The sequence below is a fragment of the Lissotriton vulgaris genome, chromosome 4_1 (assembly GCF_964263255.1).
Source record: "Lissotriton vulgaris chromosome 4_1, aLisVul1.2, whole genome shotgun sequence".
In the NCBI taxonomy this organism is placed as follows: Eukaryota; Metazoa; Chordata; class Amphibia; order Caudata; family Salamandridae; genus Lissotriton; species Lissotriton vulgaris.
The window spans coordinates 219,432,343-219,576,521 of NC_141691.1; the positions used below are offsets into that span (position 1 = coordinate 219,432,343).

At 45.6% G+C, this 144,179-nt stretch overlaps 1 protein-coding gene across 1 annotated transcript; it reads right to left on the reverse strand.

The window, feature by feature from the left end:
• Nucleotides 1–6,300: 6,300 nt before the first annotated feature.
• MCTS1 (MCTS1 re-initiation and release factor) lies at nt 6,301–118,584 on the reverse strand. The gene is made up of 6 exons (XM_086918514.1): nt 118,346–118,584; nt 89,879–90,031; nt 89,576–89,673; nt 50,162–50,295; nt 13,612–13,679; nt 6,301–6,507 (listed from the first exon to the last, which is right to left on the reverse strand). The coding sequence occupies exons 1-6, from the start codon at nt 118,354–118,356 to the stop codon at nt 6,426–6,428; spliced, it is 546 nt and encodes a 181-aa protein (XP_086774640.1). The 5' UTR covers nt 118,357–118,584; the 3' UTR covers nt 6,301–6,425.
• Between the last annotated feature and the right edge of the window lie 25,595 nt (nt 118,585–144,179).

Consider the following 144,179-nt stretch of genomic DNA (forward strand, 5'->3'; position numbering starts at 1 on the left):
GAGCTCTTGTGGGTGGTTGCTATTTTTAGTACTTGGCAATCAAACATAGGAACACCCATCTGAAGGAGAATATTCTTTTTACTAATAACCTTTCTTTCTGAAAATGTATCAAAACCTTGCTCTTCCCCGGCTAGTACATTTCCTTCCTTCCTCTTGCCTCCTAAATCCAATCTGCGGCACAAAAACCTCTTATTTAGGGTACTTATGCAGAATATTCAAGGGCATACTCTTCAATGAAGCCCACATTAGTATTAAGTGCCAAAAGACTCTGGCCCATCCACTTCATAATCCTAGCATGCCACTTTCTTGTGCAGCACATCAAGTGAAGCTCTTTGATCCCTAGTCAAATACGATAGGCTCTAAAGAGGATTTTCAGTTGTTGGCACGGATTATACATTAAAGGCCTAGATTGTTCGAGTTTCTTGCTATGGGGCAAATCTGTGGCACAAAGTGGGAGTAAACAAATCACAGGTCAAGAATGGAACGTTGGGGGTACTGTAGATTCAGAAGCACCTTTGACAGAACACATTAAAAAGCCATGCCTAAATTACCTAAATACTGGATACGGAAGGTGCAATCCCTGCAAAATACATCCAGATTGATCGTTGGATTAAGAAAAAACGCTCAAATAACCAACGAGTTCAAGGAATTGCACGGAATCTGTTAAAAAAAACATGTTTGTTCTAGGCTCTTTGCCTGGGCCTTAGATCCATCTACAACAGGAAGCAAGATTAATGCACGGACTCCCTCTTTTCCTAGTACCGTTCCCCCTCGGTCCCTGAGTTTGCAGTCTGACTGGTCGGTGAAGCTTCCCACTTTCAATAAATCCAGAATGGGTGGTCGCTCCATGGCACCAGCCACAGCCAAGGCCTGGACTTTATAACCACTCTTCGAACACATACAGGGAGACTTACTCCTTTAGATGACAACTATAAACTTTTTTTTCCAACGATTTTTAGGTACCAGGCATTTGCTCCAGGCCTAAAAATGAAGTTCTTTCCCTATCACTCAGCTGGATCAGCTTACCTTAGAGCAAGGACGTCCCTTTCTGGAAGTAGCGATCTAGCGAATACAAATTCAGTAGTCAGTCAATCCCTTCCCATTAATGTACATATATGGCTCCAACTGGCCCAGAGAACCAAACTGTGGTTGCACAATGAATTGAGGCTCATAATGTACAGGCCAAGTGGCACTTGCATATCTTTAATAAGATGTATCCCTGGATATAGAAGGACTACACTTAATATCTCTTGCTACACGGAGAAGAGACTTACGGGCATAAGTACAACGTTGACACCTTGAGCTGGGTCAGGTAACATATAGCTAAACTCAGATGCAGGAATAACACTCAACCTCACATTGAAACAGGCCTTTTTAGCCCTTCAATATGTTGCAAAAAAAAAGTTTGCACAAAAAAGTGCCATGATTTACATTAGGAGGGATGCCTCAAACTTCCTTCGATTTCAGGTAGGTTTTTTTTTCTCCCTCTTCATTCGAAGAGCAATACATGAATGATGCAATTGCCTGTGCGAGCCCGTTTCTTCAAAACATCGTAGGTACAGCAAAATCCATGCAAACCACCAGCCCCCATGAACAAGTCGATGGTTGACCACAACTGCATGCAAGTTCCTAGGCAGGCTCATCTCCATAACAAGTGAAGTTCAACCTAAATTGTATTCACATGCCCAGGTTGATAGCTCTTTGCTCACTTACCATTTTTACGTAGACCACAGAATCTTGTTTTTTCTAGTTCCACGCCATCTACAACCATAACTAACAAACTGCAAAGATGGTCCAGGATGGCCTAGGGGAACAGCTGCTGTTGGCTCGAATAAAACTAGAGCAGATCCATCCAGTTCTTGCAACCTTTTAAACGGCAAGCATTCACTGCAGCCCCTCCCCCTCTGGCCTAGAGCTCCAAATTACAGGATGCACACTGTTTCACCAGAACATCCTCACGTGAAAGACACACATCAGCCAGCTTTCATGTAACAGGACCACAGCCAGCATATTTACTGACAGACAGCTCAGATCGAACACTCTTAACACACCCATTCCTAAGTACACCATTCTGGAAGGTCTATCAATCACACCGTGCAAACGCAGTACATAAAATTGAACATTTCGATCATTCATTCACCTTTGTAAACTTACCTATAGGAAAGTAGCCACTAGACACAAGCAGCAACACCTTAAGTTACTGATGTTGCTCTGTAGGTATGGCGGTAATCATTGCTAATGGTCCACTACAGAATTATCGCTGTGATATAAGGTCACAGAATGATGAAGTGGTTTTGTAAAGTGTGTGCATTCCCAAAAGAGTGTCTTGACGCTAATTGTAGCGGGGAAACCTGTGGAAAAATTATTTAGGGAAGAGGTTGGTCCTCAAAACTTTATTAATAGCTTGGAAATTATACTGCTTACGAAATGAGAAAGATCAATTGCCAATGATTCGGACCCAAGTGGGAGAAGGTGTGTCCACCACACCTGAAGTGAGGAATATTTGGAACTACAAACCGATGAAGGGTTGCAAAGTGGAGCAATTAAGTAGGTTGTAATGACAACTTCTACCTTGCAGATAACAAAGGCCAGTGCCCTGAATGGCAAGATGACTGAGGCAGCACGTTTGGTACCCAATGCAATCTGATCAGCAGAAGAGAGACCAGTATATAATAAGCGTCTCGTTCCTCAGTGAAGCCCTGCATTAAAAAACACATATATTCTCTCTTTCCAGCTATTACTAAATACAGATAAATGCATTCCACAAAAAAGGCATAGTTGATGATTCATGAAAACATGCAATCATCTTGCCTTCAACTGAAGAAACCACTTAGCAATTCATTAGAACTGGCAAATGGGGACATAAATACAATAATTCATTGAATCAAAAAATGCTGATACAGCTAACAACTCTGTTTTAGACCAGGCATGGAAATGGAAAGCAGTACTGCCGACAATTGGTACCAACTCACCATTAATTGTCACCCTACTTGACCAGTCAGCTACTCATGACACATTGGACCTTCATTAATTCTGCGACCTATGGCACACTGAATATGCAAAGGGGTAAGAGGACCTGGCCTGGCTGTTCGAGCTGGACTGTTCCTAATGGACAAAACTGATTTGCATATGGCTGGGTCCAAACTGAGGTGGCATGGAGGGTAAAACAACGTGTTGGAATACTCCCCTGAGCAATTGCCAGTGGTAACACTTATTGCAAGCATCCTCCTCTTTTGTAAGTTTGAGGTATCTAACATCAACACCGATGTGAACCACATTCATTTCATGATGTAGGAGTGCCACCTTTACCTTAACAGCACGAAAATTCATTGAACTAATCACACTACCAGGGTTATCTGTGAGTAATCTTGGAGTATGGCTAGACAGTAAGCTCTCTTTTGAAATTTAAATCCCTGCATTCGTCAAATATAATGCCAAAAAGGCTTCTTTATCTCTCCCAGGCAAGGAACCATATCATACTTAGCAGGGCACTTCTCTTGTTCTATCAGAAATAAGTCCAAACACCACAGAGGATGCACAATTGAGCACCCAATTATTCTTCAACCTGAAAAGAAAAATAATGCATCACATGACGCCATGCCCTCAACATACTCCACTGAGACTGCGGCTAAGCGAATTAAGTCAAACTATTAGGTACAGTTTTCAAAACACTTAGATAATTTTGCCTAAAACACTTACAGAAGCAAAGGCCATACTGCACACCCAGTCGCGACCTCAGATCAAATAATGCTAATTCTTATCCCTTAGAAAAACATGTGGACAATCTTGGTTCTCATCCTTTGCAGACAAACCGGCAAGTTGGGGGAAGAATAGCAAGATGGAATTTCAAAAGACCAAATGCTAGAGTTGGAAAGAGACAAGCCAGTGCTATACAAACAAGGATACAGCACTAATCCATCAATAGAACCAAACACAAGCTAAGACTTGCAGGCCCACTGTCCACGTATGTTTGTTTTCCTGCTTTATACTATGATCTCCAAAGTAAACAGTAATACATATTAGTATTCTAAGCATCCCTAATCATCCTTCCTTACATGAGGGCAGATTATGCATATGGTTTATTTTATGAATTAATTAGTAAGAACATTTATACAGCTCAACTAAAATGGTCTTTCCTGCAGGCGTTGATCAAGGCTCTGACAACAAGCAACCATTATCAAGGCTTTTCCATCCCACAGTTTAACTCCAGAAGGAACAATGGCAGAGGATATTCTGTTTTGTGGATTAGCAGAATAGATGGGAAGAAATGTCCTTAAACGTAATGGTGAGAAAACTGAGGTGCTGTGTTTTCGAACACATACCTCGATATGGAATAACGTGAGATGGCCAAATTCCCATGGCACCTTGCCCGTCTCATCTGATGAAGATAAAAATCTCGATGATCCTGGGTAACAAGCATTCTCTTAATGGACGGTGGCAATGTGCTTCTGGCTAAAAAGAAGGTTAAAGAAAATGTTTCCCTTCATACCAATCTAGGCGTGATAGAAGGTTCTGGTATTGGCTATATCCAGAGTCGACTATTGTAACATTCTTTATTTTGACTAACAGTACGATTCAAGCAAAATTGCAAGAAAAGCACAGAACGCTCTTGCTAGGGCTTTTCTTGATATTCCTAAGTGTCAGTTTGCTTCTGCAGGGCTTCATGAGCTTCACTGGCTTCTCATCAGAAAGCGTATTAAATTTAAGACTATTTGCATGGTCTAAAAGGCTCTATACCAGGTATGCTCGTCTGAGTTAAGGGAGCTATTCCGTCTGCAGAGTCTTTCGCCTCACCACATTCCAAGTCCACCAGCCGCCACTGGTTGCTCCTGCTAGACTCTGAAACTTGCTCCCCCAGTCCCTAACTTCAATCAAGAGGCATCTGCCTTTCAGAAAGGCACTGATGACCTGGCTGTACACAGCTTAGGCTGTTCCTTTTCCTAAGGCCCTGGACCTGGGTATGACAGCTGGATTGGGTAGGCTGCTGTGACTATAGTGCCTTGACACGTAGGGGCATTTGCTGCGCTTCATAAATTAAAATCTAGAGTGAAAGGGTCTAAAGGGGTATACCACGATAACTCACATGGACAGTAGTTCCTGGACAGGTCATGCCAACATTAACAGGCTAGACAAACATTTGAAGTCAATCATCTCTTTACAGTAGTCAACAAAGGACCCTCCATGCTTCCAGTATTAACTTCATTTTTTTCCAACTTCATATTCAAACAAGACTCCTGTGCAGTACCATAAACTGGGAGTTAGGCTAGAAAAAGAAAGGAACCCAAGAAAAAAAGACTGCACAAACATATTTGAAACCAGGAACGGCTACAGTAGCACCCTGTGTCGTAAAGTCTAAACAAGGAGGAATTAAAAAAATAAAAGAAGAGTTCAGTTAATGTAGTTTGCAATCCAAAAGCCCATACCCTTAATGCTGCCAGGTCAACGCAGTTTATTAACACAACGGGGCTCCACATTACTAATTAATGATTTTACATTGCGCACCTCGCACCTCTCCCCTCCCACCCCCCCAGTTTTATATAGTGCTAACTAGACCAGAGACATCGGTATCAAAGCGCTATACATGAGCACCAGTTTCGTTACAGAAGGAAACATTCTTTTTTTTTAAATTAGGCACAGGTTGAAAAACTGATTTGCCCAGAATCACAGAATGTTGAGCGTCCCGCCGACACTCAAACCCGATTCCCCAGCTTCGAGGTTGACCACTCTAGCCGTAAGGCTACATCCTCTCCGTTAAGGCTTTACGTCTCAACCTCACTTCAGCACATACAACTGGATCCTGTCAAAGGAAAACAATCTGTACTCTGTGACAGCTCAACCAGGAATTATGAAAAATTAAACACCCATGTATATGCTTAAAGGTTAGAGCTAGCTTTATAAAAATAAATGATAGACATGCATTGGCTCAAGGCTTTTCTTGGGCATCTGTCGTCAACGCTAGATACCTCTTTTGTCCCACATCAAGGCTTTTTAGTCTTGAATCTATCGCATGCCTCCTCATGTCACTGCCCTTCTCACCTCTATTTCACTGGAGGGTCCCTTACAATATTGCTCTCTCACTTTGTCAGTTTTCCTATCTTTCTCTTCTGTCTTTTTTACCTCTTCTCTCTTGCTTTGCTTCAAAGTCTTATAATGAAAATAAGTCCTGTTGTCCAAAAAGAAGTACCGTTGCCCACTACTTGCAAACTCCATCACAAATTAAGCCCCATTAAAGCTATATTACACAGCAAATATATATGGTACATTGTAGAGTCAATAGGTCCTGAAACACATGATGCAAACTATGGTTTACTCTTAGATTGATTTATTCAGCAGGGTGACGAACATATGGTTTACCAGACAAATAAAAACAGGAAATATAAAGCAGTCCACATTTAATCTAAGTGCATTTCTCTGGAGGTACAGTGTTACTTATACGTCTTCATGTGCCATAAACCATCGTTTAAATAATGAATGTTTTCAATGCCGATTCCCTTATTGACTTTCTCTCTGTAGAAAAAAAGAAAAATAAAGCATTTGATTTCTGTGACACCTTCACACTTGCGAATACCAGTGAAAAGTTAAGTGAGAAAAAACATTTAGATATAATCACTTTACAGTATGAAGAATATTACCAGGTATTAAATTTTAGGGGACAAGTAGGTAAAACAAGTACATTTGAACCACCAGGATTAAAAAAAAAATCGAAATAAACCTGTGCAAGGCATTAAGGTGTGCAACATACCGGAGCATGGAAAAAAAAGCAATTTGCACATAACACACAGTAATACAATGAAACACCACAAAAATCACTAGTAAATCATATATCCCAATCATGGAAAACAATCATAACACAATTTTCAGTGAGAGCACTTGCTCTTTAGCACTGAATAACAATGAAGAAATGTGCAGAGACAGTAAACGAGCAAAAACGAAGACCAGCACACCATCAAAACCAGGAGGTCAGAAAGCAAAAAGACAGGTGAAACACGCCAAAATATTCCAGGTCTAACACTTTATGATACAGATAGGGTGCCTAGAACAGAAGTCTTTTCGGGACTGGTAGCGTGTGAGTGAAGAACACAAAGCTGGCTGCAAATGTGCGAGCGACGATTAAGTGTATAATAATTAGTTCATAACATTTCATGGAAATAAAGTATTTCTGAATCCGACTAAGCCCTGCAATTAGGGAGGAACATTTCTCCCAATCTATCTAACGTAAATTCACTACTAATGTGGGTTGTGACTAGGGAGTAAACAGTGCAATAAAAGAGAGGATCCCAGCCCTGACTTTAGTGTGGCTCAATGGGGAGAAGTGTGGCTCAATGGTTAGAGGGGCAGACCCTGATGCAGAGGTCTAGCCCGGGACCAGGGTTCAATTCCCCGCCTCGGCGGGTCTTGGGCTAAAAAATTCCACGGACCTGATAATTCTCGCCTCGGTGCCTATTCCAATCATGGATTCCCACTCTGCAACTCTGGGCAATAGCTTGCTTAATCTCCACAACGGCCCCCACAACGCTAAGGATGTCTGGCCTCCACCTTGGGGGTGCTCAGGAGTGGACGCCTCACAGGGAAAGCCAGGATGGGTTCCACAGCGGTATTCGTACAAGCGCCTTGAGACCCTTGCGGGTGAGTAGTGCGCTATACAAGTATCAATTTACATTCCTTATATAGGATTACTATCTGTAACTCCCTTTTTCATTGGTATTTTGGTTTGTTTAATGTCCTGGTCGGCATATTAAGCACACAACGGCGTCTAATATGAGAACCGGACTGGGGCTCTTAAATAATTGGCAATAGTGGGGTCCAGAAGTAACAGTCACCTCATGTATGTCTGGAACAACAGGACCTTTGAGGCAGTCGAGTGGGAACCCCAGAATTACCCCAGGCACCACAGTAGCAGTAGGTATGTGCAGATCCGCAGGAGCTGTGAGGCGGGACCCAGGGACTGAGAGAGATACCGCAGTCCTATGTATCTTGGGTTTACCCAGAAATGGAGAGAGCGGAACCCATGAAATACCACAAACACCTCCGTAGCATAGATATATAGATATATTTACATACTGCTTTGGAAGGTTATCAAAATCACGATAAGCAAGGAAAATGTACGCACGTTTGACAATAAAAGGGGTATGAAAGAGAAAAGAGAATGAAAAATTATGTAAATAACGAATAAAGAAATTTAAAAATAGAAGGAAAGAAAGGGGATAGGGAGAAAAAAAACAGACAAATTTGTGTACCAGCACACAACCGATTACACACAACCACAAACCGCCACAATTTCCGAATCTCTCGTCTCGCTTTTCCAATCCTCTGGAGTCCATCAGTCTACGCCAATCCACTCACAGCTGGCGCCGCTGCAGGTACCGCGAAGCTCCCTGGCGGGGCTGCGGGCTGGGACAGGCAGGCCGCTGGGGGTCGGAGGCCATGGACCCGGGGCTCGGTGGTGGGTTGAAGCCCGTGCTGCGGGGGTGGCAGGGACCCCGCGCTCCGTGGCAGGGACCCCGCGCTCCGCGGCAGGCTGAGAAGTCAGGCTAGGCGCCTGACAGGGGGCATCACTGCTACAGCCTGCCGAGGCCTAGGTTGGCAACCCCCATGGCAGGAAGTGCCAAGGAGTGGCCTGGGGCCCACCTGGGGGTACGGTCGGGCTCGGAGTGTCAGTCATGGGGCAGATATCACCAAGGCTACGGATGAAAATCAAAGCCGACTGCAAGCCCGCGTCACGCTGCTCGTCCAGACTCCCTCCTCCCCCACCCGGCAGGTGGCACTTGCCCCCATTCCCCCCTGCCCCCCACACACACGTCTTCGGGCTTCTGTTCACAGGACACCAGGGCTGAGATCACATGATCTCTGAGAGAATTTATACCCACTTTCCACATCTGAGAATACATGTTTTTGCCAATCACCACCTGCAATTTGATCCGCAATGCCAACTCAAACAAGGAGGCAAGTGGAAAAAACTGAGCTCTGCACTCCTGTTGCTTAAGCCTAGGATTTTCTCTGACTGACATCAACTCACAGAAAACAAGCTGGTTACGTGGAGCAGACGGTGGGAGGGAAACTGAAAATGCGCGCGCTGCCAGCCTCCAGGCACAGGAGATGTGGCAGCATACAGAGTCCGTGCTTGCCATCGCCGGTCTCCCTTCGGCACAGAAAGCGGCAACAATAGAGACTCGCAAGGAGAAGCAACGCATGCGCTGCATTCGCTAGCGAGACCTAAAAATTGGGTGCCCCTATGCCCACTCAGAAAACCTGCAAAAAAAGTAACACTTTCATGCACAGAACCTTTTTCCTGCCTTTCAAACAAGAAATCCCCAGGTTGTGGCTATTTCTGCTGTCCCCTCCTGGGCAACCATTAACACTGGGATCTTTACAACCTGCAACACATAGGGAGGAGGGGGGCCCTGGACGTCGAATTTTTTTACAAAATAAATATGAAGGCCTTGCCCCAAATTGCTAAAAAAAAGTTATGCAGGACTTGCCCCAAAAAGCAAAAAAGGGCAGTTTTACAGTTTTATGTTTCACATACTTGACAGTCAGTGGAGGTTTTGGATTCCACAGACCTGAACCTACTTAAATTACAGACCAATACAGAGCAGTGGGAATCTAACTTAGGGCATATTTACGAATTTGCACATCCACAGGACCGCCAAGCCTGCAGCGGTGCGGCGGCTAACGTCACACGACAGTCCAACCGACGTATAACGACTTTGGCTTTCGGACTATCATGGGACTGCGTAACCATCGGGGATCCGCGATCCTTCGGCGGTGGCGTGGCAATCTGGGGCACGAAGTATGCTGGAAGTCTCCTGCTCGGCACGGCCAAGCAGAGCACGACTTTCCAGACCTCCACACTTTTCATGGCGGTGAGCCTGCCATGTAAAGTGTGGTGTTCAGGAAAGTAAGGGGGTCCTACAGGGCAAACTGGAGTCCCTGTGAATTGAAGTGCATGCAGGGGGGCGTATGTTGTGCCCCTCGTCTTTATGCACCCCTGTTCCTGCACAGCATGGACTGCACAATCCATGTCATGCATGAACAGGCTTTGGCGCTCCCAATGCGCTGCAATTCTGAGGCTCACATATGAGCCTAAGAACTGCAGCCTGCCAAAGCACTGCCTGTCAGATTACAAGGAAACTCGTAATCTGGCGGACGATGTGCAGACAGCTTTGGTGGTGTTGAAGCGAGGCGCTGGTTCGGCGGGCCCCTCCCACACCGCCAAAGTCGTAATCAGGCCTTTAGTCAGATTCTTCTTCTAGTTCTATTCTCATATCTAATTCTGCCTCCTGTTCAGTAGCGGAGAGGCTGGGGAGAGCAGAGGTAGCTATTTAACTCACATGCCAAAAGCAAATGATGTACTATTTATTAAAAAATAAGCACACTACTGAGCAGCAGGTGCTTAGCCAGGAATAAACACATACTGCTGCTGCCTGAAATGATGGGGCGTGTGCCGAGCGGATAGTGAGGATGGGACACTTTTGCCAGAAAGGTAGATTTTCTTTAAATGTAGCCATTCCACTATGGAGTAACAGCTCATGTCATTTATTGCAATTTATTCTCCAATGTGATTATTTCGATCAGTCTGATTCTAAGAAATCTAATTGAAGTGAAATGAATACACCGACTTTTAGATAGGAAAAAAGTAGAGCACGAAAATACATTGAGGCATACAGCTTGAAAGGCAAAGCAGCAGGTTAGAATCTAAGAATTGCTAAAAGGGCTACATTAATACCTCAAATGGCAGACAGTCCTTGAATATGAACAATCTGAGAAATTGGGTTACTGGTTGGGGGCGGGGCGGGTGGTGGGGTGTGGGAGGGATTGAAACCCTGCTCAAGTAGGAACCACAATCCTGGTCTGGGTGAAGTCACAAGCAAACCCCAAATTAACCTGTGCTCAACCCTTAGGTAGCTTGGCACAGAGCAGTCAGGCTTAACTTGTAGGCAATGTGTAAAGTATTTATGCAGCACTCCAAACTCCAATAAAGAGTAAATACAACACAAGGAAAGTTCCACAATTTAGAAATCGAGTAAATTAAAAATAAATCAAGACCAAAATGATAAAAATCCAATCACTACACTGTGGTGATCAGGTCCCACCGGACTAGGACAAAGTCACAAGTTTAGGCTGACCACGACTGAGTAAAGTCAGGCTACAGAAACCCACTTCGGCCACTTAACAAAGTGCCTTAGTCCTGACTGCGAAGGGATACAGGGTTCAGTGTCGAGAATACACCACACAGCAGAGGCGTTGTGAGGTCCGGGTGAGAAGCCCCGCACAGTGGCAGTTTCCTGGGAGTTGCGAAGAGCAATCAATATTCTTGCATGGAGATGCGCTGGCTCAGATAAGCCTGGGAAGTCCGCAAAGCAGGAGATGCGTTGCCTGCGGAGATGCACTGGTTCTGCTGGATCACAGATGGGCTGATAGAACACATTCAGGCCCACTTCCAAGGGTTCCGGACTGGAGTGGCACCAACTGGTAGGGCAAGACTCACAGATGGCAGAGTATAGGTGCTGGGTTCAAGGTTGTTGGAAGCCGGTTAGGTCCCCGAGGCTTTTGATAAGGAGGCCAGCCATATAGCCCTTGGAGTCAGTCTGGGGTCCTGGATTCAGGGCTGCAGGTCCAGGTCTTTTCACCCAGGCAGGAGGGCAGCAGGTCAGAACACCATGGAAGTGCTCCAGCAGGGTAGCAGTCTCTTCAGCAGCACAGCAGTCCTTCTTTCTGGCAGAGTCTCCACATGTCCAAAGGGGAATGAAGAGTTGGAGTCGGAGGTCCAACTTTTATAACTGGTACCCACTTTGATGTGGAGGAAGCTTATAGAGGTTTCCACCCAGAGGTGTCAAGCATCCCCATCATCACTGCCCTGGCTTCAGCTTGTCTGGAGTCACAGGATGCTAGTGACAAACTCTTGGTGAAATTGCTCAGGAAGAGCCTTTGTGATGAGCCAATGTGGTAGGTGACAGCTCCTCCACGTTGTTAACTCAGAGTGACCCATCCTGCCAACATCTATTTGCCTTTGTCTCACTGTCTGGGAGCAATGCACAAATACCAAGTGACAGCTACACCTAGTCAGGTAACCCAGGACCAGGCTGCAGGCACCAAATGGTTAGGACAAGAAAATGCTGAATTGGTTGGAACACGCACTCCAATGCGGATCCAAAGATGTAAAATTGTGGCGTGCCTCAGGAGTATCACTCTCTGACCGAAGAGCGTAATTGAATAGACGATAGGCAGCGTCTCCTACATAGGTGTCGTCCCCCTGAGCCCAGCGTGGGGCTTACAGGATCTATAAATCTTGGTAAATTCTGCAATGAAAAAATAAAATGGGTTGGCAGCTTTTTGAAAGGTTTTATTCTATCGATATTATAACTCCTTATCGAGAATGATTCATCAAAAGATGCATTAATCTATCGTATAGTTCAAACATATCTCCCGATGCATTTCGGGCAATGTCAGCAATTTGTCAGGGGAAACTATCTAAAATGTAAAGATATTATTAAGGACACCAAACAAACCAATAATCACCCTTCACCTTCAACGCAGGTGCTCAAAAATAATAAGTGTCAAACGGAAACCGTCAAAATTCTGATGCAGAGGTCTGTAGTACAGCTGAATCAGAAACAATGAAATCGAGACAACATGCATAGTTGAAGACATGCTGTCGGGAAATACGTTTGAAGTATATGATGGATTATTGCAGCTTTAGATGAATCATTCTCGATATGGAGTTATAATAGCGATAGATTAAAACCTTTAAAAAAGCTTCCAACTCATTTTATTTGTTCACTGCAGAATTTACCAAGATTTATAGATCCTGCTTCCTCCTTGCCCCACGCTGTGCTCAGGGGGACGTCACACATGTAGGAGACGCTGCCGATCGTCTAGGACAAGAAAATGCCAAATTTCTTAAAGTGGCATTTTCAAAATTGTAGCCAAAACAAAGAGGACAAGTCATAACTTAAGTAGGGTGGGCTGCCTTGAGACTGAGAATATGACAGACATTAAGAAAGTTCCTAGCTGTATTAAAAAAAAAAGTTTTAAATCATTTTGAATGAATTCTACATTGTGCATATCTAGATCTGAACAGTGAAGTACTACAAAAATAAAATAAATTGGCCAGAAAGTGAATCACTAACACAAAAGGTTGGATACACAGCCTAGCGTGAGTTAAATGGGGTTAGGTTAAACTCAGATTACAGGAAGTGGAGTGTGAAAAATGCAATTAAGAAAAAACACTATACATATGATTAATAACATTACACTACCCAGGTTCTAATTAGAAGTACATGGGGGTTGGTGGGTGTAAAGAGTCGCCGTGTTTTAGGTCATGTGCCTCTTGATACCAAGTCAAATATTGTCCACCGGCGGGTTAGAGCAGCTTACTGTTCACCAGTGCTGCAGATACTGTCATACATACCAGACTTTGGTGGTGAACGGAAGAGTAAACTTGTAGCCTGACATTGCCAACAAGTGGTCACAACAGAAAACAGAGCATGTGCCTTTCAGCAGTGTTCTGAACTCCGGACTGGAAGTCTTACCTAGGCTCCTGGCCAATACCTTCTGTGGAATGAAAATCAAGTAAACTCAGATTTCAATCACAACTGAAACCCAACTTACATATCATCTGCAGACATCTTCATGACTCCAACACACAGGGCATGTTGTTTCCCTTCAGCCATGATGGCCTAAAAACACAGCTAAGGAAAGTAGATTTTGAAAAAAAAAAATCAAAAAAAACATAAGATGTGCACTTATTTTCATAATTCCAGAAATTAGACTTCTCCATCTTACGAGCACATGAATATTTTTAATATGCTAAATTTATAAAAATTTTGAAACCATGTTGAGGGTGACTCACAAAGGGAGCCATACTTATTACTAGCAACAGAACATCAACTGGAACAAATAATTAGCATTAGGGCAAAACAGAAATATGTCGTAGAACTCCTGAGAAGTCTAAAAATTCCAGCACTAGCATCAACTTGTTTGTATTCCACAGCATTTAGCAGTTACTTCAAGCTTCAGGGCCAAACTTTGTGGGACCTTTGGTCTGGCAACTGTTTGCGTCCAGTGAGAACCTGAGACTAGTATGTCCTTTCCAACAACTGTTTAGGAAAAGTTGTCCTACCTACAACCCCTCACCAAAGCCAAATCATTTGACTTGTTGGAGGAAGGCTTCTCTTGTTTAGGAGTTTGCTTGGGGCATGAATGTGCATGGCAGAGCAAACAACACCGTCAATACTGACCATGGTACCTGGAACAAAGATGTCCTAAGTTTTCTGTCAGACTCCCAGACCCAAACATCTTGCTGAACATACCACCATCGGTGGTAATAGAGTCCATTTTCAACAGACAGATTTAGCGGTTTCCTGTCAAAGACCTACTGTCTACAACTCAAACTAGTTACAGTGGCCTTTTAGTAGCATATTGGATATCATTGATTAGCATCCTTGTAAATCTCCTGTACTTGCTTCTTAATCAATGACACACCTTCCTATTGTGTTAACCCTTCCTCTGTAGTACAACCTCTTTACCATCCTTTTAGATTGGATGACTTGTATCCTTCCACAGCTCATATCAGGGAACCACTTTTTTTTCTTCAATACTCCATTGAGAGTATGGGTTTTCTTGCTTTCTCCCCTGCAGTGTGCGGCTTAACTCTTCACACCTGAAAAAAGAATAATGAATAAAAGGAATGCAGAACAATGTCAAACACTCACCCCACGTACAAAGATCTGAATCTAACAGCTTTTTGTGCTGGCCACGCCATTTCAGTTTAGCCCAGCCATATGCAAATCATACTTGACCCTGCTCCAAATTGGAACAGTCCAGTGCGAACGTCCAGGCCAGGTCCTCCACGGACTGGAAACCAGCATCCTAGGACCGGTTTCAGGGTATCACCCCCCCATCAGCCAAGAAAGGTGGGCTCCAGAGGCATGGCGAACACGGGGCCCACATCTGAGCTTACCCTTCCCACTTAGGACGACAAATGAAAAAAGAACAATTGATGGACAGAATACTGAACAATGTCACACATGCACTCCCAGTACAGAGATCTGGGCCTAAATCTATCGTTTTGTTTGCTCACCACACCATTCAAGTTTGGACCCAGCCTTATGCAAGTCAGCCTGGCCACTGGCCTGGCAGATTGGGCTGGACAGTTCCCAGGCATGGATAGTTCTTTTTTGCCATAGCTGGATGAGACAGCTGCCTCATAGCTTGATATTTTTATGATCTCAGCAGAGGAATTAAACTGTTTGGGGCGCTGGACAGGAATCCCCTCTAGGGCTGGGAGGGACACTAAGGAATCAAAAAAATTGCAGGATGCGCTGGGCAGAATGTATTTGGTAGATGTGTGGCAGGACAACCCCCTACAAAAACATCTCATTGAGCAGGCAGGTTTATTGATATCTCTCTAAGTCAGGGTGTTTTGAATAAGTGCTCTGACACATACCATCTAGGCCTGATTCTGTCAGACCATTCCGCTCATTGTATGCAATGCACCTTAGGCCCTATGTGGCGATTGACAACGGGATCCTTGCAAGACTGAGCTTTATGAACCAAGGTAGCAAGGCACTAGACAACTACTTCAATGTTAACTGGGACTCCGTTCCGCGTAGGAGGAGGGAAAGGAATGCTATGAAAGTGATCATGAGGGATATGCATAATTAAGACATACAGAGTCAGTAAGGAAAGGAAAGCTGGCATGCACAAGGTAGAAGAGAAGACAGCTGACCAATACAGTAAAAGTACGGCCTGAATTGAGGGAACAACTGCAGCTAAAAAGAGGGAATATGAAAAATGATGCGCCACCCTAGATAGTTACACATCAGACAGCCCGAGGCCAAAATGTACAGGGGATGGTTCGACGGGGGAATAGCACTGCCGAATCTGAAATTGTATTATTGGGCAGCACAACTGAAACCCATAAATCAATGGATTCATGTTCCGCAAAATGACACGGCATTCCAGGCAGACAGGGCGCAACTTGGCACAAATAGTCTGCTGGCCCCACTCTATGACCAGCGAAGAGTGCGCAAATTGGTGGGACCCACGAGACTTACCGCAGCGCAATGGCATACAGCGCTAGCGGCGCTAGGTTGGAAAGGAAAAATAACCAAACTTACATCACTGTGGGACTCTCGGGCCCTGGGAAACCTGAGACACAGTAAGGGCTTCTCTCATTTGGAAACTATAGGGATATCTACGGTGGGAGACCTATGGGAAAAAGGAGAGGTAATTCCATTTGACCGATTGAGGGAGCTGTACGACCTGGGGGCACGGGAGTCTTACTGCTACGTTCAGATACGTCACGCACTGCTCACTACTATCTCCCCTGGTGCGGGGGTGTCAGAATCCTCCCCGCTTGAGGATAGCCTCCTCACAGATTTTATGATTGAACGAGCGACATCACTTACATACCGCAAGTTGCTTAACAACTTGTCGGACCCAATGCTTCAATTAAAAGATAAATGGGAGGGTGACATAAATGCTATGGATGATCACGAATGGAATGAAGCGCTGGCGTCGCCAAAAGAAGTTGGCATCTCTGCAAGATTAAGGCTCGTACAACAAGTTTTACATAGAGTATACTATACAAGATCGACTGGAATGGAATGTGTACAGAGGGGAGATCTGTGAGCCCCTGTCGGAGGACGACCCAAAAACATCAGATGAGGAGGGAGAGGAAGACTAATGTGCTCTAAAGGTGTCGAGAGGGAGACCACGGGAAATAACCTAGGACCTAGATGACAAGGATTTGAGGGACTACAAGGGCGGGACCCCTGAGGAGTCACATACATGAGAGCACACTCATTCCCAGTATTACATTTTGTGCCCGGCTCTGTGGGGATAAGTATAGGTATACACAGTGGGAACGCTTGCAGACTCAGCTAATGCGAAACTAATTAATCATTGATGACCGCAATGTGATTTCTTTATGTTTTATGTTGTTTTTGTAAAAAAATAGAAAACCAAACCAATATAGATCAGCAAAATATTGAGAATTATGTGCATTCTAATTTATTGCGAAATTACCAATTCCAGAACATGACAACCAGTTTGGGGCTTCAACCTGTTGATATGCAACTGCCGAAAGAAGATTGCGGCTGGCCCCATGGGTTGTAGCCCAAAAGCTGTGTGAAACTGTAAGGTACAATAAAGGTTTAATAAAAATAAAAAAAGTTCTTATCTTCCAAATGAAAGGGACAGGCAGCCAAAGAGCGTAACTCTACTCTAGTAGAGTACAAGTGGAATATCTATGGCAGATGCACATAGCAATAAAGGTGCCGCTTCGGACTACAGGGTGTCGTTGAAGGTGAAGCTGCTTTTAGATGGATGCTTGGGCCAGAAGGACCCAGGGAAGCCTAGCTTCTAAGCATTATAGGAGTTGAAGCTGCTGAAGAGGCTGTTTGGGCAGTGCTAAACAAAGAGGTGAAATAATTAACTATGGACAAGATTGGACCTTGGATAATAGTTTTGCTGCAATCTGTGGGAATCAGAGGGAAAACTTTAAAGAGGAGTCAGAGATATTAACAGAACGAGCATACCTTTTGTATCAGGTAAACAAGAGGGGTAGTTGGCGGGATTTTCAACTTTGATCACCGGAGCAAGTGTTTCGCACAACTCTTGGGGCCACCAGTCAGGGGACCAAATTGTAGATGATTCACCGAAAATGACAACCTCCGTCTTTTTTTCATAAAGTTTTAGGTGATGAGCTTGCTTCCAGACTGTTAGCCTTAAGAACACCTAGATCATCATTGAAATATACAATTTTATGGTGAATACTTTTCAGGAAAAAAAATCAGTTGGAGTTGGAGATGCTAAAGAAGACTTTTGTGGAACTCTGCATATGACCTTCATGGGAGAAGAGCTAATGTGGGAGAGCCAGGAGTTCTCACATTCAGCGAAAAACCAAGACCAGAACTGCAAATGCCTAAAAAGTGATGTCAATGGGGAAGAACTGTGTAAAATCTATATAAATAAAAATGTAAATGTTAGTTTGTTCAAAATCGTAAATATCCGAAAGTTCTTCACCGATTGCTTTGAAATTTTAACACAACGTTGGATTTGAATATGTGCATGTCCAATACGCATGTGTTTTTAATCGAAAGGCCGAACAGACCCTATCGATTTGGTTGCTGCGCAACAACTACAATGGACACAGAGACAATAGTCTACATATATTAGGATGGACAGTTGGTGTCAGGATGGCAGACCAGGAAGTGTGGGGAGGGAGGGGTGTGGGGGTATTGGTTCACTTTGCAACATTAAGAAAGGACACAGAGACAATAGTCTACATATATTAGGATGGACAGTTGGTGTCAGGATGGCAGTCCGGGAAAAGGGTGGGGGGAGGATTTGGTTCACTTTGCAACATTAGCGCAGGTTTATATATACACAACGTTGGATTTGAATACGCGTGTGTACAATATAAGCATGTTTTTAATCGAAAGGCCGAAAAGACCCTATTGATTTGCTTGCTGCGCAACAACTACAAGGGACGCATACAGACAATAGTCACAAAAACATTGTATACCCACAAGCATTGTGAAACGAATATGCTACTTACCAGTATGCATCTGTTCTTGGCATGTAGGGCTGCTGACATTCATATCTGTGCATAGATCGCCGCCTAGTGTTGGGTCCCAATGATCGCACATTGTTGTCCTGGAAGAGTCTTCGAAGTATCACGAGATAGGTGGCTCCTCCCCTGGACTACAGTGCGCATGGGCATCGACTCCATCCCCAGATTGTTTTTAGCCATTGTGACCAAGATGGAGTGAAAGTAAGTGAAAGATGACCATGCTAGAAGTATGTGTGAATTTTGCAGCTGCTACAGGCGCCGGGGAGGAGGGCGGGCGATATGAATGTCAGCAGCCCTACATGCCAAGAAAAGATGCATACTGGTAAGTAGCATATTCGGTTCGAGGCATGTGGGCTGCTGAATTCATATCTGTGCATAGAATACATAGGAGTCCCTCCATTAGCGGCGGCCGCCCGTGTCAGCTGCAGCAGTTTGGAAAAGTGTTTTTAGAACAGCCTGCCCTACAGCTGCCTGCTGTTTGGAGTGCACATCAACACAATAATGCTTTGTAAATGTGTGTGTGGTAGACCATGTGGCTGCCCTACATATGTCTTCCAAAGGGATATTTCCAAGGAAAGCCATAGAGGCCCCCAACTTTCTGGTGGAGTGGGCCCGCGGTGGAATGGTGAGAGTACGTTTGGCTTTCAGATAGCATATCTGAATACATTTAACTATCCACCTAGCTATACCAGCTTTGGAAATGGGGTTACCTTTGTGTTGTGGCGCAAAGGCAACAAAGAGTTGTTTAGTTTTTCTAAAATCCTTGGTCCTATCAATATAATAAATCAAGGCCCTTTTGACGTCAAGGGTGTGGAGCATTCTCTCCGCCAATGACTCAGGATTTTGGAAGAACACAGGTAATTCAATAGTTTGGTTAATATGGATTTGTGATTCTACTTTAGGAAGAAATTTAGGGTTAGTGCGGAGCACCACCCTGTTGGAATGAATTTGAATAAACGGCTCTTGTATAGTTAGTGCCTGGAGCTCACTAACTCGTCGCAGCGATGTAATCGCAATAAGGAAAGCCACTTTCCATGTTAAGAACTGAATCTCGCAGGAATGCAATGGTTCAAAGGGGGGACCCATCAGCCTGGTGAGGACCACGTTGAGGTTCCACTCCGAAGCTGGCGGAGTCCGCGGAGGAATAACACACTTGAGCCCTTCTAGGAAGGCTTTAATAGCAGGCACCCTGAAAAGTGAGAGGTGCTGCCTGTTTTGGAGATAAGCGGCCATCGCAGATAGATGTATGCGAATGGAAGCATAGGCCAAATTACATTTGTACAGATGGAAAAGATAACAAATGATGTTTTGAATAGATGCATCTAGCGGGTCAATGTTGTGGTCTGCACAGTAAATGACAAACCGCTTCCACTTCGCCGCGTAGCATGCTCTAGTAGTGGGCTTCCTGGCCTCTCGGATGATGTCCATGCAGTCTGGAGGCAAGTTTAGGTAGCCAAACTGTAAGACCTCAGGAGCCAGATCGCCAGGTTGAGCTGTTGCGGATCTGGATGCTGAATGTCACCATGGCTCTGCGTCAGAAGGCTGGCTGTTAGGCGTAGCCTCTGATGCGGTACCACGACAGTTCCAGAAACGTGGTGTACCATGGTTGGCGAGCCCACGTTGGAGCAACCAATGTGAGAGTCATCGAGTGCTGCCTGAGTTTGCGTGTCACCAGCGGTATCAGAGGTGCTGGGGGAAAAGCGTACGCAAATCTGCCTGACCAGTTCATCCATATCGCATTGCCCTGCGACTGCGGGTGTGGAAACCTTGCGGCGAAGCTTTGGCATTTTGCGTTCTCCCTTGTGGCGAACAGGTCTATCTCTGGATGACCCCACTTTTTTAAGTACGGGTGGAGTACTGATGGATGCAACTCCCACTCGTGCATTTGGTGGCTGTACCTGCTGAGCAGGTCCGCCATCTGATTGTCCTTGCACGGGAGGTGTTCTGCCATGAGGAAGATGTTCCTCTGAATGGCCCACTTCCACATGCTCTGAGCCAGATGAGACAGCTGCGGAGAGTGGGTACCTCCCTGTTTCTGAATGTAGTACATGGCCGTCATGTTGTCCGTCCGGATAAACACGACCTTGTTGCCCAGATGTACTTTGAAAGCTTTTAGTGCCATGAAGATTGCCATCAGTTCCAGGACATTGATGTGCATCTTCCGTTGCTGTTTCGTCCATAGGCCCTGCACAGTGTAATGGAGTACATGAGCTCCCCATCCCTGGAGAGAAGCGTCCGTCGTCAGGATGATCTGTGGCACAGGCTCTTGGAACGGTCGTCCCTTGCAAAGGTTTCGTGGATTCCACAAATGCAGAGAGTTGTATGCCCGACCGCTCACCAACACTAGGTCTTTCAACTGCCTGTGAGCCTGAGTCCACTGACGTGCAAGGCACTCCTGAAGCGGACGCATATGTAGTCTCGTGTGCGGGACTATGGAGATGCAGGAGGCCATCATGCCTATCAACTGCATAAACACTCGCGCTGGAAGCGAGTGTTGAGGTCTGAATTTTTGTATCAGCGATTGAATGCTGCTGACCCGCACTGAATTCGGCTGTGCTGTGGCTGCCAGAGTGTTTATCGTCGCACCCAGATACTGCCGTATGTGGGCGGGCTGGAGGTGGGATTTTGGGTAATTCAGTGAGAATCCCAGATCGTGAAGGAGGTGAATGGTGTGGGACATGTGAGTGGGACCCGTAAGCGGCACACTGCTGGGCTGACTTCGCCTGGATGAGTCAGTCATCCAGATAAGGGTAGACGTGGATGTTCCGTCTCCTTAGGTGCGCCGCCACTGTGGCCAGGCACTTTGTGAACACCCTGGGTGCCGTGGTGACTCCGAAAGGCAAAACCTTGAACTGGTAGTGTTGGTTTTGGATGGTGAACCGGAGGTACTTTCTTTGTGACGGGTGCAGTGGAATGTGAAAATACGCATCCTTTAGGTCTAAAGTTGCGAGAAAATCCCCCTGACTGAGCAACGGGAGCACTCGCTGCAGGGTCAGCATATGGAAGTGCTCCGACAGGATGTACTGGTTGAGGGGCCCGAGGTCCAGGATGGGCCTGAGGGACCCATCCTTTTTTTGTAACAAGAAGTACAGGGAGTAGACCCCTGTGCCTCTTTCCTACACAGGCATGAGCTCTATTGCTCCTTTTTGCAGCATGACGATGACTTCCTGCTGCAATAAGTGCAAATGCTCGGCAGACATAGGACGGTGTCTTGGGGGTATGTTGGGTGGAGTGGATGTTAACTCCAGACAATAACCGTATTGTATAAGCGTTCTGACCCACCTGTCTGTGGTGATGGTTCTCCAGACCGGCAGTAACTGCTGAAGTCTCCCCCCGACCGGTTTTGCGTGGTCGGGGGGCAGTGACAAGGCGTCACTGTTTGTTGGTGGCAGAGGATCTGGAGTTGTTGTTTCCACGACCTCTGCCTTTGGCGCTGTTACCACGATATCCACCTCGACTCTTGTTGGTGTATGTGGACTGAGTGTTGCCTTTGTAGTACTGCGTGGTTTGTGAGAGCTGGCCTCTGGAAACGCCTCTAGTGCTTGAGCGACGAAAAGACCCACCCCGAAACTGCTGGGACTGTAAGGCACCCATGGATTTAGCAGTTTCAGTGTCCTTCTTAATCTTTTCTAAGGTGGTGTCAACCTCCGGGCCAAACAGGTGATCTGGATTCACTGTTTGATTAAGGATGGTGGTTTGTATCTCTGGCTTAAATCCAGAGATTCTCAGCCAGGCATGTCGTCTCAGCATAACACTAGTGTTGACAGCCCGGGCTGCAGTGTCAGCCGCGTCCAGAGTGCACTTAATCGAAGCATTAGAGATCAGCTTCCCTTCCTGAATAAGCATCTCAGCTGCCTCCTTGTATTCATCAGGCAGGTGCTGCAACAGGTTCTCCAGCGTGTCATAGTGCGCCCTGTCATACCTTGCCAGAAGCGCTTGTGTATTGGAAATGCGCAAGATGTTGGCTGCTTGTGCTGCCACCCTTTTCCCTGATGAATCAAAGACCTTAGATTCTTTGTCTGGGGGAGGAGCATCACCCGTAGTCTGAGAATTAGCCCTCTTCCGGGCATTCGAGACGACAAGAGAGTCCAGAGGCAACTGTCCTTTGATGTAGGTAGAATCAGTAGGCGCTGACTTATACTTTTTTTCAATCCTAGGGTTTATCACCCTCGCCCGGTAGGCTCCTTAAAGATCTCTCCAGCATGCTTCAGACACCTTTCAACATAGGCAGAGTTTTGACAGTCCTCTCCGAGACTGAGAAGGTATCAAAAAGGAAATCGACGTCAATAGGGTCAGCATGGAGCTGGACGTTGTGATTGTGATTGTAATTTTAAACAAATTTACTCGCGATTTTAAAAATTGGTTGTTTGCTCTGTTTAATGATTTTTGGTTGTGCAGGATGAACCACAATTGTTCATAGCGCTCAGAAAGCGCTCAGAAAGCCTACCTCTGCCCGAAAATCGACGTCCTCGCTCACCAGCCGATTTAGGTGCTGGGGCGATAGACGGACGCCATCTTGGAGGTAGGCAGGTCAGCGCTCTAGTCGCTGGCTGCCTCCTACCCTCCCGGATGCTTTAAAAACGCTGGGTAATCAGTCCACACTGACCTAAGGGTGTTGGTGATATAAGGAGGGCTTTTACCGAATTGCTGACCCTGCTATTGTGCATTTGAACGCATCTGAACGCTAATTAGTAATTTTAAACAAATTTACTCGCGATTTTAAAAATTGGTTGTTTGCTCTGTTTAATGATTTTTGGTTGTGCAGGATGAACCACAATTGTTCATAGCGCTCAGAAAGCGCTCAGAAAGCCTACCTCTGCCCGAAAATCGACGTCCTCGCTCACCAGCCGATTTAGGTGCTGGGGCGATAGACGGACGCCATCTTGGAGGTAGGCAGGTCAGCGCTCTAGTCGCTGGCTGCCTCCTACCCTCCCGGATGCTTTAAAAACGCTGGGTAATCAGTCCACACTGACCTAAGGGTGTTGGTGATATAAGGAGGGCTTTTACCGAATTGCTGACCCTGCTATTGTGCATTTGAACGCATCTGAACGCTAATTAGTAATTTTAAACAAATTTACTCGCGATTTTAAAAATTGGTTGTTTGCTCTGTTTAATGATTTTTGGTTGTGCAGGATGAACCACAATTGTTCATAGCGCTCAGAAAGCGCTCAGAAAGCCTACCTCTGCCCGAAAATCGACGTCCTCGCTCACCAGCCGATTTAGGTGCTGGGGCGATAGACGGACGCCATCTTGGAGGTAGGCAGGTCAGCGCTCTAGTCGCTGGCTGCCTCCTACCCTCCCGGATGCTTTAAAAACGCTGGGTAATCAGTCCACACTGACCTAAGGGTGTTGGTGATATAAGGAGGGCTTTTACCGAATTGCTGACCCTGCTATTGTGCATTTGAACGCATCTGAACGCTAATTAGTAATTTTAAACAAATTTACTCGCGATTTTAAAAATTGGTTGTTTGCTCTGTTTAATGATTTTTGGTTGTGCAGGATGAACCACAATTGTTCATAGCGCTCAGAAAGCGCTCAGAAAGCCTACCTCTGCCCGAAAATCGACGTCCTCGCTCACCAGCCGATTTAGGTGCTGGGGCGATAGACGGACGCCATCTTGGAGGTAGGCAGGTCAGCGCTCTAGTCGCTGGCTGCCTCCTACCCTCCTCCACCTCCTCCACTGCCTATAAATGTGCATTATTACCAGACGGCGCAGCGGGCTGGCGCAGCGGGCGCGCCGGAAACGCGCCGAAGTCACGCCTAAGTCCAGCCCGTCTGCGCCCGTCCGCGACTGGCCCGTGCTGAGTGCCAGTCTCCCTGCCTCCATACAAAGACTGATTTACACGCCGGCATTTCTTAAGGCCCTACAACCACCAAGCAGTAACTGTTGTCATAGATATGATCCAGGTACCTATTCCAATGTTCATTATTCCCTGCACTGCTCACACTGTACCTTTTCCACGAAGATCGCGAATACTAGGATTAATGCTCCCTCCTATCCGTCCTCTCCTAATGCTACCTTCATGTTAGCACTTATTAATGCACGTTCTATGTGCAGACACAGGCAGGAAATCGCAGATCTTATACTAGATTCTCACTTAGACCTGCTGTTTATAACGGAAACCTGGTTGGATGGTGCATCAGACCCTGACTTAGTCATAGCGGTCCCCAGAGGTTTCACGATATATAGGCAGGACAGAATAGGTCAGAGGGGAGGCGGGGTTGCCATCATCGCCAAAGATCATCTCCCTATTAGGACCACTTCTATACCATCTACCACCTGTGAAGCAATTATGTTTAGTATTCAACTCACTCCCCTTTTCAACCTCAAAGGCGTACTGATATATCGCCCGCCAGGAGCACGCGCCCCCTTTTTATCTTCTTTGGGGTCGATATTGGAATCCATAGCACTTGATGATCACTGCATGGTGCTAGGGGATTTCAATTTCCACCTTGAAAAGGCCAGCGACGTTGATACAGCTTGTCTTTTATCAGACATGGAAATGTTAGGGTTGCATCAACTTATATCTGCCCCCACCCACGAGGCCGGTCATACCCTTGACGGCATATTTACCAATCTGGAGACATTACACATCCTAGCCCTCCTTCCTATGCCATGGACCGACCATCATGTCATATCAAGCAAGTTAGTCATTCCCGATATCCCCAAGACGCGAGTGGTCAACCATGCCCCTAAACAGGTGAGGGCTTGGAAAGACCTACACCCGGAGACATTTAATACTCTCCTGGTAAGAATATCGCCTCTGTTGTCCGACGACCCTAGTGTCGCCACAGATCAGTTTCATAACTGGCTCAGTCAGGCCACACAGGAGCTAGTGCCACTAAAATCTGTTTCCCAGAATCGAGCCTCTCCCAGTGCTCCTTGGTTCTCTGATGAACTCAAAAAGCAGAAACAAACTAATAAACAAAGAGAAAGACATTGGCGAAAGCACTATGACCCAGAGAGTAAAGTGCTATACAAAGAATCACTCACTCGGTACAAACAAATGATTGCGGAGGCAAAAAAAACTTACTATGCTGAACAAATAGACAAGGCAAAAAACTCATGTAAGGAGCTATTTGATATAACTAAGCTTCTGTCAGGTAGTACGCAGGATCTCACTCCCCCTCCTTCACAACATCTTTGTGATGCTCTATCCAACTTTTTCTTCAAGAAAGTCAATGATATCTTCCAGGCATTCTCCCTAAATACCAACATCGATCCTCATTCCCCTCCTTCTACACCGCGTGACAATACATTTACGCGCTTTGCTGACCTCACGATGGACCAGACGAAGAGCCTCACTTCGAGGATTAAATCAGGGTCAGCACTGGATCCTTGCCCGCTGAAAGTGCTTACACCAGTTATGGACACGCTGATTCCGGTCATTACACAGGTTTGTAATGCTGTGTTTAGATCGGGCATTTTCCCTGCCTCACTGAAACACACGTTGGTTAAACCCCTACTAAAAAAATTCAATCTTAACAAAGATGAACTAAAAAACTATCGGCCGATAGCTAGTCTCCCCTTCCTGGCCAAGGTCATAGAAAAAGGTATGAACCAACAATTGTCGGAGTTTGTTGAGCGGCACCAGTTGCTCGACAATACTCAGTTCGGTTTTCGCAAATGCCATGGCACGGAAACCGCCCTTCTAAAAGCGGCAGATGATATCCGAGCCATACGAGATCAGGGGGGGACAGCAGTCTTGGTCCTGCTGGATCTATCTGCAGCCTTCGACACGGTCGACCACAAGATCTTGGCCGACCGTGTCGAACGATTAGGGGTCCAGAAAACAGCGCTGGACCTACTTGTATCATTTCTGGCCAACAGAACTCAGGCGGTATCACTTGGACCATACCAATCTCCTAAAGTGTCCTTGCCGTGTGGGGTCCCCCAAGGCTCGTCCCTAAGTCCGACGCTCTTTAACATATACGTGTCGGACCTTGCTAGTGTCATCAAAGCATTTGGGATGAGCCTGACCTCCTACGCCGACGACACCCAACTGGTACTGGCCATTAAAGGGGATGGGGATGAAGTGGCCAAGTCATTTACCAGGGGAATGGTGGCCATAGGTGACTGGATGGCCACGAATTGTCTCAAACTTAATTCAGATAAAACTGAAGTGGTCATCTTCGGTCACCTTTCTCCGGCCTGGTCACCAGAATGGTGGCCAACATCGTTTGGAACTCCTCCCAGCCCAGCTCTTAAAGTCAGAAATCTGGGTATCACCTTTGATGCAGGTCTAAATTTCATGGCACACGCTAACAAGACTGCGGCGACTGCTCATATGAAACTCAGAATGATCAGGAAATTACTACCATATCTACCGGACACTGCTGGGAGAACTCTGGTCAGCTCACTAGTCCTGTCCGCACTGGACTATTGTAATGCTCTATTCCTAAATGCACAATCCCGGGTGACTAACAAGATGCAGTCCATTCAAAATGCTGCCGCCCGGATGCTGGCGGGACTTCCCAAGTTTGCATCGGTCTCAAACACCATCAGGGAACTTCACTGGCTTCCGATACGTAGCCGTATAAAATTTAAATCATTGTGTATTCTTTACAAGGCACTCAATAACCAAGGCCCCTACTTCCTCAAACATAATCTTCATCACTATACCCCAACCCGTTCCCTTCGCTCCTCTCACCACAATCACCTAGTAGTGCCTCGTACCAGAACAGTCACTTGGGGTGACAGGCGCTTTCTGGTTGCCGCCCCCAAACTCTGGAACACCCTTCCTCTACACATTAGGACCAGCCCTTCCCTGTTCATATTTCGCAAACAACTCAAGACTTGGTTATTTGACCAATAGCTCCACTTTTTGTTAGGTCTTCTAAAATACTGATCCATCCCTTACGCCAGCGCCGAGACGCCTACGGGTATTCGCCGCGCTTAATAAATGTTAAAATAATAATAATAATAATAATTGCTAGCTGCCCGTTCAATGAGGGCATTGAATGCTGCAGAGTCTTCCGTAGGAGACGTCTTCACAGAATATAGTGGAGTCTTGTCCTGAATGAGGATCACCCGGGTCAGCACCAGCGGCCCAGGGTTCATTGGTATCCTCAGGGTCTGTATAGACGGGATAGCTGTACTCATCCTCATCATTGCCCTCCCCAGCGTCCACATCAGAGTAAGTGGGCGAAACATTATGAGTGAGGAGAAAGTGGTTCCACCAAGACAGGAGTGGAAGCAGAGTCCTTCTTTTTCTTCAGAGGAATCTTGTAGGACTCCATTGGTTGTTCTGGTGCAATTTTCCGCTTGTGGAGGGAAAGCCTGCCCGTTTCAGCATCAATAAAGTGTTCTCGTCCACTGAAGGTAGTCGAAGCTTCGGGGTGGGCATCACCGTCGACGACTTCGGCGCCGAGGAAACCTTCTCGGGGACGCTAGCGACCGCCTTAGCAGTGAAAGCCTTCGGCGCCACCTTTGGCAGCAACGTAAAGTGAATGGGCGTCTATGCCTTGTGAGGTTTCTCGACCGGCTTCGGATGCGGAGGATCCTTCGGTCCGACCGATGATGCCTTCTCCCTGATGCGCTGCAGGGAGTCAGTCACCTTGTTGGTGAAAGCGAGGGACGGGCGCGCCGTTTCGACAGGATCCCTAGAGGCCTCACCAGGAGTAGACTCTCTGGGTGCGCCGCTCTTGGTCCTGTCCTGTTGACGCGGAGCCTCGAGAACCTTCGGGTCACCGAGTCCTTTCTTCGGGTCACCGAGCCCTTTGCTGGTGTCGACCACCTTCGGCGCCGACGTACTCGGCTCGACCACTTTGACTTTAGTCTTCGGCGCGGCAGACTTCGTCTTGACGCCCTTGACTTGAGCCTTCGGCTAGACGACACCCTTCTGCCTTTTCGGCGCCGAGGGCTCAGAGGCCTTGGATCCGACCAAAGTGACGCGCACTTTCGGTTTCTAGGACGGCACCAGCGCAGTTTGTGTCGAGACCGTAGGTTTCACTTTCGGTTTCGATTTGCCAGGGTGCGGCTCAACATCAATGTCCGTGGCCGAGCCCGAAGGCGGGGCCGTAGAACCCATCGGAAGATCTTGGGTAAGGCCTAGTGGCGATCCCTCGACCTGAGCCTTAAGAATAGGTGTGGCCCCAGCGTTAGTTTGAGGTGGCTCTTCGTCCGAGCTATCCTCCATGGCCCCGAGGGCACCGTCGTCGTCTCCTACCTCGTCGACGACTTCTTCAGCTTCGAACATTTTGGCGTCCGCGTCGTAGTCGTAGCCGACGTCCGACGCGGGGTTCGATTCACTGATGTCCCTGGTAGATTCTTCCTCGACGTCCCCTGCATCGAAAATGTCCACAGGCGCCGGTGCAGCTTGCTGGGCCTCCTGGCTCACAGCTCGTCGAAGCTTAAGCGTCTTCTTGGACCTGAAGCGGGAACAAGCCATGCACTTGGCTTCATCATGGTCCGGTGACAGACACTTGTTGCACACCGGGTGGACGTCGATGTGGGGATACTTCGAGTTGCAGACGGGACAACTCTTAAATGGACTACGGTCCATGATGAACAGTCGATATGGTCTGAAGCGTCGACTGGGCCTTCCGTGTCGAGAGCACGCGGGAGTATGGAATCCGGCTCGGAACCGAGCTGGAAGAACTAAGACCGAGCGCAAGACTATACCGACGAAGAACTAAAGACCTTTTGGCCGTAAGAACGTTTTTTATCGATTCCGACAAGAGGGAACCCAAAAACATCCAAACCCAATGGCGGAAAAAAACAATCTGAGGATGGAGTCGATGCCCATGCGCACTGTAGTCCAGGGGAGGAGCCACCTATCTCGCGATACTTCGAAGACTCTTCCAGGACAACAATGTGCAATCATCCGGACCCAACACTAGGCGGCGATCTATGCACAGATATGAATTCAGCAGCCCACATGCCTCGAACTTAAACATATTAGAAACATGCTCTTACTCTTTTCTTTCTCTTCCATTTAACCAGACTGAGCCACAGCAACGCGTGGCCGGGTACAGCTAGTATTGTATTAAAGACGCACTCAGAATAAGCACCCTGAGCAAAGAAGAGGCCAAGTTCATCTATGATGTGGAGTACGGCTACTTTGGTCCCCTGAAGGGAGAAAAGCCAGCTTGGGTAGGTTCAATCAAGAAATTATACTCTGTAATCATAGAAAGTTTTCAGATTTCCATTTCGAAGATCTTGTTGGGTAAAGTTAACAGCAAATGGCTCAGAAGTTATCCAGAACTGAGGGATGCGCAGAGGGTTTCTTCTGTAACAGAATAAGCTGTATGTTTTTTTCTAGGCATGGGGCATAGTGAATTCACAAGTAGATAAAGGGTAGTTAGAACAGGAGTAATAAGCATAAAGATCAGGCAAGGATCAAGGAGATGACCTGATTTGGTGGAATCTAGGAAAGAAAGTTTTATCTAATGAGAGAAGCTCCAGGAAGGGTAGAGACGGCTGTTAACTAAGGGTGGTAATTCAATAGTGTAACCAGTTAACGAGTTAAGTGTAGTCCGATCCTGAAATCTTGTTTCACCCTGCAATTTATTGTTGCAACAAACGAAGGATCACAAATAATCCCAGTTTTCCACATGCTTTCCTTCCCTGCCTCGGTCAACAGATCAAACCACTAACTAAATCCACATTCATTGATGCCACCATTTAATATCTTTGCACCAGAACAAGATTTGAGAATAACTCCCCTTTCCCAGCACTAAAACTCGATTAGTATGCACTCCTTGACATCCAACATAAAACAAAAGCCACCTATCAGAGGTGCCACAATAAACTGTAGGTCTGCAATATCCAACTCAACAGCCATCTCCCCCTTGATATTAGGCAATAACCTTGATTTATCACCCCTTTGAAAGAAATAACCTACTGCTTGACCATTTATGGACTTTATGACAACTCAGCTACTATCAACTTGCAAGAACTTCTTTCGCAGAGATTTCAATCGCCCGAGGAACAAACTGCCAGACACTCACACTGAGCAACTCAATTCTTTCCTCTAAAAGGATGCGTAAACAAAACACTGATATGAAAAAAAACAACAAAGAGACAAGGGAACTCGTAATTTGAGTGTATTCAGGCTCATGGGAGTCAGCGACAGGGAGCAGTGGCCGGAGAATAGGCAGAACAGCCCAGCGGATCCACCGGCACAATCAAATCGTAGGATCTGCCATCTGGCATGGACTCCCATGAGCCTGAATACACTCGAATTAAGAGTTCCCTTTTTTCCTTGTCTATAATTTTGGATTAAGGACAACTAACTGTAAGTGCACAGTTAGGACACTGGGGCCAAGGGTTGGATACACCGCCCAGGTCTCCTACAACCTGGTCCTGGCGAAAACCTGGCACTTCCCATCACAGGTTGAAACATGTAGACCACTCACATAGATACTATTGGTAAACCTAACCAACGGAAGTATCACAAAACTGTTATTAATACTGTCAAGTAGCTTCAGAATAAAGTTTTCCTTTGAAGTTATACTTGGCCAGTTTTAACTCACTTTTTCACACTGCATTCATTCAAATTACCCACTCCACTGTAATCCGGTGTCGCAGCACACCCGAATGGCATTCGGCCGTCCGGGTGGGACCCCGAATATGAAGCATGTCACTAAACAAAACACTGTCACTCCCATGCCCACAAAAAAAGGATGCTGCCCTCAAATTAATTATTCTTAAGCCTGGCTACAACAGTATGTACAAACACATACATGTCGACTGGCCAGACTACTCCCTTGTCATATATGAACTTGTCCCTGCCACGCTACGTGTAAAATGCATCAATCATAACAATTAAGACTCATCCATGCTCACACTGGCTAGCCCTTTCTCTACTGACCTCACCACAATAACTGAACAATACAATGATAAAACATTCACCATATTTAATAAACATTCTCCCCAACGAAGTACAAAAATGCCAAAACTCAGCTCAGTGGTTCAACAATGAACCCGTGAGTGGACTCAATAGTCTCCCCGCACGCGTCAATGAGGGGAGATGGAAAAATACTCTTCAAACTCATATAAAGGTACAAGAAAAAAAACTTATAAAAAGCTTTAAGTCAATGTGCTCTTTTATCAGCCTTATGCTTCAATCATACATGACTCTTTGCTGCCCAGGCAGACGTTTTTACCTCTAGTCGAGGCTCTAATTCTATCTCACTTGAACTACTGCAATGTGTTGTACCTAGACTCCCCACCAAATCAGTGGAAAGAAAGGGTAAAAACCTGGGTGGCAAACCTTTTAACAAGAGGTAAAGAACTCCATCGACATTCAGCAAGTCAGAGAGAGCTTTTTAAAACTGCTTGCATTGCCCATCAGGCAGTCTACCAAATGGGACCAGTAAGTAGTTCTGAGAAGTTAAAAGATGTATACAACTGAGGGCATCAAGACTATGTGAAGCCCTAATCCTAATATTTCTGTGGGTAGCTCCTTCTCTGTTCTGGCACTTAAGCTGTGGAAAAGACTCCCTGACAACCTTGGGGCACAAAAAATAAAATCATTGAAAGTTTCTCCCCCACCCCTGAATCCATAGAAGCAACAGTGGAGGAAGGTTTCCTCCTACCTTGCTGCTAAGTCATTGAACGACCTTCCCCTTCACCTCCACACCTCATCCTCTCCACTGAAATTCAGAAAAGGACTCCAGACCTGGCTGTTAAACTGAACACTCCCTTAGCAGGAGGGTCCTCTGCGCCTAAACACCCTCACAGTGATTAGCCACGCTTTATAAGCCTGCATTGATTTATTCTAGTAGATACAACTTGAATTGAAGGTATACCCAATGCACTCAAAAGGTATCACACAAGTTAGTAATATTATAGACAAAAAATAATAATGTACAAGGCGACAGGGTGATGTAGGAATCTCCAGTGGAGGAGTGGTCCGATGGAGTCCTTTATTAAGTACAACAGCCAGCCGACACGTGTTTCATCGCTAATTGCGAATCCTCAGGGCTATATGTGGCTGTGTTACACCAGGAGGTCGCTCAGCTGGTGATACTTCCGACCCAGACACACAATCTGGATTAGTACGCAGCGACGTTACTTCATATACAGGTACCGGGCGTTCTTGTACGGAATTGAGTCGAACCCGACTCCTAACTGCACATCAGCAGCGCGAACACTTGTAAGATTTGATATTTATGCACGCCTGAGCATACCTCGATTTTACAAGATCCGATTGGATTAGTATATGAAACACTTACAACGGATTTTCGTCGCATATAGGGGTCTGCAGCCTCTCCACTGTTATCCACTCATCCATGGTCAAGGGCCCGGCTGGGTCGGAAGGATCACCAGCTGAGCGACCTCCTGGTGTAACACAGCCACATATAGCAAAGGACTCCATCGGACCACTCCTACGTCCCAGAGCATCGTGAGGCCTGAGCCCATGCCCTCCCCCCGGTGATTCAGTCAGATTAGCCCATCCAGTCAAAGCCTGCAGCCTCTTTTTACTGGGCCGTTCTCCATAGATTTACATTGGACACACTATACAGTTTTGCACCTTTGCAACCAGCCGTTTTAGTCCAGCTGGTGCTGCCTTTTACCTTGCTCATCACTCGCCATAACTCCTGGAAAAGGGTCCAGTGAGTTGCTGTACTATACTGAATTCCGCATGTACTTTTCCTCCTATAGGACGTGATTGCAGCCCCCAGAAATTGCTGTGTCACCTGTTTAACCTAAATAAATTCAACGTACTTACCTGAGTGATTTTCTTCTGATGCCTAAACATATAAAGATACTTCTTATTTTTATAAATTGGAGTGGATCTCTTTCTTGAGTCGTGGGTCTCATTTATTGACCATTGTGTGGATTTTCAGATATCTTGCACTCCTCTGTAATATGTCTAAGGTTGCTTGATCACACTACCCCCTAGCAGAGCACATTGGGATAGCCATAGCAAGCCACTATCTACTCCTAAGGGAACCCTTGGGCTCTTAACACAATATGTCTAATTTTGATATATCATGTAAAGAGCCAGCTTTCTACACTACTAAACTGCTCCAACGCATACATGTGAACACAATGCATTGAAACAGGTGATTCTCCATTTTCTCCCACACCCGTTCTTTAAGAGAACTCGAAGGACCTGTCTTTGTTCCGCTATTATTCACTTGTATGTGGAGCTGCTGGGCAAGATATTCTTGCAGATCGGTATTAAATTTCACCTACGAGTAGACAATACAGAGCAGTGCCTCAAAACAGCTAGCACGTATGATATGGATACTCTAGCTGAGCGCCTAGCTGACATTAGTTCATGGATGTACCAAAAAGTTTAAGCACAACCGTCTAAAGGCTAGATTCCTTCTATCATCACCCAACAGCTCCACAGTTCTCCCTCCCGACTGATCACTAAGCTAAAGGCCCTAAACAACTTCGCCAAGATTGTGACATCAGTCAAGTCCATTGGTGTCATGCTGAATCTCTCCCTCAATCTTGGTCTTCAGATCAGAGAAAACACTAGAGATGAACTGAAGCTGCTCCATAACATCCATAAACATGACTTCAAAGCCACTGTAGAGGCACTGGTGATATCTCATTGGATCTCGGCTGGAATACGCCAATGCCCTCTTTCTTGGCCTTCCTGACTATCTGGTCCAGCGCCTGCAGGTGGCGCAGAACTCTGCCGCTCGGGCAATTTTCGGCCTGCACAGGCGAGCTCGAGCTTCCGGGTTGCTACAGACGCTCCATTGGCTGTCCATCCGGAAGCGGATCATGTTCAAATCCCTGACGCTAATGCACAAAGCATTGTTTGGCTCAGGTGCTGGATATCTGCAGCGGAGATTGGCCTTCTACCGTCCAGCCCGCTCTCTGCGGTCTGAATCCCTCTTTAATGCTGTGGTTCCGCGTGTGAGGAAGGCCCGCGCTGGGGGGCGCTCTTTCAGCTGTAAGGCTCCCAAGCTGTGGAATTCGCTTCCGCTGACGCTACGCAGCACCGCCAATCTGCTTCAGTTCAGGAAGAGTCTGAAGACCTGGCTTTTTAACCTTTAGGCCTTTTTTGTTTTCCCCTTCCCATCTGGTGTTTGTTTGTGCTCTGTTGTGTGATTCTACTCTGAGCTGCATGTGGAAAGCGCCGGGACACTCACTTGAGTAGCCGTGCGCTATATAAACGCATTATAACATAACATAACAATAAGCAACTCTACTTACCAGACTACCCTAGTCCTGCCATATCCTCTCAAGCCACCCTCCACTCAGCAATTCGACTGATCACTCACAAGAAACTTTACAGAATTAGGTTTGTTCTAAACTCACTAAAGTAGTTTACACTAGAATCTCATTCCACCATGAAGATACAAGTGAACGCCATGTCTGCGTCATGCATTCATCACACCCTCACACAATCCTCTTCAACACTATTGCTACTTATAAAAATGTAGGCATCTTACATACTTTACTATTGTGATGCTTTCTCTATACAGTTTCAAATGATGGCCAATAATTAAAGTAATATATTTTAAACGCCCTAGGATTACATGCCAACCATAAACATCCAAAGTGCTCACTTGTCTCACTAATGTACTGGTTATCTCATTTATCTTACGCTCACAGATGTAGTGCAAGTTCTTATCCTACTAATCTTTGTTGCAAAGCATTCTGTCACTCTTCAGGGTTTAACAGTGCAATATTAAAAACTACAAAAAAGAATAAGAAACAAACATGACAGAATCAAAAGCTTTTGCCATGCAAGTCTGTTTGTTACTGGCCTTTAAAAACAAAGAGGTAACATACTCCGTTTTATAAGCCTGACTTATTTGACCTTTCCTCTTAGTCTCTGATAAACAATAACAACATAGGCCTTGAGGTAAAATGCAAGAAACCATCAGCCAAGCAGAATGAAATGTAATGTCCACAATCCTCTTGCATATGAAATCATCACTAGCTACCCCACAACACCAGTCAAAGAATGAGTTTGTTTTGTGCAATCCTTGGTGATCCCCGCTCTCCTGACAAACCATTCCAACAAAAAAAAAACACCCTATGAGCAAGATCCAACTACAGTCTTATTTAAAACAAAAACCTTTTTTTGCTTTAGCAGAAAATAGTCTCAAATTACAAACGCCAAACTCACATCTACCACCCAAAATATCCAATGGACTCATAAAATCCATTGTTATTGTTTCTAAGATCATTCCTGTAGTATTGTGCATAACTGGGCTCCTGATCACCCTTGTAAAGTGTGTTTGGGTATACAAAAGATAGGATAACTTTGCATGAGTCTCCCATGGTTTTATGAAGCACATTTGTTGGTTGCGCCGGTGTTTTGTGTTAGTCAGAACTCCCGTCTCCCGCTCTCCCTCCATATCTCGCTCAACTCCTCCTCAGTATCAGTTCCCTGCAACACTGAGCAACCGTTCTTAGTAAGACATTGATACCCAGTTGACGCTCCAGTGCTCCACCACCCACATGGTAACTGCAAACTTCTTCCTGCGAGCAGCAGAGTAGACCGTCAAGATTCGCACACTCCCAACCGCAATCCACCCAGACCTCTGAAACTGCTCCTTTCCTCACTTTTAATTGGCAGCTTCAGACTCTGTGATAAACGGATCACACTGTCCAACCAATGTGGCACTTATGCACCTTTGTGAAAAGAAGATTTAACAGAAGTGAATTGGGTACGGACTTGTGCCAGCAATAATGCTCCACTTAACTATAGAATGGGGTTTAGCTCTCACACGGTCTACTTTTAAACGGAAAATGGAACATGCAGTGCTTTCTGGTGCACTGAAGTTACCAAGCAGTCGCCACTCTCTGCTCACTACTGAAATTCAAGATAACACCAATCGGTTCTTAGGAAGACCGTAGTCAGAAGACCCGGTCAGCATTGGCAAATGAGGCAGCTGGGGAGAACAGGTTGGCAACATTACTTTTCGGTGTGAATTGTTATGCACCGGTGCCTACAGCCTCACATGCCTGTGTCTTCTGCAGTGGCTGTAATGGCAGGGTATTAACCTCAACAAGCTGGCAAAGAGCCCTTACACGGGATAAGAACTTGAAGGTTTAGATAATCTGCCCACCATGGGGTGTACAGAGCATTTTGGTCAAGAGAGTGCATCCCCAGATGCACACTATTTTCTATAAATGGCACAGGAGAGAGCATCATACCGACCCACGTGGAAGAGCAAGAACTTATGTTTATTTGCCCCGGAGTAACTGGTCTCACAGGAGATCATACCTCTTCAGGTAAAACTGGAGACTGGTTTGGGGAAGTCTTTTGTCGAAAAGAGGCTCTATGAATGACTGCCCCGAAGGAAAGGTGACATGTGTAAAAGAGAAAATTAAGAAACTGTAGGGCAGCCTGGTGATGGCAGAGCAGCAACTCCAACAAATGAGGGATTTTGTGACAATTTTTCAGGCTTCGTAATTAGGGAGATGGAAAAATCCCAGGACTGTGCATTTACCTTGGTCTTGCAACTGAAGGTGTAAGTGGAGCACCTGGAGAACAATGCAAACTCTAATCCCGGCCCCATGATATACCGCCGTAAAAAAATGTTCTCCAGAGATTACCCTTTTTGATTTGTGTTTTTGGATCATTAGAGAAGTAATTTAGCTTGGGTAGGCACTGCTGATCCGGGCTGAATTTTTCCCGGGCGACATTTAAAAAAATGTCAGATGTGTTGCAGTGATGATGTACTATTTCAGGAACTGTGAGACCTATATACTTCATTTTGCTGTCAAAGCATAGGATTTGGGGATCAAGTAGAAACAGAAAATAACTCCTTAGAGCAACCCTTCCGTCACTTTCCAAAATGGCGGCTATAATAGAGGAATAAAAGACTGATACACACCAAACAATGTTTATGATCTGAATTATGGAGAAAAAAAAAATATGTGCTGATCACTCCTGTTTTAGACACATTTTCATAGTTCACTTGGTTTCAGCAATCGCTTGTGGTGCATTTGCAGAATGTTGAACATTTGATTAGAGTTTATCGACAGGTACATTTTCTTTGTAGCACAGGTTTTGCAAGTGCATGTACGTGTAAGTTCTGTGGGTAAAGGCTTTAGAAATTTCATAGGTTTTACCACCCCATCATTCCAATCAATATCTTTCCAACCAAATTCTCTACATATGCATGATCCAAAACATTTACACATCTTCTGATCAAGTAGAACGCGTTTTAATGTGCTCACACACAGAATATGGCATCAGTGGAAGGTCACTTAGCAGGATTGATCTCTTGAACTCACTGTCCCGAAGACCGTCAAATGTGCGACATTCAAAACCGGTTTGCCACACATGCCTGGGGTATTTTTCTACATCTTTAAAGTCCCATTCCTCTACTCCCTCAGCAAATCCTTATAGAAACTTCACAGGTTAAGCAGTTAAAGCTCCAAGCTTTGTTCTAATTTTGCTCATAGTGTAATCACTCGTAACAATATGTGCTTTGATAAGAACACTGGGCATCTCTTGTACATAATATGAAGCAGGATTAAGTGTCTTTTCTCGACCTGTTCCAAAATATAGCCATAACTGACAATCCTTGACTTATGAACATTGCAACAATCTAAGTAGCACAATAAACATCTCCACTATAGGGGACTCCAGGAGATGGCGAGGGCCACAGTTCCCAGAGGCACCTCCGATGTCCCACACCCTCAACATCCTTCTATCTTGTGGGAGAGGACGACGGTTGATAACATCGTTGTATTCGGCCATGCTGCGGGACTCAGACCCACCGGTCTCTCCATCCTGGGCTGCCTGGGAGGAGGACCTCGGTATTGCCCTGGAGCCTGGACAGCGCAAACGAATCGGTGCTCTGACCCGTAAGGTGTTGAGTAATGAGAGGTTCAAGCTCATTCATTTTAATTTTGTGCATCGCACCTATATGACCACGGACTCCTTACGCCGTATCTCTGACAACAGACGGGACAACTGCCCTAGGTGTGGACTGGAGGGGGCAGGATTTCTACATCTGGCCTGGGAGTGCCCGCTGGTCAAGGACTTCTGGAGGCTGGTGGTGGAGCGCATTCGGAACATAACGGGTCTCCAGATCGCCTTGACCCCTCTTCAGTGTTTGTTAGCCTTGGTCCCTAGGCCCGAAAAGAGAAACTTATCCTATAAGATGTTGCAGCTGCTCCTGGTGTTAGCAAGACAATGGGTGGCTATCACCTGGATGGGATGTAGGGCCCCTGAGAGGTCGCTGTGGCTTAGGGATGTCAGGGAATGGTCATTAGCTGAGGAAACACACATGCAGAACACGCGTAAGGATGAGAGGCTGCAGGAGGACCTGCTGGCGTGGAGGGTGATGTGTGCGGTGGGGTCCTCCGGTAGTGACTCGGACGCCACCAGTGCTGAACTGTTTACCCCAGAGGAATCGGGGTCAGAGGGAGAGGGTGGTGGGAGCGGGATTGGGGGGGGGGGACTGTCCTGGAGTAGTGTGCTGCTAGCAACGCACGTATAATTCCTGTAGTCATTGAGATTTGCTCTGTTTACCAAAAGCTTTTGTTTATGATTTAGATGCCTGTGCCTAAGTGGGCCCTGTTGAGATGAACGGACTGTATACATGTGTTTTCCTACTGATGCCAAGTTTACGGGGGGACTGTTTTGATATTATATTACACTGAAGTTTTCACTCGGTAAAAACGTTAAAATGTGATGAGCACTTTCGCCTTGCTGCTGCTACAGCCTACATGTCACGTCGCCATGAATGCGGAGTCCCTTAATTCATTACCATAATGCCGCCCGGCCCCCGGGATGTGGGCTGAATGGCTGTGTTTTTCTGAGTTCTATCCAGGTCTTCGAACCGAGGCCGATTTAAGCTATGGTTTACTCCGATGTATGCTTTTTCATCACAATAAAAACAAATTGTATTAAAAAAAAAGTAGCACAATAAGAATGTGTCATTTCAGGGCTCGAAAAATCTGAAAAATGGTACTAGTCCTGCAGGTCTAGTACCTTGGATAATCCCCTCAACCCAACTGCAACCTACTTGACCTCCGTCTCTGAAAACGGAGCAAAAGTGACAAGTTAACAAGATTTAAAGGTATCTTTATTGCTCAGTACCTTTGTGAGCAATAAAAATGCCTTTAAATCTTGTTATCTTGTCACTTTTGCTCCGTTTTCAAAGACAGAGGACAAAAGTTAGTCTTCCTACTCACCAGAAAGGGCGAGTAGGACCTAAAAATAGCTCGTCCTCATCCATTCTCCCTCGCAAATGCGAGCGGGCGGATTTGTCGAGCCCTACATTTGACAATACAATGATTTGATTGGAACCATTTCAAACAGCCCACTCAACATGTGGCACAACACGAAGGTCAGCTTTCTCCAATTTGCTGTTAAGTTCTTGAACAATATTGCCTGTTCCTTTTGAATATATCTCTGAAGTCACCAACTCCTCATTGACAATTATTCCACTTGCAATAACTGGAAATTCTGTGTTCACTGAAGCATCAGCAATGTTTTGACGAGTTAACATCTCCAAGTTAATCTTTTTCAATGTTGATGACCAGAATTTATCAAGTTTCACAGATATACATGTAGAATTTTTGATGCAGGCAAGCTCAACTGTTCCACTTGTAAACATTTGTCTGATTCTCTCACTTTCCTTGACAGATAAATCAAGATAACCATCAAAGATAATGTGCAGTGCTTGCAAGGTGCACAATGACCGATATCTGTAGAACAGTCTGAACGACTTCTGGAGATTTGCATAGATGAAATCTTGACCATTCGCAATTGTGACAAACAGTCCACAACAACATCAGTTTTAAATAAGGAAACCTTTTCGAATTAAAAATCTTCAGGTTAAAGTATTTTTCTTTTTTAGAGCTCATATACGAGTTTGTGCTTCACTGGTTTGGTTGCAGTATCTCCATCAAATAGTGTATTTGTTAAAAGAAGATCATGAGACCGAAGGTCTTTAAAAAAATTAACTCCTTTCTTTTGCTACATCCATCTCTGTACTTGCGAAAGTTGTTTTTACAAAACCTGTTTTGTGGTGGCTGGTTGGACGAACTCTTACAATGGCAATCTAAGTGTGGAATCTTAGCTTTAGTGATTATGCCAACCATCTTTGTCTCTTTCAATACAAATATCTTCCGCTTCAGTTCCGCATATAGCTTTGAGCCATGTTCCAGGACATCTAGTAGACATGTCTTTGTATAGTTATCCACATATTGTTTGGTCATGAAGTTGTGTAGTCGCAGAGGATCAGTCATTTCAAAGGGGTTTCCTTGCAGCTGCATTATATAGTAGTGTGGCTCACTGGTTAGAGGCGGCAGACCCGAGAGCAGAGGACGGCCCGGGACCAGGGTTAGATTCCCGACGCGGCAGGTTTCTGGACCAGGGTCAGCGGACTCTATAATTCTCTCGCCTCGGTGCCCACTCTGATCAGCGATCACACTCGGCAACTCTGGGCACTAGCTTGCCTCATCTTCACTAACGGCCCCATCAGACCGCCGGGGATGCCTGGTCTCACCCTGGAGATACCCATTAAGGGACCATCTCTCAGGGAAGCCAGGAAGGGTTTCGCAGCGGTCGAAGCGCGGGGACACGCCGGTGCGCGTAAAAACCCAGCGCTATATAAATGCCCCTATGATATTATTATATGAAGAAGGTGGTCAACACGTTTATTAAATGTTCCCCTTTCTTCCCACAAGTTCGTGGTGAGGAACAGTTTCACAATGGCCCATTCATTTTTACATTTGACATCTCTCTGAAAACATTGCAAATAGAAAGGACTTCATAGTAAACTCTTTGCCATTGAGAAACATTCACTGTTACGTGTCAGATATGAATTCCAGCCCATGGAGGAACTGGTTTTTCTTCATCCAGTCTGCAAAAAATAAGCAATTGAATAAATTCAGTTAAATCGGCATTAGGTAGAAGATCCAATGTCCTCAGCCAGTTTGAAACTTTCTGGTAGACTTGGTTGATGGGTTTGTTGTGATTTTGCATACATTTGCAAAGCAGTTGGGTTTTAAGTTTGCAGCTGTGTTTGTTTATGCCTTCAGCTGACACAGCTTGTTTTCCAATAGGTAGTCTTGAAACAGCACCATGGCAGTATCATGTGTTCTGAATTTCCAGACAAAGAAGGTCTTCAAAAAAAAAAAAAATGATCAAGAGCAGCAGTTCAAAATCCTTTCCTGGTAATGCGCAGTCAGATTCACAAGATTTAACAGCATGAGCTGCTAACAAGTTCCTGATCCGTACTATGTCATTATAACTTGTTGAAACACAAATCTTATTCACTGAAGTGATTAGCGCTCTACTTTTGCTAGTCATATATTGTGTAGCGGAGTTTTCTTTTTGCCATGATATAATTCATAAAACATGATTTGGAAAAGACATACCATTTGCAAAGCATAAGCCTGTTGGTTCAAGGGATTGTCTTTCACTTCTTTGCTTATATCTTTAAAGCCATCATGAATGTTGTCTGCTTTTGTTCCAAACTCAAGGACTTTAGTTCGGAACAGTTATGCTTTGCTGATATTAAACAATGATGAAAAAATGCTATGACAACATCAGGCATTCTTGTTGACTCCCATGGATTATGGAGTTCTGGGGCATCACAAAAAAATCTTTCAGGACATTTCTTAAAATGGTTCCTGTTGATTTTACTGTAGGCTGTGATTTTATTTTGGTAGCAAGAACTTTAGGAGTCAAATCAGCTGAGACCACCATAAGTGGCTCATTCTTTTTTGCTAGACTGACACAAACTAATTCGGTCATTGTACATTCTCACCTGAAAAAAATCTTAATTTCATTATAATGTATCAATAGTTTCATCAATGCTGATCATTATTTCTCCGATATTACTGAGTGTGAACCCGTAGCCAGCACTCAAGTGTGGCTTTAAAACTTAATTTGCTTTTTCAAATAGTGCCAACTTAACTGAAGGCGGACGGTTACGTTGCTGCTGGGAGCTCATTGTACATTCATATTTTCTAATGTATGGGCGCATGCCGTTAGGGGAGGCATACAAATTTACTGGAAATACATTCAACTCTTTGTTTAGATCAGCTACTTGGATGAACTTTGTTCTTTCGTCAGTCCCAATGGTCCTTGTTGTGGCTAAACCACAGATAACACATTGAAGATACTCTGCCTTCTACTCAGTTGTTGGAGGTGGATGAGGGGTAGTCATCGATCTTCTAACTGGATAATTGATATACAAAAAACGAGAGGTAACAGGAAAAATTATAGAAGAACATTTAGTATAGACAAATTATCGTAAGTCTTGAGGTGATGCAGAATTTTCCTTTAATGTATATTTCCAAAAAAGAGCAGCCAATGCGTTTCACCTTACAAAAGGCTTCATCAGGGTCAATGATGGCATTGGGATTGATTTTCGTTGCTTTCTCATAAGACTTGTGATTCACTGGTTTCTGCTATTTTTTAACCATTTTTTCCAGGCGTATTTTTCCATTTTATACGACTAGTAGTACTTGTTACAATTATAAAATGATCTCCTTCACCCATAAGTTTCAATCTTTTGGGAACTTAGTCTTGCCGTATTTCTGCAGCATCTTGAACTCTCTTCTGCCAAGCCGCAGTTAATGTTAGCTTTTCTTTTGCATTAGTTTGGCACATTTTTCTTTGTTGAAGGAGTCCTCAGATTTTGTAGTTAGCAACACTGTCAGGAGGTACAGATCCTCTGCTACCACCGGCTTCGCTCATGTTTACAAACTTGAGTCAATGGAAAACCTGAAACAAAAACAAATTTAAACAGTAAAGTGCCGGTGTTTGACGGCGGCGCCCCCTGCTGACGACGGCGCCGCCTTGAAACCATCCCACTTACCTGCTCCGGGGGCCATACATCCTTTCTCCGCCACAGACGGGCCTGGGCCCGAGGGCAGAGATGTTGCCCCCCCCCCCTTGCTGACCACGCTTATTCGCGCCAATGGTGCCTGACTCCAAGATGGCGCCCTTGGGGACAGGCTTCCTATGACCGGCGGACACAGGCTCCAGGGACACGAACGCACCCCCCCTATGCGTCTCTTAGAGTTTAACCAGTCATATCCCTTCCTATGTGTATGTAGTGGACTCTTATCACTAGTGTGTGCAGTGGACCTTTGTACTCTCTACCACCCCTATGTGACCCTTAGAGTGTTTCCAGTCACATCCCTCATGTGTAGATAGAAGATAACTAACGACTAGTATCCTATGTGATTTTTAGATTGTATCCATGTGTATCCCCTCCCTGTGTTTAGAATTATAGCTTGAACGACGAATCGCCTGTGTGACTGTTGGAATATAGCCAGGTGTATCCCTTCCCCCGAGTGAAGAGATAACCCTATTCACTAGAACAAAAAGAAATGTGTTCCTGAAATGTGTAACGTAACTGATTCTATGTAAAGTGCCTTGATAACATGTAACGGAACTGGTGCTATGTAAAGCGCTTTGATAACCTAATCGGTTCAAGTTCCTGAAATGTGTAACGTAACTGATTCTATGTAAAGTGCTGTGATAACATGTAACGGAACTGGTGCTATGTAAAGCGCTCTGATAACCTAATCGGTTCAAGTTCGCGCTATAGAAAACTCTAAAAATAAATAAATAAATAAATAAATACCAATGTGATGGCTGAAACATTATAGGAACGCCATTTTGGAAAATGGCAGAAGAGTTGCTCTGAGGAGTTATTTTCTGTCTCTATATGGCTACTTCACCCCCAAAACCTATGTTTTGACACCAAAATTAAGTGTATTGGTCATATGGTTCCTGATATATTTCATCATCAATTCAACACATTAGCCATTTTTTAAAGTGTTATCCAGAAGAAAATCTGGCTCTAATTAGTAATGTCTACCCAAGCTAAATTACTTCTCTGATACAAAAACCACAAATCCAAAATGAAAATCTCTGGACAAGCATTTGAGTGGCCACTCGCAAGGTTTTCCACCTGCTTACATGAGGCCCCGGGGGTCTTATTACAAAGGAGGAGTCTACTGTTGCTGAAATTGGATCCAGTGGGGTTTAGAATGGATGTTTCCTCCAGATAGTACATTTGGAGAGCCTGTACTGATATCCAACTTTTCAGAGGAGGCAGCTGCCATGGAGTTCAGGTTCTAATAAAGATTTTTGAAAAAATGGCCATGCGTCTATAATCTTGCTTTACATTGTACAATGTAAACTTCCAGAGATTGCTTTGAGATTACGTGCACATCCATTCTTTAATGGTGTCCTTAGTCAGTTCATTTTATGGCTTTTAGTGTTTCAATTTCCATGCTTTTCAACTCTGATGTACTCCTGTATCCTGCCGAAAGTGTAGTAACTCCCAGCATTGTACAAATTTAACCTGGTCAGGACACTGCAACAACCAAACATATTTTTGTCAAAGGATGATCAAATCAAGCTCCTATTTCTCTCTTAGTCCACACATGCACAAATTCCTCTCTAACAAAGTTACTGAATGAAAAATGTCTCTGTTGTACATTTATATGAATTAATATTGTGAACATTCAGCCAGATGATGAAGGTAATAGAAGTTAAATGAATCTCTTACGGACAAATCTCCCATTTGGAAGGCAGAGAACCCATTTGGCATTTCAGAAATGCCCTCATTATGACTAAGAATTTGTAAGAAAGTGAGTTTCTGTTGCAGTACCCCCACTTTTTGCCTGTTACCCAATGCACTTTTTCCTTGGTGTGCCCATGCCAATCAGGTACCCAGGGCCTGTGTTCCTTCCCTAAAACGGTGTTAAAACTAAAACCCGATTGGCATCTTGGGCCACTGTCAGCCCCTAGTAAATGGTACCCAGTGGCGTAACGAAAGTTGAGGGGGCCCCCCTGCAAAGTACATGGAGGGGGCCCCCTCCTCTGGAGTTAGTGAGAGGCTCTCAGTCCAGGGTACTGTTCTCAGGGGGCCCCATCGAGCTCGGGCCCCCTCGTTATATATATATATATATACACACATGTATATATTCCTGCAATAGCACAAGTAAGGCAGTAAGTAAATAACATTGTTTATGTTCCATTTTCCAATTATGGCTTCCTGGAGGGGGACAGGTGATGGAGCATATACACAATTGGAAGCAACTCGTAACATAAGATTCACTTTGTGTGCCATTGTCATTTTATACATAATTAAAACTAAGGGGGAAGAGGGAAGCTCATTATCGGACAGGTAGCATACCACACTGTAGAAAGTGATTGGTTGTAAAGGAGGTATATTTGCTTGTAAGCCTAAATGTGAAGCATTTTGGGGTCGAGCGTGAGCGACCAGAGGGGTGCTCTTATCGGGCCTTGATCAGGACCACTGGAATTATGCAGCAGGGAGAACAAAATTATGTGGCAGAGTACACTATATTCTGTTGCAAGAAAAGGCAAATTATGTGGCATAAAGCGTCATATTTCATGACAGTATTGCCTCATTATTTTGTCCTTTTTACACATTAAAATCATCTGGAAAAAGGTTTACCTCTTTAGTACCATTTTGACACCCCAATACAGAAATAAACAACACAAACATGACCAGTCATTGCTTGCCCTGTATGTAGCATATGTAACTACTTTTTTATTAACTTGTTGAGTTGTTTGAGCTAGAGATGCATTTTATTTGTTAAATTCTGCAAATAACACAGCAGGTGATGGATTATGTAGTAAATGCAGGACATCCATAATTTTAAGGAAAACCCACGGCCACAAAAATCACATAATTCCAGGGGCCTTGATCTTAAATTCAGTACACAGTGAGACAGAGAATGGTGGGAAATAGAGCATGGTCAGCTTATATTAAGCGGCTGCTATAGTTAAAACGCAGATACCATGCCGAGTTTATGGTAATTACCAAACGTTTCTCAATGCACCTCCGATGCTGTACACAACAGAAATAGAAGCTAGATTCACCACATGTCAAACGCATCAGCATTCAACCTAACCAATCAGTGGGAAGTACCAAAGCTTACACGATTGAGTGCTTAATGAAAAAGTAAAATCTAACTGTCCAACTAGAGGGAATCGACTTCTTTGTTTAGCTATGACAGATATGGGCCGGGAGATTTTGCAAATGTAATTTTACGAACGCCACCCTCTAGGTGGCTGGCTAGCTTTTTCATGATGGTGGATTGCGTAACAGTCTATGGCTCTCGCTTGAACTTTTGTATTCATCAAGCGCATGAACGCAGCGTGAGTAAAATGCGCACAGGCAGAAATGGGTGCACGTAGATTTCGGCTCAAATACAAACCTGTTGACGTTCCATTTTCTGGCGAGCAGCAAGGTCACTCTTATGTCAGAGCTACAACACGTCTGCACCATTGAGTTTATTAAAAGGATGCCGGACGTGCGCACCATTTTAGTTCATGATGAATCATGAAGAGGGCAGAGGCTTTCTGAGTGAGGGGGCCCCTGGAGCGCAGGGGGCCCCTGGAGGGCAGAGGCCCCCCCGCAACGCGGGGGCTGCGTGGGCCTGTGTTAAGCCCCTGATGGTACCCTAGGTACCCAGGGCATGGTGACCAGAGAAGGCCCCTAAGGGCTGCAGCACTTATTGTGCCACCCTTAGGGGCCCTGTACCATGGCACCGACACACTGCCTTTGCAGGCTGAGTGCCTAAGTACAGAACTAACCAAAGAGTCGACATGGCACACATCCCAGTGTGCCATGCTCACAAACCCACTGCCCTGGCAAACATCAGTCACCCCTCTAGCTGGGTGCCCTATGCCAGTAGTGTGGGCACAGGTGCATGAGCCCTGTGCCCCTACAGTACCCAGGGCCATTCCTGGGCACGTTAAATGCTGTGATGCTATTAAGAGTATATGGTGCTGGGAGGTTGTCATTACGAACTCCACAGCACCATAATGGCTACACTGAACACTGACAAGTTTGATATCAAACTTCTCAGCACATTAAACCCACACTCATGCCAGTGTGGGATTTAATGTAAAATGCACTACAGAGGGCATCTTAGAGATGCCCCCTGAAACCTAACCTAAAATCCACGTCTTGTCTGAGAGGCTGCCTAGGCTACCAAACAGCAGACGTGTTGCTGGACACCTGGGTAGAGAGCTCCCCACTCTCCTGGGCCTACAACAATGCACATCCAGGGACGAGGTGTCAAGCCTCCTCCCCCCAGGATGGGCAGGGGAAGCTTCAACGGCATTCCCCCTTTGTGAGCTTCTCCAGACTACTTGCTGTACTCAGCAACTGGCCCCCACCACTTCTGACCCCCACTCTTGCAGGAAGACTGGCAGGAAAACATACGTCAGAAAGGGGGGTGTGCCAGCCTGTGCCAACTCCACCCCTCAAGGGGGAGAGGTGAGGTGATGCACAACTCCAGGCTCCGGCCATCTTGAAGCTTGGGAGCCCTGCCCAATCCCCGCTAGGCTCCTGCCCTACCTCCCACAGGAAAGGAGCAGGCTAGGGGGTGTACCCACACCAGGAAGGTACCCAATGGTCCCTGCCCTTGCCCTACTTGTAACACCCCTAAATTTAGTATTCAGGGGCATCCTGAACCTTTTTCCACAGATTCAGATTCCGAAACAACAAAGAAGAACAAGGAACACTAAGACCTGCCATGCAGCTGCTAAAAAGAGGAAAACACCAACTGACTTGGCCCCAGCCCTACTGGCCTGTCGACCCTCGAACCTGCTCCCGCTAAACCCCAGTCTCCAGTGGTCACCAACCTCAAAAACCCCGGAGAACCTGACTGCCTTGTGACTGACTACCTGGGTCTCCCAAGAGCAGTGGTACTGCTCAAAGCAAGTCACAAGCCCTGGCATCAGCCTGGAACCGCGAACCCTGCACACTCTGCACCCGCCAAGCCTGGCCTGTGCCAGAGTGAATCAAGACACTGAGGACATACCCCTGGCGATGCTGATCTGGAATCCAGTTCCCAAAGACCCCCCTCGACGACCCAGACGACTAATGCAGCATCAGGACAAAGGACCCCTCTGACTGCGGCCAGCATGGGGTAAGATTAACTGATCTCAAAAGACACCCCTGCGTCCGGCGCTCCACGGCCCCATGTGCCCAACTCCTGGTGTCTACCAATCCTCCAAGATCCCAACTTACCCCTCGAAGTGTTGGTTGCCCCAGAAGATCCACCGTACCCGAGCCTGCAGCCTTTGTTCCCTTTTCAATATCCTCGTTGAATAACATTGAGCGCTCAACGGCTCAAAAGCACCCTGCACCCAGCAGCCCAGGTGCCCCTGGGAGTGCAATTTTTGTCCTATCCTACTTCCCCATTTGCCCTGAGCAAGTGACCAGGAGCCCAACTCCCACAGCCGTGTGTCCTGCTAGTCAGCAGCCACCAACCAAAGGCCTCTCATTGGATAACATTGACCCAACTACCTCTGCACCCAGCCGCCCCTGTGCCGCTGAGGGTGTACCAACTGTACCTACCTGACCCTGGGGGATCCCAGAGTCTATGCCAGGAACCTTAACTTCACCAGTGGAGTACTCACCTGAAAACCGATGACTCACTTTCCTGCCATAGGATAACATTGACTGGTTTGACTCGAAATTTCTTCTAAGTGTGAAGTTTTGAAACTTTAAAATATTCATCTAAAATCAGCCGAATAACGAATTTCGAATTACTCACCTGTGATCAGGAGAGAAGCCAGTACTGTACCTTGAAGCCCAGTACTGAACCGCAAAAGTCACAACCGTGTTTGCTAGTAATCTAAATTTCTGCCGTAGGAAACCATGGACTGGTTTTCTATGAAATTTCTTTGAAGTGTCTACCTTTGAAAAGTACTAATATTCCTTAAAAATCGTACCAACTACTGAAACGCAATTACTTACCTGTCTTAGGTAGAGACCCCAGTGCTGAACCTAGGAGCCCGTACTGGATTACAAAAGTAACGAGAGCCTACTTTACCTGTGCTTTGAATTTCCTTCCATTGGATAACATTGCTGGTTTTCACTGAAAAGTTTGTCTCACCTTTTGAAATACCTTTATATTCTTTAAAAATCATTGCAATAACTAAAACCTTTTTACTAAACTGTTTTCAGCTTAGGCCCCAGGACTGAATTTAGGATCCAGTCCTGAAGTTACAAAAGTAATCTATAAAGTAAATCAGCTGCATTTATGTAGAAAACCCCATTGAGCTCAATGTTAAATTGTGTTTAGAATTGTGTTGCCTACTTCAACCTTTGTATCTATTGTGTTCACAAAGTTTATTGCCTCTTTGCAAAGTAATTACATTAGAGTCCTCATATTGAGAAAAGTATATTTGGATACCTGTTGGTTCTAAAAATAAAACCACTATATCTTTGGATGTAAAAACAATTGGCCTAGAGTTCAGTTCTTGTGTGTGTGAAACCTTTAGCTGACTGAGTGGGTACAACAAATGCTTTACACTGTCCTCTGGTACTGCTTTACTGCTCCACCAAGCTACCACTTTGGAGAGTAAGGCCACACCTGGCTTTAACCTCTGTTTTACCTCTGGGGTATGTGGACTCTATACACACTGTACCTTATTCTGGTCCGGTATATATAGAGCCACTTTCTCACAGAATTACCCAAAAGAAAAAGAGCTGAACAAAAGTATCTGAGCTTACCCGTCAACAAGCATGCATACTTCAATTTCTGACCATTTTTTGCTAAATCCTAAAAGCCTCCTAGCAGGTCAAATAATCTCATTCAAGTCCCAAGACATTAACTCATATGTATAAACCTTACCAACAAGTCCTAGCAAATAAGTCACAAAGAAAGGATACAACTACTGTGTCGGAGGCAGCAGGATATAATTTTGCACCGGGAGACGTCAGTCCTGGACACATGATATTAGCACCACTAAGGACAAACTTAATAGCTCCTTTGTCAACTTGCTGATGTGGTAAAATAAATGGGACTGCGACAGAAGAACAAAAGAATAACATTAATGCAGGAGACAGATTGTCATTCAGAAATTAAATGCTGATCAAACACTATTAACATACAGTTAATTTATAAGATCATCTCCATGGCATAGCAATGCATTAATATGAACAGCTGACAGTGTTTGTAAACTAAGCATATTACTCATATTGAACATACATAATGACTTAAGAACATTTAATATATTCACTTCAAGAAGGCATTTGAAATGCTAGCATATAATCGTACTATAATTATTGAAGAGTTTTACAAACCAGAGATGTGTAAGGCACGTGCATTGTGCTTCAAGAGAAAACAGAAGTTGGGTAATTTCAGATAAAACAAAAATATAACAAATGCAGTGAAGTAACAAGCTATCCAACTGTTATATCCAATGGCTGTTACAACTGGTAGAGTGTCTGTCGACTCATTTTTGAGGAGCTGGTAACGTTGAGCTTGAACATTTGAGACTGCACGCACACACACACACTTTTGCCCTTCCCATCACCAAATGAGAAACTGGTGTACCTTTTAAGTCTGTGTATTGACACCCTTTTAGTACAGGGTTCCCCTGAACCAACCCTCCATTGCTTCCCTAGTAACATTCTAGATGAAAGCAAACACATAAAACACCTATTCCAAACCAAACAGCTATGTTGAAGCGAGGAAGGAAGTCCCCAAATAAAGTCTACAATAGCAGGAAAAAGGTCTCCCAGGACTAGAGTGGCTATGGGACTTTAGAATCAGCACTCTGATGAGATGGCAATATACCTTTGGCCAACAGGGGACAAAAGTATTGGCCCCTTCAAATAGTATTGGTCTTAGTCAACCAGACATTGATGAGGCTAGTAGCCATGTACAAGAAATGAAGAATGTTTAAATAGTAGTGGAGCCTCTGCATGGTTGCATTCTACCTTCATAAAAGGCAAAGAAATCTGGGCCGTGTGTCGCTCATATACAAATTACTGGTCCACAGCTTCCCGGACTCCTTCCATATGCTACTAGAGTGATGTGAGGACGACCTGTGGGGAATGGATGAGTGGGAGTATGCACGTAGGAGTCCCAGATAGGCTGCCATACACACTAGAGTTTGACTTGTACAGTTTAAATACCCACATTGCATATGCTGGACTTAACAGACTGACTCAAGCAGAGCACAGACAACCCGTCATGTTTACGATGTGGTGTGGTTTAGGGGTGAGAAAGGAGACTTACTTCATACTGTTTGGCACTGTGCAATGCTTCGCCCATACTGGAGTTCTAACGAGTCCTCTTTAGAACAGACCCTTGAGTGTCATCTAACTGTCAAGCCAAAGAAGGCACTCCTACAGATCATGGATGAGGAGGGATTAACAAAGGCTATGCCATGATTACGGAGACAAAGCCTGGTGATTGCAAAGAGACATGACATGCCAATGGCGGCAACCTACTGCTCCAGAGTTCGGACAGTGGCACGTTGAGATGTACCTGTGAAGCATACATCTAAAACTAATCGAAACAGGTGTGCCGTGGATGGCTGCGTAATTTGGAGGGAATGATGTAACAGAGTTCAGATGTTGATTCTCAGAAACAGAAAGGGGTTGGGGGCATTGTTGCCAGCGCCAAACGTTCAAGATATATCAGGTAAATGTATGCCTTGTATTTTTTGCATTATTGCATTTCCTCTGTGTTTGAAATGTGAAACCTTTGATAAAGAAAATACGTCAAGTTCGCATTTTCGAAAGCAGTCAAACATTGTCAAAAGCATTCCAATGCCAATTAGGAGATAGCTAACCAAACACTATCTAGCACTTACGATTACAAAGGCCAAGAAAGTTACAGGCACACTTTTTAGGTTCCTTTCCCCCTGAATATATGATGGATATGGCTGACCCAGTAGCTGACCCAGTAGCTGACCCAGTAGCAGCCAAGTTAGTCCTGCCAAATGATCTCCTGGGCCATCTCGTTCTCAAGTCAAGCCTAGCGCAGCACGGATGCGCTGCTCTAGGAAACTACCTTTTGGAATCACTCTGGCTTTTTTACATTCTTGTGAGTGTGAAAAGGCCTAGGGCTTTCGATTACGAGCAGCGGCACGCAGTGTGCCATCTGTTGCGTCAGATTTCACACAAGCGAGCGCGCACCGCTCTTGTTTTATGGTGCACCCTGCATGTTGGGTTCGATGAGGACATATGTCATTTGGCAATTTTTAACTTTATGTAGTGCCCGCAGTTTCTTCTGCACAATTGTTGCGTAACTTTTAGCTAAAGGATATAGGGTATAATGTGTGCAGATTATGATTTTCCCTATTTTTTACGCTTTTTATAGCGTGCATTAACTCTGCCTCTGTTTCCTGACACGCCATTTACTCAGAGTTCAGTTAGTATGATAGCAAGAAGACATTTCGGCAATGAATATAATTTTTAATAATTTTTTTAGTTGGGCACAATGGGGACAGGAAGAGCAGGTTATACGCCACGCATCATGTACATGTATTGTTCATGCACGACCCATGGTTTGACGATTCTTTTGGCTTGGTCGCACGGCTTGAAGATTTTGCCTTTTTAATTTTCTCCTGTTCGGACAGTGGTATTGTGTAATGTTTGGAATCCCTGGGATTTTCTGCACGCCTGCATTGTTGAGTGCTGCCCCGGAAATGCAGATCAAGCACAAAAATAGGACGGCGTGCAGCCTGCTGTAAACCTGTAACCGGCTGACATTGATAAACATTAGATCAGCATAACAGGCATTAATTTCCCAGCAGAGCGGCAGTCGCAGCCAAGACACAAACAGACGCGCATTTGACATGAATGAAGGGAATGACGCCTCAGTTATTCTTTCAAGCCTGTTTCGGGAAAGGCACATTTAGCCCGGTCTCTCATTCAGGGCTCTTAGGTGCTGCTTTCAAAGATCCCATGCAGAGGCTGGCAGCCTTGTGCATAAGGGCATTTGGGATCAGTTTAATCAGCACTATTTGTAGTTTCCTCTGCTGAGAATATGATGTATCAGAGTTGTTTTCTCGAAGAGCCACTTAAGTGCAGGTGGAAAGGTAAATCCCACCCACGCACTTTACAACACTGCCCTTGACTCATCTTTAGATATTACATTTTTAATATATAGGAAAACGTAAACACAGACATTACCTCTAAAGAAAATACATAATTACCTAGATACTAAAATGTGCTTCCCGTTTATTGATGAAATTTCGGTCCAAACGTGTATTCCTCTCAGTCATGTTTATATAATAATTTAATACCATAATGTACCCTGTCGCTGAGTAGTGCCAGTTTGGAGAACTGAAGGTCGGGGGGCCTTTACATGACCCCGGGATGACCTAATCTACATCCCTCGGGAAAGTGGGATTGGAACTCCCCTCTTTCCTGCTTTTACAGTTAAGCCTTCCAGACCTTTTCTTCCTCTAACTTGGAACATTTTGTGTGCGTGTTATATGTGGCGGATAACGTTTCTGGCCAATGGTGATTTCCTTTACACTCACTGGTTTAGTGTTGCTGATGTGCAAAGAAATATTTTCTTCTAAAGCAAAATGTCAGAGTATCGCTCGTCTGGTGTGAAATGTTCACCCAGACCTTGCTTGTTTGTTGCCCCCCTGTTCCTCCTGGTGATGGTTGCCGTAGTCAGTTGTTTATCATTGTAGAATTATAGCAAGTATCAAAATATGAGTTGGAAGAAAAGAAAATTAGTTGGTCGAGCACATGAGAGACCCCGGGGTCAGGAAGCTTAAGATTTTGGGCTGTGAAGTGTGTCAAATCTTTGCAATATTACATGATTATTAGCGGAAATTGATGTTGCTGCTCAATGAAAATGTGCATGGAAATGATAGAAGCTCAACTATCTGCAGGCCGGGTATGGCAGCATGCGTGCGCCAATTAGTGTTATTAAACTAGAAGAATGCACAGATTGTTTATTAATAGGGTTTGAATAAGATATTGTTCCTTATATTTTGGATCTCAGCAGGCCCAGGTCTTCAGTTGTGTAGTGGGCTGTGTGGTTGAGCTGCCAAGTGTTCATGGAGATTATTTTAATGTTTTCTGTAGCTCAGAACAGGTCAGCTTGTGCTTCTTGAAAGCACACACACACGTCTGTGCACGCTGCTAGTTCTGCTTAGTTGATTTGCATAGACATGGTGTAGGTTGTATTTAGGGCCACTATTCCAGGGCAGTAACTCGGAGTATAATTGTACAAGGGTAAACACACGCTCGGATTTAAGTGTCTTCTGTATTCTTAACTTTTTTCAAATGCGTTAAAGTGTCAACAACTCTACCTGTTAATGCTACTACGAAAGCGTATGGCATTTTTTATGGATTCTCCAAAATGTATATACAAGTTAATTCATTTGAATGCATCATTTTAAGAAATGAGAATCGTTCGGCATGTTTTAACATTTTTGATAATGAGAGTTGATATATATATATATATTTTTTTTTTTAAGCGCACTAGAATTATAGTGCTAAATAAATAATTAGTGGTTTGCTTTACACTAAACCTCGGTTTCACTGCTGTTGAACCAACAAATTACCAAATCGGACTTTAGTAAAGTGCATTTTGCATTATAATGGACTGCTAAATGAAGACAATATCTTATGTTCACTTCCTAATCAAGGCAAGTCAAGTCAATGCCACTTCGATTATTTAAAATCATACAAAGTACACACACACATAAAAAATTCCATTCATTATACTCTGTACAAACATCATAAATTTTTTTTTTTTAAATCGTCATTAACAGTGTATTAAAAATTTATCAGAGGGCATACTTTAAGACCATGAGGTAGATGAAATTGTGGAGAAGAAGTAGCTTATCCTCAATAGAGATTCAGTAGGAGTGATCCGGAGCACAAAATATCCATACCAGCAACATTATTTATACATCTTAACTTCTTTGCACGAATAGCAGCAACCAAATAACTAGCCACATAAAAAATTAACCAGGGAGTATCAAGCAACTGTAAATATAATAAAGCAGGCCTCGCCTGGGCAATCCCTGAACACCTTAACAGGAGTTTTAAAAATTTTGACCTGCTCTCGTAATAATATCCGCAAAAGAAAGTAAAGTGCATTGTATCCTGTATAGACATATCATCGCATTTACAAAGTGCTGTATCCTCAGGCTTACTCCACCCTTCAAACACTCCCAAAACATAATGCAATAAATTAAACCTAAATTTTGTCAATAAAATGCGGTGGAAAGGCCTTGTAACAATCTGTAAATACGGCTCTATCGATGGTGTCTTGGACAGTACATAATAACAAGAGGTTTTTTTAAGCTCAATCGCCTCCCTCTCCATGGCTCTACGGGCCAATAAATTTTTCCTCACCCAAACGTTGTCCCCTTTTACAATAGAGGCCGGGTTTTCAAATAGCTCAGGTCGCCCCAGTTGCCTCAGCTCATGGCAAACGTAGGATAACCACTGGATTTCCTTAACATCGTCAAGTTTAACACACTTCCTAATCATTAATAAAAAGCACTAGAAGTAATTCACATATGCCACATGTGAGAACAGGAAAAGTAGAAGAAAAACGAATCATGAGAAATTAGGTTTCCCGTTAACTTGCACTGGGGTGAAAGTAAGTGTTCCGCATTAGGTAGGAGTATTTGCATGTATGTGATGCTAGAATATAACAAGCATTGGCAGCCAATAGGATTCGCCTTTGGGAAGTTATAAGTGGTTAGCCATGCAGCAGTTGATCTTGTTGCACCAAGGATATTGTGTTGGATAACTAAACACTTTTAAGGTCCCAACTGCGAGACCTACTGGATATGCCAATTCTTGTTTATTTTTGTTCCTCAAGTCCTATAACAAACCCAGTAGAACCGATTGACCTCCTCCTCCAGCACAAGTGGCTTACCATGTGGAATATGTAGAGAAAGCCATTCTGGACTCGACACACATCAAGGGATGAGTTTATTACCTAGCAGACTGGAAAGGATATGGCCCAGAGGATAAGTCGTGGGAGCCAGATGTGCATGTCCATGCTCCATGTTAGGTTCACCTAGTCTGCTCTAGTCACTCAGACAAAGCTCAGCGAGCTAGGTGGCCTTGAAGGGGATTTTAGGGGGTCAGGATATGGGGAAAAAACGGTCATGAATTGTCACAGAGGCTCACCCCCACTCACTGATAGTTCTGGGACAGGATGTTGCTCGCGCTCTGTGAGAGAAATCACTTTACCCAGCATTTTGGCTGTCAGGTGTGCTGCCAAGATCCCCCCCGCCCCCAAAAATCAGCTGAGTCAATTTTGTCACCATGTGGCCCCCCCAAAAGCTGTGACCATATGCCCCCTATGGGTGGCAGACTACAGAAGGATGCAAGGATCCCGCAGTCTATAAAAGAAACCCCTAGTGAGTGTCCAGGTGCCTGGCTTTCCTCCCTGTTGATGACGGAGAGCCTCTGTCGGGGGACTGCTCTTCACCTTTGTTTTTGTCTCTCCAGTCAAGATTATATTGAAGCCAGACAACAATAAAATCATCCCATACGTTTTCTGTTTGCTTCGCTTTTATAAATTTGTTCAGTGACTTCACCTCAAAGACTTTCATTGAATCCTTGGAATTGTTCAAACTCTCCCAGTGAGGTCTTGGGATGCTCCAGGTTTGTGATATCTAGGGTGAGCTCGATATAACATGTTTGCATGGGATGGGGGGAGGGCGGGGGGAGACTTCGGCTGGGACCTTGTACTGTCCCCTGCACCGACATACCGACATTCTATCATGCCCTCAAAGTCGCACTGCAACAATTGTCTCTTAGGCCACCATAATGTTACATGCAGATCCAGGGTGTCTGATCAGGGTCTCAATTTGTGGAACATTAACAAATGCCACTGAACATCGGAACAAGACCAGTCTCATGACGATTCTTTTGGCTCTAACCAGATAAAGTTACTGTGTCGTTACCATGTTCAATTTTTGCCATAGTGCACCAGTTACTAGAGTGACTATTGTGCACATTTCTTTTCCTGTAGAATGTTACCATTCATGTAAACAAAAAAAGATGGATATTTTAACCTCATGCGTGCTAGCGGAATTCCGCTAACACGCTGAGATTTTTTAAATCGCATGTTACGTGACGAGCTGGGCTCGTCATCAGCGTGCAAGGAGGCTACGCCATGACGAGCCCAGCTCGTCATCAGCGTGGAAGGGGTTAAACTGATATAACAGCAGAGAGGAACAGTAGTGGTATGTTCTGTTTAGGGAAAATAAACTTCTCAGATATTCCTATTTCCTCCTCACCCCTCTTCGACATTAGGGACAAGTGCAGTCTTGGATGGGTTTGGCACCATTGATTAGAAAGTAGACTGGTGGGTTCCGCAATCGTCCTGCAACAACCTTTAGCGCTACAGTTTATAACTAACTAAAAATTCCCCTCCCTTGATGACTCAGGTGCAGGAAACGAGAGGATCTCTCCTGGTCAGCATGAATAGAACAACTGAGTCCCTGGGCCTCAGTGCTAGGTAGGCTTACGAGGATGTTTCCTGAGGCCAAATTAGTCTTCTTCCCTGGATAAAGCACAATTACTCAGACAAATGATTACATTCAGTTGTAACAAAAAAAACACCTTTAATGTTGTCACGTTTTGGTCACCATCTTGGAGCGAATGCCTCTCAAATCAAGATCTTTCTCCAGGATACTTTAAGGTTCACAATTGAATTTAAGCACAATATGGATTAACCTAAGTTTTGTCAGAGAATTTCTGGAGTTCTATTATGATCTACTTTTCAGCACTTTGAGTGTTTTTGTAAAACCTTCCAGGTTCTTGCCGAATTTGAGAATCCAAGTCTGATATTTGGTAGTTGCTTTTGTTCCGAGAACTGAGGGAATTTTTCACCAATCCATGGCAAGACCTCATCCCTTTTGTGTTTAAGGTGTGCTTATCTAGAGCATGTACAGCTCAGATAAGCCCAGGGAGCAAAAAGCATCTCTCATTAGCCCATCAGTAGTATTTTAGGGTTGTTTTGTTTAATTAGGCTACAAACTTTCAAACTTTAGGCTCAGCCACAATAGCTTTTTTTTAACTGATAGCAATACACAGGTTTATGCTAAACCAAGAAGTTGATCTATTGGGGGGCGTGGCCAACTGCCAGGAGTAATGGCCGCACACTAGCGCGGCTCCGGTGCCGACCGGCCTAGCCCATGCTTCAGCCTGACACTAATCCGGCACTTAAAACCACACACCGTGAGGGGAAGGCGGGCAGCACTGGGAGACAAAATCTCGGGGTTTAAACTCTGTTCTAGATCGACCATTGAGACTCAAGAAGTGAGTGGCCATATCGGCCCTAGCAGCAGCGGTGTGGAGTGCTTTGGTTGCCCGGCCCACGAGTGACGAAGACCAGGCTGGTGGAGGAGAGCCCAGGAGTGTTTCACGTGTGGTACGCACCCTTGTGAATGCCTGTGACCCCACAGGGACGAGCACTGGCGGAGATAGCTCACTACAGTGACAAAAAGCTGACAAATAAAGCAGCCAATCCAACTCGTACGTGCCAGCACAAGGGGAGGGAACAGTGGACGAGTGCAGTGACTCTTCAAGTGATTACAGCGGCCCAGGAGGCACGACATACTGAGTTGCTTGAGGGCGGCAGCTCTTGGACAGTTCATCACCCGCAATTAAAAAAGGTGTGCGATACAGATATGGCGCCCTGAACAGAGTCGTGCTACAGTACTGTGCCTGTGACTCATTACAGTGTGAGGGTCAGGCCAAACACGGCTTTAAGTGATATTACAGACCTAGCATTTCACAGGCTGCTTTGCTCAACAAGGGTCATATCAGATCCGAAGGGCCGCACCAGACGATGACATTCTCGCTGCCCTATCGATTGCAATTAATTAATGATAAAGGACAAGACCAAGAAACTGAAACTTCAATACACAGCAGAAATAACTTCAACACTGGTGGATGCCACACACCGGAGGTAGCATACCCATTTCATCACTGAAGGGCTAAATAACAGGGCCCCCAGTGATAAAGGCAAATCGGAGTCACGACCCATATTACGACGACAAAGGAATCTACATAGGTGGGATATAACCCGGCAGCAAATCAGAAGAGAGTAGGCACAGGGCCAATGCAACCGAAGAACATAATCTAATATATTACCGAACTTGGTGAAAGGGGAAAACAGACAGGCCGCGTGATTCAATTCATGGTAGTCAGCAGAGAGTACCCCTCCATATGGAGTTAGTGGACCTAAACCGACAATGGCACTAATAAAGGGGGTCGTGGCTCACAGCAACCAAAGATATATACTCATGTCACAAGGGGACTCATCCAGCGCAAGCAACGACCAAGAAAACAGAGTGGGACTAAGGGATCAGGATTCCCCCACGCTACAAGATATCATGGCAGCAATCAACTGAGCCCGCACCTCCCAAAGGAGAACGTATAAATTTGGTCGCCGCTGATATCTCCTTGCTCAGAGCAGACCTCAGAAAAATGGACTCCAGAGTGCTGGAAGTAGAAGACTGTACCAAGGGCCTTGTGGCTGACACGGCTGCACTCAAGAAACAAGTCTCAGAACTACAAAGTCGCACCCAACTACTCTCACTGCAACTTGACAATTACGAGAGGCGCTCAAGACGGAATAATGTTCGCATCCTAGGAGTGCCAGAAAGGGCGGAGGGTCCATCAACACACCTGTTCATCGAAGACCTAGTATTGAATCACTTACAACCCAAACTCCTCTTAAACTATTTCACCATCGAGCGTGTCCATCGTATACCGGGGGAAAGGTCCAAACCAGAGGCTCCTCCCGTACCAATTCTGGCAAGGGTTTGCAATTTCAGCAAGACGCTATCCTCCTCTTAAATATAAAAATAGCACTATCTCTATTCCCGGATTTTACTGCTAAAGTGCAGAAGCAGAGACGCTCCTTTCTGGAGGTAAAAAAAGACCTTAGGGCACAAGTGATCAGGTACGCTATGCTGTGTCTGGCAAAACCACCAGTGGAAGCGGAGGGGAAAAGCTGGTTCTTCGTGGAGCTGGAGGAGGCCCAAGACTGGCTGGGTGGTTGGCGACGAGTTGGCCACAAGGAAGTTCAGACCGACGGGAGAGACGTGGGACTAAGCAGCAACAGCAGCATGATCTAGTGCAGGACGGAGGGAGACCAACACGTCGCGGGAGGATCCTGATTGGCTCAAAGACTGGCAACAAGACTGATGCCATGATCACCCAAATGTAGGAATTTCTGAGACTTGGCTCACAAGTGCCAGGAACTGTGAGACGAAAGGGGCGCAGGAGAAATTAAGGTGAAGGCTATGGTTGCAGTGCCAAGCCCCTTAAAAACTGATGGTGATTTACAGCAATAAGAAATGAGAAAGACTACGAGTGCCAAAACTGTAGTGGAGTACGTTGTTGATACGTGTGAGGAAGTGCATACGGTCAGATCGTTTAAGGAGGAGGCGGGGGGAAGTTGAGCCACGGCTCCACAACTAGGGATGGAGGGCGAGGTGCACTCGGTGTAGTTGGGGATGCGGGCCATTGGACTCCGTTAAGCAAGGTGGGAGAAGGGGGGTATTGGGAGAAAGGGGGTTTCTCGTTTAGGTTGTTTTATGAGCACACAAGAAAATAGTAGTTACTCATCACAGATGGGGCCAAGCACATATGGACACCTTTGCAGTCAGCCACCACCCAAAGACAGAAGATAGTTATACATATGTCCCAACCACATCAAGACCATACCGAAACCATAACGGGCTGGGGCAAGAAAGATGAGGCATATATCACAATAAAATCCAGCACACGTCACACTCTCACGACTATGGCTGACAAGGTAGGCAGAGACTTGAAGTTCCTAACATGGAACGTGAACGGCCTGGGGGATAAACTTAAAAGAGGGGTGATCCTCCAATACCTAAAGCGATACGCACCTTCATACAGGAAACACACTTGGTGGGTAGTACATGCAAGGCATTAAATAGGTGGGGCTACAGACTTGTAACATGCCGGATTCACGACTAGCTCCAGTGAGACGGGTATACATCTCTGCAAGACCTGCCCCTATGTGTTCAACAACACATGGCAAGACTATCAGGGCTGATTCACAGCAGCGACTGGAACATGGGAAGAGAAACCATTAAATGTGTTATCAATATATGTTCCCATTTGTACAGCAAATCATATTGCAGGACCGTAGCAGGTTCATACTGGACCGCCCTGTTGGCGCTCTAGTGATCGGCGGTGATTTTAATCTGGCACTGCATGGGATGAGGGACCGGATGCCTCCACGCAGCGATCCCAGTACTGGGTCTAAAATAGATAGCTTCCTCTCATCCTGGGGCCTATTTGACATCTGGCGACAGCTCCACCCAACCACCAGTCAGTCAATTCACATTTCATTCTGGAGCACACAACACCCAGTCCTGCATAGACTATATGCTCACACATGCAGCATACAGTCATCACTTCTCGGAAGCCTGCTGTCTTGCAAGAGGCATTTCATACCACTCCCCAGTATTGACCAAGATGCATAGGGGGTTTAGACCTCCACAAACTACCCTTACAATTAATCCACATACTAAGACTAATTTACTGCATAATATAGAATTATACTTTCTTGAGAACATAGGTTCAGTGGGGTTGTCTCAGATCCTCTGGGGCGCTTTTGGTGCAGTCATAAAAAGGACATGCGTTGGCATTAATGGTGGGACATAAAGAACTGACAAAGCTAATAGAGGAATTGGAGAGGGAAGTTTTGGTCGACTAGGCTAAACTCGCCCAAGCTACCGATGATGCGGCACAACAAGCGCCAGCTCACCGAAACAGCTAGACCCAGACAAAAGGCTATATACCATAGAATCTAGGAGCATGGCGAAAGAAGTGGCAAACTACTTGCATGGCTTGAAAGAAAGAACAGGCGAGTAGATGGGTCCACCAGCTTAGGGGGTCCGCAAGAGCGGATATAATCCATCCACAAGACATAGCGGAAAAATTTGCTACCAATTTTGAAACAACTGCAACTCCGACAGACAGTCGTAACCTACTAGCCACTATCCAGGTCCTGGTATCCCACCGGGAGATCACGACTCCCTGGAGAGTGACCACCCAATAGAAGAATTACAGCTAGCAATCCGAGATACACGCTCAGGCAAAGCAATGGGACCAAATGGTCTCCTGATCGAGTAAGTTGGCAACGACCAAATTAGCTCCCCACCTGCAACAAATGTACCTAGAGAGTTATGAAAATGTTCTATTACCTGCCGAAATCCGTCTTGCGTTGATTGTGGTGATACATAAGCAGGGTAAACCTACAAACGCCTGTGGGGCAAACAGGTCCATCTCTCTCCTGACGGCTGAAGCCAAAATACTTGCAAAGGTATTGGCGAATAGACTTATCCTCCTGATCAATAAATTAGTGCAGGCGGGATTCAAGTCTGGACGCAATAGGGCCTCGAACCTACGGCGCCTATGTAGCTCCCGGGGTCTGAAAAACACAACAAGAGAGGAGGCGGCCCTGTTGTCATTGGATGCAAAGATGGCCTTTGATATCATTGAGTGGCCATACCTCTTCGCATTGTTGGAGAGAGTGGGGTTTGGACCAAAATGTATACAATGGATCATACTATTGTATAATGATCCAATTGCACAAGTGGTCATTAATGGCCACTCAACACGTAGGTTCTGACCGTGTAGAGGAACCAGACATGGGTGCCCTCTTTCGCCACTGATTTTCGCACTGGTATTGGATTTCTGGACGTTTGGGTTAGGGGAGACCATTTGATACAGGGATTAAAATGGACAGACCAACACGAGGACAGAATATACATCTATGCAGATATTTTGCTATACATGGCATCCCTGCGTCCTCAATTCACCGCTTCCTGTACATCTTTCGTATATTCGGCAATCATTTGGGCTATACGATCAATTGGTCCCAATCACAATTGTTCCTGATAAAGGGCCCTAATCCCAGATTGCCGAAAGATTACAACATCCCCATGGTCGAATATGGAATCCACTACTTGGGGATATACATAACCACAGATCCTATTAAATTCAATGAAGCCAATTTACAAGGCCCCTTGATACGCCTACGAACTGACGTTAAACACTGGCGTGGCCTTCCACAGACTCTGCTAGGATGAGCAGCACAATTTAAAATGCTAGCGCTACACCGCTTCTTATATGCACTATAAAATACCCCATTTAAGATCCCTACTTTTCAGACATTGACAACGTGGTCCGCACCCTATTATGGGACGGGCGGGCATCACGTATTGCATTGCAGAAGTTAATGGCTGGGTGGTACGATGGTGGGATTGCACTCCCCGATCTTCGGCGGTACTACTGGGCGTCACAACTTGTAGTGATTAACATATGTGTATATAGCGCCCAAGACGAGCTAAGCACCTGTACTGACCTATGGTTGATGGGACGGGGGGAGTGGGGGGATACCGTGGAGCCCTATACACAAACTCCAAAAAGTTAGGCCTAACGGGACCTACGGGCAGAACAATAGAAACCTGGCACGAAGCCAACAAGAAATTAGGCTGGGACAAAAGAAATCACGCGCAGGGGGCGGAGCTAGCCAGCGTCGATGTCGGACGCGTGAGCTCTCGGCTCCTCACCTAAGCCCTGATAATATCCTGTTAAATCATCCTGAAAAGTGCCTGTTTTACTGTGTGCTGGGACTCTGCGCCCCCCAGTGCCACCGGACCCGACTGAAGGACCGGCGGACCCGAGCGAGCTCTCCCCTCCGAGAAATCAACGCTCAGATCTGCGACGCGGAGAGACGGCGGACCAGGCCTGAAGCAGCGGGCTGTCCTGTGTCACGGGCCGAGCGACGTCACCCGACGTGCGGCCCCGATCACTGAAGGAGACGGGGTGCTCCGCGCTTGGCAGCGCGAGAAAACACTTTGCTTACGGGGCGTCCCCCTGCTCTCCCCCGGCACCCCGCAGAGAACGAATCGGCAGAGGCACCGCGGCGGTGCACCGGCAATCCAGCGCGGAGCGCAGGCACTCTGAGACGGCCACGGACTTGGGCAGACCCTGAACCACACGGAGGCCACCGCGTTTCAGCGCTTATACTGGAAGGTACTGTCAGCGGCGGGGCAGGGGGACTAAGACCACTCAGCGAGGTGCAGGGGCTTGACCAGAACGCTCGACAGCGACGAACCTTTCCCTAAGGAAGCCATCTTGGCTCATTTGCTCCTCTTGCCCAAGCCAGGCCTAGGGTTGCGGAGTATAGGCGGCTGGGGCACCACCCCTGCGACACTACCTGTCCTGGGGCGTAGAGGTCCCCTCCGAAGTCGTGTCGCACTGCGTACAGAAGGAATCATGGGGAAGAATGATTCCACCCAGGCGAAGCTCTCATTTGACCGACGCAAGCCGAAGGGGACCGAGGTGCCAGCTCCGGAAACTTCCCCTAAAGGACCAGCGACAGCGTCCCCGGCTCCTACAGAGCTCCGAGAGTTGTTGGCTGCTATGGAAAAAGGAATCCAAAACAGCATTGAGGCGGTAGGCTCCAAGATTGACGCTTTGTCGTACCGCATGGACCGCATGTCGGAACGAGTAGACAAACATGCGGAGCGCCTGGATATGGCGGAACGCCGCCTCACGGAAGCAGAGGAAGCACAAACCGAATGAGACAAGGATAGGAAGCAATTTGGCAGACTGCTGCAGGTCATCCGTGACAAAGCTGAGGATTTAGAAGCACGCTCCCGCAGATCGAACATTCGTATAACGGGTGTGGCGGAATCGACTCGGACTGGCACGATGGAACTCTATGTCGAGAACATGTTGAAAGTACTGCTTGGGGAGGAGGCTTTCTCCCCGATGTTCATCGTGGAGCGTGCGCACCGCACGCTGGGCCCTCAACCACAGCCTGGCGCGCCTCCCCGTCCCATCATCGCGAAACTCCTGAATTACCGAGACAGAGACACAGCTTTGCGCTTGGCTAGGGAAAAGGGTAAGCTTCAAATGGAAGGTATGAACATTTCCCTATACCCAGACTTTACAGCCACAGTACAGGAGGAGCGCCGGCAGTTTGCACCACATAAAAAGCAGCTCCGCGAGCTAGGACTCGATTACGCGATGCTTTACCCTGCCAAGCTAAGGATCAATACAGGTGGGAAATTGTACTTCTTCACGGATCCCAAAGAACTGCAAAAATCCCTGAAGGTGTGGACTCGGGAGCGCAAGGAGCATCGACAACACCAGAGTGAAGACACAGGATCGGCGACGAACATGGATGATCAGGATTAGGGGGACACTACCGGAATGTATCACCCTCCCTACAGAGGATGAGCCTTGACTCCCCGCCGTGACTGCGCTACACCTCCCCCAATGGGGGCAGTAAGTCCAGTAAACTTGGGAACTGTGGATGGTGGGGTGGGGGAGGCGACAGCAATGCACAGTGTCCTCCTTGCATGGGCTCTGGGGGGGGCAGAGCGGGGCACCGCTGTGGAATGACGCTGGAGCACGGGTTCGGGGGGCGCTGGGGAGGGGGAGGGGGAGGAGGGGATCCCCCCCCCCCTTGTTTTCTCCACAGATGCATTTCGTTATGGGCACTGAATTGGACTTGGTGCTGAACTGAGGTACCGAAATGGTAATACACTTTGTGACCGTTGTTGGTTCTGCACAGTTTTGGCGCGCTTTGCCCCAGTGCTTTTGGTTGTGACACTCCCCAGGGAGTTGGGTTTCGCACTACCTAACAGACTAAGGTTTTTTGGGTTGGTGGGGATTATTGTGGGGACCAGTCTGGCCGGGTTGGGGGTGGTCGGCTGTGGGTGGGTGAGGGATGGGGAACAAGGATTGGTTAGGGGGGATTTTTTACGTTGGAATGTTGAAGAACCCGAGGTTTGCTACGAATGACTGGATTTATGGAAATGTCAATGTATGGAGTGGCTGGCGAGCCACAAATAGTAATTGTACCCTACAGTGTTGTGCTCTCTCTGCCCCTGAACACAAAGTGGTCTGTATAATGTTGCAATGTCTAGCGCTGTAATGTCTGCTCATACACAGGCCCACCACATGCTCAAACTCATGACCTGGAATGTGCGGGGATTAAATGACCATCGCAAGCTGAGAAAGGTCCTTAGCTACCTCCTCAGACATCAGGTAGACTTGGCTTTGCTGCAGGAAACCCACCTGCCTGCCAACAGCAGGATGTTACAAACCAGGGGGTTGGCGGGTAATATCGTGGCAGCGGGTTTCACTACACACGCCCGTGGGGTGCTTACTTGGGCTAACCCCTCCTCGAGATTGAAGTTGACCCCGGTTCATGTGGACTTGGAGGGTAGGTATGTCCTTGCTAGATGTGTGGGAAGAGGATTGGATATATTGTTAGTGAATGTCTATGGCCCCAATTATGATGATCCGGAATTCTACACGACCCTGTCTGCTAAATGCAGACCACACGCCCAGTCTAAGATGTTGTGGGGGGGGGGGGTGGACTTCAACTTCGTGTTTGACCCCGCGAAAGACCGCTCCGCGGGCCCAACTCGGAGACCGGTTGCATCTGCTGTCTATATGAAAGCGGAGATGACCAAATTGGACCTAGTTGATGTCTGGAGGGACAAACACCCCCTGCAGAGAGGCTTCACACACTACTCTGCTTACCACAACATACATACTAGGATAGACTACTGGCTAGCCTCCCATCGGGTCCTGGGTGGTATTTGCTCTTGTGAGGTTCTGCCGCGCACACTCTCTGACCACTCCCCCATACTGGTTCGACTGTCCACTGACAGAAAGGGGATTCCTCCCCATACCTGGCGATTCCCCCCCTTTGCGCTGCTGGACGACGCCTTCCGTGGGGATCTGACGGAAGACATAGAACATTACTTTGCTACCAATATCAACTCGGTTGACGATTTCTTCACGGTCTGGGAGGCCTTCAAAGTGTTCATTAGAGGAATGGCCATGTCCAAACACTCTAGCGTGTTACGCGCCATTAGGAGAGACCTTTCCACCTTAGAAACAAAATTGGCGTAATTAGAGAACCGTAGAATTGTGGCCCCCTAGTAGTGATGATGGTCCGGCGCTGTCGCAATTGCTGTCGGAATACAACACGCTTGCGGACAGAGAAGTTCTCTTCATGGGAAAATACGCCACAGCCCGGGCATATGGTGAGGGGGAGAGGCCAGGGGCGCTATTAGCTCGTATGGTCAAGAGCTCCCGGAGACCCTTAGTGATTGAAGAACTGTAGACCCCGGAGTGTGATAGGATTACGGAGGAAGATCAAATGCTGGAGACCTTTAGGCGCTATTACACAGAACTCTACCGATCCAAGGCAGGGGGCGCGGAAAACGAGATAGATGACTACCTAGATCACATTTCCATGCCATTCCTCAAGAATTCGGATAGGGAATTTCTGATGGCCCCAATACACGAAGACGAGATTTTAGAGGCCCTGGGGAGCATGAAGTCGGGTAGCGCTCCGGGCTCCGACGGCCTTACGGTGGGCTTTTACAAAGCCTTTAAAGATCTTCTACTCCCACAACTAATAACCCTCTTTGACACTATTTGCGAGGATGGTGAGATGCCACTCTCCATGCGGGAGGCTTTGCTGATAACTATCCCCAAGCCGGGGAAGCCCCCGGATCTCTGCAGCTCGTACAGACCGCTCAGCCTACTGAACGTAGATGCAAAACTGTATGCCAAAGTGCTGGCCAACCGACTGGCCTTATTGGTCCCTGAGCTGGTTGCCCCGGAGCAAGCTGGCTTCGTCCCTAGCAGGAACTTAACCTATAACATCCGCACAGTGCTAGGCACGATGCAGCATGTCAAACAGGAGAACCGCGCGCTGGCGATTTTTCTGGACATGGAAAAGGCGTTCGACTCTGTCGAATGGCCGTTCATGATCAGAGTGCTGCGGAAACTGGGCCTGGGCGAACCGTTCTTGCAGAGGATAGGGGCACTGTACCATCACCCCTCGGCCCGTCTACGACTGGGAGATAGGGTATCGGAGCCGATACACATCAGTAGAGGAACACGGCAGGGTTGTCCCCTGTCGCCCCTGCTCTATGAAATAAAAAAAAAGAAATCACACTGGCAACCCCATTATGGGAGCCAGAGTGGTTGGGCCACCTGAGCACCTGCCCCGGCCGGGTTTGACATTTGGAACCGGATTGGCATTTCATCGGTGAAGGATATGTGGACCAATAAAGGTATCACATTTGTCAACCTTCAGAAAGACTATCAACTGGCACAATCTGAAAGCGGTGATGCCCAGGGATAGCCAAATACCGTAATCATCTCCGCTTGAAGATAGATTACCGTTAAACCCAATGCCTAAGAACGCCATTTCACTAACATATAAAAAAACTGATTAATAACTGACCGGACTCTCTGATAAGACTTAGACAAAAATGGGCAGCAGACTAGGGGAGTTAGAGGACGATGATTGGTAAGAGGCCTTTGCTTCCCCTAGGGAAATTGCCATCCCTATGAGGCTGAGACTGCTCCAACTTAAGACCATACACCGAATTTACCTAGCTGCAAATGTCCTGGTAAAGATGGGAAAATGATCTGACTCCCAATGCCTTCGCCGATGTGACTTATCGGGGACCTTCTTCCACACAATATGGGAGTGCCCAGTCATTTAAAGATACTGGAACGCGGTCACAAGACAAATGGAAGACGTAGGTGGGAAAAAAACTGCACTCATCTCCGAAACTTTGCCTATTAAACATATGGGAGGCAACGGACTTAACCCATAACAATCATGGGTCTCACTAGGGTGGGCCCATGCGAAGCGTAATACTGCTAAAAAAAGGGGAGTTGGGGAACCACCACTACTTAAGGGGTGGGTGGGGGACATGGACAGGGCCATGGTCGCAGAGAGGGAGGTTTTCAAAAATAGAGGGTGCCCTAAAAAGTGGGATCGAAAATGGACCAGATGGAATACAGAGGTGGGATATGCCTGTCCCCTACAACTGCAAATTGTCTGCGGGTGGATGAGATTCAAGACCTACCAAGCGAAGAGGGTTAGAGAAATAAGGATTGTATACACACAAATTACTATGTAGCCTATCCACTGTAACTATTGTGCTTAATCGTGGTCACCTGACAACTTATTGTACTGTGCCATTGTTTTGTTCAATGAAAAACGTTTAAAAAAAAGAAAAGAAATAAAGGAGGTCGCTCTATTAAGGTGCAGGCTTGATCATAGAGCCAAGTTTGGTGCAAATCAGTGCATTACTGTAGCAGAGAACAAATATTAACACATGGATTTCTGTTTGCAGAAAAAAATAACATTGTGAAACCAATACTTCTTTTCTTACTTTGTCTGCGGACACCACAATCAATCTGCATGAAAACTGACAAAGATAATTCAGTGTGTGATGTATAATATAGGTTTACCATTTAAAATAATTAGGGGTAAATTATAATTTTCTTTGCTCATAAAACAGATAACATTAAAAACAAAATTAGAAATTCCCCCCAAAAACGGTTAGAGAGACCTTGTGGTTAAGACTCAAAGAACACCTCGAAATTAGCCAGTCATGGTTTGATCGCAACTGTAACTCGACCCTTATGCGCAGCTCATGACCTCACCCATGATGATATAAATTAAATCACTGAATAAATCACTGGTGACAGAACTACCTCCTCAATGCTGACTTAATCAATGACATTACTGTGGAGATGCAATTGTTTATTTTTGTATGTGCTGTTATTTACTAATAATGTGTCTTTACATATGGTTATCTAAGATTACCTCATCTTCAGACAAGCCTAAACCCAGCTACCTTGTGGGCTGAATTGCACACAATCTTTAGAAACTAATTGCAGGACTTGACCTACTTCAAGCCCGAGAAAAGGCTCGGCATGAACTTAACACATTGGGCATGGACTTTGGCTGTGGGTAGCGGTTAAAAAAAAAAAAACAGTATTGGATTGTGGGGATAGAGGAAAGACGAGACCGTGAGGGGTACCCTAGTATGGAAACACCAACTAGCACAGCTTTTGACCAAATCCAACACCCATATAAGTCCAGGCTCAATTAACACTTAACAGCGCTATGACGCGGCCAACACTGGTAGCATCATAGCCCTTTTTTAGGTCTCATCTAGGCAGCACTTGTGCAGTTTCTTCGAGACATGCTGTATTTAGGTATGGAATTAAAGCTCTGCCCACTCTCCGCACATTTTTCATTGGCTTGTGCCATTGTCCTTTGTAGATGCTGGCTTCTGATTTGTTAATAGGCTTATTAGTCCCTCTTTAATACGACCCGGTCTTCTGTTGTTATCTCCCATGACGACTGGCCCTTTTACATGTGTCCTAACTCTGGAGCTTTTTATTAGAAGTTCGGAGAAGCATTAACTTAATTAATGTACACAGGACTCGTAGGACTGAAGCAACGGTGCCGCTTCCTGCCTAATAGACTTTGCATTTGCTTATTTACTTTGAAGTGCTCTGCACCATTTGTTTCAAATTCGCCAGTTTCAATTTATTTGTTAGAAGTTTAGTTTTATTTATTCGGATTGGCAAGTTTTTTTTGTAGTGCAGACGCAGAGACTCGAACCTAGTACCCCAGGCACACAGTTGGCAGCTCTGTAAGCTACGCCACATAAGTAGCTTCAAAAGAAAACGTGGCCGCTTCTTTGTAATAGTATTGCACCATGCGCGCTTTCACAGTGGTTGCCACACCACACAGCACTTGCGGGACGACGGCGAAGGCGGACGCTTCTTTGTAATAGCAGTGCGCCATGCCGTCTTTCACAGTGCCCGTCGCCCCACACAGCACTCGTGAGACGCCGGAACTTGTACTCAGTAAGCGTTTGTGTTTTTACAACCATGGCCTTCTTTATCTTTTTTCTGTCAGATTTTAATTGGTTATTTTTTTAAGCTAAACTTGACCTCCATTATCTCTTTTCTTTCATCACCGTTTTGGTTTCTGCGATGCATTTAAGAGTAATTTACTCCTTTAAGAGACCGTTCTCTTTGTGAGTGTATGTACATCACGTGTTAGATGCCCCACATTAAAAGGGTGTCTTAGTACACTACTAACTTAGCGTTAGTTCTGCAGTTTTCCTTTCATTTACAGGGGCTTTGGATTGCATTCTATTTCATAGGTCTTCAATTTAAAAATATCATGGGATAGAGAAATATAAAACATGAATTTCTCTTGTCTTGTAGCTTTCTCTCTCTTGAAGGAGAGTTTGTTCTACCATTTTCTGGGGCGGAATGTATGTTCTCTCCTTTAAGGGATGTTGTGATTCTCCTCCTTTTTAGGTCTCGCCTAGACGAAAGCAAAAAGCGAAGCTTTTTGCTGTCTAGGGAGACAACTAATGTAATCACTTTCGGGGGAATGTAGACAGGAGACTGTCACGAGTCTCCTGCCGGAGATTCTACCTCGTGAGCGCGCACGTCGCCGTGCCTCATTTTCCCATTCTCAAACAAAGCCACACTCACGCATGCGCACATACACACACTGCATACACATACACACACACACGCACCCCCCCTTAAACAGACACACGCTGCATACACACACGCACCCCCCCTTAAGCAGACACACGCACGCACATACACACTCAGACACACGCTTGTACACCCCCACCCTCAACCCCACTCACTGGGCACCTCTCCCCTTACGCATGGGAAGGCACTGTGGAGCTCTGTGCAAGAAGGAGCGCTGTTTAAAATCACCGCCGCCTCCCACAGCGGCATTGTAGGGAAATCTTTCCACGTCCGTTTCGGTTTTGTAATTACTACCGGGTCTGACATCAGAAAGGATCCGCCCCACAGACCCAAACTCGTGCTCAAGGCTTCAGCTACGGGCCACCCACTCGGGCTGAGAAAGGAGCGAAGACCTCAGCCTGCCCGGGTGTCACTTGGCTACCTCCCTCGGCAGGTAATCCCCTCGGGCAGCCTCTCTCCACAGGTGAGCGGGCACTTGTCGCACTGACAGCGGTCACAGCTGCAAAGAGCGCGCGCAGGAATCCGGGAGCGCAGACTGCGCGTGGTCACGGGACGGCAGCGAACCAGAGGCCATGCACAGACTCTAGGAGGACGGGAACAGGACACGACGCGGTAGAGGGCGGATGGCTCTTAACCCACGGGTTGCGCCACAGACAAGCTGCTTCGTATTAAAGTTAGGCTCATGTTACTTGGGTGACTACTTACCAGCACTAATCCATTCAACAGAGCTCTGAGACCGTGTTTCTCGCCAGGGCTGGGCTCTTAGACAGTGCTGGAGCGACAACACCATTTCCGTCAAACATACTCCGTAAATACTCCTCATCGCTCGTTTTGTCTCTGTGAAGCCGCCCACTTAACGATGGGCGGGGCGTGCAGCCGCTAAATGCTGTTCCGGAGTCAGTCTCTCGCGCGTTCAGAGCCAACTCAGGCTATGCAAGTCTCGGGCTGCGAGCGTGGCAATCGCGTACATCAAACTTTACACATTGGTGGTACAAAGTGCCCTGAATGCCTTTCTGTATCGAAGATACGGACATTAACGTGCGCTGGGCCGCTTTGGATTGTGCAATAAATAAGGAATACAGCCACCCTTTTCGAAAGAAATGGAAGACTGATGAAAGATTCTGGTTGAATCATCTGTTGTTATTTCTGTTCTACAAATTGTTTTGTGTGCACAAATTAGGCGATTGCTTTCCCTCCTTTATTTTGTTATATATTGGTCAGCCATTCTGTGCATTGTTGGGCATATTCCTGTGTACCTCGAGTATGTTTACAAAATAGTAGATGCATGGTTTCTATTGGGTCATGTGCCCCTTAACAACATATTGTTTCCTGTGACCTTTGTCACATGCCAGGCAGATAATGTGACAGTGGGAGGGGTGATGAACCAGGAAACGCTACTCCCAGGACTACTCACTACTCTGCGCTTGAATGCAGTATGTATTGTATTGGCATTTATATAGCGCACTACTTACCCGTAGGGTCCCAAGGCGCTTCAACCGCTGCGAAACCCTTCCTGGCTTCCCTGAGAGATGGTCCCTTAATGGGTATCTCCAGGGTGAGACCAGGCATCCCCGGTGGTCTGGTGGGGCCGTTAGTGAAGATGAGGCAAGCTAATGCCCAGAGTTGCTGAGTGTGATCGCTGATCAGAGTGGGCACCGAGGCGAGAGAATTATCGAGTCCGCTGACCCTGGTCCAGAAACCTGCCGCGCCGGGAATCGAACCCTGGTCCCGGGCCGTCCTCTGCTCTCGGGTCTGCCGCCTCTAACTAGTGAGCCACACTACTTCAGTGGGCAGCTCTGAGGAAAAGTCGGTCCCGTCCTTGACAGCACAGGGAAGAAGCAGAATGGAGATCACAAACTGGGCAGCTGTGAAGTTTCAGGTAAGAATTAGGGAGAGTGCGCCCCTCACCTTCTGTGGAAAGGATGTCCTGTATTCCGCATTCTACCTCAGTGCGCCCGGCATTTTGTATCTTAGAGGAAACCTGCTTGGAAAGGGGTTGATTTCTGAAAGGCTTGTTATCTTATAGGCAGGTAGGGCTGGTGCACAGTGATTTGTGTCAATATAAATCTGGCACTACACATACTTTTCACCAGATTCGACCGGCCTTGGAGGCACCGGCATGCTGGGTAAATTGTTACTTTCTCCATTGCCTGTATATATTATCACTGTGTGTGCTAATCTCTACTTCTGTCAGGATGTCTTCAGGTTTGTGTCTGTTCTTTTATAGTCTGCCCTCTACTGCTCCACTGATTGTATTCCCCGTGTCCGACCCCTGGTGTCTCTATTCTGAGTGTCTCGTCCCTGCCAGTCTGTATCCCAAGGTGTCTCTTCTTCGTCACTTTTCCCATGTGTGTCCCATGTCGCTCTGTGTTGTCTTCTGTCCCACTGTTTAATCTCCCTCTCTGTGACCCCTTGTGTCCCTCTGCCTCTATTGTAGGGCTCCTGGTGTCGCTGTTCTTTTTCGTGTCCCTTAGTTTTACTGTCTTTATTAGTCACTAATCCCAGGTGCGTCACTCTCTGTCCCAAGTGACTTAAATCTCCTTTCCCAGGTTACATGCGTCTGGTCTGTGCCACTGTTTGTCCCCAATTTGTCTTCGGCCTCCTCTCTTCTCGGTCTGTTCTGTCACTGTTAACAGGTCTCGTTTCTCCTCTCAGCAAAGTGACCCGTTTCTTATGGATACTACTAACCACAGATTACTAACTTTAGGGAATATTTCCTAGAGGTGAGACTTTATCTGCAAATGTTAAAGCAGTACTCGTGTGCACCGGTAGGTGTTGACACACAGCTCTAGCCTGTCATTTCGATAAACGTCCTCTGCCCCATTAAAAGTACAGCTGCCCCTCAGACATGCTCTGCTGTAAGCGGCGCATGGGCTGCCCATTCGGTGCGTGTGACGCCTGTCTAGAACTCAACATTTTGTCCTGACTCATTTATTTTCAGGCTACGGAGTGTAGGCATTGTTCTATTTAAAGAAATGTAGACTTTGCCCTATTAAATGTACTGCAGCCCTGCCCAGCAGATTTGTAGCGCTCACTGTCTCCCTGGAGGGGTATTAAAATAGTACTAATGAGGTCATATCAATTTCCAGACAGTGTTACCGAGTTTAACAAGCATCTGCAATGCAATAGGTCCTGCATTTACCCGAGTTTGAGCTATTAGCATTTTAAATGACAATGCCTTATATTTATGTTTTGGTTTAAAAAGCATAAATAAAAGGCATTGTCATTTACAATGCCAATAGCTCAAAGTAGCGTAAATGCGAGACCTATTGCATTGCAAATGCTTGTTAAGGGATGTTGTGATTCTCCTCCTTTTTAAGGGATGCTGTGATTCTCCTCCTTTATAAGGGATGTTGTGATTCTTCTCCTTTATAAAGGGATGTTTGTGTAATGTCAGCATGAGTGCAGCGGGAGGTCTCTTGAACCTAATCTTACTTGCTGCTTAGCATTGCTGGCTCTATTTCGGTGCGATGACTACAGGACTTGTTCTGGCGGGTGATTGTTGATTTGTCCGGCTCATTCACAGAATGCCTCCTCCTAACTTCCGTGTGTTAATAAATAGTGGTGTCTTGCTCAGCAGCATCTTGTTAGGCAGTCTCTCGCTTTTACCTATAAAGCGTTTCACGAGTATCCAGCTGCAATAAAAGGCTTTCCTTTTAACTCTCCCAGTTATGACTTTGCCGACTCTTTAACCAGCCAGGTAAACATCGCTTGAGCATAACCTAGTGTTTTATTACTGATGTTTTGGAGCTCAGTTCATCGCAAATATTCTTCTGTGGTGTGTGACTTCCTTTTGACTTACTCCTGCATTCCCTGGGATCAAGTTACACCGTTTTCAAATTGCATGTGTGTACCACAACCTTGTCTATAATGCTTTCTGTACAATAAACACACTTCTTCCCCCTGGTGGATCGCCCCAGTACATCTTAAAAGGAGCCAGTGTTCTGAGAAGGGCGTGGGTGCGTGTGCTTTGTAGGCGCAGCAGTAAAACACCAGAGACACACATCAATAGTTGGCAGGTCCTGCTCATGCACAGGAAAACTTTTATTCTGCTTGAATCACACCCCAGATGAATGCTGGATGTGTTTGTGTGCTGGACCGATATCTGTGTGTCTAGCACTTGTACACCATAACATCACTCCTGATTAGTCAAAGTGTCATCCCTGCAGTGGCCTTAAATCCCTACCTTGAGACATCAGGGATAGAGTCAGTGCTAACTTTGTAAAATAAAAATGGCTGGCGCATGGAGCACTGCTCAGAAGACAGTAGCATGAGCGTTGGTACACGGCATACCAATGCAAGTAACTTGAAATAAAACCAGCATTTGCAATGCAATAGGTCTCTTATTTGCCCAAGTTTGAGCTACTGGCATTGTAAACGGCAATGCATTTCATGTATGTTTTTTAAACCTGCAAGCGGTGCGGAAACACGCACTTCATACTTAGTTGTTGCTTTCGAGAAGCACGGGTGGCAGTAACTCCGCCTCTTTCACTGCCAGCCTTGCTTCTCGTAAGCAAGGACTACAAGTATAAAGTGCGTGTTTACTCATCGCTTGCAGGTTTTAAAAAACGCTTGTTTTTTTATTGCTCGTGGGAGTGATGGCGAGGTGGGAGGCAACAAGAAGGGAGGGAGGGGATACAATGAAAGGTGTGGGGGAAAAGCACTATTATGTGGCCGTTTCGTTTTGCAATGGCAGGTGGCAAGTCAACATTGACAACTGAGGTTGGGGAGGGGACAGGGACAACACGGACAATGAAGGGAGAGCAGGTGCAACATGGAAAGGGGGGCTGGAAGTGGCAATACAGGACGGAAAACGAAGGACGATGGAAGGGCAACAAGAAAAATTAAGGGGGGGGAGTGGGGGCAACACGGGCCGGTGTAAGACAGACAAGAGAGAGAGAGAGAGAGAGAGAGAGAGAGAGAGAGAGAGAGAGAGAGAGAAAGAGAGAGAAAGAGAGAGACATCTGATAAAGACGCACTTTGGTAAAGTGCTTAAACAAAAACAAAAAACAAGCATTGGCATAGCCAATAGTTCTCGCTTTTGGGACCTTATAAGTATATAGGTATGCAGCACAATATCCTTGGTGCAACAACATCAACTGTTGCAAGGCTAAACACTTCTAAAGGTACCAAAGGCGAGACTTATTGGCTATGCCAATGCTGGTTTACTTGGTCACTGATCGGTTGGGTATTTCAATCTCTTATATATCCCTCTTGGTGCACCTGGTTTGTTGAATGGTCCATAAATGCATGTTGTTTTACTCAGATGCACCACTGCGTTTTAATTTAAATTTTGATTGTTATTGTTCGATTTACTTTGTGTTGTGTTTTTGTATACAAAAGTTAAATTCACAAAAAACGAATTCAGTCACCAACTATTCTTAGCACATTTCAGTTAGGGGTGTGTGAAGGTTTTGTTAAGCGCCCAGAGTCTTGTATAGATCCTGATAATTTAATTATATATAGATCATTGAGTTTCCAGCAATTACGCCCTGGTCTAGTTTGTCCCAGTAAACGGGCAATATTTCCTTGGAGTGCTAGTTATTGTTAGAAATGGTTGTGCCTTTTTCTCACAAATTAACTTTAGAACTGTTTCTTTACTTTGCAACTGCATGGATGTTGACATTATGTTTTTTTCATACAAATTTAAAGGAGCTTGGAAAGTCTAATTTTGCAGAGAGAACTCATGGGGTAACTGTTGCTGTAGCAATCATAGTATTTCTCTTTTTCTCTTCCTCTTTCTTTCCCCCTTTTGTGTTTCTCCCGCTCATGCTGGGGGTGAAAGTGTGATGAGCAAAAATACCTGCCTTTTCCCCAAAATGAGGGTCCCCACCTGCAACCACTGACTCACATTAAGCACTGCCTGTTGGCCCTTTGTTCTGCCTGGAGCTCATTCGGTCACGCTTGCTCGAACAGCGAAAGACACTCATTTACAGATGGACTCCATTTCATAGGTAGGATTTCAAAATGAGCGTCTAAGTGCTGGTGGTATGATGAATTCTCCAATATTGCTTTATTAAAGAAAGGACAGGAAAGGTGGGATCAGAGGGTAATGTTATCAGTTCACATTTCTGTCATTTTCTTACCATCAGAACAAGAGCAAACATTATGTCGCAGTAGATTGTGCAAAGCAACGCTCTACTGTAGACAACTTTCGCTTTACAAGGGGCAAAATCATGAAATGGAAACTCCTTAATCAGACAAATCTGGGCTGCATTTGGTTTCTTAGAATAGTTTTTTCTTTATTTTGGCAACTTGTTGGTTGAGATGATGTATTGAAACTGTGCTTCTTGGACTCCTTACACCCTGAATGTTGTTATATAATAGGCTGATAATAAACCACACAGTACTCAAAATTTAGAACCTGCACCATGCAGAGCCCTAAAAAAGGGGAAACGTGTATGTGATTGTTGAACGCACTTTAAGACAGGTCACTTTATAACTTCTAGAGCTGCATTTACGGTGGTGCAGCCTTTGAAATGGACACTGATCTAAAGATTAAATAAAGAGCTTCTGCCGTGAGCAGGTGGCCATTCTGTGTTAGTCCACATTTCAATACGTGAGGCACTGAATACAAGACTTGACCTTCATCGCACGCCCATAAACGTTTGGCAAGTTGTGTGTGTTTGCTGTAATACCATATTACCACTAGATGTCAGGAGAGCCATACTGTTTAACAAAATGAAGTTAGGCAGTGGTAATATTGACGAAAAACTCGAAGCATAAAGATGGAAACTGTCTGTCAATAGCTTGATGGTACTTGGTGAAAATGCTAAACAGCGTTTACCTGCCTGCAACGGACTACCACCCTCGCAAATAATTTATAACAGCACTATTAAACGACGCCACACCAGCTCACATGGCCAAAAAGCCACTCACACTTAGAGGGTCGCTTGTCTCTATAGTCTGTTTTAATGGCAGCACAAACCAGCACTAGCGCCAGGGGAGGAGTGGGAGGATACAAGACTTGGCAGCAGGGTTCCTCCGGCCTTCCTCCTGTTCATGTCGAAATCCGATGCCGCCCGCCTTCCTTTGGGCCCTCGCTGGGCCTTTCCTTCAAACATCAGTTAGAGCTAAAGTTTCACCAAAAGTTATTTTTAGCAATTATTTTTATTGGCATGAAAAAGATGCGGAAAACAACATTACATAGAGTGGCATGTAAGATCAACATGGACCTGAATTGATATATGAACGTTAATGGCGGGACGTGCACCACAAACAAATAAGCATTGGCCGCTCGGCCGCGAAAGTGATCGCGATCAAGCGTGGCGAACGATGCGCTTAATTAGCATGACGAGGAAAGCCATATGGTGCCTCTGCTCGTAAGCGCACCCCTGCGCACATAACCACCAGCTTTAGGCCACAGTGGTAGCATTTTCCGAAGCCCTTACTAAAAGTCTCGCCAGAGCAGTGCATGCGCTGGCTCAGGCGAGACCTAATGAACAGTGGAAGAACACAAGCAATGAGTCCATGCAATTTTCACCCCGAGTGGGCTGGGTATGCTCAGACGTGAGTCCCAGGCTCTCCACATCACTGGAGTCAAGCTATCCAGGCTGAAGAAGGCTGATAGCCAGAAACCGGTCCTTGGATGCTTGATTCCGGTCTAGGAAAGACATGGCTTGGTAGTTCGGGCTGGACTGTTCCCATGAGGCACAGGGTCAAGGCTGATTTGCATATAGCCATTGTCTGACCTAGGGTGGTGTGGAGTGCAAAAAAACGATGGATTTAGGCCCAGATCTTTGTACTGGGGTGAATGAATGTAAGACATTGTTCTGCATTCTGTCCATCACCTGTGTTTTTTCCAAGGAAGGGCCAAGCACACAAATGAGAAAGGAAGTCTATGGGAGCTGACCAATATGAAACCAGCAATGAGTGGAAAATAAATCGTCCAAAGGTAAGCAATTCGCCTCCTCTAAACCAAATGTTAGAAAAATTAATATGTCTCTGAAGAGCAAACACATAAACAGTTCTTCGGCGAGATCTAAAAATAGCTCTCCCATCAGCATCACTTTCTCCTCATTTCATCAGCAGGATGGCTACACTGCCGGCATAAGTGATGTCCTCAAATATGCCAATGGTTAGTTGATGTTTTGTGTCACCAGTGAAGTGATCAATAATGTCATCTGTACCTTTATGAGTGCAGTAATGAGCAGTGCATTGGGGGAGAGTTATGGTTATAGAATAAGCATAACCAGCTAATTTTAGTGGCTTTTCGGGTAAGTTTCCTTCTCACAACATAAGGTTTGGAGTTGTTTTTTTTTAAAACTTCTTTTAATGTTTTATGTACATAAAAAACATACCTTATCATTAACCCTTTTGCTGTACGCCTTCCCACCCCCAGGTAACACCCCCTTGCAAAACCTGGTCATTTTGTGATAGGTAATTTTGATATCTCCACAATACGTTTTGGGCCCTTGCATATCGTCGGTACTTGCCTCACCCATGCAAGTAAGGTACCATTTTTAATCGTGAAACTTAGGGGAAAACTGGGTGGTAGGAAATTTTTGTCAGCCTGGTGATCCCACCGCTTTCTAACACAAAAATTGGAAAAAACATTTATTTTGCCAACTAAATTTGAGGTTTGCAGGGGATTCGGAGTAGGAAAACATTGGGGGTCCATGTAAGCCATACCTCCCTGGACTGCCCCAGGTGTCTAGTTTTCAGAAATGTGTGGGTTTGTAAGTTTTCCTAGATTTCCGCCGAGCCTTGGGCCAAAAACCCAGGTGATACACCCCCTCCCTCCCCCCCTCTGCAAAACCAGGTTGTTTCTTGATATGTCATTTTGATGTCTCTACAGTACGTTTTGGGGTGTTTCCTGCCGTGGGCACTAGGCCTACCCACACCAGTGAGGTAAAATTTTTAAAAATCGGGAAACTGCGGGAACGCTGGGTGGTAGGAAATTTATGGCGGTCACTTGATCCGACAACTTTCCCACACAGAAAAGTGAGGAAAAGATTATTTTAGCTAAATTTGAGGTTTACAGGGAATGCTGGCTATGAAATGTTGGGAGATACATAAAAGCCGCACTGCCCTAGATACCTCTAGTTTTCAGATATGTCTGGGTTTGATAGGTCTCCCTAGATGGCTGCTGAGCCCGGGACCAAAAACGCAGGCGATACCCTTGAAAAACAAGGCCATTTTGTTATAGATATGTGGACTCCTGTGTTTATAGTCCCAGGCTTGCAGACGTCTAGGGAACCTAAAGAACCCAGACATTTCTAAAAACTAGACACCTGTGGGAGTCCAGGGAGATTTGGAATATCTGTGTAGGAACGTTGTGGGATCACTGCAGACACAAATTTGATACCTCTCAGTCACCCGATCAAAATGATACCTTACTTGTGTGGATGGGCCAAGTGCCTATGACATGAAAAGGCCAAAAATGTGTAGAGATTGAGGGGGGGCCCAAGGCGGGTCCAAAAGGGCAGATTGTTTATACGTTTTTAGGCTGACGCTACTTTGGGCACCCACACAAGTGAGGTATCGTTTTTCTCGTCAGACCAGAGGAATGCTGGGTGGTAGGAAATGTGTGCCTGCGCAGTGATCTCATACAGAAATGTGAAGGAAATGAAACTAAGTAAATTGGAGGTTTGCAGGGGATTCTAGGTAAAAAACGCTGTGAGATCCATGCAAGCCACACCACCAGCCAAGAGTCAGTACAAGCACACCACCATCCAAGCACACCGCCAGCCAAGCACCATCCACGCACAACACCAGCCAAGCACCATCCACGCACACCGCCTGCCAACCACCCACACACACCGCCAGCCAAGCACCACCCACGCACACCGCCAGCCAAGCACCACCCAAGCACACCACCAGCCAAGCACCATCCACGCACACCGCCAGCCAAGCACCATCCACGCACACCGCCAGCCAAGCGTCACTCTACACACACCACCAGGCAAGCGCCAATCTACACACATCGTCATCAAGCGCGAGTCCACACAAACCATTAGTCCAGTGCAAGCCCACACACTCGGCCAGCAAAATGCCAGCCAAAGTTCAGTTCAGTACACACACACACACACACACACACACACACCCTGGTTTCTAGTGGTTTTCGGGCCCCCGCTTGAGGGTAGATGAGACTAAAAATAATACTGAAACAGCGAAGATGTGTGCCTAAAGAAAGGGGAGTGACCCGTGCCTATGCAGCTTTTCACTGACATGCCCAGAAACATATCCCTGGTTCCTAGTGGGCTTTCTGCCCCACCTGGAGGGGTGGATAAAGGGCTATTGTCATTTTGGGCAACCCCCAACCCTGAAGGCATTAAAACAAAATATCCCAGGTACCTAGTGGGCTTTCTGCTCCCACCCTCCCCTTCCCCCCCCCCCCCCCCCCACCCCCCGGGGTGGTGGAGGGCTGTTTTAGGGCTATTGCCTCATCTACCTACCAGGGGGCGGGGGGCGAAAGACTAATTTGGGTGCGGGGGGTTGGGGGCATTGGCATGTCCATTTTGACCAGCTCCCACCCCTACAGGCATAAGTCTAAAAAAATCCCTGGGGCCTAGTGTGCGATTGCCCCATCTGCCACCCGGGTGGGCAAGGGGGGGGGGGCGCAGAGAGACTAGAATTTGGGGAGGGGGTTGAGGGCATTGGCATTCCCATGTTGGGCAGCCCCCACCCCTACAGGTATAAGTCTAAATACCTGGTGCCTAGTGTGATTTTTGCCTTCCCAGGGAGGGGAGGGGGGTGGCAGATTGGAGGTTACTGTCCCCATCTGCCCCCCAGGAGGATAGGGGGGGCAGAAAGACTGTGCCCAAAATAATGGGGGTGAGCAACAGCCGTCTCCCTGGTGCCTAGATGGTGGATTCCTGCTTGGGGATCGCCATCCTGAGGCGAACCCCAAGCAGGGATCCACTAGGGAGAGATTCTCCCCTTTCCAATGATACCTCTTCCGTCTGCCTCGGTGCTCAGGGGGGCTGAGATAGCCACGTGAGCACCAAGGCAGTGAAACTGAAATGGAGTTTCAGTTTCTCCAAAATGACGTCAACAAGACGGGCGAGCTGACCGTCATTTCAGAGAAATGATCAGAACACTGTCGGTAGCTGGGGGAAAATCTTCCCCAGCTCCCGAGGGTGTTTTGACAAAAAGGGAATCCCTCTGGTGCCCCCACCAGAGGGATTTCCTCTGCAATATGTGTGGAAGGCCGGGAGCCGTCCAACACACATGAGCACTGGTGCGTCAGACGGCTCCCGGCAGGCCAACGCACCGAAAGGGTTAAGAATGGAGCATAATAATATTTCTTTTTTTATATATGAAGCATCCAACTATCATGCTCTTATATTCCATTCTGAAATCTAAATGAGGCTAAAGCCACACCCTGATCCCAGTATGCATGAACCTTGGCCTAGCACAGTACTATCTGGCGAAAGGGCTTGGCGATACCAAGCAAGGTCTTCAGCTGTGGAAACCAGCGTACTGCCCATGCCAGCCACCCGCCCTCCAATCCAGAAGCACATGGCATTTGGAGGCATGGTCTCGTCATAAATCACATGCAGCAGGCTGTGACCGCCTAATTTGTGCTTCAGCGCTGCATCCTGCATTTTTGCAGGATTTGCTCATTTGCCGCCAGAAATAAATAGCTGACCTGCAGAGCTGGATTTGGGTCTGCAAATCAAACATAAAAAATATATATCCATAATCCATAGGTTCATCTGTGAATCCCTGGGGGAAAAAAACAAAAAAAAACACCAGGGTCTGCCATTTTGGGACGACCCCCAACGTATCCCTCCCTGGAGTTGAATGTTGCTGTGCTCGTCCCGGACATTTTCCTTACAGGGTGCAGGGTCGGTATCTGATATCCTGCAAGTGCCTCAGAAATAAATCTTTTTCACCATCCTAGCAAATCAACCAAACTCCTTCAAATTACCAAAGGCAAAGAAATTACCCCAAACCCCCCTCCCCTCAAATCTGATCAAAATTAATTTCTTTTTCAAATTTGGGTCAGTGAATTAATGGTCCAGATAAGCAACTGATTAACCCTTCAAAATATGCAAACCCTTTAATAAAATCCAAATATCTCTAAAGCTCTAAAACTTCTGAAAGGATCTATATCAAAACAGGAAAAAGCCTTATTCGGAGCAAAGTTCTAATTTCATGTCCAGGTCCGTTTAAATCCGTTCTGCAGCTTTTGCTATGATGGAAATTCAACAACTCAATGGGAGAGGGACAGAAGTCTCTAGAAGTGAATTTTAAGGAAAGGCACAGTAGGCATTGATAAAAGTGCTGGGGCCACCAAACAAACTACATTAGAGTGTGCATTTTCTTAAAAGGTTATATTATTTTACTGCACTTTTATAAAGAGCGCGTACCAAAAAGGTTTCATGCCGCTAGAAGAGCACTGAGGCAGTGTCGACTCAAACGTAACTATACACATATCTGAGGAGCCAGGTTTTTTAGTAAAGTTCTGAAGCTTGTATACGAGGTCGTGGCTCTGATGTTAGGGGGAAAAGTAATTCCAGACACCAGGAGCAAGTATGCACTGCAAACCTGGTTCCACCCTGTCTCTTCTTGTTAAATTTAGGGACCTTGAGTAGGTTTCGGCACGCAGACCTAAGATTGCGCTTTGGGCTATAATTTCAGATGTCACAAAAGTTGGGCTTTTACTGTATCGAGTTTTGAAAAGACTTCTCTGAGCGAGAGGGAGCCCAATGTCATTTTACCAGCAGAGGTTTGGTGTAGCAAAATCTAGGATGACGCCAGACCAATCTAGCTCCTTGGTTTTGGATCAACTGGAGCCTCTAACTCAAGCCCCTTGGGAAGGCCCAGACAGAGTTAGCATGGTCAATTCAGGACATGACCAGGGCCATAATGATCTAAATGATAGCCTCAATGGAGAATATTTAAATAGTTTTTTTTTCCCAAGTTCGTAAAAAAAGACCAAGTCACTGCACCTATCTGGGGCTTCAATGAAAGGTCTTTTTTTTTTTTTAAGTGCTAGGTGTGAGAAAGGGCCATCTTTCTTGCATGGTATGCTCCCACTTTTTGCTGAATCGCTGATGTGCTTTGACTGACTATCCTGGGCTCCTGCCAATCAGGTGCCCAGGTCAGGTGTTCCTTCCCTAACACTGTGTTGAAACTAAAATCCAATTGGCATCTCTGGCCACATGTCAGCCCCTGGTAAATGGTACCCAGGGCATTGTGACCAGAGAAGACCCCTAAGGGCAGCAGCACTTATTGTGCCACCCTTAGGTGCCCTGCACCCTGACACACACACTGCCATTGCAGGATGAGTGTCCTGGTACAGAACTAAACAAAGAGTCGACATGGCACACATCCCTGTATGCCATGCCCACAAACCCACTGCCCTGGCATACATCAGTCACCTCTCTAGCTGGGTGTCCTATGCCAGTGGTGTGGGCACAGGTGCATGAGCTCTGTGCCCCTGCAGTACCCAGGGCCATTCCTGAGCACTGTAAGTACAGTAATGCCATTAAGAGTATATTGTGCTGGGAGGTTGTCATTACGAACTCCATAGCACTATAATGGCTACACTGAAGACTGACAAGTTTGATATCAAACTTCTCAGCACATTAAACCCACACTGATGCCAGTGTGGGATTTAATATAAAATGTACTACAGAGGGCATCTTAGAGATGCCACCAGAAACCCAACCTACAATCAACGGCTTGTCTGGGAGGCTGCCTAGGCTGCCACACAGCAGACATGTTGCTGGACCCCTGGGTGGAGAGCCCCCGCTCTCCTGGGCCTGCAACAATGCACATCCAGGGCGAGGTGCTAGGTCTCCTCCCCCAGGATGGGCAGGGGGAAGCTTCAAAGGAATGTCGCCTTTTCGAGCTTCACCAGACCACTTGCTGTACTCAGCAACTGGCCTCCACCGGTATTGACCCCTACCCTGGCGGGAAGACTGGAGGAAAACCCTACATGAGGAAAGGGAGTGTGCCAGCCTGTGCCAACTCCACCCCTCAGGTGGGAGAGGCGAGGTGAAGCACAACTCCGGTCTCTGGCCATTTTGAGGATGGGGAGCCCTGCCCAATCAGAAATAGGCTCCTGCCCCACAGGAGAGGAGCATGATAGGGGTCCACTCTCCCCAGGACAGGGACTGATTTGTCCCTGCCCTTCCCCCTACCTGTAACTCCCCTAAATGTAGTATTTAGCGGCACCCTGAATCTTCCTTCCTCAGATCCAGATTTCAAAACAAGAAAGAAGACCTGCTGTGCAGCTGCTAACAAGAGGACGACACCAACTGACTTGGCCCCAGCCCTACAGGCCTGTTGATCCTTGAACCTGCTCCTGCTAAATCCCAGCATCTCCTGCAGACAGCAACCTCGAGAACCTCGGAGGACCTGCCTGCCTTGAACCTCTTAGAGACTGGGACTCGGATGAGCAGTGGTTCTGCTCTAACAGCAATACCCCTAGTGTCAGCCAGGAACCGCAAATCCAGCACACACTGTGCACCCGCCGAACCCGGCCTGTGCCCGAGAGGACAAAGACCCCGAGGACATCCCCCCAGCAATTCTGACCTGTAATCCAGTGCCCAAGTACCCTCCTCGACGACCCAGATGACGCCTGCAGCCTCAGAGCAAGGGACCTCTCCAACCGTGACCAGCAGAGGATAAGATTTCCCCAACGTCAAGACACCCCTGCACCCGGCACCCCCTGGCCACCTGTGCCCAACTCCGGGGTGCCTACCTAGCCTCCAAGATCCCAACTTACCCCTCAAAGTGTTAGTCGCTCCTGAAGAATCTCCGTCCCTGAGCCTGCAGCTGTCGTTCACTTTCCAATATCTCCATTGAATAACATGGAGCGCACAACGGCGCAAAAGCACCCTGCACCCAGCCGCCCGAGTGCCCCTGGCCGTGCACCCTTTGTCCTAATCTACTTCCCCATTGGCCTTGAACAAGAGACCAGGGGCCCAGCTCCTACAGCTGCCAGCAGCCACCAACCGAAAGCCCCCAGCCTCTCACTGGACAACATGGGGCCTAACTACCTCTGTACCCGGCTGCCCCTGTGCCGCTGAGGGTGTACCAACTGTACCTACCTGACCCTGGAAGACCTCCAAGTCTATGCCCAGAACCTTAACTCTGCCAGTCGAGTACTTACCCAAAAGCGTATAACTCACTTTCCTTCCGTAGGATAACATTAACTGGTTTCTGGAACTTTAAAATATTCATCTAAAATCAGTCGAACAACTAATTTCGATTTACTCACCTGTTATCAGGAGAGAACCCAGTGCTGCATCTTTTAGCCCAGCACTGACCCTGAAAAGTAATTTTAACCGTACTTACCAGTAACTGGAATTTCCTTCCATAGGAACCCATTGTCTAAATGTCGGTTTTCAGAAACTACAAATATTCTTTACAAATCGCCTGTTTGACTTAAACACGTTCTTTCGATTGTTTTCAGGAGATGCACAAGTGCTGGATCCAAGATCCAAAACGGAGTACGAAATAGTAATCATAACACTACTTACCTGCTAAGTGAATTTCCTCCCATAGGATAATATTGGCGATTCTACGTGAAAAAGTTTCTAAGTGTCAACTTTTAAAATACATTAATATTCCTTAAAAATCACAATTGTAGCGTGCAGGGGTTTTGGAGGAGGGTCCTTAACAAGTTGCGAGCGGTCCTGGGTATTGAATTGCGGATGGAAGCCCGTAGGTGTATTCTGAATATCTGGGAGCCAACCGACCTCGACGCATATAGGAAGCAATGGGTGACGTTGGCGCTCATGATAGCAAAGCGCAACGTGGGGAGCCGGTCAGCCACCTCGGTTGGAGAAATGGAGGGAGGACTTGGACAGATGTATGTTCAGGGAAAGATCAGTATATTCTGCCAGGGGTTGTCCGGAGAAGTGGAGCAAGATCTGGGAGGCCTGGAATAAATATAGGGGGGACATTTGTACCGACCCCAATGGGTCCAGATGACCGAGGAGCACATGTCCCCTTGATCCGCCAACTGAGATAGTGGCAATATACTCTGAAGATATGGAATGTCGTCAATTGATATGTATTATTTTGTTCGTGTCACCTGATGTTTTCTTTGTTGATTTTGTTTAATAAAAAGAATTATAAAAAAAGAAAATCACTACTGTAACCAAAACGCTTTTACTTAACTGTTTACTAGACATGTCCCAGGTTTGAATCTAGCTTCCAGTCCTGTGGTTAGAAAAATAATCTACAAAGTAACTAATTGCATGTAACTAGAAATTCCCCATTGAGCTCAATGTTGCATTATGTTTGAAATTGTGTTGCCTATTGCAACAACTGTAACTAGTGTAATCAAAAAGTCTATTGCCTATTTGAAAAGTATTTAACTAAAAGTAATTCATTCTGAGAAAGTATAATTTGATACCTTGTTGGTTGTAAAATAAAACGACTATATATTTTTATACAAAACAATTGGCCTAGAGTTCTGTTCTTGAGTGTGTAAGACCATTTGCTGACTGAGTGTGTACAACAAATACTTTACACTGTCCTCAGATACTGCCTTACTGCTCGACCAAGCTACCACTTTTGAGAGTAAGGTTATATCTAACTTTAGCCTCTGCCAAACCTCTGGGGACTGTGGACTCTGTACACACTGTACCTTACTTTGGTCCAGTATATATAGAGCCACTTTCTTACACTTGGAATAGGAGGGGCACCCATCTCCAATGAACTTCAGCTGATGACAGTTCATCCAGTCACAGATGTAGAGCATTGTGCTCTAGAAAGGATCTATAGATTTCCTGCAAGTAATCAATGTCAAAAAGTCGCTGCATGTCCTTCACATAGGTATATATTTTCACCCTACGCCTCTGGAGTTAGTCCATATAGGCGGATGCAAAGAGTGAATAATATGGGTGACAAAGAGGAGCCTTTTAGTACTCCACGGTCAAGTCTGACCTTGGATGAACAAAAAGGGAATAGGCAAACCAACTGATATCAGTCCTAGAGGAAGGATTTCATCCACTCCAGAGCTGATCCCTGCAGAAGGACAGCTTTGACACAGTTAATTTAGATATCATGAGCCACTGTGTTAAAGACCGCCGCTAGGCCAAAAGGACTAATGCCTGGGCTCATCGTTTGTCAGCTGCCTCTCTCATACTATCCAACACGGATAGTATGACGGATTCCGAAGAATGTGTGGGTCGAAAACCCACCTGGTGAGAGCCAAGTAAGGTACAGTCTTCTAGAAAAAAGCAAAGCTATTAGGCGATGCAGGCCTTCAGTATCTTGGCATGGTAAGGAACTAAGGAGATGGGCGGTAATTCTTCAAAACAGATTAATAAGAAAGTGCCCCCTTTTTGCATGGTTGCCCCCACTTTTTGCTAAACTGCTGCTGTACTTTGAATGAATGCTCCCTGGGTTCCTGCCAAACAGGTACCCAGGGCCTATGTTCTTTCCCTAAACTGCATTAAAAACTTGACAATCTTTGGCCACAGGTCAGTCCCTTGTAAATGTTACTACCTGTACCAAGGTCATTGTGGCCAGGGAAGGCCTCTAAGGGCTGCAGCACTTATTGTGCCACCCTTAGAGGCCCTGTGCAAATAATATATACACACATGCAAGATATCATAGGCCCAGCAGGATTTTATCTTTGTTATCAACTTCAAGAGACAACTTTGGTGACTGCCAGAAGTGCTGGGAGTTATTGGATTCATATCTTCAGAGGGGCTAGCACTGATAAGAGGTCTAGGGGGAATATCCTCTTTTATCATCTGAATTTTCTCGAATAAGAAAGCGTTCAACTCATTGCACAATTTGTGAGTTTAAATCTGAATTTGTATGCATGTATACATCTTCAGGTGTAAATTTAGATACTTAAAAACTCACACATTTTAAGCCAACACTGTAAACCAAAAATGTATTTTCTGTAGAAAGAGAGCATTAAACATTCCCCACTTCCTTCCAATTATTACAGCTCAACCCCTTGTGTTATTATCCTTTAAAAACATCCCTCCAGGCCAACAAACTTACATTTGTGAAGTAATCTCAGAGTTGGATAAAACGGCCCTTCCCTTTGTCTGAAGAAAAGCAACTCTCCATTTACTGTTAATATCTCAATATGCTCATGACTGGAAAAAAAATGCAAAAGTTAAAGAAATACAAGTTTAATTATATTCGTTAAGGTCATATTACAAAAGGTAAATACAAAAAGGCTACATGCCAAAGAATGGAACTTCAATGTTTATTACTCATCTTAGACAAACTGAATTTAAGTTACTAGTAAATCAAGCATGCATAACTTTAGCAGCAACAGATGACACAAATGGAACTTACCATCTCACTATTTTAACAGGGTCCTTCTTTGGCATAATTTGGTTAAGCCATGGGTCAATTCCTTTAAACTGATCTATAAGTTGATTCTTTATGCCCTTTATGACTGACGTTTTCAACTGAATGCAGTTGGACACATTTTCCTTTTCATCAAATCTGCAACAAAAAAAAGTTAAGCTTCAGATTATCAAAGGATGGCCATACAGCAGTATTCACCTGCGGTGAATATAAACTCTTTACGCTAATTATCATAAACATGTCTGTGCAAAGATTCAAGGAACCATCTTGATTTCTATATCGAAATGCTGGTGAATATACAAATTCATGATTCAGAAGCTGAATATGGCAAGCGGCACTGCACAAAGGAGAAATGCCAGAACCCTCATTACAATCTCTGGCGTCATTAGCAAATGTTATCAGACAGTAAATGAAGGATTCGAGAATAGCAAGCATTGGGTAATAAGGTATTTTCAACACTGGCAAACCCACCCCCTTTCTAATAAGACTAAACCAGTGTTTGGGGACATTTATGTGGGCCCGACAGTTTCTAACTATTAATAAAAGGCAGTAAGACTGTGGTACTTTTACATACGTTCAACGTTACCAGACACATGAACACTGAGGCAACACGTATTTGCAATGAAGCCTGTTACTATTTCCAACATTCGACTTTAAGAAGTCATTTAATGCTGCCTCATATCATTCATGAAATGCCTTGTTTTATACTTTGCTGTCCTTTCTCTAACAGATGTGCTTAACAAAATAAATGTTCTCCTATTTTTCAGGAAGAACGTTCAACTGCCCAGAACAGGCACATTTGAGGTACAAAAAGTGGACTCCGAGCCAGCAAGTATTATTCCTAACTGCCCAATGCCCACAGGCAAAAACCCAGGTGGCCATGAGATAGGGTGCCCCAAACCATTAGACATTCCAAAAACATAGAAGTAGGACTACAATTTGTATGGCCCAGGATTGAAGAATGACTTAACTGATAGCATTAAGTAATACTGAAAGCACAGATAAGCACTAAAGGAAATTAAATGCTACGTTTAAACACAGTACTGTCAAGTAAATTGAGGTCCGTTTGGGACTGCTACTTAATTCTGTTCTAAAACACATTAGAACGTATCTCCCTTTGTGTATCTTCGACCCTCTCTGAAAACAAATTTTTTGCTAAAGGTAAAAAACATAATGACACAACACATGTTGAAAACAAGCATTTGCAATGCAATAGATCTCACATAGGGAAAGTTTGAGCTATTGGTATTGTAAATGACAAATTTCTTATTTATGTGCTGATTTTAAAAATAGCAAAATTAATAGCTTTGTCATTTACAATGCCAATAGTTATAACTTTCGCAAATGTGACACCTATAGCATTTGTAATGCAATATGTGTTGTATTTACGTGACTTAGATGTATTGATATTACAAATAACGGCTTTTAATTTTTTTAAAATAATTAATGCTTAAATAAAAGTAATTGTAATTTATAATGGGAATAGCTTAAACTTTTGTAAATAACTTTTGAGAAGATTATGTTCAGTGTATTTTATTGTGACGAAAATCCAAGAACAGAAGAGAAATATTAACATCTTTTTGTGACATTTGTAATAAAGCTTGAAACATTGATAGAACATATTTGAACCAGTTGTTGAATCGTTGCACAGATTGATGCTGTGGTGCCCCAGAGTGATGCTTTGGTGATGCGATAGAGGGAGGGAGGGCGATAGAGTGAGGGCGATAGATAGAGTAATTATGTGGTGTGTGAATATGTGACAGTGGTATTTGGAGTGTATGGTGCAGTGTAATTATGTGGCACTGAGTGGTATTTGGAGTATGTTCCGTTGAGCGCAGTAGGGGTATTATGAGGAGTGTATGTTGTATTCAGTAGAGTGCAATTATGTGGTGTGTAATTATGTGGCACAGAGTGGTATTTGGAGTGTATGTTGAATCGTAATTATGTAGCATATAATTATGTGGCACTGAGTGGTATTGTGTGAAGTGTGTGTTGCATTCAGTAGAGTGTAATTATGTGGTGTGTAATTTTGTGGCACAGAGTGGCATTTGGAGTGTAAGTTGCGTTGAATGCAGTGTAATTATGTAGCATATAATTATGTGGCACTGAGTGGTATTGTGTGGAGTGTGTGTTGCATTCAGTAGAGTAATTAGTGCCACATAATTACATGCCGCATGAGTGGTATTTGGAGTATATGTTGCATTGAGTGCAGTGTAATTATGTGGCGTGTAATTATGTGGCACTGAGTGTTATTTGGAGTGTATGTAGCATTGAGTGCAGTGTAATTATGTGGCGTGTAACTATGTGGCACTGAGTGGTATTTGGAATGTATGCTGCATTGAATGCAGTGTAATTATGTGGCGTGTAATTATGTGGCACTGAGTGTTATTTGGAGTGTATGCTCCGTTGAGGGTGCAGAGTGTGTGAGGGTGCAGAGTGTGTGAGGGTGCAGAGTGTGTGGCTAAAGTAGTGTGTGGGCGCAGTGTGCATGGCCTAAAGTAGTGTGTGGGCGCAGGGTGCGTGGCCTAAAGTAGTGTGTTGGCGCAGTGTGTGTGGCCTAAAGTTGTGTGTGGGCGCAGAGTGTGTGGCCTAATGTAATGTGTGTGCGCAGTGTGTGTGGCCTAATGTAATGTGTGGGCGCAGTGTGTGTGGCCTAAAGTAGTGTGTGGGCGCAGTGTGTGTGGCCTAAAGTAGTGTGAGGGTGCAGTGTACTAAAGTAGTATGTCGCCTCATTTGTCAGCAGCAAGCGCAGATGCTCTTCGAGGGTGGTGGCAGAGACCTAAAATAAAATAGGAAAAGCGTCTCCATGGACATCGATGTTTTAGTTACAGATTGTATTCCCAGCCTAACATCATTTTTTTTTTAAACCTCGTTATGTCACTCCCATACATGAGTGCAAAAAGTGAGCCCCAGTGCCTTGACAACTGTAGGTGGAATGGGCGTTACACAAACATCTGATAACATAGCAGCCAGGTCGTAGCCGGAGGTTGAGTTACAAACAGCAGAAAAGAGGATGATGGAGAGATGAAAGATATAGAGACTGCCCGAACAGAAAGTCTGCGGGGGAGGGGTTTGGAGGAGAGAGGGCGAGCAAGAAAGGGGGAAAGAAGAGTAAAGAATAATTGAGAAAGCAAGGTGTGGTGAGGCACGGAGAAGGACTTCGAGGAGGACAGAGATTTAGGAATGACGGGACAATAGACTGGAGGCGGGGGGCATCCCCACTCCCCTGAGAGTTGGCAGGACGAAGTCGGGCGTTAACGGGTTGGGCGCGAAGCGGGGAGCTAGAGAGACAACAGCGATATAAAGAGAGGAAGAGAAACTGGGACCGATCGAGGGCGAGATACGGGGCTTCTGCAGAGGAATATCAACGAGTGACATGAGCAGAGAGTGACAGACAGACGCGGACAGAGCAAACCAGGGAGGGACCGTGCAGAGAGATAACAATGGACTGCGTGGATTTTCAATGAGGCCGGGGGAGCAAGAGGGCAAAAACAGACATCAAGAGAGGCGAAAAGGAATGAGAGAGATGGGTCTTGGCAGTGAGAACACAATGCAAGAGACACCTAGAGAGGGGAACAGCTGGAGCGATGGAGAGAAAAGAGCAGCAAAGAAGGGCAACAGCGAGAGAGAGGCGGTAAAAGAGACCGGACAAGGCGCAAATACATCTTTACACTAACGCACCAAATAAATGGCAGACCTACATGTGCAGTCTGAAGGTCGAAGGTTTGAAGCACAGTGCGCCTCCCAGCCACTCATCCTTGTGAGGTCAGTAAACTTTGCACCATTCAGCGGAGTTATAAAACTCCAAGCTCGCTTTTGAATAGCAATAAAAATACTATTAAGTGAAAAAACGAGAGGGTTCAAAAGAGATCATGCAATCCAGAGTGGAGAGAAAGGAGAGACTGCCAAGGAAGACAATGACACAAGAAGAAAGACTCTGGATTTACCCAGAGAGTAAAATCACTCTCTCCAAAGCAGTGGTGTAGAAGGATGCCATTGGCCCTGGTGCATGCAAGGAACAGCTCCCTTTGCTGATGTGGCAGTAAAATGCAACATTTATCGTTGAGGAAACATGTCCCCCAGCAACATACTTTCAGTGCGAATCATTCTCCTGCTGGTATCTCGTGAGACTTTCTTTTTATACAAGTTGACCGCTTACTCAAAAAAAGTTACAAGAAAACTTTAAAGTCGGAAATATCCAGAATTTCACCAACACATTTAAAATTTCGCCCATGCTGTGTAAAAATGTAAAAGAAAGAGAGAGTAAAGGTAATACATAGACTGGAGAGGAGGGCGGTAGTTATACAAGCAGGAAAGGCAGAAAAGTAGAAAGCATGCATGGCGGGGGTGGGGGAGCGGACTCCTTTGAAGTCTGAGGCGGGGGAGCGCATTCCTTTGAAGTCTGATGCCGAGGCCGATGGTGTTTGATGTGCAACGCCTGACTCACATGTACTGTACGCGATCTGCAGCTAGGTAGACTTTTCGGACCACTTACTATAATCTCGACAAACAAACATTGCTAAAGAAATGCTGTAGGTCGAGACCTAGAAATGGTAGTATACGAGCAATTGAGAGCCTGGCCACCCTACCATGAGAGGGGGCAGGGGGTTCAGCCTCCAAAACTGCACACACTCCTTGCCAGAAATGCCACCCAATAACCCAATGTCCACGGGCAGCCAATAAAGGTTCATTCATTCCAGTCACACACAGCAGACATACTTGTGGATGTGGTTTTGCTTTACTCCTTGGCAACTTCAACTGGAAACCGGGGAGAAGGTACACAAGCAATTTCCCTTAAACAAGTTCTATGTGATGTATGTTTTAACAAAGAGTAAATGTGACCTAGATTTCACATGCGGAATAAGCCTCACAAAGCAAGTTTGCCAGCCTCGGAGAGCGCACACTGCAGTTCAATAATGTTGAGTGGAATGTTGTTGAGTGTGAGTCAGTTAGTGGATGGGCTGAGCAGCAGGATGGCTGCTCCTGGTGGGGCTCTACCCTGTAACATCTTACTTGGAATAAATCTACATGAAAACTACTTGGACCAGACCTACGTTTATTCACTACATTTTGGAGACGATTTTGAAAAAACCTGCGTATTATTACACCTGGATGATGGAAACATTTTCTACATAAATTTGAAGCCTGAAGAAACTTTAAGGTAAAGGAACTTCTTTTGAAAGTAACTGCAGTGTATTTAAAGCAAATTTGCACCCCTGAGCCGCACTAGTGACCTTGAGATCGGTCGCCCCAACCCAAGTGTACCAGATCCCGTTGCTTTTCTTGACGGACTTGTTGGAGTGGACATGTTGAAAAGCTAGTCCATGCTCAAACTATCAACATCTTTACATGTGCTACATGTAGTGATGCTGCGTACTTTGACTTATTGAACACATTTATACCAGGGGTTGAAACACGCTTTCCAGATTTTGCGTGAACCTGTGGTTTCCCTTGTTACTTTTGGACCAGTCTGCCACAACTCTGCTGTAAGGACTTGTGCATTGCACCATGACAAGTCTTTCCTGAATTGAAGCTGTACTGATGTCGAGTGAATTAGAACTTTCTTGCTGTGTGTGCTTTGTGAATCTTCAAGGTAGTGCTTTCTTGTAAGGAGCCTGAAGCGGCACCCAATTAAAAAAAAAAAAAAGTTTGCCATCGGATGAATCATTCTTGAAGTGGCAAGTAGAGTTTTCACCGTTTTTGTAATTGATGTATGACATAATTACTGCTGCGTACTCCGACAGTTCAACTGTTGGTTTTATTTTTTTTTAATGTAGCACAAGTTGGACAACGCACACGCCTGTTTACCTTCACCTGGGGATCTTGCAGATTTCCTTAAGCGTGGTCGTGCCACCACCTCTTCTGTGACGTTCTGCGCTCTATTCGCGTCAGTACTGCTGCGGGGCAACACTTGGTGCTGGTTCGTGCTGAGCCACTCGGCTCTGCGCCAAATTGCGTACCCCCATCTGGCTCATTGGTAATCGAGGCAGAAGCATTTCCTCGACCTCTCTGCCGGATGTTGCAATTTTCTCCTTAGTTCTTGTGGTGTGGATAGAAGGCAAATTTACATATTCATTGGGCGCCTCGCTTTCTGCTTCATTCAGGTAGCGTTCCAGATAAGTCGGTCCTGTGTTATTTCTAAAGTTGTTGTGGTGATCCTGGAGCGGTGTTGTTGCAGCTATGGACTACAAAGTACTTGGCAGGATGTTTAAAGTAATGTCTCCATTTTGGGTTTTTTTTGTAACCGGACCACCATTTTATTTGTGCTCTGGATTCTGTTTACCTACTGTGTGGACCGGCGTTTGTGCAGCATTTTTGGGGTAGCTGTGTGGCACTTCGGGTGAGGATTCGCTCACCAATGGGAAGCACCTGTTTTCAAAAGTGTTACTGCAAATATCGTTGGTGCTATATTTCTTGTTGTCTCTTGCTTTAAAATAAACGTTTTAATGGGGACACATTGTAAAATGTTTTTGCTTATCGGTTTGCTTCTACCTGTTTTTCTGTGATTAGTTTCCTTGTTGTGGGTTGTACCCCTTGTTATGTGTTGTGTTTTTATGCTTTTCATGAGGAGTTTTGGGTGAGTGTTAACTCACCAGTGTTCTAGAGTATTACTGTGGGCTAAAGTCCTTTGCGTTGCACATAACATGTTTTTGTGTTTTCATCTTTCTGATGTGCTGCATGGGTTTGCTTATCAAGGGTGTGGTGTTTTGTACACTCTTTGTTTTGGTCATGTATGGGGCTTGTTTGCATACAAGTACCCTGTGCTGTGTTTTACTTAGGGCTGTGCGTTTAGGGGTCCTGGGGATGTGCGTTTGTGGGTCATTTATCCTGGAGTATTGTTTTTCCACACATACCATCCCAAATCCTGGTTTAGGTGGACGGCTGAGGTCTAACCAGATTTCAAGAGTTTGTGTTTTCCTTCCGATAGCTGGTTTTCTCTACATTTTTAAGGTCGAGCCTAGACGAAAGCAAAAGCGAAGCTTTTGCTGTCTAGGTCGACAACTTATGTTATCACTATGGGGGGAATGTGGACAGCAGACTGACACGCGCTTGTCCTGCGGGAGATTTTACCTCGTGGGCGCGCACGGCGCCGTGCCCCATATTCCCGTGCGCAAACACTCACACAGCCACACTCACGCATGCGCACATACACAGCCACACATATACACAGCCACACGCATACACAGACACACACACACTGCATACACACACGCACCCCCCCTTAAACAGACCCACGCGCACACAGACACGCACGCACAGGCACAAACACGCACAGACACACGCGCGTACACGTTCCAAGATTATACATCGAAGTCATAGTTGTTGCTTATTCATCATATGCAATTTACGACCAATGGCAAAGCCAGTAGCCCTGGCATGTTGTAGGTGTAATGTTACTTGTGTTATATATCTGGCTGAATGGACAGACGCAGCAAAATACCAGTGGGACAGCACAGTATGCTAAAGTACAGATTTCTAGCTTAAGTGTTTTAGGCCACGCCCCTATAAGAGACCCCAGTTTTTTAATCTCACTTAAAGCCCTGAAGGTAACCATGGTTAATTTTCTAGAGCTATGTTTCTTTTTTTGGAGAAAGACGATAATTCAAAAGGGAGACCAAAATGGGCTTAAAATATATAGCTATAACTTCACAAGATTGTTAATAGTGTTATGAGGAACAAGGAATGTGGCCAGTTGGATAGAGATCTGTTCTTGGACAAGAGGGTGACACAAGCGGGTGTGGCAAGAGCAGGTATTGAGCTATAAAATCTCTTCATATGACCTAATCTTTCTCCTGTCCTTCACCCTGGCGTTTTTTCCAGGAAATACTGGATGGTGTACCATGACCAAAGTTCTGCTGTGAACTTGCTTAGTAACCCTTCTAACTGTGACATGCTTCCTCCTGAGCAGAATATTGATGCTGGAGGGCATCCAGTTGTTCCCTCTGGATCAGAAAGACCCATTGCAACACATTTGACATGACAGTCAGATGATAGCCAACGTCAACAGAAAACAAGCATTTGCAATGCAATAGGTCTCGGGTTAATTAAGTTTGAGCTATTGGCATTGCTAAATATTGCAACACCAACTGCAACAAAAGCTATTGGTGTTGCATTATTTAGCATTGCCAATAGCTCAAACTTTAATAATGCGAGACCTATTGCATTGCAAATGCTTGCTGCTGGATGGGTTTGGGTGAAGGGCTAAGTTGAAGCTGTAGTTTGAAGAGTGAGTGTTTTTTTGTGTTTTTTTTTTTTAAAGAGTGATTGCTGCTCTTATATTTACTACGAGGATGGATGTAGAACTTTGTTGTTCCTTTCTGGGTTTGTGTGGATTTGTTTTCCACACCTTCCACCCATGCTTCAGGCTAGGGTGAAGGACAGCTGTGATTTAGTGGGTTTCGTGTGGTGTGCCTTTCCACACTTTCCACCCATGCTTCGGTTTGGGTGAATTTTTAGTTGTGTTGGTTCGTTTACCTATACACCTTGTGGTTGGTACTACGTGTACCTTTCTCATGTTTGCCTGGCCAGCTAGCATGTTTGAGGTATTTGGATTGGTTTGTGGTATTGGGGTGTAGTTGTGCATGTTTTTTTGCTGTGGTAGAAAGGGAGATGGTGCATAAGTGCATCTTACTTGTGTTCCTTGTTCTCTCCTGATTTCTTTCTTTCTTCTGCATGATATTTTCCATTTTTTATCTTCATGCTTTTTGGTTTAGATAGTTGCTACCTTGCTTATTTGGGGCAATGGTTTTGTTATCTTTCTGTTGCATGCTATTGTTCATATGCCATCCTTTGCTTGCTTCGGACTTCATGGTTATTCCTTTTAGAGTCTTTCTATATTTAATATAAAGAAAGGAGATGAGTTACACCTGCTGCTCAGTCAGTGTGACTGGGATGAGAGAATGTTGATGAGTGGAATGTTGGTGAGTGTGGGAGTCAGTTGGCGGATGGGCTGAGCAGCAGGATGGCTGCCCCTGGTGGGGGCTCTACCCTGTAACATCTTAATTGGAATAAACCAACACGAAAACTACTTGGACCAGACCTACGTTTATTCACTACAACATGATAATTTCAGTGTGGAACGAACATTTTTGGCAAGATAGTACAATGCCAGACAAACTGGCATTAGGAAGACTCCTACTGAAGTGCTTTCAGCAGGGCCGATTTACTGACTCTCCCTGAGAGCGCACTCCAAAGCAGGAATGCCTGTGACAGGGAGCAGGAGTGTGCGAGACCTCCAGGTTTCCGTCGGTCGAATCTCCCCATCTGTTTGTTCTCACTTCTATCTGCGCAAATCATCATGCATAGAAAAGGGAGAAGAGGTATGAGGGAGGTGGTAAACACGGACATCAGGAGGGGGCGGGAGTGAAGGCAACACGAGAAGGGTAGTAAACAAACAAAAAGTCATCAGACTTTAGAAAAGGAAGAGGATGAGGGAGGTGGTAAACACAGACATCAGGTGGGGGGGGGCGGGAATTTAGGCAACACGACAAGAGTAGCGCTTCCACTGGGAGCAGATCATAAATATGCATAAACGTAATGAGGCGCAGCGAGCAAACGAGAACCTGCACAGAAACATTAAATGGGGAAGAAAAAAAAAAAAAAAGAATTGCGCCGAACAAAGGATACCTAAACCAGACAGTAAGAGTACATGTAACGGGGCCAGTAGCCAAGAAAGTGAAAGCCGCCAAAAGGTGGGATAAAGAACAGTGTTTCACGAATTAAAAGAAAGCAATTCTGAAAGGTACCCGAAGCAACAAATGGAAAGTGGTGGGTGTGGTCTTAACACCCAGAGGGATTACACCAGGCCTCGCCGAGAGCAGTGCATGCTCACTGCCTCTAGGCTCGCCCTAAAAAACTACTTGTCTCAGCAGGCGAAAGAAGAGGTGGTCGCCAAATGGACTGTAATGGAACATGTCTGATCCTCAAAGTAGGTATATCTTAACGGAACAAAATGGGTTATCCCACTTATTTTACAGTTTGACCTCTAACATATGGGGCTGTTGTTTCTCGGAGTGCAAGTCTGCAAACAGTCAGTAAATTTTGAGGCAGTAATCATCAGAAACTTCCAACACAGTAGTTCGGTTTTAATTCCGTTAGAGATGATTTTGATTTATTAAAATCGTATGCTCAACATTTTGAACATTTCTGCACTTAAACAAAAACTCTGCACTTTATATAAGTGTATTATTCCGTGCTTTGTAAATTAGTCCCCAAACTAGGTCCCGAATTCATCTTGGTTTTCAACGCACCCATATTTTAATTTCTCATTCTGACACCACAAGTAGAACAAGCATTTGCAATGAAGGTGGCCTCGCCTTTATGTATTTAGATATGCAGCACGCACATTAGCCTGGGTGCAGAAACATCTACTATTCTTTTAACTTGGAGGGAAAGTAAGCAGCAAACTGCGGTATATGCCAGCTATGGGAACACATGGAGAAACACAGCCTATCAGCGAGGAATTATATTGTCCAAAGCTCTGTTTTTAATGTAAATTCAGCCTCTTCGGTTGTCATTTCACTGAAAATACAAAATTTGAAAAAATATTGTCTACGGGTGCTCGTGGAACAAATGTTGGTACTGCCTGGAACCTAGGGAATGCTAAAGTGATTCTGGTATTTTTACGGATCTCCACTGGTCTTTTTCCATCAAGACAGGTAAATAGAGGCAGTTGCCAGAAAAATAAAGAAAGTACCTAAGCAGAAAGCAATTCTGATATTTTACTGACCTCTACTGGTCGTTTTCTATCAAGACAATAAAACTGAGGCAGTTGAACAGAAAAAAAAGACCATAGGCAAAGGCAATGGCAGAAGCAAACAAGTTATGGGGATTATCTCCAGATCCCACAAAGTACATACGACAGATCTTCCAGACAGCACAAGCGCTGTCTAGACTCGACCTAAAAATATCAAGGGATGCTTTGTGAGGATATGCTATTCTTGGTGAGCTATTTATTCTGCATCCATTTGCAAACATCTACCATATACTTTGTTTTCTGCTTCATTTTTTAGATTAGATTCACCTCATGAAGGGCTTTGCCCGAAATGCATTGGGTCTGTTCCCATTAATCTCTATGATTGGAATCTATTAATTCATCTACCGCTGCAGATGATATGTTTCCTTTGAAATTAATAGGAAGCCTTGGCTACAAACTCACATTAAAACTTCACTTACTGAAGAAATTTACCTTGTTTATTGGATTAATTACCTTACCTGACGGTGGTCTGTGCATCTGGGGGACGTTACCGGTCTGGATAACTCCTTTTTGTATGTAACCCGATCAGAGAGCATCAGTAAACTGGGAAATAACCCCTATAAACTGAGCGGTGAACATGATGCTAAGTCAGAGCAATATTGTACCACATATTTAGGAATACAATTAACATAATGGTTGCCAAAAACAGGATAGTCAAAATGGATGCAAAAATACACGTCCCAATGCTACTTCTTAAGTTTTCAGCTGCCTATGTTATGCCCACCCTTGAGAGACATACAAATATGATTAACATTTGTGTATGCGCACGATTCTTCGATTCTAGCCAAATGGCCTCTTCCACAAGATAAAGTGCCTGACCGTGTAGACATGGTGTTTAATCTGGAGAGCTCATCAATTGTCATCATTCAACTCTGAAGTTAACATACAATCAAGAAATTGCATTACATGGTACAGACAAGCATTTGCAATGCAATAGGTCTCGCATTAGGAAAGTTTGAGCTATTGGTACTGTAAATGACACATTTTTTATATGTGTTGGTTTTGAAAATAGCGAAATTAATAGCTTTGTCATTTACAATACCAATAGTTTTAACTTTCGCAAACGTGACACCTATAGCATTTGTAATGCAATATGTGTTGTATTTACGTGACTTACATGTATTGATATTACAACCAGTCTGATTAAGGCTCGCGCATCCATTCATCCTTCCGAGGTCGGAAAAACGTGAGTACCAGTTTTTGTGGGTGGCAACTACTGTGCCACTGTAAATCCCACAGACACCTACGACAAGGTATGTAACTATACAGAAGTAAAATCAAACAAAGCAATAAAGAACAGTACGATGTTGCAGCATGTCGGTGTGTGTACGGATGGCTCTCAGTCCTTTTTGCCCCCTCCCGTATAGATTTACTTTCATCGCTGCACAAGCAGGACTACAGTATCCAGTATGCACCTTCACAAATATGACTGGATGATCTCTTCACTGTCCCGCAAGCTCCCCAGCGCTCTCCCCTCCCCCGACCCTGTTACCGGCTGCACACAAACATTCACCAGCATCCCCATCACAACGGTCCAGAGCCTGGAAAAGCCATCAGACATGCCCGTCTCCTCCTGGGGCTCTGGACAAGCCGCTTGGTCCTCCTCTTCCATGGCTGCTCCCCCACCTCAGAAGTGTTTCAGCCTGGCAGTGTTAACAACAATTTGCCCCGGGCTGTACCTAGGGGTGCTGCGTTTTTCAAATACTTCTCTGTGGTCCCGGGGCAGCTTCACCATGCTCTTCAATCTCTGCTTAATCCACCTCACAGGGGAGCCGCTGAATTGTCCCTTGGAACAGCGGGCAATGGGCAGGTTGAGTCCCGCTCCCTCATTGCGAATCCCCCCGGGGTCTCCAGGTTCCTGCCGGCAGTCGAGCGCTTGACGGTGGAGTGGACATTCCTTCGAAAACTTTTCCTAGCTAGACGAGGCTGCTACAGGCACACTCCAGCTGAAGGCTGGACTGTACCACAGAGGGGCACACCAGAGGAGTCTTTAATGTTGAGCACATGACTCATTCTCCTGGAAGGCTTTGCAAAACGTAACACCCCCTACAAAAATATATAATTCAAAATAGTCGGGTTTGTGCAAGGAGTTCTAGCGAGGTGAAAGCTAAGAGGTAGCAAGAAGCATAGAGGATCACTTACAGACTCCCCTTACTCCTGAAATGGACTCTCCCGACTTCACATAACTGCTCACACTGTCTGTGGGGGTTGCCTGCGCATGCGCGCCATCCTTAAGTTTCGTTTTAGTAGCGAGCCCCGGAGCGAAAACGAAGTGCCGCATCTGCAGTCCCGGTTCCCAGGAGGGGGCCCGGGTGAAGACCAGGGGGGAGACTGCGGGCTCCCATGCCTAAGGGGAGAGCCCCGCTTCGTGCTGGCCTGGCAGAGGAGCTCGAGTGCCCGGCGTGTTCCAGATGGTGCGAGCCCGGTAAGGGAGGGGTAGGGTGTGTGCCTGCGCGCGTGTGTGCAAAGATGTCATCCTTATTTGCTAAAATATCACTAGTTGTTGAAATGGCATTTTTAATTGAATCGAAAGTGTGAAAATATTACGCATACGCACTTTAAACATTAGCAGGCGCATGAATGTGTTTGGACATGGTGTCAGGCCTTTATCAGCACTCTCCTGCAGAGAAAGCGAAACTGACACCGCACACACAGCAAGCAGCCAGCTGCGTGCTCCCGCGGACAAAACTGACACTGGAAAAGCGCGCGTCCGACTCGTGTTTACATTCCCAGAAACGGGCAACAATAGTTGTCGAGCAGACAGCAAGCAATGTTTCACATTGCTTGCACGTCTAGGCTTGACCTAAAAAACAGCAATTATCAAGTTTTAGGGACTCATTGTAGACCTTCTTGACTCCAGTCATAATGAGCAAACCTCACAACTACGGCACAGCATTCTATCTAAATCAACAATTCTTTTTCTTTGAACCACCATTGGGCCAAGCCCCAGACATGTTAACGCTACTGCAGCCAGGCCAATGTGTTTTTGGAACTATTATAATCCATACCACGTTTTCAGTACAAAAGAGAAAAGAGTACACTTGATGTCACATATGTTAAGCTCAGTGATACACAACGTGCCATTTATCATACAGCAAAGGTAACAAATGAGGGACTGAATGCTGAACAATGCAAACATTAACCCCCAGTCACAAAGATCTGGGTTTAACCCATTGATCTTTGCTTGCAACACCAGTTTGGACCCAGCCATATGCAAATCCGTCTTGACCCTGTTCCTCACGTTCCCCGAACTTTCAAGCTAGATCTTCACTGGACCGGAAACAAGCATCCTGGGACCGGTTGCGGGGCATCACCTCTTATCAACCAGGCTCGCTTGAATCCAGTGGTTCAGTGAGCACGGCACTATACAGCGGCTGAAGCACTATACAAGCTACTTTTTAATCATGATAGTGCATTGATCTTCAAAGCAAAGTATAACGTAATCAGAAAACCTAATTATTTGCACTTCTGAACCAATTGTAGGGATAAATATCATTTAACATTAAAGAGAGGAAAAGTTGTTCCTTACTCGGCTACCAAAATAGCTCAGCTTCCAGGATGATCTACCAGCATAGATTTCAATTAAAATGCTATGAATCATAACTCGTTTCCATGAAACATTGGCCTTTTGTACAAATGGATCCCCACTCAAAGCGGGTAGAAAGATAATAGAACAACATTAACCCGTTTGTGGAAGCCACTTTTTTGTTTACTGATTTTACCCTTGGTGGCCAGAACATTCTGTTCTATTTTAACGGTTTGTGTTATTTTATTGTGTATAGTTCTATGCACAAAAAAGCCTAGAGCCTACCATAAGAGGCAGGATCTCAGTGGTGGTCTAGCACCTTTCCCTCACCATTGCTTTTAGAGAGTGTGATAAATGCCAAACCAAGTCATAGAAGACAAACCTGAATGCACTCTAAGCCAGGAATACACTTTGCAGATTAAAATGGTGACTACCTTCATTGGCGGTAGGCAAACATCTCACAACTTTGTCATGGTATTACTTCAGAAGCAGGGAGTGCACATGCTGAACTGTACCACTGCTATTTCTGAAGGAAAGTGAAGGCAGATATCTTTCCTAAAGTGCAGCACATGCAAATAGGAGATGCAGCATGTGCAAAAAGGAGACTTGGAAAGGAAAAAACGAAGGAATCAACGATCTATAAGACTACACTTACATAAAATTTCAGTAAAAACCTAAGTGGAAGAGTAACATCTCCTCTAGGACTATAAGCACTGACAGAGAATAGGACAAGCTGACGTGGCATCATAGTGACTTGATCAGAAACTCCCTGTACCAAAAACAGGTCCAACGACTTAACATGCTTGGTAATAAATGAACAGCTGCTTTGATCAAGGGACTTTCTACACTGCTTTGGTGTGTTCCTGTGGTGAACAGAGTTGCAGATGGTGGCTAGTACTGGGGCAATAATCTGGGGTATCAATTTTAGTATGTTGGGGGGACATGGGTCGTTGGGGGAACCTGATTTGTTGGAGGAAATGTGGTTTAAGATTCGGTCTGGCGTGACTTGGTTGAATTCCACAAGGGTAGGGAGGGCTCTACTCTTGGTGAGGCCAGGTTGAATGGGGGTATGTGTGTTAGTGTGATGGGTGGGAGTAGTGGTCTGGTTGTTGGTCAAAGAGTGAGCAGCAAAGTTAGTATAGTTGTGGCTAACTTTTTCTTGAAAGAATGTGGCTACAGAATCACAGTGTTTGGAGTTATGGAGGGGTTGGGGCCTGATAATCTGGCTATAACCTGGAACAGCTTTTAGGTGATATCTTGAGCTGTTTCAATTTGGTTAATATAGTACCTACTTTTTCTGTGATTATGAGGTGTTTATATTTGGGAAGTGCTAACTTATAATTGTGTTTTTTCGATTTGGTTGTAGTTCCGACTCCACTGTTTTCTATGTTTCTGCATGTTTGTTTTTCGAGCCCGAGTGCCTCTGAGAACCATGGGGCTGATGGTATTTTTCGGTTTTTGGAGGGGTTTTTTGCGGAACTAAGGTGTTGAAGGCTCAGTGGAGCAATTGGGTGTATTGTGTGGCTGCTTGCTCAGGTTCACACGGTGGATCTTGTTGGGAGGACAGGAGGTGTGATTTGAGAGCAGTAGGGGAGATACTTTTCAAGGCCTTGAACTGTTTAGGGGGGAAGAGAGATTGGTTGATTGGAGGTCTGATTTTTTAATGTGGTTATTGAAGAAGATCGCACAGTGGTCTGTTCAGGGGAAGGGTAGAATGTTTCCTAGAGTGATTTGCTGGTTGTTAGTAAATAGACCATCCAGGGTGTGGCTTGCTGAGTGGGTGGGTTTTGTTAGGTCTCGGCGTTAACCGCGCGAAGCGCGGTCTCGCCAGAGACCTATTGTGACCGACTGCTTCCCAGGAGAGGGGACAGGAGCTGGCCACGCACAGAGAATTGAGTGGGCCACGCGAACGCGCTCGCTGTGGCCCGCTCCTGTCTCCTCTCTTGGAAAGCTCCAAGACCCACGCATGCGCACACACAGACACACACACACAAGCGCCCATGCACGCACGCACATACATACAGAGACACACACCCCCCCAAGCATACACATACGCGGCACACACACACACACAAGTGCACCGAGCCACCCCCCCGTCTCACACACACACACGAGTGCACCTAGACCCCCCCCCCAGCCTTTTTCAACTTACCGGGCCAATCTCGGGGCGGCAGGCACCGGGCATGTGCAACACTTGCGCAACCTCCTTCTGGCGGCCCCGGGGCTCTCCACTGCTCACAGGAGCCCCGGGCCGCGAGACGCTTTCACTCTGCCTGCCTCCTCTTCCGGTCCGGATGCGGCCCGCCCCGTCACAGGCGACCTTGCCTGACTTCCGGTGAGGCTGTGTATCGTTCGCGGCGCTTCAACGCTCCTCCCCACCCCCCCCCACCACAGAACAGGACCCAGGAACAATTAACAAGCTAGTGGTGCTGAGCACAGCTCCTTGTCAAAGCAGTCACTGTAACGGCCTCGCTGTGTAGGCCGCGGTCCGTAGAAAGCGCGGGTCACCGGTAGGAGCCTCGGAACAAGAGCCCACGTACAGCCACATGGGTAGTGCTGGATTTACGCACATCCAGAGGCGGCCAGGCCGTGGGGACAGGCTCCGCCAGGCCTGCGGGGGCTTTCCTGACTCGTGGTGACGCCGAGGCTCGGGTCATGTCAAAGATGCGTTTCCTTCAGATGGGAAAAAGCAGCGGCTCTGAATAGCTGCGCCTGTGAAAAGAGCCGCATCAGCGCCTACGGGAGCATTCAAAGTTAACACGGAAAGCACTCGCAGCAGCAACCAGGGGTTATGTGCAGGACTGAAGAACAGGATGCTTTTCCCAAACTATGTCCGAAGTTCCCTCCTTCAGCCCAGGTCCACTGCCTCTTCAGAAAGAACGGAGCCCGGTGTAGTTTGAACGCTGCACCCACACACTAAAGGATTCGTTCTATGAGAACCTATTTATTTATTCCAAGATGTATTGCAAGAAACACTCCGAATGGAAGTAACGGCTTGCATACCACGTGAAGCAGTATAAAACCAAGAAAGGTCCGAGGTGGGGTAGGGTGGGCCAAACCAAGTTAAAACTAGGTCGACAAAGAGAATAAAGCATTGTGGGGAGGTAGTCACGCCCAGGTGCTAGGAAGTACTGGTTAGGCATCTGATTGACTGAATAAGGACAGGAAGTTTGTCAGTGCTTTAAATGGAAATACAAAAATGTAGGTATCACTTTGTAGAGTACATGTTTGCTCCTGAGAAGTGCCAGTACTCTCCCATTAAATGTACTGAGGAGGGCTGAGAAGTGCAGGTACTCTCCCTTTCAAATTAAGAAGTGCGGGTACTGAGTACCGGCCCATTTAAAGCACTGATGTTTGCGCAGTCAAAAGAAGCACAGAATTATCCGAGTGGCATGGCCAAAAGTTGGGAATCTAGGACTCCTATGAATTTGGAGTGATGCATTTCCAGTATGAGGCGGTTAGGCAAGGAATTCCGGGGGGGGGAAGTACTAGTGCATAAGCCCACAGCAAGACTAATGTCGGGTGTGCATCATTGTTACTGTGTAGAAATGCTTAGGTTCAATCGAGTAACACTACACACACACACACACACTCACTACACGCACAACACACAACCACACCACAACAAACAACCACACACACAACCATAACTACAACCACAGACACACAACCACGCACACATACAACACACACACACACAACCACACACCACCACACCATCAGTGCACACTTTCACCAGCCACAAACACCATCAGTATACGCTTTCACCAGGCACACACCACCAGACGTCAGTGCACACTTTCACCAGTCATCCACACACCACCAGCCGTCAGTGCACGCTTTCACCAAGCACACATACACCACCAGCCGTCAGTGCACACTTTCACCAGTCACACACACCACCAGCTGTCAGTGCACGCTTGCACCAGGCACACACACCACCAGCCAGCAGTGCACACACCACCAGCCATCAGTGCACACATCAATTGTTAACGCATCCACAATTAACTATTGCAGTAAATCGCAGTATGGCACACTTTACTTTTAAACATATTCATCTAAAGTGCAGCATGCCACCATTGCTACAAAAATAAATACACTTTTTATTGGCCTACAATTTATTGACTTTTGTTGCAATTAGTGTTGCAATATTTAGCAATGCCAAAAGCTCAAACGTAATTACTGGGAGACCTATTGCATTGCAAATGCTTGTTACTAATTGAGAGAGTCCAGTTGCTTCTAGTTCTGCTAAGATGGTTGAGGTGTTGTGGGCTTCCATGTGGAAATTGAAGTACCCTAGTATGGTGAAGTTGCTTTCTCCAGCTAAGGGTTCTAGGAGATTAAATGAAATACCAGTTTATGTAAAGCGCACAGCTACCTCCGAAGTGGTGTCCCAGCGCTGGGGGCCCTCGGGAAGATTAAGCAAGCTATTGCCCAGAGTCACATGGTGCTGGGCTAACCTTCCGCCGGCACCAGGGATCGAACCGTGAACCCTGTGGTCCGGAGTCAGGCACCCTGGCTGTTGCGCCATACCTCTTCCACGGCCTATGGAAGAGAGGAACTCTGCTCGAGGTCCTGGTGGGAGGTAAAGGAGAATGCCTTTGAAGGAGTATGCGTGTGCGAGTAGTATTGTGAAGATAAAAGCTTTGCAGGTTTTGATAGGGATTAACTCTGTCCTTATTGAGTAATGTTCACGATAGACAAGTACCTGTTCACCACCCTTTTTTGTGGATCTGTCAAATCTGCCGACACAGAAACCGTCCGGGGTTACCATGGAGAAGTCTGCTCCTGAAGACAGATCTCCCCAAGTTTCAGTTATAAAAAGGAGATAGAGATTGTAGTTTTCTAAGAGATTTAATAGTTCATATTTATGTTTGGGTAGGGAGCGAGCATTTATAAGAGCTGAGTTGATTGCAGTAGGATTGCTGGGTGACGGGGGCCCAAGGTGGGTGGGTGCTTTTGTGTAGAGTTTAGAGTGAAAGGGCAATTAGGGCAGTGTGTGGGTTCCTGGGTGGATAGAGTTTCCAGGTTGAGATGGAGACATATTTGTTTGTTAATTAAGGTGTTGGATATGTCTTTTAGTTGTTTAGTAGAGTAAGATATGAAGTTAGTGTGTGGGATGGATTGAGAACGACCAGGAGGGGGTGGCCTTGGGCCCGGCGCAGACGGGCTTACCTTCGGCACGCATTAGGCGCGTCGGCGGCGCGTCCATTGCGCGTGGAGAGAGGCATCTTACTTTTAAAGGGGAGAGCAGCTGATAGAGAGCAGACTCATACAATCTGCCCGGAAGTTGTAGTCACTTCCTGTATGCCCGCCCCTCTGGATTCCCTCCACTCAAACCGCTAGTCGGCGGTGGACCGGGGAATGCAGTGAGGTGATGGTGAGTGCCAGCAGAAATGGCGATCAGTGTTCTAAAAGTGCAATATTTAAAAACAGACAATCAGCAATTTTAAAAGTGCAGTACAGGTATGAGGAGCCCATTCCCAGGCGCTCCTGGTTTCAGCAATAAACGAGGTCTGTCTCACTTCGTGCGCGTCAGCTAGGAAAATAAATGGGGGCCTTTGGGATCCGCTAGGAGAGACCAACCATGTGGTGTCCATGTATGCGGATGACACCCTGGTGTACCTCCGAAGCCCGGCTCAGGCTATACCAACACTACTCAACATCCTTGAATGGTTTGGACATGTGTCAGGACTGCGGATTAACTCAGGGAAGTCAAAATGAATCCCAATAGTAAGACTGGTTTTGATCCCGGACGGGGGATTACTGGAGGTGGGGCTCCCATGGGTGAGGAACGCACCTGGATACCCGGGGAACAGATTGGCGGAGTCGGCTGAACAGTAATTGATACTGAACATTGGGAAAATCATTGAGGGATTGCAGGGTTTGGTGCGCTTCTGGCGGGAATTACCGCTGTCCCTTATGAGGAGTATTGCCATAACTAAAATGGTTGTCTCACCCAGGTGCCTCTACGCGATGCAACACTCTTTCTTTACGATCCCCCGATGCTTCTTTTAAACACTTGACCGACTTTGACAGATTAACTACGGGGGCTATGCGCAAAAGGGTAAGCCTGGCCACTATTTAGAGAACCTGGCAGACTGGAAGTTCCATGTCTGGAATTGTATTATATGGCCTCGCAGATGCAGCATGCTATACACTGGTTGGATGACAATGAGAATTGGCAGAAGGCCCTGCTGGCAAAGACCTACGGGGACAGAACGCTCCCTGAACTGCTAATGCTGGGGCACAAGTACCTCTGACAAGCCCATATATTGTTCGGCATGTAGCAAAAATATGGGAACTCGTAGCACGGAGAGTGTTAAGAAGGGCAACATATGCCCTGGACATGCCCCTGTGGGTTGTTCGACCCTTTCACCAGGATTTCCCCATCTATGTCGGTGCGTAGGTGGCGGGAGAGGGGGGGATGCCTAACCATGGGGGACCTGTACGACAAAAAGCAGTATATCATGTGACAGCAGGCGACAGATGCCTTTGCGCTGGGCCTAAGGCAGTTCCTTCAGTATGGGAAAATAGCTCAAGTGGCTACCGAGCTGTGGCCTATGTTTCCTGAAGAACCTCCTGTCTCTAATGTGCTACAGACTCTGATAATAAGGCCAAGGGGCGCAGATTGTCGCACCTGTACCAGGCAATCCAGGAAGACAGGGTGGTCCTGGCACTGCCGGTCCAGATGAAATGGGAAACACTGACAGGGGACCCCATAACAGAGAGGTACTGGACTAAAATCCAGTAAGGGGTTAAACAGGTAAGCTCGAATACACGATTCAAACTAATTCAATTCAATTTTTACACCAGACATATCTTACTCCCAAGATGTTATACAGGATTTATCCGGAACGATTAGAGCGATGTCCCAGATGTGGGGAGGCGGAGGCTATATTAATGCATATGGTCTGGTACTGCCCAGAGCTTCAATTATACTGGACTGGCGTCTTGGACGCGTTGCAGTAGGAGTTTGGGTGGGAAATATTAAGGGAGACCCGGGTGGTGTTGCTTGGTTTGTTACCCAGACTCAAAAACAAGAATCTTAGCAGGAAGTTTGTCCTTTTGGGACTGGTGTTAGCGAAACGCCGGATAGCTATCCCGTACTTGAGCCGCAAGCCACCCATAATGATGCACTAAGTAATAGATATGAAGGTGTGGGGGACAGCTGAGGTGCTTTGTATGCAGCCGACCAGACAATTAAAAGCTAGAGGATGACCTGCTGGAATGGAGGGCAATGCTGGAGGAACTGAAGAACGAGGGGGCGGATGCTACAAAATGGGACGAGACCACAGAGAGTGCACAGATGGGAAGTAGGCCACAGGGTGATTGAGTTTTCTACAGAGGGGGAGTGGTCCACAGGAGAATCCAAGTCCAAATCAGTTTTCACATATTTTTAGTGATGGTAACACACTCAAAAAAACTCTGGACCTCTTGAGTTTTTAAACAATGAAGTTTTGAAGGGGGTAATGAGTGTGTTTGGTGTCAAGTCTTGGTGTCCTGAGGCTCAATCCTTACTTGTATAATCAGAGTCAGAAGTCCTTATTTTGTAGAAACGTTGCTCTTTATTTGTTTAGATAAAAACATGAACAGCCGACACGTGTTTCGCACCTTTGGCGATTTGCGCCAGGGCTTTTTCAAGGCTGTAAAAAAATCACAATTATATATATAAGTGCAAATGAATTGAAAGAGATAGCCTTTGACCCCGATACACGTGCGAAGAGTTGAAAAAGAATAGTGCAAAAACAGAAAGACGTTAGTGTGGTTTCTGATTTATGATCAGCGGATAGATAAGACCCTGATGGTGAGTTTTGAAAACATGGAAGAAGGTAAATGCATAAAAGCAAGGACCATTATCCACTGTGATTTAAATGCCTGAGTGTTATGAGAATTTTATGTAAAGTTCTTAAGAGTGATGATTCAGGTTGTTAGCAGTGAGAAAAGGTTCAGAATGATCGGGATTAAGTAGATTTCAACCAAATAATGTAGTTCCAAAAGTGATCAAACTAACATGGTATTGGTGCTGGGTGCGGAAGTACTAGCACAGCCGATTTTTAAAATGTGGTGCTAGCAAGGTTTTGAGAAATCGGCTTGTAAGATTAGTGCGAGAGGAGTAGCGGTCCGGCAAAGAGCGCTGCGGTAGCACGCACTCAGCGGGGTTTTATCTAACGGAAGGGTGATCCATTGTGGCAATATAATCACTTACTTGTAGGGGTAAAATCCCTGGAGTACTACATCGACAGTCTGCTCGTTACTCCTTCCGCTATCGCGATCTGTGCGTTAATGGGTTCTGCCTCTTTTGAACCGGAAAGGAAGATGGTGACCCGGAAGAGAGGGTCAGTGTTTTGGTACAACGGGGGGTTTTATTTACTTTATCCCTTGTAATCCGGCGGAGGAATCACTGGTTGTGTGGTCTACATTGAGTAGACTCGATATGGTTTAGTAATTGGTCATATTATTTTGTTCGTTCGTTTACATATGTGTATTATCGTCTATTGACCCGGAGGTGACAGGCATGCTGGCGTCTATTGATAAAAATCAACAACGGACTTATTTGGGCAGTAAAGATGTTTAATAGCTACGCCATTTTGGAGTGGTGTTTTTGACGATCATTTACTTGATTAATGGTAACAATGGACGAAAGCAAGTGTCCATGAAGCGACATAATATTTCAGTGGTTATATAGATACGGGGAGAGTGTTGTGTTATTATGCTACCGGAAAGGAATGTACAAGATTACAACTCGCTAGTCTGCGGCATTGTGGAAAGGGAAAAGGGGGTACCCCCGCTGAAAGTCTTCTGGATGTGTGTCTTTAATCAGTTTGTATTGGTTATAACAACTAGACATCACATATCTTTGTTCTTTCAATTAAAGGCTCTGATCGATCTACGACATAATCAAGGGATGTATGGATGACATGGAAGGAGAAGTGTTTGTTCACAATTTCTCCAGTCTACTGCTTGCAATTTGTTTCAGTAGTATGCGGAGGACAGTTATTTACATTGGTTAATAGTTCACAATCTCTGTGTCTTATTCTCTGGTGCAGTTTACTGCAGCCAGTGGTGCCATTCATATTCTTGATTTAGGCCCTTTTCCACTGTGTCCATTTTTATAATTAGTGCGCTTTCTTCTCTTCGTAGGAGGCGGTCCACATCGCCACCACGTTTTGGTGTCTTTAATCTTTTAATGCCTACAAAAGAGAATGTTAGATTAATTTCATGATGTTGCAGATAATGTTCCACAAGAGATTGTCTCGTATCTGTTTTGTGGATATTCCGGTAGTGTTCCTGAATGCGAATTTTGAGGGGTCTCCTTGAGCTGCCAATATAGTTTTTGCCGCAAGGGCAGGTGATAAGGTAAATCGTATTGGTGCTTTCGCAATTGATGAAATCTCTAATTGTATATTTGTGTCCATTTATGTTGACTTCTTTAGTCTTAGAATGGCCAAGTTTGCAGATTGAGCAATTTGTGCAGGTATAGAAACCTGTGGTTTGTGGTGGGAAATTCCTGGGTTTGTTCTTCACTTCGAAGAAGGAGGGACAGAGTATGTCACGTAGGTTCCTGCTTCTGGAGAAACCTAGTTGTGGCTTGGTTGTTAGAGAGTCTGTTAAGGTGGGGTTATCTCTCAGTAAGTGCCAGTGTCTGTTTAGAATTTTACGGATTGTGTATTGACCACTGTGGTATTCAGTATTGAAACGAATAGTTGATTTTTTCTCTTTGGAGATATTGTTGTGAAGTAAGGATTGTCTGTCAGTTTTTAAGAATTTCTCAGGTGCTTTTGATAGCATTTGTTCATTGTAGCCTCTTTGTTTAAGTCGTTGGGTTACTGCCTCTGAGTGGCTTTGGTATTCTTTGACTGCACTGCAGTTTAGACGGGCCCGTCTATATTCTCCTCCTGGGATGTTAGCGATTGTGTGTGAGGGATGACTGCTGGAGGCATGAAGAATTGAGTTTGCTGATGTTGGTTTCCTATGTATTTTTGTTTGTAGTTGCTGATCCGAGACAGATAGTTAAGTCCAAGAAGTCTATTTCTGTTCTTGAGATATTATATGTGATTTCAATGCCCCATTTATTAGGTACTAGAGATTTGATGAAGGTTCTCGATTTCTGTTCACTGCCCTGCCAAATTAGGAGAATATCATCTATGTAGCGACCCCACATAATTATATTAATCGATGGCATCATCAGGTCTTTCTTACCAGAGCCAGTGTTCTTCGACTGCACCCATCAGCAGGCAGGCGTAGGGCGGGGCAAATTTGGCCCCCATTGCGGTCCCTTGCAGTGGAGTTTAGTACTTGCCATTGAAAAGGAAGTAGTTGTTGAAGAGGCAAAATTCCAATAAGTCTAAGACCATTTTGTTTCGTGCAGTTAAGTGAACTGATCTAGTCTGTAATTATTTCCTCGCTGCGGCTAAGCCATCGACGTGTTTAATTGAGGTGTACAAACTGCAGATGTCAATTGTGATGAGAAGGTAATCATCTTGCCACGATATATTTTCTAGTTTTTGTAAAACGTCCTTGGTATCTTTAAGGAAGGATGGTAATGCTTTCATCAGAGGTTGTAGTTCTGCATCGATAAATGCTCCTACATTTGAACAGATGGAATCTATGCCAGCAATTATTGGTCGTCCTTTTGGTATTCTTCCCGGCTTGTGCACTTTGGGCAGCAGGTATAGTGTTGGTGTGATTGGGTTTTTGATAGAGTAGATTTTTTTCTTCTATACTCAGCAGGCCTTTTTCATACCAGAGGTCCAATAAGGTGGTTAATTTGTCCTGGATATGTTGGGTGGGGTTGTGATCTAACAATTGGTAACATGTTTTGTCCTCCAGTTGTCTTTGGGCTTCCAGTAGATAGTCTGAGGTGTTTAAGAGGACAACGTTTCCTCCTTTATCTGCTTCTTTGATCGTTAAATTGTCATTGCATCTCAGTTCCTTTAGTGCCGCTCTTTCTTTTACAGAGATGTTATTGGAGGTATATTTCTGTTTGGCTTTATATTTCTGGATTTCCTTGTCCTGATCTTCAGATACTCTTTTTGAAAACATATCAATGGAGTTTCCTGCTGGCAGTGAGGGGGTGAATTTTGTTTTTTTCTTCAATATACTTGGTTTAGAGTGGAAGATGTCAATACCCAAGTCTTCTGCCGTTGTCGTCAAAAGCTCTAGATGGTCTGGATCAGTGTCTGTCGAAAGATGTAGTAACAGATTGCTGTTTTCAAGATCTCCCTCTAGTTCACTACTCTGTTTCAACTCGATACATCGCTATACACTGTGCGTGAATTAAACCTATGTTATATATGCAATAAATGTTAAAATACCTGAGAATACATATTATGAATTGCATGATCAGCACTGTGGAGATAATTTAATGAGATGGTTGCGACATTAGACCGCACCTTAAAACTAAATCGCTATGAGTCAAAGAAAAAGCCTTAAATGTAACCTTATTAATATAGCGAAAAAATCTTTTTCTAAAAAATGTAAATGTTGTATTAACAGATTGAAAAAACGGATTCTATTTTGGAAATTTTTTCGCAAACGAGGAGGAACTGTACAGAACAAAAAATATTGTAAATAGGTATGAAATAGTAACTCATGTTTTCGCTTTTACACTTCACCCTTTGGCATGTTAGTTTGATCACTTTTGGAACTACATTATTTGGTTGAAATCTACTTAATCCTGATCATTCTGAACCTTTTCTCACTGCTAACAACCGGAATCATCACTCTTAAGAACTTTACATAAAATTCTCATAACACTCAGGCATTTAAATCACAGTGGATAATGGTCCTTGCTTTTATGCATTTACCTTCTTCCATGTTTTCAAAACTCACCACCAGGGTCTTATCTATCCGCTGATCATAAATCAGAAACCACACTAACGTCTTTTTATTTTTGCACTATTCTTTTTCAACTCTTCGCACGTGTATCGGGGTCAAAGGCTCTCTTTCAATTCATTTGCACTTATATATATATAATTGTGATTTTTTTACAGCCTTGAAAAAGCCCTGGCGCAAATCGCCAAAGGGGCGAAACACGTATCGGCTGTTCACGTTTTTATCTAAACAAATAAAGAGCAACTTTTCTACAAAATAAGGACTTCTGACAGATTATACAAGTAAGGATTGAGCCTGAGGACACCAAGACTTGACACCAAACACACTCATTACCCCCTTCAAAACAGGGTGATTGAGTAAAGGGGGAAAACGCCCATCCTAGGAATATTAGAAGCGTGTTGATGCGGATAAAAGGTAGAGATACTGGTTTGAATTATAGGGACACACTCCAGACATGGTTGGGGGGGTACGTTTTAGTTGCGGGGGAGGGTGTGTAGGGTCTATGCGATAGAGGATTGCTCTTGGACATTGTGAAGATATTGACTACGGAATTAAGTCTTATGGGGCCAATCCGTAATAAAAATTCATGAAGGTGAGACTTGGCTCTTAATAATTGGTTTACTATATATGCATGGAATGTACCTGCCCCATCAACCTAGTGTTCATGAAGATTTGATGAGTCTTGTTGTATAATTTTGCAACGGTCCATGCCGTTTGTGTCATGTTTGTTTCAAATGTCAATAAAGATATATAAAAAATAAAAAATAAATTTAGAAAGCATTTACTTTAAATTTGTTGAATAGCACACCTCAATCCAATGTAGGGTATCAGGGTGTTTTACACTTCACATATATTATACAGAGAATGAATAATACAAGTGTGTAAATCAATGTACAGAAAATATTACGCAAGACTACAATAAGTCACATGTCGCCCATTATGGTAGTATTCGGTGTTAAGAATGACTGGTCTTGAGAAACACAATGTCAGGATTTAGATCATAACACAGTGGTTAGCGGTGTCTGTATTTAATAAGGCTTATATACTTTTCAAAGGAACCCTTTTTAGAATAATTAAAGGTATAGAAAAACAATAAGGTTCTAAACCTATGTCTTGCAGTTTGCAAGCAGCACTATGATGCTGGTACATTGCACACTATGCTTTATTAGATGAACTATAATTTATTAACTCAAAAACAGAAAGCTCTTCAAAAGCAGTAAAAACCACTGAGCTAACTAAATAAAATACAAATCTGTGATCTGCATGCCAGAGGTTGTACTTTGCAGTAGACACATTAACACGGTTACATTAAGAGTCAAAACTGTGACTCTACTAAGCCCAGATCTCTACATTGAGTGCATTACCACTAGGGTTCGGCACACAAAGATCTCAACACAGGTGCCTTAAAACTGTAAGACGTTTTCAAACGCTGCCCGTTTGTGACCCATTAAATAAACCACAACAGATTTACTGTTACACTTAACCTTGTCGCCAAATTACGGCCGAGTTTAACAAAAAAAATGTTTATAAATTGACTGTCATACTACACTTTTCATGACTCTCGAGACTCAACCACTTTTCATGACTCTCGAGACTCAACCGCCTTACTGCTATCATAACTTGCCCTCCCCAATTTATGAAATATCGAAAAACATTTACAGCACCGGCCTATGCACTAAAACATACAACCCTTAGAACTTGTGCATTAAAATGAACCGATCACAGGGCCAGTGGATTAAAGCCTATCACGTCTATGCCTTATGGGGTAATCCATCATCACAAAATTCAACATATTGAGCTGAAGGGAACCAGTGCCAGGGTCTTTTAGTAGAACTTATCACATCTACAGACTACAGTCTATGTATTAAAGTCTTCACCAATGATAGAAAGCGCAACTCAATAGTCTGCGCATGAAATACACCGTCCCAGAAGACTAGACAACGCATCATAATCCGGTGAATGACTACACTGGTCAAAATTGGTTTTAATTTTGCAGTTGTTGTCGCTCTCGCCTCAAAAAATCCATACGCCGTACAAAGTCAATGGGAAAATGTACGCTCTATTTCCGGACATCAAACCTTCGGCTTTGAAAATGTAAAACGCTGATTACTATACACTAAACAGCCGACGCACAAAAAACACTATTCTTCTAGCAGCCAGACGCCCAATCATATGTGGGTTATCAAATAGGCCGATGCCCACTGTTAGAAAAACACTTTTGCTGTAGCTTATAAGACAAGGCAGACTGCATGCACTATTCATAGACAGGCAATTGAGAAGAACAGTACATCACGTGCAGTACACACGTATCAAATTGTAGGGATCGACTTACTTCTTAAACATACTGGCGGCCGCGAAATGGCCACGGGTACTGAGGGGCGGGGAGCGCCCCGGCTCAGTGGGGCTGGGGGGCAAGGAACGGGAGTGCAGCAATTGAGGCGCAGTGATAAATGCACCCCACTCCCTTCACAAGCACATGAGACGTCTGCTCTTCTAACAAGCCGGATGTGACCTGCTTTACGGCAGTCTTCAGCAAAAAGCAAGTGCCGACGCTGGAGGCCACACCATGCCGCAAAAGCCGACAGTGGCTGGTAGGAAGTCAAATGACCATAGATAGAGATCGGGCGGCAGCCATCTTGGATTGGGGCATATCCGTTCAAATGATACAAAATCTGGTACAAAAGAGCAGGGAGAACCCGGAGAAGCTATTAAGACTCACGTCCGTCAGTGAATCAGTTGGTTTTACATAAGCCAGCATACTTATGTTTAAAGTCTACCCATTAAGACAGCTTTAGTTGTCTCTCCTATAAATTAATACATGATACACATAAATGGAGGGAGTTTAGTCAGCGGGCCTCATCTATTGATTGATCTGTTAAATGTATTTATTCATTTATTTGTTTATGCGATTTTATGTAGCGCGAACTTTACCCGAAGGTGTCCGAGCGCTTTACATAAGGACCAGTTGAAAAACATAAGGATTTAGGATTACATGCGTTACATAAAGGATACAAACAGAAAAAAATTGCAAATGTACAAGATGTAAAGTCACACAAGGAGATACAAATGGATATACTCTAAGAGTCACATAGGAATGGTAGAGAGCACAACGGTCTACTGCATATACTAGTGATTAGAGTTATCTCTATATACATAGGGAAGGGATATGACTGGATATACTCTTAAGAGGCACATAGGAATGGAAGAGAGCACAGCGGTCTACTGCATATACTAGTGATTAGAGTTATCTCTATATACATAGGGAAGGGATATGACTGGATATACTCTAAGAGTCACATAGGAATGGTAGATGGTACAAAGGTCTACTGCATATACTAGTGATTAGAGTTATCTCTATATACAGAAAAGCAGAGTTCCATAAGTGGGGTCGGAGGGGGGATGCAATCACAGCACAAAGGGAGGGTGGGAGGGATGCAAGGGTATGGAGAAAAGGCAAAGCAGAAAAGGGAAGAAACATTTGAGGATCATCAACGGGGAAAAGGGTTAAAGGACGAGGGAATGGATGGAGGGTCAGAGTTGCGGGGAATGAGATTTTGATACCTCTTCTGATTACTTAGATACCTATCTCATTCATCCAATTTTGGATCGATTATTGACTGTCATTGAGTAAAAGGCAAACCCACATAAGTTAAATCAACCCCATAGACTGACGCAACTCTGAAGAACCACTTACGACTGATAAAGTTGAAAAAGTTTAATATAAAATCAGAATCAATTGCATATACAATCCTCTCAGGATAAGATTCAACAAGTATACAGGAACTAAAAGGAACATAAATTCCCTAAAGAATCTAAGTCTACAAAAGAAAACGGTTAAAATCAATTCCAGAATCAACAAATTGAATAACATAGACACAAAGTGGATCTGTTGCGTCCTCTACAAAAAGAAAAAACAAGTTAAATCTGTCCCTTCTCTATGCTAAGTGACATCCCTACTCTGCAAGTTCTTTACCTAAAAAGGTGTCAGCCGTTTGACTTCCAAAGAAGTTCAAACTCTCTTAGTCTCTGATGGAATTCTATGTCGAGAAGCAGTACCCTTTCTGCCTACCCATCAGCTCTCTAAGGGTCCTCGGCCTACTGCTCCCTTGCGCTCTGCTCTCTGATCTTCTGTTCTGCGCTCAGGCCATCTGCTCTAACTTCTCCCCGGGGTGCTGTCCCTAAATACAAAATCACAGTATGGGTGTAACGCCCCTTTGACGCCCACCACGTACACATTTCACGTGATCTCATTCTGGATTTTTCCATAGCTTCATCTCTTCGCGTCGTCCGTTAAGTTGACCTTGCTTCTTAGGCGCCATCTTCGCCATCTTGCTGGTAACCTCATGACATTCCAATTGACACTTTCAGAGCAAAGTCTATCACCTCAACAGAACTCTATTCATTCGCGTTGTGATTGTAACCTCGTTTGGTCCTGTGAACAGACACTTAGAAACAAGACCCCAAATTCCAAGCGTCCCTTATCTCACTTTAGGCCATACACTTCGTCCAGCATTGTCACTTTAAATTTAACAAGACCTTTGACTCTTGGCTCGCACGTACAGATCAAGGCTATCCCCTATTCCTGTGAGCCCACTAAATTACATACAGCGGACTACACTCTTGCGAACCCTTGGTCCGTTAGGTTAAAATCACATATGACCACACTATTCTAAAATTCCTACAAACTCTTCTACACGGTATGACTTTTAACACACATATATATATATATATATAATCGAATTAGCAACTCATTGATTATACTTGAATCCATGTTACATAAAATACAACGTTATACTCTCGTTTCTTACACAGTGCTATATAGTCTGCACATTTCTTCGCTTTATATTTCATCGCTTTCTCCGTCTAATGATTACATACAATTATTCAGTTTAGCACGTTTAAGCATTTTCACATTTCTATATTAGACCACTATATATACGGTCTTTCTAATGCATATTCTAAAGTGAATACAGATACATTTCCTATTACTTAAGTTACATCGGCTAACTTTACGCTACAAGTGCTACTTCATGTTACAACCTCTAACTTTATGCGATATGCTTGTAAATATGGTACGGATATACTTTTCATTCAAATTGCGCTCTCTCAGTTCCCCCCTTTGATGACCTCTAGGGGTCATCACTAATTTCAATTTGAATGACACTTTACACAGAACTAGTTACAAGGTTCCCTCTTTTTATCGTTTCGAGAGCTCTCAAACTTTTATACTGTTGATCTTGTAAAGCAGCTAATCTCCTTTCTTGCTCTCTCATGGACCTTTGTAACCGGTTCGTCCTATACCATTTGTACAGTTTCACTAAACCCAACAATGTGATTATGCAAATCAATATTATTAAGACAGGTTTCAATATATACCACACAACGCTTTTACCAAGGTTGGCAACCCAATTTCCAACCTTTCCCATTCCATGACCTACTTTTTCCCAAACATTTACTTTTGTTAAATCTTCGATTTCTTGGTGAATCTCTGTAATGTTCTGTATGACTTTCTCAAGTGGTTTTGAATTGTCTGGAATGTATGTACAACATTCTTGGACTTTCATAGCCTTGCAGACTCCGCCTTCCTTTGCTAGCAGAACATCTAAAGCAAGACGGTTCTGAAGAACCATTGCCCTAATCGACTGCATCTCTCCTTCTACTAGCATTAATGACCTTGCAGTACTAGCAGACAATCTATCCACAACTGTAGCTAGTCTCCTGATCTTAACATCATTAAGTATCAAACCTAAAAGAGGAAACATTGCTCCAAATATGTCTCCAACTACCTCAACATCTCCTACTTCCCTTTTCGCTCTTCTCGAAGTCTTTCCTTCTATGATCTCTAAATCCTTTGCATGATATATTTTGGGGAAGACAATTGCCAAATAACACGATCCATACCAATTGTCAGGCAATTTCACATAGGCATTTCTTCCACATACAAAATATACATTAGGAATCACTTGCATCCCTTTCATAAAATCTTTCGTATAATACTCTAACCTAAAAGCATGTTCGCAATTACCTTCACCTACGAATACACTCTCATAATATGTCTTGCTTCGAGTTAAACATAATTTTCCTTTCTGCGTTCTATCCAAAGCTATTGGACCATTGCTACCTTTCCTTTTGTGTGCTTTTTCCTCTTCGGTCCAATCAGTTTTCCACTGTCCTGACATTTTTAGAATCTTCTGCCTTCTGTACCGGTCATCTACTTGTCCAATGAATTTTTTCTCTACTTCTGACACTTTGCAAGTCAGATTATTTCTGCGTGCATATGAAGTATCTAATGTATCCCAAGGAAGAAAGAATTTTGCTAATCTATCTTCCTTTTTGTGATAGTCCCACTTATTCATTTGTTTATAATTCGGGACTTCAGGCAGTACCGAATCGTAATTTGAAAAGTAGTACTCGAACCCTTCTCTACCATAAAATATACTGAGCAATAAACTACATGTTATCCCATATGTCAGTGGGAGATGATGATATCTGATGCCTTCATCTACAGAAGCCGGCAATTGCATGCAAACATAACAATCTTTGGCCTCCATGGCATCAATATACTCATACAATAGCTTGGCATATGCGTTTGATCTAAAATTTCCCTGCGACTCGTCTACGTGTAACCCACGAGCTTCATCTGCCAGTAACGCCTTTTCACGGATTACATTGCTCTCCTCCTTTTTCCCAACAAGAGCAGGTTTCAAAGTCGTTACAGGCTTTACATCTGTTGTCTCCTTTTCACTTGTATGTCCTACTATGTATGATATGGTAACTACTGTAATAATGAGAAAAATTACTACTGCTATTAGTGTACCTATTATGCATTTGGCTTTTCGGTTTGGGTTGCCATTCTCCATGTTATCAAAACAGCGTAGCTCTTTCTTTTACGAGGAAAAGTTTTCTTTTTCAGGTCTTTGTTTGCTGTATTTGTTTTCTCAGTCTGTGAAGCACTCTTCATCAACAAAAGTCTCTTTTCACAACAATGTCTTTTTATCTTCAGCAATAGACAACCCTAACCCTTCTCCGTCCTCTAAATGTAATCCCTAATTTTATTCTTCTTTCCACTCGGCGCTAGGTTATCTTCTTCGTTATAGCTTAATCACAAAGTCCTTATGCATCTACAATTATTCTCGTACCTGCAGCTCTAATGACATATTCCAATAGTTCTAAACGAATGACTTTTTCTTCTTGTGCTGGTATTTGATGACCAAAAGTCGGAAACTCTAATCGATTCAGCACTAGATCTTTGATCCGACTTAGGTAAAGGGGAACGGGAAGTGTGAGAGTCAGTAACCCCTCAGTCTCGATTCCAGGCGTCAACATCCATATCTCCACTGCCACAATTGGATCGAGATTGATCACCTGCACTTCTCTCACTCTTCCAGATCTCTGTCCCCAAGACATCTGCTAGATAAGTCCATTCAGGGGTGGCGTACCTTCTGCAGGGCACACGTACCCTTCTTGATCTTCTCGGACTCTCAGAGCCTGAATCCGTAGCTTCTTCGTCTAGATCCGTATCTTCAGAGATCGGGACAAGGGTTCTCTCTGGATTTGCTCTCAAGCTTGACCTTCTCTTTCTTTCCGGCCAACTAGCTTCTCCATTCCTTGTCCTCCTGCTCCTTGTTCTTGGACTCGTTTCTTGATCACTTACAGCTTGTTCGGTATCTGACTCGAACTCCCAGCTATTTTCTTCTTCTGAGGCAACTTCGGTCTCACTGGTGTCCTGACCGTCGTCAGCCTGCTCCGACACAGGCTCAGCCTCTTCGATCACCTCTACAGCTTGGCTTTCCCTCTCTGTGGCTTCTCCGCTTTCCGCTGGATTTTCATCCGAGAGAGGAGCTGTTTCTTCCAGAGGTGCTGGAACTCTTCGGGTGTGTGAGGCGTGTATCCAGTTAGGCAAGCCTCCACACTTTACTGCAGTGTTCGTAACTAATATGACTTGGAACGGTCCTCGCCAGCGCACGTCTAGACAGTTCTTCCTGACATGCTTCTTCACCAGGACCCAGTCCCCTGGACACAGATCATGGCACAAGTCTTGTGCTGATGGAACCTCTGCAGCCTGGACCTGGAGGGACACAGAATGAATGGCATCAGATAGTCCCTTGCAGTAGTCCAAGATCAAATCGTCTGTGATGTTCAACAATGCTGCGGTCGGAACCGATGGCAATCTCATAGCTCTTCCCATTAGCACTTCGTGTGGAGAGAGACCTGTTCTTCTATCTGGTGTGCTACGTATGCTCATAAGGACCAATGGAAGTGCATCAGGCCAACTAAGGGATGTCGATGAACAAACTTTGGCGAGTCTGGATTTTATTGTGCTGTTGATTTGTTCTACAATCCCTGAAGCTTCTGGTCGATAACTACAGTGGAGCTTCTGGTCGATGCTTAAGGCTGAACATAGCATCTTCACTATTTCGCTGTTGAAATGAGTTCCTCTGTCCGATTCCAAAGAGGCTGGCACCCCAAACCTCGGTATCAACTCTCTAAGCAACAATTTTGCTACTGTAAGTGTATCGCACCTACGTGTAGGGTAAGCTTCAACCCATCTAGAAAATATACAGACAATCACTAAGACGTATCTGAGTCGATTGCACTTAGGCATTTCAATAAAATCCAGCTGCATTCTATTGAAAGGCCCCCCAGACCTCCCTATGTGACTCAATGTGACTGGTGTTCTCTTCCCTACGTTTAGTTGTTGACAGATCGCACAACGCTGACATACTGCTTCTGCCGCTACTCTAAACTTCGGATTATACCACGTTTGTCTGAATACTCTCACCATAGCATCTCTACCTATGTGTGCTGGTCCATGCAATCTCCTTGCCATTGGATTAACAAGTTTGTTTGGTAAAACTGCTCTCCCATCTGCAGAAATCCAAAAATTCATCTCACTTTTGGTACACCCAGCTGTTTCCCATGCTTTTTTCTCAACATCTGGTGCATTATCCTGAACACTCTTTAATTCGTCCCACGTATCTACAGTGTCTAACAACATAGTCAAATCAGTTCTTTCCTGTATTCCCCCCACTTCTACATTGGTGTGAGAATACCCCTGTTCCGCACAGTAACGTGCAACTTCGTCTGCGTATCGGTTTCCTTGTGACACAAAATCTATATTCTTTGTGTGCGCGGCGCATTTAACAACCGCTATAGCTGTTGGACCTTGTAACGCTTCTAACAACAATCTCACGAATTCTCCATTCCTAATAGGAGAACCCGAGGAGGTCATGTAACCTCTTTGAGACCACAACTGCCCGTAGTCGTGAACTACCCCGAAACCATACTGGCTATCGGTGTATATGGTGACTCGAATTTTGTTGCCTGCCAAACAAGCACGGGTCAAAGCAATGATTTCAGCTACCTGAGCGGAATGTACTCCTTCCAGGCAGGCGGCTTCCACAACTCTGGTAATTGTACAAACTGCATAAGCTGCTCTCAGCTGACCGATATCATCTCTTACGCATGAACCATCAACAAAGAATATTTTATCGGGGTCAGTCAATGGCTCATCTACGATATCTGGTCTTGGTTTGGTGCATAGTTCAGTCACATCAAGGCAGTCATGATCTGTACAAATTTCATCATCAATATCATTTGGAAGTGGCATCAAAGTAGCAGGATTCAAGACAGAGCATCTCTTTAGGGTCACATTCTCAGCAGCCAATATGACTTGCTCATAGCGTGTGAGCCTGCTATTCGTCAGATGCTGAGTCTTGGTCCTAGTCATTAACAATTCCACAGAATGCGGTACGTACACCACTAACTGATGTCCCATTACCACATTTTCACACCTTTCAATGCTGACACCCGTTGCAGCAACGGATTTGAGACATCCGGGCAACGCTGCGGCTACTGGATCTAATGTAGCCGAAAAATACGCAACTGGTCTACGCGCATTTCCGTGTATCTGGGCCAAAACTGCTAAAGCACAACCTTCCCTCTCGCAGCAGTAAAGCAAGAATGGTTTTTCGTAATCAGGCATTCCCAAAGCCGGGGCACGACACAAGTCCTCCCTCAGCTGCAAAAATGCCATCAAACAATCTTTGTCCCATGGTACCGGATCACTCACCCCCTTGTGCGTCAGTTTTTGTAAAGGTTTTGCCTTCAGTGAAAAATTGGCTATCCACTGCCGACAATAACCAACCATGCCTAGAAACATCCTGACTTCTCTTTGTGTTTTAGGCGCGTTCATTTTCATGATCGCCTCTATTCTGTCTGGAGACACCTTCTGTTTTCCCTTTTCAATCCTGTGGCCCAAGTATTGCACTTCAGTCAGACAATACTGCAATTTACTTGGAGACACCTTGTGTCCGTTCTCGGCCAAGTGATTTAGTAAGGTGATGGTGTCTACTTTGCAAGCTTCCTCAGTTTCTGACGCCACTAGAAGGTCGTCTATGTACTGGACCAGAACCGAGTTCTTGGGTAGTACTAGACTTTCAAGATTTTTCTTCAGCAGCTGGTTAAAAATCGATGGGCTTTCTGTATACCCCTGGGGAATACGACACCATGTTAAAACGCGATTTTCCAGCTTAAAAGCGAACAGATACTGGCTCTCCTCATCTAAAGGGATTGAAAAGAAAGCCTGGCACAAGTCTATCACTGTGAACCATTCAGCTTGGAACGGTATCTGAAACAATATTACTGATGGATTCGGTACCACTGGACAACATGAAACAACGATATTATTAATCTTTCGAAGGTCCTGCACTATTCTGTATTTCCCACTAGGCTTCTGCAAACCCATAATCGGGGAGTTACATGGACTTCCCACGATCTCCTTCAGTATTCCCTGTTTAATCATGGATTCGATCACAGGCTTTATTCCTGCAATTGTCTCCGGTGTCAACTTATATTGTGGTATTCTTGGATACTCAGCATTGGGTTTTACCATGATCTTTACCGGTTCTACCCCTTTAATCAGTCCTATTTCCTCTCCTGTAAAATCCCACACCTCAGCTGACACCGTCTCCTTCAAGTCCTGTGGAAGCTCCTCCACCGTTAAGGTAGGGTATAATTCCACGCATCCCTGCGAGTTTACAACCTTAAAGTCGGCATCATCATCGTTAGTCTGCACTTCTACTCCTTCGGGTGTGCAATATATTGTGCAATTTAGTTTACACAACAGATCTCTTCCCAGCAGACACACAGGGCTAGAATCACAAATCACAAACTGATGTTCATCACTGTACTTCCCTATCTTCACTGACACTGGTTCTGTCAGAGGATTCGTCATTCTCCTATTTGCGACTCCTACCACCTGGATCGTCTCTCCCGACATTGGCAGGCCTGGGACTACCGCCGATCTCAAAGTGGATCGAGTGGCCCCCGTATCTACCAAAAAGGTCGTAGGACATCCAGCCACCTCAGCTTCTACGTATGGTCCTCTCTGGTCTACCTCCAGGGCTGCTCCTAGAGTACAGTCTTCTTCCCTATTCACTCGTTGCCCCGTAAGAGGATCAACGTAGTAGCATTCTTCTCCTCCTACGAACAGTGGCAGTTGTCTATAGGTTTTCCCTCCATTTGTAATGCGAGGCGGTTGAGGGAACGGGGCTCGAGGAGTCTGAGTCCCCCCTTTGATAAACTTTCCCTTCGGGACTGTTGTTCCCTTTGCCATGCTGTTTTGAACCTCATCCTCCTCCTGTTCTAATTCCCCCGTCTCAACATTATAGGGACACTCGCGTCTCCAATGTCCCACCTCGTTACACTGATGGCACCTCGTTGTCTTTTTCAGTGTCGCGATATCTACCCTCGGTCTCGGCTTTTCTTCCTCATCTCTGCTTTGATTATTCTGTTTCTTCCCTAGGGTTCCTGTTCCCTGCTGTCGCTGTCCACCCTTTCCAGCTGACTGCATCTGCACCAGCATCAGCTTTTCCTTAAGTTTCTTTGCCTTTGAATCTATTTCATCGCTACAGTACCTTGCATACCTCAGGATCTCATCTAACGGTTTGTTTTGCCAACAGATCAAATGCTGTTGAATCATTAAGCTTATGTCTGGTCGCAATCCCAGGACAAACTTCGACACAAACTGTCCTATGTCTTTAGGATCCATCACGTCCAATCCACTGTACTGTTTGAATGCTTTCAGCAATCTCTCATAGAACTCGTGAACGGTCTCTTTAGGTTCCTGAGTGGTTCGATCTATCTTAACCCAGTCTATGTCCTGCAACGGCACCTTCTCTTTTAACCATGCAATTACCCTCTCGTACTTTTCCATGACTCTCTCTGATGGACCATTCGTCCGGGCATCCCTATCGGGTTCACAAATGGGCCATTCAACACTAAGTTTGCATGCTGTCCACAAATCTCCGGGTACTACGATATCAAACAGGGTGTTCAAATCGATCCACAGTACCTTAGAGATCTTCACAAACCTCTCTACCTGTTTGTACCACTCGACGGGGTTCTCCCTTAACTTTGGGAAAGAATTTGTAAATGCCGCTAAATCCCCCCTGCTCCAGGGCACATGCACGTAGCTTCCGTTCGCGATTTCTCGCAAAGGGAAAGCTTGCATTCGCATTAGCTCTCCATCCGGGGACCTCGCAAGTGTACTCCTTCTGACGGATCCCCTCTTGGACCATCTTTCCTCCCATTTATCCAAATTCCTCCACAATCTGATACTCAAGATCAGTTCCTTTATGTGTACTTTCAGCCCAATCGTCCTACGCTCATCTAGATCCTGATCCGTGCAGTTTAGCCTATGGTTACCCTGTAAAGTTTTAGTCCGTGATAAGTCTATCATATACCTATCTGCCAACTCAGATAATTTTTCATGAACTGACCTCGCTTTCCGAGTAACATCCTTAGACATAAACAGTATTTCACCCTGATCATACAGCTCTATCCTTTCCATTGGCAATGTGCCGTCTATTATTTCATCCAAGTCTGATTTTAAACTCATTACATCGAGCCGTTTTGCTTTTATCTCAGCTCTCAGTACCTCACTCCTAGGTTGCTCGTTTACATCCCTCTCACCCCCACTACGAGCCCTACGTCTAGGCGCAGGTGAGTTATGAGGCGTCCTTCTTGCTTCTCTTTGTTCTCACCTCTCTAGATCCCAAGCTTTTCCATCTTCCCTTGGGGTATGGTGGAACAATGTTCTATTCCCCATCACTGCATCCTGCCTTTTCGGCTCTGTCTCTTTAGAGGCGAGATAGGATCCTCCGTTCTGTTCTATATCACTGCAACTCCCTTGCTGTCTGGTGTCGCTCAATAAACGGAAAGGTCCTTCACGGTCCTCCATGTTCCCGCGATCCCGTCCGTGATCACCGGATGCATGGCGAGACCCTTCGCGACTCTCCATACCCTCGTGACTCCAATGTCGCACATTTTCGTCCGGGGCATGGTGAGTGCACCTGAAACTATTTCGGTACTCCTGTGTCTTTCGTTCTCCCTCACTAAGGATGAGGCGAGGCACTCCCCCACACCCTGTACTCTTGTCTTCGCACATTTGTCTATTGCCACTGGTGGTATGGCAAGTATCTCCTTTGCTTCCTTGACTCCCTCCCTCCCACTCCGGGCTGCTTTCGCCAGCTCCGCAGTGAGAGAGGATCCTGTTATCCTGATCTCTCCATTCTGCTTCGGTTTCTATTCTTTTATTCTGAGTCTCTTCGGCAGCATCCCATTCTTTCAAATACTCCCTTAATTCCTTAAAGGTTTTCGGTTTCGGTCCCCTCAGATCCATCTGTCCTCTCTGACCCCCCTGTTCTATCCAGGGACCCGTCACTGGATCCAATGGGGTACTCCGACTCTTTGGTCCTAGCAACTGCCTTTGGGAATTGATCGTATTATTCCTACTTTCCATCTCTGCCCTTTCCCTGTCCCACCGTGCCTGTTCCTCCTGCTGGGCTCCCTCCGGGTTGTAGATTGACACTATAGGACCTATGGTAACAGGTACTTGTAGAGCATCCGGCAGCTGATACGACCTTGTACGCTGCGTTTCTGGCACCTTCTGGACCACGAATCTTCCTACTACTCTCTGTACGGGACTAGATTGAGGTACTTCCTCACCTTTCTTGGGATCCCACTCTGTTACTGGGTGCGGTTTATATTCCCCCCACCTAGCCCCATCCCCTTGCTGTAGTTCGGGACTTTCGGCTTCTCTGTTGTACGGTGGTGGTCTATCTAATAATAGCCTCTCTATCAGATCCTCATCCGGCTCGCTATCCTCATCTTCTTCTAGAGGTTTCTTTTCTCCCGTAGCCTCTAGCATTGGGTACAGTTTGTCTGCTTCTATTTTTTGCACCCTCCACTTTTTAGCTTCATCGTCCCATTTAGCATCCTGCACTGCTTTTACCGATCGTCTCACTCTTTCTTGGCGCCTATTCAAGCTCTTGTCGTGTGCCGCTCTAAACCATGCACTGAGGGCTTCGAACTGTGTTGGCCTCGGTAGAGGTCTCGTTGCGAGCATTACCGCTTTCAGTTGGTTCAATACTTCTAACCTAAACGTCCCGTATCTCGGGAACGTCAGTTCCTCATTTCCTTCTGTTAGCTTACTCCACTCGGAGATCCATAGTATTGAGTGTAACCCTACATTCACAGCCATATAATAAGCTGGTGTGCCTTCTGGTGGGGCTTCTTCCCCTGCATACGAGTTTCCTCTATCTCTCTTAAAGATCGCCCTTAAACGCTTAAAACACTTCATTTTCAAGAATCTACGATTTTCCTTATTTCTCTTCCTTATTTACTTCCCGATGACAAACACCAATCCCTGCGCGGCTCTCGCTGACCAGCCTATCCCAGCGCGGTTCTACGCTGACGTCACTCGTCCCCTCTGCAGCAGTTCCCCTCCTTTCTCAGCTCGTCTCACGGTCTTGCATGCGTTTTCATTCATACGCCGAAAAATGACTACTTCCGACCAAGCGATCACTTTTCTTGACTGTACGTCCACAGTCTAACTGTAATTGTCACCTCAACTGACAAGACGTCTTCCTCTCACTTCAGACGCTCGCCTTATCTGATAGGTTACTTACACACAGTAAACGTCCGACCAGCGTCCGTTTACTCATACACTCACTCTGACACTCCCCCTATCATCGGTCCTACGGGCGATCAATGGTACCTCATGACCCCCTTTACAATGGTAGACAATTACTCTGGGTGTTCGATACACCCGAACCACTTAAGCCCTTCTCTGGACTTAAGATTTTATCCGGTTGCGCGCGCTCACAACCTTCCCACAATCACACTACAGGCATTCAACTCCGCTTGACATTACAACACAGATACAACACAAAACACCGCAATCTGGCAACGCATGACCCTTATACTCACTCTCGACCGACTCTGCTGCTTTTCTCTCGCACCGTCAGCACCTTCTTCGGCAGGGATTCTTCTTCTGGTCGTCGATGACTAGGGACCTTGGGGTAATCTAGACCTAACCTAGGTTGCCTTCCTCAAGAAGAAAACCATCTTTCTCTGCTACCAACTGCGGGGAATGAGATTTTGATACCTCTTCTGATTACTTAGATACCTATCTCATTCATCCAATTTTGGATCGATTATTGACTGTCATTGAGTAAAAGGCAAACCCACATAAGTTAAATCAACCCCATAGACTGACGCAACTCTGAAGAACCACTTACGACTGATAAAGTTTAAAAAGTTTAATATAAAATCAGAATCAATTGCATATACAATCCTCTAAGGATAAGATTCAACAAGTATACAGGAACTAAAAGGAACATAAATTCCCTAAAGAATCTAAGTCTACAAAAGAAAACGATTAAAATCAATTCCAGAATCAACAAATTGAATAACATAGACACAAAGTGGATCTGTTGCGTCCTCTACAAAAAGAAAAAACAAGTTAAATCTGTCCCTTCTCTATGCTAAGTGACATCCCTACTCTGCAAGTTCTTTACCTAAAAAGGTGTCAGCCGTATGACTTCCAAAGAAGTTCAAACTCTCTTAGTCTCTGATGGAATTCTATGTCGAGAAGCAGTACCCTTTCTGCCTACCCATCAGCTCTCTAAGGGTCCTCGGCCTACTGCTCCCTTGCGCTCTGCTCTCTGATCTTCTGTTCTGCGCTCAGGCCATCTGCTCTAACTTATCCCCGGGGTGCTGTCCCTAAATACAAAATCACAGTATGGGTGTAACGCCCCTTTGACGCCCACCACGTACACATTTCACGTGATCTCATTCTGGATTTTTCCATAGCTTCATCTCTTCGCGTCGTCCGTTAAGTTGACCTTGCTTCTTAGGCGCCATCTTCGTCATCTTGCTGGTAACCTCATGACATTCCAATTGACACTTTCAGAGCAAAGTCTATCACCTCAACAGAACTCTATTCATTCGCGTTGTGATTGTAACCTCGTTTGGTCCTGTGAACAGACACTTAGAAACAAGACCCCAAATTCCAAGCGTCCCTTATCTCACTTTAGGCCATAAACTTCGTCCAGCATTGTCACTTTAAATTTAACAAGACCTTTGACTCTTGGCTCGCACGTACAGATCAAGGCTATCCCCTATTCCTGTGAGCCCACTAAATTACATACAGCGGACTACACTCTTGCGAACCCTTGGTCCGTTAGGTTAAAATCACATATGACCACACTATTCTAAAATTCCTACAAACTCTTCTACACGGTATGACTTTTAACACACATATATATATATAATCGAATTAGCAACTCATTGATTATACTTGAATCCATGTTACATAAAATACAACGTTATACTCTCGTTTCTTACACAGTGCTATATAGTCTGCACATTTCTTCGCTTTATATTTCACCGCTTTCTCCGTCTAATGATTACATACATTTATTCAGTTTAGCACGTTTAAGCATTTTCACATTTCTATATTAGACCACTATATATACGGTCTTTCTAATGCATATTCTAAAGTGAATACAGATACATTTCCTATTACTTAAGTTACATCGGCTAACTTTACGCTACAAGTGCTACTTCATGTTACAACCTCTAACTTTATGCGATATGCTTGTAAATATGGTACGGATATACTTTTCATTCAAATTGCGCTCTCTCAGAGTCCATAGAAAAGCGTCCGAAATCAGCAGCAAAATGGCGGCCAGGACAAAACAAAAAGTAAAGAAGTCCAGGAGAGAAGGTGGTGGTTTGGTACGGCTGCCCGTCACCCACCAGCAGCATGTTGCCCAGGTGGGAGATGAGAAGAAAGACAACAGGCGCCATGGCATGGTGGGTTGTTGTCGTCGGGTGGGCACCTCACATTAAGGCACTGCAAATGTCAGGCAGATCGTGGTAGCAGTGTGACATCAGTGTGGTAGTCTCCTCGCTGACACCACATTTGTCACGGATCTCGTGGTGCTCCTCGCCACTCTCGCCTCGCACATCTCGCTGGCTGGTTCCTCAACCGCCACCATTGTTGAGTCAGGCTGGCCGGTACAAAGCTGGGGCTTGTTGGAGGATCGTGTAACGCTGGGGTGCAGGCGAGAGGGAGAAGCAGAGCACTCCGCACAAGTCACCGCCAAGGATCCTTGAAGAGGTTGTAAATTGTCATTAACATTTTACTTCCACCCACCTCAGCACTGGCCAATGGTTCAATCCGCTTTACCTATTGGCCCAACTGTACATTGTTCAGGTCCACCTGAAATAGTTGATTTTGCTTAATCAACAAAGCTGCAAGCTCTTATTTTATTTATTTTATATTAACTTTAAATAAGGGTTATTTATTTTGCTTTCACAACGGATCCCCTTTTAGATGTTCTATCCACCTGTTGGTTATAAAGTTTTCAAGTGACATAGTAACATTGTAGCTACCTGCAAATTGAGTTCTTGGTTAGATGAAGATTTATTCTTGTCTCCTACAAAAACAATAATCATTATAATAATATCAACAACAATAATAATAATAATAATATGGATCAGAACGAATCCTGTCTTCTAATCCTCCCCAGCCTCTCATCTGCATACATGCCAACATTTTAGAAGAGGAAAGTGGGAGATTTTTAAAAACTATCGGGAGAATGTATTTCTACCATTGACTTCTATTGAGGGTGAGGCTTTAATCGGGTCTATTGTCATGTATCAGACTTGCGTTAATCGGGACTATTGTCATGTATCGGACTTGCAAGTGTGCAGCTGCAAGGTCAGATATCAGAAAAGCAAAAAAAAATATTTTTTCATAGTCAGGAGTACGGAGAAAGCGCTATAGCCGGCAGAGAGAGCATGACAAAAATGTTGTGCACTGGCCTGTGGGAACAGGTTACTGACAGTGCATACTCCGAGTCACGGAAGACCTGTCTCTGTTGGTAGAAGCCCACGGAGACTCAGGTTTTTGTATGCAGGATTCGCGAGGTGGGAGACTAGCCTTGAAAACTGTAGTCTCCCACCTGAACTGGGAAGGTTGGCATGTATGCATCTGCTTTTGATACTGTCAAACATGACAACCTCCCTGACATCCTGCAAACCAAGATGGGCATTATCTTGGTCAGTGCTAAATTGGTTCACCTCGTTGCTCCACAACAGACCACAAAGAATTATGGCTAATCAGTCCCTTTCGAATTTCATGTAGGCTGACGACACCCAATTGTACCTGAAAATCTCTTCCTCTGAGGATATCAGGTAATTCAACACAACGCTACACAAAATCCAAAGCTGGATGACCTCCAACCATCTCAAGCTAAACTCCCTCAAAATGAAATTCCTCCTAACCTCTACACCCACGCAATCCTCCAATATTGAAAAATATATGAAACAACTAACAGCCCTTTTTTTTTATTTCAAATCTTTTTTATTGAAGAGTAAGATAAAAATAAAGACAATACAATAAATCTTTAAAGGTGCAAATTAACAAATTATTGGTATCATGAGACTTACAATAATCAAAAAGCAAATCAAGGGAAGAAGATAAGAAAAGGGAGAGAGAGAAAGCGAAAGAGAGGTAGAGAAGGGAAAAGATAGAGGAGAAGAGAAGGAAGAGGTGAGAAGAGAGAGGACAGGTGTATCTATATGGCAATAGTAGTTGGTTTACCCAGACGTGGCACACTGTGTGTGTAGCAGAGAATATACAGTAAATATACAAAAACAAAAGCAAACACTACAAGTTCCACCTAGATTCTGTCTAGGAAAGCCGAGTGTTGAGATGCATTTAATGGTGGCTCAAAGTGGGAGGATGACGCATCCAGGGATGCCCAGAGTTTTTTGTTTGAGGGCCTCCAAGTGGCTGACTGTAGTGCAGGGTTATCTGCCCCTCTTAAAAATGAAAGCTATTCCAGCCACATTTTGAAGTTGATTTCGTCAACATTTTTCCAGTTGTAAAGAATGACTTTGCACGCCAATGTCAGCATAATATCAAGCAATTGTCTGTCATGAATGTCCGGCAATTGTGTTTCCAGAGGACCTAAAATGACATATATGAATTCTTGGACAGGCGTGATTCCAAGTACTTGTTGAATGTATGTAAATATTTTACTCCAAAATGATCGCAATAGGGAACAATGAAAAAACATGTGTGCCAAGTCACCAGGAGCTTCATGGCAGTTCCAACAGGTAGGCGTATCCCTCAGTTTACATTGAAACAATCTCTGGGGGGTCCAGAACACTCTATTTAACAGCATATATTTCGTTTGACATAGGATCGGGGATATCTTGTTTGTCAGTGCGGTGTTGTGTATCACCTCCCAGTCTAATGCAATGCCTGTGGAATTAGGTTCCGATTCCCACTTAATTTCGGTCAGCCTATGTGGTTTCTTGGGTAGGGGGAGGAGCAATTTATATATTCTCGATACAAAGTGGTCAGCATGGTATAGTATTCGGAACTGGGTCACAAGCCAGGGTAAGTCTGTGTTGAGGGGGCATTTGGAGATAGCGGCCTTCAGTTTTAGGAACTGGTAAAATTCTATGGGTGGTAAGCTAAACTTTTCTTGCAATGTCGAAAAGGGCAGAGGTCTGCCCTTATCATAGAGGTCATTCACTATGTGTATACCTTTCCCAGCCCACACTTCCCAAAAGAGGGTTTTCCCTTCTATCCGGATCTTAGGGTTATGCCATAGTGAGAGTAGGGTGGATCTCTTAATCACCCGAGCAGTCTTATGGTACTGGTCAAGTCGGAGAAGTGCTCTTCTGGTATTTAGAAGGATGTATTTAGAGTGAGGTATATGGGCCAGATCCATGGTGAGGAGAGACGAGAGGGGTGCATCTGCCAATAACGACCGTTCAATAGTTAGCCATACTGGAGTGTAGGACGTATCCTCAACCAGCCAAAGGGCTCCTTGCTTACAGAGGAAGGCCGTTTGGTAGTTCCTAAACGAGGGCAGGCCCAGGCCGCCCTTATCTTTTGCTAGCTGCAGCTTTTTAAGTGATATCCTGGCTTTTTTCCCTCGCCATAGGAACTCTCCGAACAGCTTGTCCACAAGATCACTGATAATAATATATATTTTTTTAAGAATCTTTTTTTAACTTTATTTTCCAGTTTTTGCATTTAGGAATAGGATAATCATTACAGTTCAGAATACAGCATCGGTAATAGCAAAGCACATGCATAGCAAACCCAATGTAGAATGGTCACAGATATCGATGTAAGTGGACAGTGCAATATAGTCAGAAGTCAAAGACATAGATCTAAAATAATCAATAAAGTGATTCTTAATACTAAGAGACAATAACCTCTACAGTAATCGAAACAGTACAGATAACATCACATTGATAGGGGCAGTAGGCAAGGGCAGACCGTCATACAACACTCATCCCAAAACTGACATCTAGCCACCCCCCTCGGGAACAATACCGCTCGCCGTCTGCATGGACAGCATGTTTCCCAGTATAGAGTGGACGAGGGACCAGTACTGGTGTATCCTGGGACATGTCCAGGCGAGGCGAGCAAAATCAGCAAATGGAGCCGAACATTTCTAGCAATGATGGGCCTGTTGTGGTCTATTCTATGTGAACTTGCAGGAGTGTGATAATTCTGCGGAGGAACTTAAAGTGAAGTTGTTTGTGCCTGCTGTTCAACGAGACCTCCTTGGCGGCCCTACAACTCTGTTCCCATTGGTCATCAGTAATGGGCCTACCCACATCCACCTCCCAAGCCGCACGCACCTTGGCGTCAGATACAGGTCCGGACGCCCCATATTGCTTGTATAGTTTCGAGACCAAAGGTGCGCCAGTAGGATTCTGTATCAGCAGTGTCAGTGGTGGGGTCGGTTCGGGGGCCGAAGGGAATGAAGGGAAAGTGGCCCGAAGCATGGAGCGCAAACGTGCCATAATAAAGGTGTCCATAAAGGAGCGTTCAGTGAATCGGGCCTCCTCCAATACTGAGAAGACATGACCCTCAGGAAATAGGTCACCGATTGTGCGAATGTGAAATTTCTCCAGTGCGCGTTGGACCAGGACTTCACCCGTTATTGGAAGCGGTGAAGAGTTAGGTTGGGGCAGTTCTGGAGAATACAACAGCTCGAGCCCCAACAATCTACGCAATCTGTCCCACGCCTAGCATGTGGTGGAGACAGTTTGAATGTCTTGTGGGCCCTGAGGGAATCCCGTAGGTAGGATAGTAGAAAGGCGGCGTGGGAGTACTAGGTCTGCTTCCAGCTTTAAATATGGGATGCATGCGTCCGGGTGAAACCAGACATATGCGTAGCAACATTGTGCTTTTAAGTAATACAAGTAAATAATCTGGGACCCCAAAGCCCTCCCTTTCATACGGCAGGTTCAGGGTCTGCCAGCAAACCTGAAGTGTCTTGTCTCCCCAGATAAGGCGCAATTATAGTGTACGCAGCTGTGAAAAAAAGGTCTTTGTAAGAGGGATGGGAATATTATTAAAAAGATATAGAAACCGGGGGAGGACTACCATTTTAATTATGGCAACTCTCCCAGCCATTGACAGCGGCAATCATAGCCATTTCACGTTCTGCGATTCAAGGGAGCTAACCGCCCTACCGTAGTTTAGCCTAATCATAGTAGTGGTATCTAGATGGACATAAACACCAAGCTATTTAACTGTGTCACTGCACCACTCGAGCGGGAACTCACAAGTCCAGGCAGTCGTACTAGCTGTTAGCGACTTATGCCAGTTGATGCTGAGCCCAGAAAACTTGCCGAACCAAATAATTTCCAATATCAAGGGTTCCAGATTAATATGGGGCATCCTAACGTATAAGATAGTATCATCCGCATAAAGCAAAACTAAAAGGGGGTCGGTGCGAAATTGGAGGCCAGGGTGCAAGTGTTTTTCCTGAAAATGGCGCACAAGAGGGTCATTAGCCAGAATAAAAAGCAGTGGGGACAAGGGACATCCCTGCCTCGTACCACAAGAAAGAGTGAAAGGGTCGGATAGAGTGCCGTTCAGGCGCAATCTAGCGGTAGGTTTGATGTACAGAAGAGCCACCGTAGAGACAAAGCATTCTGGCATACCCATGCGTCGCATGACAGACAGGAAAAATGGCCACTCGAGGGAATCGAATGCTTTTTAAGCATCCAGGAGGACGGCGGCAGTCGGCGTGGCGGGATCGATCCTGTGCAATACAGTGTATAAGGTCCGCAAATTAAGTGAAGTGGACCTACGTGGTGAGTCCCTTGCTCATTGCACCATCAGGATTCAAGCAAGCCGGGCCGACGACGGCTGAAATGCCAGAAACCGGTCCCCGGAAGCTTGTTTCCTTCCCAGTATAAGAATTGGCTTGGTAGTTTGGTTTGCCCTGTTCCCATCATGCACTGGGATAGGAACAGACTAATTTGCATGCAGCCAGGTTCTGAGCTGGGATGGTGCAGTGAGCTAAAAAACGGTGATGGATCAAGCCCTGATCTCTTGACTGGGTAAGAGCATTCTGCATCATTCAGAAACTCTGTCCATCACCACCCCCTTTTCCAAAATCGATTTTGTCAACACTATATGTGTGGGAGGGTATACTCAGACGTGAGTCCCTTGCTCATTGCACCATTAGGATTCAAGCAAGCCGGGCCGACGACGGCTGAAATGCCAGAAACCGGTCCCCGGAAGCTTGTTTCCTTCCCAGTATAAGAATTGGCTTGGTAGTTTGGTTTGCCCATTTCCCATCATGCACTGGGACAGGAACAGACTAATTTGCATGCAGCCAGGTTCTGAGCTGGGATGGTGCAGTGAGCTAAAAAACGGTGATGGATCAAGCCCTGATCTCTTGACTGGGTAAGAGTATTCTGCATCATTCAGAAACTCTGTCCATCACCACCCCCTTTTCCAAAATCGATTTTGTCCACACTATGTGTGGGAGGGTATACTCCGACGTGAGTCCCTTGCTCATTGCACCATCAGGATTCAAGCAAGCCGGGCCGACGACGGCTGAAATGCCAGAAACCGGTCCCCGGAAGCTTGTTTCCTTCCCAGTATAAGAATTGGCTTGGTAGTTTGGTTTGCCCTGTTCCCATCATGCACTGGGACAGGAACAGACAAATTTGCATGCAGCCAGGTTCTGAGCTGGGATGGTGCAGTGAGCTAAAAAACGGTGATGGATCAAGCCCTGATCTCTTGACTGGGTAAGAGTATTCTGCATCATTCAGAAACTCTGTCCATCACCACCCCCTTTTCCAAAATCGATTTTGTCCACACTATGGGGTCGATTAGGATCGCGGACGGAAACGTGTTCCGTCCGCCGAGGAAGGTGGCAAGATACTCCGGACCTGTCCGCGGAGAAACCGCAATAGCGATTAGGATCAAATCTGATAGAAACGCCGATCGCGGCGGACGGAGCACAACAATCTCCGTCCGCGGCGGTCGAAGTACACCTGAGGCCGCGGCAGGCGGACGGAACCAAAATAACACCGACCGCCGCGTACGCACATGACCAGGAGAACAACAACCTCCCCCGCAATACCTGCGTAATGTCCGTGTCCGCAATTAGGATAACTCCGCAAGTACCCCGGTAGCCACCGCGATCCACGTCCGCGGCGGTACCAATGCTACGAGAAACCGTGCACCACAGCGGAAGTCCAACATCCCTACAGTCAAACCAATGTTATGTTATGTTATGTTATGTTATCTCGGGGTTTTATATAGCGTACGGCTACTCAGAAGAGTGTCCCGACGCTTTGAATTGCACACAGTCTCATAACACAACAAGGAGAAAAAATAGAAACAGAGCAAGAGAAAACCTAGAAGGGCCAGGAACTAAGAAGTAAAAAGCCAAGTTTTGAGCCCCTTCCTAAAAGTTAACAGGTTAGGGGAGCTGCGCAGGGACACAGGCAGTTTATTCCACAACTGGGGCGCTAGTAGTTTAAAAGAACGGCCTCCGATGCGGGCTCTCTTGACACGGGGAACCGTAGCAAGAAACAAGGCTCCTGATCTGAGCGGCCTGGCAGGGTGGTAAAATGTTAGCCTTTTCTGAAGGTATTTTGCTCCGGAGGAATGCAAGGCTTTGTATGCCAGAGTGAGGGTCTTAAAAATAATCCGCTTCCGGACAGGAAGCCAGTGTAGAGCCTCCAGAAGACCCGAGGCTCTAGCACGGCGAGAAAGTCCATAGATGGCGCGTGCTGTCGAGTTCTGGACAACCTGTAACCGTTGGAGCAGGTATTCTGGCAGGCCGAGATAAAGGACGTTGGAATAGTCAATTCTCGAACCTATAAACGCCTGCACCGTGATCTTCCTGTGTTCCTCCGAAAACAGGGGAAGGAACTTGCGTAACATCCGGAGCAGTCCAAAGCAGGTGCCAGTGAGCCCGATTACCTGTGAACGTAGTGTGAGGCCATTGTCGATCTTGATCCCAAGGTTTTTTGCCACCTGGGACGAACTTGCTGGTGGAAACATGTTCTCAGGCCACCACACTTTCCAGTCCGGATCCGCACTGCATCCAAAAAAGAGGACCTCGGACTTATCCGAGTTGCACTTGAGGCTGTGATGTTGGAACCACTGAAACACAGCCTCAAGGCAACCCTGGATCCTACCTCCATCGAAGTCCGCCCCCCTCTCACAGGTGAAGAGGAGCTGGGTGTCATCGGCATAGGAAATGCCATACATTGCGACAGAATTCATCACCAAACACAGGAAAATGAACGAACACCCACCTGACACATCTAAACCAAACACAAGACACAATGACCCACCCCCAAGAACCGCATAAACCACACCTGCCAACACACCCACCTATCACCTGACTGCCAATCAACATTCACACAGGGCCAACACACATACTATAAATTAACTTCCACCCACTCCAGAAATCCTCTGCATCACAGCATAGCTGCTAGCAGGAGACACCACTTAGCCAACAGCATAAAACAGACATCATACACATAACCCACACCCAAACACACCCTGTATACAAAGACCCACCACACCATCCCCAAACACCACACACCAGCACCTCCTACTTCACACAAACACACACCCCGGGCACCATGGCACCCAAGAAAAACCGGAAATTCACCGACACCGAGCTAAGGGTTATGGTCGATGAGATCATTCGTGTCGAACCCCACATATTTGGCAGCCTAGTGCAGCAGACCAGCATAGCTAGGAAGAACAGCCTGTGGGACCGGATCGTAACCAGGGTCAATGCCTCCGGGACCGTCCCGAGGACGAAGCAGGAAATTCAGAGGCGGTGGCACGACCTCAAGACCCGGGTGAAATCCATCAGAGCCAAGAACTTTCTCCGGGCCAACCACACAGGCGGTGGAACCCCCCCGGAGCCCCTACCATACACCGAGTGGGAGGAGAAGGTGCTGACCATCCTGCACCCTGAGACCCTTGATGGACTTGATGATGGAGAAGAGGCTGGTAAGTACCAACCAAGCACCACAAACACAACAACACGGTGTGCCTCACACAACTCTGAAGACACATCTCCCAGACCCCAAGCCATGCATGCAGTCCACATACTCACCAACGTCTAAACCACTCCTACAGGCCCCCATGTCCATAGAGAGGGTGGTGGTGGTGGGTGGGGTGTCAGAGGGGACGGAACTACAACTCCCAACAGGCCCCCATGTCCATAGAGAGGGTGGTGGTGTGGGGTGGGGTGTCAGAGGGGACGGAACTACAACTCCCAACAGGCCCCCATGTCCATAGAGAGGGTGGTGGTGGTAGGTGGGGTGGGTTGTGTGAGGGGACGGAAGTACAACTGCCTCTGATGTACCTGCTCTGGTGTCCACACTGCCCTGTTGCTGCCCTGTTGCTGTTCTCATACTGATGTACTGCCTCTAATGTACCTGCTCTGGTGTCCACACTGCCCTGTTGCTGCCCTGTTGCTGTTCTCATACTGATGTACTGCCTCTGATGTACCTGCTCTGGTGTCCACTATGCCCTGTTGCTGTTCTGATACTACTGTATGCCCTCTCATGTGCTGCCTCTGATGTACCTGCTCTGGTGTCCACACTGCCCTGTTGCTGCCCTGTTGCTGTTCTCATACTGATGTACTGCCTCTGATGTACCTGCTCTGGTGTCCACACTGCCCTGTTGCTGCCCTGTTGCTATTCTCATACTGATGTACTGCCTCTGATGTACCTGCTCTGGTGTCCACACTGCCCTGTTGCTGCCCTGTTGCTGTTCTCATACTGATGTACTGCCTCTGATGTACCTGCTCTGGTGTCCACACTGCCCTGTTGCTGTTCTCATACTGATGTACTGCCTCTGATGTACCTGCTCTGGTGTCCACTATGCCCTGTTGCTGTTCTGATACTACTGTATGCCCTCTCATGTGCTGCCTCTGATGTACCTGCTCTGGTGTCCACACTGCCCTGTTGCTGCCCTGTTGCTGTTCTCATACTGATGTACTGCCTCTGATGTACCTGCTCTGGTGTCCACACTGCCCTGTTGCTGCCCTGTTGCTATTCTCATACTGATGTACTGCCTCTGATGTACCTGCTCTGGTGTCCATACTGCCCTGTTGCTGCCCTGTTGCTGTTCTCATACTGATGTACTGCCTCTGATGTACCTGCTCTGGTGTCCACACTGCCCTGTTCCTGCCCTGTTGCTGTTCTCATACTGATGTACTGCCTCTGATGTACCTGCTCTGGTGTCCACACTGCCCTGTTGCTGTTCTCATACTGATGTACTGCCTCTGTTGTAAATGCTCTGGTGTCCACACTGCCCATGCTCGATCCTAGACTGTGATGTTACTCCGATTCAGCATAAATAAAATTGTGATTCATGTGTCGTTGGTTGTCGGAGTCATTCTTGCGTGTGTGATGCTGGTGTGGATTTGTATTTTCTTGAGGGCGGTGGGTTCAGATACATGTCACTCCCCCCTACCTGGGTCACGACCCTTGGAGGCGTTGCCGTACACATGAATATGTCGATTCCGGGACATGTCACTCCCCCCTCCCTACGTCACGGCCCTTGCAGGTACTCCTCTCCAGACAGCAAATGGTTTGTAGCCTACCTGCGTCGTCCTCAATGGTGGGCCAAGACTAGGACGTAGTGGATCGCGAAGAATATCGGGTAAGCGTGTAGTGCAGGGTCCATGTCGGCGAGCGGCTCGTGGTGGGTATGGTCGCTGTGGGGCATCCGCAGTGTTCAGGCAGGTTGTTTTTCCGCAGCGCTTTTATGTGTATTTTCCGCCATCTTGATTTGGAGGACGGTCCTAGACGTCAGTCCGTACGGCGGAGTCTCTGGATAGGTTACGTCCACCGCGTGGTTGGGTGTGGTGGTGCGGCGGACCGTGTTCTACCGCCGCGGACGGATTTTGGCCCGTATTTCGTATCCTGATTTGGCGGACGGAGTGTCCGCGACGGGCGCACGGAAAATAGGCATGTTTTGCATGCTCTGAGTCTGCGGAGGCACTTTCGTCCGCCATCCTAATGAGCCCCTATGTGTGGGAGGGTATACTCAGAAGTGAGTCCCTTGCTCATTGCACCATCAGGATTCAAGCAAGCCGGGCCGACGACGGCTGAAATGCCAGAAACCGGTCTCCGGAAGCTTGTTTCCTTCCCAGTATAAGAATTGGCTTGGTAGTTTGGTTTGCCCTGTTCCCATCATGGACTGGGACAGGAACAGACTAATTTGCATGCAGCCAGGTTCTGAGCTGGGATGGTGCAGTGAGCTAAAAAACGGTGATAGATCAAGCCCTGATCTCTTGACTGGGTAAGAGTATTCTGCATCATTCAGAAACTCCACCCCCTTTTCCAAAACCTGCGTGGTACGTAGCCAGGCTGTGCTGGCGAAATGATGGATTCCCTTATTAAAGACAATCGTATTGAATTGAATTGAAAGAATTGAAAGAATATTTATATAGCGCCTAACTACCCGGAGGCCTCGTAGCGCTTCAGAACCA

Excerpts from the sequence above, each read along its gene's own strand:
- MCTS1 (XM_086918514.1), bottom strand. Across the intron at positions 13,680-50,161 it reads CTGCCTCCGACACAGTAGTT|GCCATCATGGCTGAAGGGAA; the intron begins GTATCCTTTCTT and ends CTGTGTTTTTAG. Across the intron at positions 6,508-13,611 it reads AAGATGTCTGCAGATGATAT|AGAGAAAGTCAATAAGGGAA; the intron begins GTAAGTTGGGTT and ends TTTTTTCTACAG.